This window comes from Malaclemys terrapin, chromosome 12 (genome assembly GCF_027887155.1).
Source record: "Malaclemys terrapin pileata isolate rMalTer1 chromosome 12, rMalTer1.hap1, whole genome shotgun sequence".
In the NCBI taxonomy this organism is placed as follows: Eukaryota; Metazoa; Chordata; order Testudines; family Emydidae; genus Malaclemys; species Malaclemys terrapin.
The window spans coordinates 5,789,133-5,930,066 of record NC_071516.1 but is presented as its reverse complement, the minus strand read 5'-3'; the positions used below and the strand labels follow the sequence as shown (position 1 = coordinate 5,930,066).

Below are 140,934 nucleotides of genomic sequence, written 5' to 3'. Positions count from 1 at the left end.
CAACTCTGCTAGGTCCTCTTAACAGTGATTTGGCCACTGCTGCCCCCAGCACAGCACTCCGCCACCACCACACACCTAGGGTGACCAGATGTCCTGATTTTATAGGGACAGTCCCGATATTTGGGGATGTTTCTTATATAGGTGCCTATTACCCCCCATACTCTGTCCCGATTTTTCATACTTGCTGTCTGGTCACCCTACACACACCTCAAAAGGCACAAGCGTGGCTTACAAATCAAGAATTTAAAAAAAAAATAGACCATTTGGGGCTCACTTTGTTTGCACTCTGGTTTTAGAGATTTTAGGCTGCACCTGCGTCACGGGTTCAAGCTTTTTCTCTGCAATGACCAGGGCTGGAAAGAATATTACTGTTAAAAAAAATGAAGCCTTGAGATTCCGACCTATGCACGTGATTGCAGGAGCCGAGGCTTCAAGGAAAACATCAAAGATCACCAGACTCGTGATAAAATCACCAGAGTTGGCAATGCTTCCTTGCCCGGCTCCCTGAGTTAGGCTCCGTTTAGCATGATGCTTGCTGGGCGTTGGGTGCTGGACTGCATTGCCCCCTTGAAGCTGGAGGCCGCCATCCAGCCAGCGTGAGGGGTAGTTGCTCAGGTCTAGGCTGCAGCGGAGTCTGAGGGGCTGCCCCGTGCGCACATTGGCGGGGGCCATCTATAGCAATTAGCAAACGTGGTAATAAAAACGATTGTGTGGCTAAACTGAGCCAACCCTACTGTGATGAAAGTTTATCCCCGGGCGTTTCTGGAATGGCTTGCGGAACCGGTGCTAACAGGAACCCTATGGTTTGTTTGTGATTCATTTTACGTGGAGTTAATCTCTGCCCACGCTGTACTGCCGCTGAATAGGGGCTTTCAGTGTGTGACCTTGCACACCCCTGGTGTTGTGTGTTTCCTGCATACCCTTTTTGGATACTTTTGCAGTGTAGTGCCAATGGCAGGTAGTTTAAATTTACCAAATTTACCAGCAGCTCCTCAAGTTTCTTGGCCATGAACCCAGCTTTATAAATAAGAATAATAAAGATAGTGGAAGATCTAGAATTCCTAAAGAGATTTTTGAGGCTTACTGAATAGAAGTGGGACTAAGCCAAAGCATTGCTGGATGTTATGGGCAAATTCGTCCCTGCTGGAGCTAATAGGCTTATTTAGGACCAGTTGAAACTACTTTGGATCCTCCAGCAAATAGGCCTTTGTCAGTTGTCTGTTTGCCTTCACAGGGCAAGATTCAATGGATGTGTGCTTTTTCCTTTCCACTTGCCATGAACAATGTAATGAAGATTGGTAGGCTGGGTAAGTTTGTTTTTTGGAGCCAAGGGAGGAGGGAATAAGTAGACCAGGTTTGTGGAGCTACATAGGGAATAGAATATAGAGGTTTCCTGTTAAAAATGAGGGATGGTGATCTGCTTAGTAAATATCCTGATTCTCCAGGGGACTCTATCCCCCTTCAATTCTCAGTGAACACAAAGTGACCCATACTGGAACATGAGCAGTTGACATCACAGTAGCATAAACGGACCTGAGCGACCTCCGAGGCTGCAGCTGTGCCAGCATTGTCTGAACTGGGCTTGATCATATTTGCGACTTCAAGGAATTACAATCTGTACTTAGAGGGAATACAGCGTCTGGAAAAGACACACATTGATTTAAGCAGCTTGGAGACCTGTACCAAAAAAGAATAATATTACTACTTTCAGACACAACAAACCCACCCTGGAAGCGGCGTACAAAAAGAAATACCTCCCCAAAGTGAGATTTGAACAAGAGAAAGTGAGTCAGCATCTGGGATGTATTTATGCTTTAAGATGATGATCCTAGCTGCCTTCATTATCATTATAACAGCAGATCCTGTGTGAATATGTACAGGGTAATACTGTGGATGTCTGCACTTTCATTTCACAGAAGACAGCTGCCTGAGAGAATGGGACTATTTGTGTACTGTGAACAGTGAAACTCCTGGTTGCTGATTCAACCAAAATAGGACACAGGGGTTGTGTTCTGCCTCTTTGTGTTTACTAGTAGCTGCTCTCAAGAAGGGGGGGCAACACAGTTGAAACCTGCAACCATTAAACAGATACCCAACTTCTTTCACTTACGATTAGTGACCAGTTAATGAATAATCTACTGATTTCACCTTTCTGAGCCTTTGTTTCCCTCCCCACGAGAGCTGGGTGAAAAATGCCAATTATTTTTCGCAGGAAATTTCAAACTTTTTTTCATTTGAGTAGAAATGTCTCATAAAAACTTTTTGGGGTTTTGAGAACTTGTGATGTAGACAGAGTGGATGTGTGATGGGTTGATGTGTGTGTGATGGGTTGGACCCTTGGGAAGCCACCTGATGTGCTGAGGTACCACTGAGTCTACCTGTTTTGCCAGCCTGGGCCCCTTTAACTTGTCTTGCTGAGCCAGGCTCTTAAAATCTCCTCTAATACATGCACAGGCAGGGCCACACCCAGCTGCAGATCAGCTAAGGGACTTGCTCCAGCACTCAGATGTCCCCCTCCCTTGGAGTACAGACCCAAAGATATATTATATTCACCTCATCCCTCAAGGTGGAAGAAGGTATGCACGATTTCTCGCCCTCCCAGTTAGAAATCACATGAACTGGGTTGTATTATAAACCAGAAATAAATGTATTAACTATAACAGATATATTTTAAGTAGTTAAGGAGGTAGCAGACAGAACAGGGCTGATTACTAAGAAAATAAAACAGATCACGCAAACTAAGCTTAATACACAAAAGAAACTGGTTACATGTGAGTTCTCACCCTAAATGTGGTTCTAATAATCTTCACAGGCCAGACACCCTTCCAGCCTGGGCCTAGTTCTTTCCCCATGTTCAGTCTTAGTTGTTTCTAGCAGTTCATCCTGATAGGTTGGTTTGGTTCTTCTGATGGCAGCACGGGGAGAATCAGAAAGAGTTTGGAGGCCCCATCTGGGAACTCCCAATTATGAACACTCCTGGGTTTATTTACTGATTTCTCTCAGCCTTTCATCAGCATGCCAGGTAAGTTGCTGCGCAATGTGGAGGGGAGCAAGACCACTGAAATTCATCCAGGGCAACATGCAACATGAAGGCAACTAAGTAGGATGCTCACTGCCTTCTGGTCATCACCTAATTTCCCCTCTACAAATGAGCTGTAAGGTCATTAGACTGTGCAGGCTAGAGTGGGCAGCATGGCCATGGGGAGGAGCCAGCCTGAACGGCAAGTTTCTTTCCAAAAGGAACATGTTATTTTCTGCACTTCAGGCATGAAGCGATATTAACTCCCAATGTCCATGCTGTGAGCCTGGCTCAGAGAACACACTCAGGGGTTAACAGACAGGGCTAACAAAAGAGCCCTGCGTGTCTGTGCATTGTTAAAGATCCTGTTATAGGCCTTTGCGGCATCGAATTTTAAGCATCATCTATGACAATTACTTGCTTTTCACATTCATGTGTTGTTCTTTTCCCCAGAGAAAAAGCTGCATTTTGGGGGTCCCCTCGTTACACCTTCCTTTGGAAGTGTGGCTCTTTTTGACCTGTTCCCAAATATTCCTCTCAGGTTACAGCATATGTACTTTAGTATGTTTATCATACAGTTAGTGAAAAAAGATAATCGCAAGCAAAGACTGCTACTATCACTTCAAAAACCAAGAGGCCAGAATGTTGAATTTTATATCCGTTTCGGACTTCATGCGTCTAAAACTGATGATTCTTTTGGATACATCCTTCCATGCACTTTAAAAAGACCTTGCCTGCAGCCTTATAGCTCACTTGGGGCTTCGTTATTCGTGAGTTATGGTCAGCAGCACAGTGTTAATAAAATCCTTAGTCTGTGTTGTTTGCATGTGCATCCAGGAAGCCTTCCCTCTCTTCCCAGCTTTTAAATAGTCCTGGCAGCTTCTGACACTGGAAAGAACTAGGGGGACCAGACAGCAAATGTGAAAAATCGGGATAGGGGTGGGGGGTAATAGGAGCCTATATAAGAAAAAGACCCAAAAATCAGGACTGTCCCTATAAAATCGGGACATCTGGTCACCCTAGAAAGAACAGGTCTTTCCAGAGCACCAGTGCAGAGCTAAATGAAGATGGCCGAGTGATACTGTTAAATCAAAGTATTTATTTTGTTGGAGATTTACCACAAGGTGTCACCATCAGTGCAGACATTGATATTAAGGGAGTGAACAAGCACAAACCAGGACCCAGTCCCTTTACTTTACTCGTGCGAGTAATCCTTACACAAGTGGTTCCATTGTAGTCAGCCAAGGTGGTCTGCATCCTGTCCTTACTGCTACAAAGAGTCCTGCTGAAGTCACTAGGACGACTCCTGGGAGTAAAGACAGGGATGTTGGAACAATTTGTATCATGGGGACGCTGAGAGCTAGTGAACCAAACTGTAAACCCTGTATATGATGGAAACCACTTCAAGCCAAGGGGTGTGCTAGTACCTCCAGCACCCTAGTTCCAGTACCTATGAGTAAGGACTATTCAAGTACATAAGGGTTGCAGAATCATCAAGCCACATGATGTTTTTTTTCCTGTTTCCTTTATTATTTTGCAACATGCACCCTGTGCAATCATCCACGTTCTAGCCACTGCAGTAGTTTAATCACCACCCAGATGGGCACACATATACATGGAAATCCAGCATTGTACTCATCAGTGTTATGACTTGAAACTGCCTCAAACACACCTGCCATACCCCTCTCCCCCGGAGTTTGTTTCTACTAAGGATTTGATCTTGCAGCTCTTAATCAGGTGAGGAGTTCCTTTTTGGGAGGGGGAGGGGCTCTGTGAGTAGCAATAATCTGCAAGGTGGATGCAGTGATCATTCCTGGCTCAGGAAAAACACTGGATCGATCTGATTCTTCACTGCCTTGGTCCTTACATAGCCATTTGCACTTGGGAAAAGGGAGCATAAAATGCAACCATTCTGGTTTGGCAGCATATTACACCCACTTCGTAGAAGGGTAAATGGCTATCCAGGGTGCATTGTAGAGGATATTCAGATCCAGGGTATGAACATACAAGCCATGCCCCCTGGCTCCAGGACTACACTTCTCTGAGGTCTCCCAACTCATTTTCATTTGTGAGCAATAACTATTATTATTTATATTGCAATAGTGCCTTGAGGCCCTAGATATTGACCAGAACCCCACTGCACTAGGCAATATTCAAACAGAGAGATAATCCTTCTCCCAAAGAGCTTACAGTCTAAGTATAAGCTGAGAGGCAACAGGCAAGTGCAACAAACTAATGGGGGAAGCACAAAGAAACAATGAGACAACATAGCAGCAATCACAGCACAGCAAGTGTTTGAATGTAGATCCCAAAAGAATGAAATCACGCTTAACCACAGATCTAAGCCCTGGCAACAGAGTAGCGTTGTGCTGAACAAATATAAATCCATAAATTGTGCATCACAATGTCTTTTCAACTGCAATATTGTTTTATCTGGTGGATGGTACTGTTCCTTTAAATATTTAGGGCCAGATCCTTAGCTTGTATAAATCAGCATAGCTCCATTGAAGTCAACAGAACTATTTCGGTTTACACTAGCTGAGCATCTGGCCCTCAATATTAATGACCATATTAAAGGAGACACTGGGGCAAGTCTTGAAGGACTGTCTCCGTTTTTACTCAGGCCTTGCTCAGGCAAAACTCTTTCTGAAATCAGTGGGCACGGATTTGATGATTCAGCTCAATATCTGTGAGTTCAGAATCATCTGGCATTATTCTTTCCTCTTTTCAACATGAATTCCCATTTTTACTTGAGTTTAATTACATTTCTGAAATCCATACGGGGAAGTCAGCCATTCTTGATTAATAGTCTTTTAGGTGGTTCTGATAAGAATGTAGCATCAGCTACTGAGCTAACAAGCCCAGATGAAGAGTTTGTATCAGAAGACTAATTCTATTAGCACTTCTCATTGTCAGGATTCTACTTTGAATTAAAAGCTGAGAGGGGAAAAAAATATAGAACTTGGCAGCCAAGTCAATGGTATTCAGCTTCTTAGCAAGAATCTTCTGGATGCTATGTCAGCTTCTGACAAAATCAGAATTTAACGTGTTCTTTTTCTGGGTGAATCTTCTACTTATTCTTGGCTGAGTGTGATAACATCTAGACGTAAGAGCAGAGCTGAATGGTGGTATTAAGTAAAATTAAAGATGATCTGATGGCATGATATTGGTGTAGCTCCTCTGTAGCTTGCCCTACTCTTGTTAGATGTACACAGGAGTACTAGTTTATTAAGACAAATAAGCATCTGACGTTCGAGAGGAGGAATCTGAGGGTATGTCTATACTGCAATCGGGGTATGATTGGCGCTTGAGTAGACATACCAGAGCTAGCTATAATGTAGCTAGATTGCGTATCAGAGCAGTGAAACTGCAGCAGGAAGCACTTCGGCACAGGCTGTACAAACCCACCCACAACCCTGGGTAACTCCTTGCTGGGCTAGCTTGCACTTAAGCCTGTGTTGCTGTGGCTTCTCTGCTGTGGTTTCACTGAGCTAGTTCAGTAAGCTATGTTTACTCACACTGCATTCATACCCCGTGACTGTAGTATAGACATATCCGGAGACAGTCTACACTGGAAGGATGGTCTCGGGGGGGAAAGCTGGGTGTAAGACCCTACGGAAACGTTTCTCCACTCTTTCTTTGTGACAATAAAAATATCTTTCGGGTATGCAGTGCCATCCATCACTAAAGAACCCAAGCGCCTTTGCAAGCTCAGTTTAATATAATATATATATATATATATTCCCCTTCTGTAGGCCCAGGTCTGCTGACCTGACCTGATGTCCCGGGAGGTGTGCTGCCTTCCTGGAGCCTGGGTCCAAGACGTTACAGAAAAGTTGCCGAAGCTCATCTGTCCCTCTGATCGCTCCCCCATGCTGCTCATTTATGTGGGCATTAATGGTACAGACAGGCCTGACCCTCAGCAGATCAGCTGTGACTACAGGGCTGTGGGAGGAAGGGTGAAGTGGTCAGGGGTACAGGTTGTGTTTTCATCCATCCTTCCAGCTCAGGGTAGGTGCACAGGCAGGGACACACACATCTTGGAGATGAATGTGTGACTGCTCAGATGATGTCGATTGCAGGATTCTGGCTTCCTCGACCCTGGGGTGCTGTTCTGGGAAGAAGGTCTGCAGGGAAGAGATGGGGTCCAACTGACCAAGAAGGGGAAGAGCATCTTCACACATTGACTCGCCAACTTAGTGAGGTGGGCTTTAAACTAGGTTCAAAGGGGCCAGGTGACAGAAGCCCACAGGTAAATATTTTTTAAAAGGTGACCTCAACAGAGAGATAGATGTTAGAGAGGAGGTGAAAAATTACAGAAGGGTCATAGCAGTGACCAGATGGAAATCAGTGGGGGGATCTGATCAACATCTTAGATGTCTGTAAAGAAATGTAAGGAGTATGGAGAATAAACAGGAAGAACTGGAAGTATATTACATAAGCTAAATGATTACTTAATTGGCATCACAAAGACTCGGAGGGATAACTCTCATGATTGGAATACTGGTATAGAGTGTTCAAGAAGGACAGGTAGGGTAAAAAGGGAGGAGATGTTGCATTATTCATCAAGAATATATACACTTGTTCTGAGGTCCGGAAGGAGGAGGGAGGCAAACCAGTTGAGCATCTCTGGGTAAATATAAAAGAGCTAAAAAAAATAGGGGTGACATCATGGTAAAGGTCTACTATAGACCACCAAATCAGGAAGAGGAGGTGGTTGAGGCATTTCTAGTACAAATAACAGCAATATCAAAAACACAAGACCTGGTAGCAATGGGCAACTAACTATCCAGACATCTGTTGGAAAAGTAATATGGCAAAACACAAATTTTCCAATAAGTTCTTGGAATTTATTGGGGACAACGTTTTGTGCCTGGAATTGGAAGAAGTAATCAGGGTGACAGCCATTTTAAACTTGATTCTGACCAACAGGGAGGAATTGGTAGCAAATCTGAAGGTGGAAGGCAATTTAGATGAAAGTAATTGTGAAATGATAAATTTCATGATTCTAAGAAAAGGAAGGAGTGAGAGCAGCAGACTTAAAAAAACCAGACCTTGACAAACTCAGACAACTGGTAGGTAATATCCCATAGCATGAAAAATTAAGGGAAAAAGGAGTTTAGGAGAGCTGGCAGTTTCTCAAGGAGATAATATTAAAGCCACAAGTGCAAACTATTCTGATTTGCAGGAAAGATAGGAAAAATAGTAAGAGGCCAATATGGCTCCATCAGGAGCATTTTGTTGACCTGAAGATCAAAAAGGAATCCATTAAGTTGAAACATAGACAAATTGCTAAGGAGGAGTATAAAAGAATAGAGCAAGCATGTAGGAACAAAATCAGAAAGACTAAGGCACAAAATGAGTTACACCTGGCAAGGCTATAAGAAGAGTTTCTTTAAATACAGTAGGAGCAAGCAAAACATGAAGGCAAGTATAGGCCCTCTACTTAGATGTGAAGGAGAGCTATTAACTGACGACATCAAGAAAGCTGGCGTGCAATGACTTTTGCTTCAGTCTTCACTAAAAAGGTTAATGGTGACCAGATACACAACACAATTAATATTAACAACAAGGGGGAAGGAATGCAAGCCAAAACAGGGAAAGAACAGTTTAAAGAATATTTAGATAAATTAGATGTATTCAAGTTGTCAGGGCCTGATGAAATTCATCCTAAGATACTTAAGAAACTAGCTGAAGCAATCTTAGAACTATTAGCAATTATCTCTGAGAACTCCTGGAGGATGAGTGAGGTCCCAAAAGACTGGAGAAAGGTGAACATAGCGCCTATCTTTAAAAAGGGAAATATAGTAGACCTAGGGAATTATATACCAGTCCGCCTAATTTCAATACCTGAAAAGATACTGGAACAAATTATTAAGCAATCAATTTGTATGCACCTGGAGGATAATAGGGTTATATGGAATAGCCAGCATGGATTTGTCAAGACTAAATTATGCCAAACCAACCTAGTTGACAGAGTTATTGGCCTAGTGGATGGGGAAAAGCAGTAGACGTGACTGATCTTGATTTTAGTAAAGTTTTTGACATGGTCCCACGTGAAATTTTCATAAGCAAACTAGGAAAACATGGTCCAGATTAAATTCATTTAAGGTAGGTGTACAAGTGGTTGAAAGACCATATGCAAAGAGTAGTTATCAATGGTTTTCAGTCAAACTGGGAGGGCATATCTAGTGGGGTCCTGCAAGGGTCAGTCCTGGTCCCGTACTAGTCAATATTTTCATTACTGACTTGGATAATAGAGTGAAGAATATGCTTATAAAATCTGCCGATGACACCAAGATGGAAGAGGTTGCAAGAACTTTGGAGGACAAGATTAGAATTCAAAATGATCTAGACTTGAATTGGCAAGATAAAATTCAATAAAGAAAAGTGCAAAGTACTTCACCTAGGAAGGAAAAATCAAATGTGTAACTACAAAATGGTGGTAGAACTGTTGAAAGGGATCTGGGGGTTATAGTGGATCACAAATTGAATATAAGTCAACAATATGATGCAGTTGCAAAAAAAGGGTAATATCATTCTGGGGTGTATTAAAAGGAGTATCATAAGTAAGACACAATTGTCCTGCTCTGTTTGGCACTGGTGAGGCCTCAGCTGGAGTACTGTGTCCAATTCTGGAGGCCACATTTTATAGGGTTACCATATTTCAACAAGCAAAAAAGAGGACGGGAGGAGCCCCGCCCTAGCCCCGCCCCTGCCCCTCCCACTTCCCGCCCCCCCAGAACCCCCAACCCTCCCCCCGTTCCTTGTCCCCTGACTGCCCCCTCCTGGGACCCCTGCTCCTAACTGCCCTCCAGAACCCCACCCCCTACCTAAGACTCCCTGTTCCTTGTCCCCTAACTGCCCCCTCCTAAGACCCCCCCCAACTGCCCCCCAGGACCCTACCCCCTACCTGTACCCTGACTGCCCAAAACTTTCTCCACTCCCCTCCAAAAGCCCCCACCCGTTTCTTGACTGCCCCATCCAGAACCTCCCTGTCCCTTCTCCTGCCCCCCCTTACCCTGCTGCTCAGAACAGGGTGTTGGGCTCTGTGCCAGCCGGACACATGGCTGAGCTCCCCAGCACAACACAAAACCCGGTCCCTGGCCCTGCACAGGGCTGCCGGAGCGGGCTGCAGGAGGAGGAGCTGCCGGCCGGCTCAGAATGCAGGGAGGGGGGGGTGGGAGGAGGAAGCTGCTCCGGAGTCCAGCCCGGGACTTTCCTGCAGCCCTCCCAGCCGCTCGCTCTGCTCTGCCAGGGGAGGGGGAAATCCCGGACATTGTGAGTGCTTTACAAATTCCCCCCGGACGCTATTTTTAGCACACAAAAGGAGGACATGTCCGGGTAAATCCGGACGAATGGTAACCCTACTTTTTAGGAATGAAGTGGAGAGAGTCCAGAGGAGATCAACTAAAAAGAATAAAAGTTTTAGAAAACCTGACCTGTGAGGAAAGGAAGAAAAAACTGGGCATGTTTAGTCTTGAGAAAAGAAGACTGAGAAGAGACCTGATCACAGTCTTCAGATATATTAAGGGCTGTTATAAAGAGGATGGTGATCTGTTGTTTTCCATGTCCATTGAAGGTAGGACAAGAAATAATGGGTTTAATTTGCAGCAAAGGTGATTCTAGGAAACACTCTCTAACTATAATGGCAAGTAAGTTCTGGAATAGGCTTCTAAGGGAGGTTTTGGAATCCCCATCATTGGAGGTTTTTCAAAGCAGGTTGGACAAACACCTGTCAGGGAAGGTCTAGGCTTACTTGGTTCTGCCAGTGCAGGGGGTTGGACTTGATGACTTCTTGAGGTCCTTCCAGCCCGACATTTTTATGATTCTATAATTCTAGTGCACTGTACTCTCATGATCCTGGGCCAGCATATCAGCCACTAAGGGCTTTTCCAACCAGTGTAACATAAAACAGCCCCAGAGTAAAAATGGCACTAAGACACCTATTCTCCCAGGTCCAGTGCCAAGCACGGCTTGGCTGGATCCAAGGTTCTGTCCTCTAGTAGATCACTTTGCTTGCATCCTTCTCTCACAGTTGTGCAGGAGCACTACAGCCTGGCACCACCTGTTGTGCTATGCAGAAGGGCTTGCGGGACTGAGGCTCTAAGGACAAACAGAACGCTGCTCCGCAGTCCAGGATTTCTTATCATTCCAAAGGCCCTTGCTCCTGTCTTTGTGGTATGCTACTCACAAATGATCGCATTGTACAAGCCATAGTGTCATGTGCAGAGGCAGATTTTCAGAGCCATCAGCAGGAAGTGGGTTATTATAAAACATAGGAAGCCATAAGAGCATCCTTCTGTTTATGTACCAGTGATATCCCATGCTTAATTTGTAACGAAAGAGGTGCCAGGGCTCAAGCTATTAGGTGCCAGGGTTCCCACCATTTTTTTTTACTTTCATAACTGACGCAGCAAGCCCACAAGTGCTGGGCCTATCAACTGCCAAGCCTAGAGGTGCCAGGGCTCAGCGCTGGCTCAAATTAAGCTCTGGTGATATCATTTTGTTGAACTGTCAGAGATATCTTGGCCTCCTTCTCCACTCATTCATACTGGTTTTATACCAGCGTAATTCCACAGGTCTCAGTGGAGTCATTCCTGATGTGCTTGATCCAAAACCCATTAAAGTTCCTGGGAGTGGAGAATCAGGGCCCCCCCCCGCGTATTTTGTCATTTGCTAGTGGAATCCCCACAGCTAGACATTTAATCAGATGGACAGTCCACAGTGATCACATTTAGTAATTAAATAGCATAAAATCAGTAGCTAGATTAACAAAGTCTACTTAGCCTGGAGAAGTCTATGGCGTGAAGAGATAAAACTGTTTGTAAAATATTTATTATTGGCTGGGGATGAAGTCATTCATTTAATAACTACCATTACTTGGACGCTTACAGTTGTTAGCAGTCAGAAGGTTGCAGAAGGTTGGGTGGGAAACTTACCGCTTTCCTGCTGGGAAGAGTCTTTCCCAGGAAAGCTAGAGTCCAGCTCCCATCTGTCACCCCATTATCCTCTTCTTAGATACTGAATATATTAACATGCTGCTTATCAAAACAAAACAAAATTTCTGCTGTCCAAATGGTGACATTCTGAGAAATCTAATGAGGGCACAGTCCTTTGTGTGTAATACCATTTCAAACAGCTGTAGAGATGAATGCAAAACTCTTTGTTAGTGCTATCCGAGTTCTCTGAACATCCATTCCCCAATAAACACAGAACCAGGAGATCAATAGCAGCTCAAGCATTCTTCTCTTTGGCTAGCTGCGGTTCTGCAAAGTTTTGTGATGTGTCAGAATCTCCCTTTTCAGTGATTTCTCAGTGGGGTGTTACATTTGCAGAATAGGAACATGGATATTATTTCAGTCCCTGCTGCGATTGGTCATTGGGAAGCTTCCAAGGTCCCAATCAGGACTTAAAACCATGCATCTTCTGGAGGCTGATGATGGAGGGAGTCCTCTGATTAGCATTCCTTCCTGCTGACCACTACAACTTGCCGCTATGCTACAATGTATGAGACTGTGCACATTTCGCATCATGGGGCAACACAAAGGTTTCATCTGATAAAGGTGCAAACACATGTACGTAATTTAAGCAAATCTCTAGCCTGTCCTGTTAAAATATATATATATATATATATATATATATATATATATATATATATATATTGCACATTACAAGTACAAGAATCAAACCTCTGAGGAGGTCCAAGAAAGCATGCCGAATGTTTTCCACATCCAGGCGGCTGTTCCACTGTATCTTCTGCTTCCTCTGGTCATTTGGGAGTTGTTGAGTTATTTGGAATCTTCTGCTATTGATTCTGCTTTGCAGGCTGGACAAACTTCAGGGACACTTACATGTTTCTCTGTGTCTGAGTGACTGTAGGAGAAACAGCATGAGAAGTGCAGAAAATGATGAGAGCTTCACTCTCCTACTTAAAGGCATTGTGCTAAAGGTGACAAAATGACGGTGGTGGGAAGCAGATAATTTGGCAGCCTCTCTGCAGGGACAGTTTTCATGGTACTTGCAAGTTTCTTTCTTTAATCCTTCCTCAGAGCATATCTTGTAGCTCAGAACCTGCAGAGAGCATGAAATCAGAATGGATCCGGGGATCCCTAGTCACACAGCACATGCTGAGGCAAAACAAAAATGGGAACCCCAAGTGGCGTGTAATTTTCCAGTTAGCAACAGTGAAATCAAGAGGAGAATGAACACTGGGCCATGCTACCAGATCAGCTGGTAGAGTGGCACCACCTATCTTCTTCCCTAACAAAGGAGCTGTTGGTTGGAGTCAGCCCTTAGAATTTGCAGATGTAGCTACAGCGAACACTGTAATATCCAATTGTGACATTCTGTACCTCAAAGTAGCACCCTGGAACCCCAGATTCACCACTGTCATAGGATTATGATATGTTTTGCACAATGCATGCCTTGTGAGATATCATTTTAAAAGTCTCAAGCTTTTGAATGTTAATATCCTGTTGAATTGTGTGTACTATCATTGTATGTGAAGTTATGAAGTATTGCTAGATGTGTTGCTGAAATATGCTGTGAGGTTGGGAAATGCCCACAGCTGACCTTTCAGTAGGGACGGAAGAGCAGCTATCACTGGCCAGACTGGTGTTAATAGCCCAGTGTATTTTTGGTTGAAGTGCTCGGGGAATCTCAACTCAGATTACGAAGGCTGGTGCATGTCCACTTTCCTTTGAAGAAGGAGTGAACTAATTAATGAACTTGCACTGTCAAAGGGAGTCTTGAGCAGTGTAAGATGGTATCTTTCTGGGGTGCAAGGCTGGGGTGACAGGCTGGTGCCTATCTCTGATTCATGAGTGGCTCAGGGAGCCTTCGTGCAATTTTTCTACGTGTGGGGCTCCTGCTGCTAATAGTTGAGTGATCCCAGTGCCTGGAGGGATCTGCTGTTTGTCACTGGAATAGCATTGCGAGAAACACCAGAGGCTGGAGAGTTAGGGGGTACAGCACTCTCACGGTTCCAGACCTTGGTCATCCCATCACACCAACCCCATATCAGAAGGAAAATTGAAGGTGGGCATAGTTTTACTGATAATCAGGAGAGCAAAATCCCTGTTTCAGTGTTCTCAGAGGGCGCCATATGACTGGCTCCATAGATGGGCCATTCAGGCTCTCCTAAGGAGGAGATGCTGACCAGAATGGGGAGAAGGCATGCTGCTGCTGCTGGATGAAATCTAGAACAAGCTGATCTCCCTTCCCTGAGACCTCTGTGAGACTGGGCTCAGTTAGCCCTGTCCTCATCTCCCTGCCCCTTCCCCCCACTTCCTTCCAGTGCCTCTTTATCAGTCGTGAACTGTGGGGCTAATTGGCTTGTCAGCTCACCCAGCCTCCTGACCTGATTAGCTAACTACCTTTAATTACCCCATTTAGTTTTCTCTGGAGGTACTAATGGGTGTCAGAGTGATCAGAGTGCAGGTTCTGTTAACTCCCTACTCTCTGTCACAATAAAACACAGGAGAGAAGTGTCCCGCTCTATTCAGCACTGGTGAGGTTCACTAGGAGCAGTGTCCAGTTCTGGGTGCCGCACTTTAGGACATATGTGGACAAATTAGAGAAAGTCCAGAGGAGAGCAACAAAAATTATAAAAGGTTTAGAAAACCTGATCTATGAGGTCAAGTATCAAAGGGGTAGCCATGTTAGTCTGGATCTGTAATGAACCGGTGATGTTCTACAACCCATCCTGGACAACGATCCCTCACTTTCACAGGCCTTGGGTGGCAGTCCAGTCGTCGCCCACAAACAACCCACCAACCTGAAGCATATTCTCACCAGTAACTACACACCACACTACACCATCAGTCTTGCGTCTGATGAAGTGGGCATTCACCCACGAAAGCTTATGCTCCAATACTTCTGTTGGTCTTAAAGGTGCCACAGGACCCTCTGTTGCTTTTTACAGATTCAGACTAACACGGCTACCCCTCTGATACTTGACACCACACCATAGTAACTCTAACTCAGGAACCAATCCATGCAACAAACCTCGATGTCAACTCTGCCCACATATCTACACCAGCGACGCCATCACAGGACCTAACCAGATCAGCCACACCATCACCGGTTCATTCACCTGCATATCCACCAATGTAATATACGCCATCATATGCCAGCAATGCCCTTCTGCTATATACATCGGCCAAACTGGACAGTCCCTACGTAAAAGGATAAGTGGACACAAATCAGATATTAGGAATGGCAATATACAAAAACCTGTTGGAGAACACTTCAACCTCCCTGGACACACAATAGCAGATTTAAAGGTAGCCATCCTGCAGCAAAAAAACGTCAGGACCAGACTTCAAAGAGAAACTGCTGAGCTTCAGTTCATCTGCAAATTTGACACCATCAGCTCAGGATTAAACAAAGACTGTGAATGGCTAGCCAACTACAAAAGCAGTTTCTCCTCCCTTGGTGTTCACACCTCAACTGCTAGAAGAGGGCCTCATCCTCCCTGATGGAACTAACCTCGTTATCTCTAGCCTGACTCACTCTTGCTTGCATATTTATACTTGCCTCTGGAAATTTCCACTACATGCATCCGACGAAGTGGGTATTCACCCACGAAAGCTCATGCTCCAATACATCTGTTAGTCTATAAGGTGCCACAGGACTCTTTGCTGCTTTTACTGATCTATGAGGGAAGGTTAAAAAATCTGGGCATGTTTAGTCTTGAGAAAACAAGACTGGGGGAGAGGGGGCTGATAACAGTCTTCTAATAAGTTAAAGGCTGTTATAAAGAGGATGGGGATCAATTGTTCTCTATGCCCACTGAAAGTAGGACAAGAAGCAATGGGCTTAATCTGCAACAAGGGAGATTTAGGTTAGACATTAGGAAAATTTTCCTAATTACAAGGGTAGCGAAACTCTGGAATAGACTAAGAGAAGTTGTGGGAGCCCCATTACTGGAGGTTTTTAAAAACAGGTTAGACAAACACCTGTCAGGGAAGGTCTAGGTTTACTTGGTCCTGCCTCAGTGCAGGGGCTGGACTATGGTGACTTCTCAAGGTCCCTTCTAGCCCTACATTTCTATGAATGTATACATTCTTTTAATTTCTGTCTGTGAGTTTAATGCGGAGGGGCCTAGTCCCGGAGAATGAAGTTGTCTTCTTTCACCACAGAACGTGGACAGCGGATGCAAAAACTGCAACACATTGCTCCATGGGTTTCTATTGACCCAGACCTGAGGGGAACCACCGCTGGCAGCTAAAGGGGAGTCCAGTCTCTATGGCTCCTAAGGCTTCCCTCTTAAGACTGATGACAAAAGGGCAAATTGGTGTCAATTGGGGTGGTGAACTCAGTGAGGTGGAATTGAGTCTGATGGGAACTGGACAGAGCACACCTGGGAATGTTATTTAAAGTCTGCAACATTTGCTTCTGGCAGCTTCCTCATGGATGTTCCGATAATCTCGGCCAAGGAACTGAAAAATGGAGGCTAAAGAAAACTTTCTTTGTTAGCACATGAAAGACACCATCTAAACCTGTGAAAAATGCTTCTGCTGGGGGAGGCTGAGTAAATGTTGACAAGTGGAGCATACCATTTTGGCAGAAGGGTGGAGGGAGTATTTAGCGATCAGCTTTGAACAATTAACTGTCTCCATTTGCCATGCCAACTAATGATGTAGTAGGTTAATGGTTTATTGACGTGTTTAGGAGCACACGTACACTGACAAGCCTCTTTTCCCTCGCATCCTTGAAGCAAGAGAGCCACTCATCACTGCCTTTCAGCTTTCAGACTCTGAGCATCTCCTAAGCATACCTATAACCCATCGCAAACCCATTCAATTCCCTTCCCTGTGATAAAGGAAGCCAGTTCAGAGAAGATAACATCTCACAATGATGGCTCCCAAAGCTGCAATTTAACACAAATCTACCCGTTCTATTATGCAGCACAAGCCAATTCGTTAAGAAAGGACACGTTAGCATGTCTATTAGCTCTATCACCATAATCAAATATTGGCACAATAAACTGCTTGGCAATGCAACATCTATGTAAAACAAGCCTAAAACAATTATACGCCCTTTAAAAAAAAAAAGTCAGTTTAGCTGGACCATTACACACCCTTCTTTAAAAATGCGCTGCCCCTTTACTGAAGTGCATAAGACCCTATAAGCCTAGTCCTTGTATCATCCAAACCTCCCACTGCAGTGCTCTAGAGAGGCCTTCTCTCAGAGACACTATCATTCAAGAAGGTGCTTCATAGGCATGGGAGGGTTCATCAGAGGGATAAGGCCATTTAAAAATCCAGACCAGGAATGGTGCAGTGTTTGAGGAATAGTGATGCGTTTGTTTTATGTTGACAGAGCGGTTTCCACACAAAGGATCCCCGACGTTATGGCCTCCGTTTTCAGACTTGCGTGCCTAACCCCCCCACAAAATGGCTGCAATTGCATTGCTAGGCACAACAGCTCTGTGCACAAAGCAGGTGAACAATGGTGCTTCCCCCTCTGTGCCTGATCCACAGAAGGGGTGAACGTTACAGCATGGGAGCCTGGCTTTTTAGTTCCTGCTATTAGCTCTGGAGGTTCCCAATTCAGCCCCCAGCGTCAGCTAAGGTGGCCAGCATCACACGAACCCCTGCCTTGAGGAGCTTAAATCCTGGGCTCTTAATCCTGCATCCCTCACTCCTGTGTGTAGTTCTGCTGATGTCTAAGGGACCATATAACTAAGGGATGCAGGATAGGGCCCTAAATTTGAAAGATCACACAGAGTAATGACAAAGGCTCTGATGGGATGGGCTAAGAAGGGGAGAGTGGCTACAGTAACAATGGGATGAGAGTTTGCTCTTGGGAGCGTGGTCAGGAGCAGATGGCACTGGAGCGGCGATCTAGTCAGGGACTGGGCTCTGGAGAAAACAAGATATTAAAACTCAAAACCAAATAGGAATGTTGTTATAGGGGCCACCAAATGAAATTAATGGGCAGCAGGTTTAAAACAAATAAAAGGAAGTTCTTCACACAGTGCACAGTCAACCTGTAGAACTCCTGGCCTGAGGAGCTTGTGAAGGCTAGGACTATAACAGGGTTTAAAGAAGAATTAGATAAATTCATGGAGGTTAAGTCAATTAATGGCTATTAGCCAGGATGGGTAAGGAATGGTGTCCCTAGCCTCTGCTTGTCAGAGGGTGGAGCTGGATGGCAGGAGAGAGATCACTTACTTCAAATTCAAGGCTGAGTTCAGGATGGTCGGGGGGACGGAAGGCCCTTTCCCCCCTTGTTGCCCCTTCCCCACTTAGATCACTACGTTCAGCCAACAACAGACATTCAATTTAGGATTGTGGTATAAACCGGAGGCCCCTCCTAAATCATGGATTTTATGGATCCCAAAAGCTGGCTCCCAAGTCCCTTTCTGTAGCAGGCTTTCCTGCAGTCTGCTTGCTTTGTATCCTGTCAACACACTTCCATGTAACTCCCTCTGTAGAGGGAATATGAGGCCTGACAGGGGCTGTGCATCCTGGCTTTGCAGCATACCCATTTCCTGCTGGAACTAGGAACTTGGGATGCAAACTCACATCCCTACTGCACATCCATTAGAGTCCCTAACAAATACCTGAAGAACTGTTTTGCTTCCTGACCGATTGTAAATGATGGGCAAATGCTGTGCGGCTGACAAGCAAAGCACAAGACATAACACTATGCATCCCAAGATGTCTAGCGTGTTAAGACCTAAATGCTGGTTGAAGCTGAAGGGAAGATTTGTTACCCCTGCACACAAGCTTGGGGTCAGCGGGAAGGCTCTGAATCAAACTGTCTCTAGTATCTCTGACAGTTGCTGCTGTATTGTTTAATGGCTCCCAGTAACTCTCCCGATTTCGCTGTCAGTCACTGATTGTAGGAGACTGCAGGCCCCGAGTTCAATTGTCCTTATCAGCCCATGCCTTTCACTTTCGAATGCTGCTGACATCTCTGTAACATGTCCACTGAGGGGCAGGGGAATAGAGAGAAACCGAGTCAGTTACACAGCATACACCTCAGCCTGACAACATACAAATCAGGGACACAAGCCTTTGGGAAGATTATAGTAGCAACTCAGCCATGCCTGAAAACAAACAAGGGCGGTAACAAGAGCTAAAGGACCAGTTTGAAGTGCCTGTGACAGCCCGGCTGGTCCTCCCAGGAAGGATCTTCCTGTTCTCGAGTCAGTTCTAAGCAGTTAATCCTGCACCATGAAGATAGTTTAATGTAGCATGAAGCTGATTGAGATATGAGCATCTGATACTGATGCGGTTTCCTTTAATGCCAACGGGCCTGTGGAAAAATCCTTGTTGGTGACCTTTCTGCAGGAGTCAAGGACGTTGGTTTTGCTATTTTTGCTCCTCTAATCCACACCCATTACTCTCAGATAAAGCTGCACAATCTCTCACACTGAAATTACATGCTTTAGACAATGCATTAGAGAACCCTACCTGTGGAACCCATCAAAGTTTCACTATATCTTTTCCCCTCCTCACTTTGAAAGTTCCCATCATTTTGACCTGCATAAGGCCATCTCCCACCCTTGATTCCCTGCGTCACAGCCACCATCTAGTCAAGGATGACTGATGTGCTCTTTTAGGGAGCCCAACCATGTCAATTATTCATTAGTCACGACTGGATGGCTGGCTGAACCAAGCCAAATTGCCAAGACTTTAAGCTGACTCCCATCAACAGTAAAGTGTAATATGGAATCTGCCTTATGGTTCATGACTGCTGCGTTGCATGGAAAATGAATAATTAGCAACTCAACTGGTCCTTTTTTGTCCATAGAATTCAAAGTGCCCTGGAGAAGAGTGAAGTAGGCAGTGTTATTTTAGCCATGTCGGCCCCAGGATATTAGAGAGACAAGGTGGTGGAGATAATATATTTTATTAGAACAACTTCTGTTGGTGAGAGAGACAAGCTTTTGAGCTACACAGAGCTACACAGTAACCTGAAGAAGAGTTCAGTGTAGCTTGAAAACATGTCTCTCTCACCAACTGAAGTTGGTCCAATGAAAGATATTACCTCATCCACCTGGTCTCTCAGAAGACTGAAGAAACAGATATGCATAGTGTTAGGGGAGGGATGGCTCAGTGCTTTGGGCAGTAGCCTGCTTAAACCCAGGGTTGTGAGTTCAATCCTTGAGGTGGCCACTTAGGGATCTGGGACAAAAATCTGTCTGGGGATTGGTCCTGCTTTGAGCAGGGGGTTGGACTAGATGTCCTCCTGAGGTCCCTTCCAGCCCTGATATTCTATGATTCAGGCCTATGTGCCATTGCCAAAGCAACAAAAAACGTATGGTCTCAGCATACAATGTTCACTGAACAACCGTTACACTTCAGGGATGTGTCCGTTTACTTCATCTTTTAGGGCCACATTTTTAGTAGCCGCCTGTAAAATGGCAGCCGCAATTTTTCCTGCCAAATTTGCAAGCACAAAAGAATGGAGCCTAAGAGTGGGATTTTAAAAAGCACTCGGTCCCGGTCTAACTCTCCTCCCTATTGATCCTACTTCCATTTAATCAAACCTTTTATTTTAATTTTTCTTTGTCTAAAAATATGGGCAGAAAACCCACTCCAAAAATAGAGAGGCTGGTTTGAGGCCCCTTGAAAGTGGGGTTTTTTTTTTTTTAGTATATGATTTTTCCCTTTCCTCTTTGAAGTGTGATCTGCAGACAGAAAAGAGTGTGTTTGTCCCCGTTTCTATTTCATCATCATGTATAAAGAGGGCCTGAATTTCTTCCTGCTTGTTTCTGCATTAGAAATATTACATATTGTCTACCCTGTTCTGGCTAAAGCACTCTGGTCATCTGGGGATTATGGTAAAAGACAGAAAACTGAGCAGCTGACAGGAAAAGACATTATTAGTCAAACTGGTATAATTCTGGTTTTTGTTTTAGTTAACACCTATTTCATTCAAACTTCCAGCAGACACTCGTGGGAATCCCATGCACTGTTACAGACTAGGGACCGAATGGCTAGGCAGCAGTTCTGCAGAAAAGGACCTAGGGGTTACAGTGGACGAGAAGCTGGATATGAGTCGACAGTGTGCCCTTGTTGCCAAGAAGGCGAACGGCATTTTGGGCTGTATAAGTAGGGGCATTGCCAGTTTTGGGCCCCGCACTACAAGAAGGATGTGGAAAAACTGGAAAGAGTCCAGCAGAGGGCAACCAAAATGATTAGGGGGCTGGAGCACATGACTTATGAGGAGAGGCTGAGGGAACTGGGATTGTTTAGTCTGCAGAAGAGAAGAGTGAGGGGGGATTTGATAGCTGCTTTCAACTACCTGAAAGGGGGTTCCAAAGAGGATGGCTCTAGACTATTCTCAGTGGTACCAGATGACAGAACAAGGAGTAATGGTCTCAAGTTGCAGTGGGGGAGGTTTAGGTTGGATATTAGGAAACACTATTTCACTAGGAGGGTTACCTAGGGAGGTGGTGGAATCTCCTTCCTTAGAGGTTTTTAAGGTCAGGCTTGACAAAGCCCTGGCTGGGATGATTTACTTGGTGTTGGTCCTGCTTGAGCAGGGGCTTGGACTAGATGACCTCCTGAGGTCACTTCCAACCCTGATATTTTATGATATCCCCATCTCTTCAAATGATGAGACAGCTCCCACTCCAGTTCTCTAGTCCTTTTAGGAGTCCTTCAGTAACGGGAGAATAAAACAATATTCCAAAGGTAAAACCCATATTTAATAAAGCATTTTCAATCTTCTTTATAGATTATAAGGCTCCAACCCCCTCAAATGGGCACACACATATTTTTTTCAGTTACTTTTAAAAGAGATATGTGTGTAAAATTCTTCTGTGGAAGTCTCCGATACCAAGACCTACAATAGCTTCTCTTTCATTATGGCAATAACCGTGTTAGATATGTTTTACTAGGGCAAAACTCAGTTATTCCATGAATTTTGTCTAGGACTATGACCGCCAACTAGCTGCAAATAAGAAGCTTTTAAAAACAAAGATAAACATCTTCCAATGTCTTAAAATGAACCTCAAAAAGAAACCACAGACTTCTTGCAAGATTTGTTGAGAAACCCAATGGACATTTACCTTTGTTCACAGGGACTGTTTTGTTTTATAGATAGTAGCCTCTGGGGCTCATTCTGAATAACCACACAAAAGAAACAGCTTTTGAACATTGTAGGAACAGCTTACCTCTGCTCAGTGTGAAGACATGTCACCTTCTTTGATAATGATCTTCTCAGGCCGGCAGAGTGATTTGGGGTTTAGTCTTCCAGCCAAATCTAACAAAAGTCTTCTCAGGGTCCAAACAAACCTCTTAGCCCTTCTCCAGGCTCCAGCATCGCTGAAGGCTTTTCAGTTCTCACCAGATGTAATAGCCTCTTCCTTAGCCCTCCCTCAGTTCAAGCAATAGTAACTTCAAACAAAAGTCATAGTAATAGCTGTAGTTTTCCCACCAAGGTCCATTGTGATCAAGTCTCTGTTGACACAGGAGTTAAAAGTGGCTTCCTCCCACTCTCCAGAACAGCTGGCTTGGCTTGCCTAACCAAGGACCAGTAGTAATTGGGGCCTCCATCCCACACAGTTTAGTACTGTACTGTATCCTAGAGTTTCCTTCTCTGCCGTCAACCCTCCTCCAGGGTCCTGGTGTGACCTACCTCTTTGCAGGCCTTCCCTAGCCCCTTTGGTGGAGCACCCCACACAAGATCCAGTCTCTCCAGACAGGTTTCCCTAACAAGGAAATACTCTTCCGCCAGATCGCCCTCCATTCAGAAGAGGCTGCCTTTTATATCTCCCAGCAGGCTTGGCTCTCAGTCATGTGCTCTTAGGGTAGGTTGACACTTGTGGCAGCGTACAGAATTCACAGGTATAGACGGTGAGGCACTGCTTAGGTGAGTACAGTAGAGACATGTCAGAATCCTATATACCCTCCATGGCTCTCTATCTACTCAAGCAGTGCCTTCCAGGCCTGCATTGCTATTTTTAGCAGTGTAGTGTCCCTGCTGCCGCCCTACCAGAGCCTTTCACTGCCATGTGTAGCTACACATCACAGTGTAGATGCAACCCGCCTTTCACCACGGTGTGCAGCTACACGCACCCTACATGCGGCCACAAGTGTAGACAAGTTTTGTGGCATGCTCAGGGGAGATAACAGGTCAGAGTTGGAACCTGAACGTCTTAATGGCCCAGCTCCCCCGTGACACATGGGAACATTTGTGCAACATTCTGGGGTGACTTCTGCCTTAGTAAAACGAGGGTCTACAGAGTAATTTGTGCATTTTCCTTCTACCTATAAAATTAAAATACAAGTATAGGCTAGGGACCAATCGTGCAAACTCCCATGCACATAAGTAACATTACTCATGCAAGTAGCTCATTGACTTCAAAGTTACTCACATGTGTAAACTGACAAAATTTGGCCCAGTGTCAGTTGGCTGCATCCTGTTGAGCTGGACACCTGGAATGTGTTCTCTTGGTGTGAACATTCTTGAGGACATTATCTAATGCCCAGTGATACCACTGAGAGTCCATTGATGGATTGCCCTTGTGGAAATGATGGTGGCTGACAAGTTGTGATCAAACACTGGAGAATATTTGAGGAAAGTGAATTTCAAATTTGCAGCTCTGAATATTCCCTCCAATAGCCTTGGTCTAAAGTTACAGTCATCCAGATGGGGAACAGAAACATACCTTATGACCTTCTTGTCCAATCGTAAAACAGCTCAAATGTGAATGCTAAAGGGTATGTATTCATAATGAACTTCTGGGAAACCAAAAAAAATCTAAAGTCAAATTTGCTGTGCCATTTCTGTTGTAAAAGGCCTCTGGAACAATGGAAAAAAGAATGCATCTTTGCTTGGGTTGCACACTGCTCTCCCCTCTGTTCAACCGTTTTAAGACTCCTTGAGTGCCCCTCTCTTATGCACACCTGCCTCCCAGTTAACACCGTGCTGAGACACACAGTTGAGGGCTTTACTTCAGCCCACTGCACTGCAACCATTAACCTAGACCACAGAGCTCAAGTGTCTCCTTTGCAATGAGCAGAACCTTTAATAACCATTGCACAAAGCAACGATTGATTTCAGTCGGGACTAGGAGCCTAGGCCCAGATTTTTGAAGGCATTTAGGCATTGCTGCACACAGCGTTGCAATGCCTAACTGATTTAGGAGCCTATGTCTCATTTTCAAAAGGAATTTAGGTAATTAGGAACCTACAATGAAAAAAGGCTCCTAAATGAGTTAGGAATTGCAACACTGAGCCCAACAACCCCTAAATACCTTCAAAAATCTGGGCCCTGACCTACTTTGAAAATCCCATCCGGCAACTCGCTGCATCGTCAGGTGCCTAAACATCTTTGAAAAACTGGGTCTAATCCCTCTAGCTTGGGTCATAACAGACTCCCATCTTTTGGGGCTTGGGCTCAGAAAGAAATTAACAACACAGCTGAACAGTGGGTTACCCATGCATTGGAACAAAGCTCTTAGAAAATCCTGGGGACTTTAACAATATCTTTAAGAAAGACCATGGGAACTAAAGTCACAAACAGAACTGGGTTTTTATTATGAAAGAACCCTGCAAATACATAATGAAATGCTGTCTGGAGCATACATTTCCTGAGGAAAGTGGATCACAGTATTCATTTTTCACAGAATAACATGTAGCCTGCTAGAACTTTCAATGTGACTCTTTATTATTTAAATATTAACAGTATTCCTTCACATAAACAATTACTCAGTCATCACATAACCAACACACAAACGTGACAAAATAAATATACAACAAGAGCACAGTTCATTTTGACTTAAATATTAAATAAATAATAAATACAGAATTTTCATTTACCGTTAATCAGTGCCTGAAACAATATGAATGAAAACAAAATCCCTAAAAGTCTCTCTTCCCCTCCCATTGTCCCCACCCCTTCAAAAAACAAACCAAAAAATTATCAAAATGCCTCAGTTATAAAATATCTTTAAAAAATTCCCATTGTTAAAAGAATAAATAACAAAATATATAAAAAATAACTCGGTTGCATCAAAATTACAAGTAGGAGTTGTAGATACGTGGGTTTTTTCCTTTTTTCTTTCTTTCTTTTTTTTTTTTTTTGGGAAATTTTTTTTTAATGGTCAAAAAAAGTTTTACTTTTTTATTTTTTGCTTTTCTTTTCCATGGTATGGTGTCCAGTTTAAAATAAGTATAAAATTAATAAATAAGAAAGGTTAAATAAATAGGAAAAAGTTAACATAAGGTGTTGTGAATATAAATTACATACATCTTGCCAAAATTAAATAATTTACAGGATAATTAAACTAGCTACTCTCCCCCCGTCTCTCTCTCTTCCAGGAAGTGCAATTTCTCTACTTTTAAATACTAACTGAATTGTAGTCACAAGCAAGTTGGACTCTATTTACATGTTAAGAATTATGTTTTTAACACATCAAATTACATTTTTTTTTCATTTTATTTTTGCACTTGGAATGGGTTCTAAAATAAGTGAATTCATGGGATCTGATCCTGCAAACTCTTAAGTATGTGATTAAATTTATTCACATCAGCTGCCCAATTGACTTCAGTGGGGCTACCTACCTACTCACGTGCTTACGAACCTGATGCAATGTCCACTGGAATCAATGGGACTCTTTCCATTATCTCCCTTGAGCTTTGCATTATCCCCTAAATATCTGCAGGATTGGGCTCATAATGACACAATATTCTTCCCTTTATTATTGGTGAGCAAATTCCTCTCCACCCCTCACCTCACTGGAAATGATATTGAAAGTGGGGGGCTTATGTGACAAGTACTGGAGTGCTAGAGGCTTCTATCTCCCTCTTCTCCAAAGTGTTATCACCAGACTGATAAAGAATTCTGAATGATAGTTAATGCTTGTGTGAGACGAGTTCATTAAACAAGCCTTCAGGATTTGCAATTTGCTGGGGCAGACCAATACTTCTCTCCCTCTCTGTCGACTCCTTTCTTACAGATTGAAAAATACCTTAATCACTGTGCTCTGCAATGCTGGATGGTTGGATGAATGAGGTGCTAGAGATTGGTTTTGCAAAGACATTCACATAGTTGTACTTCTTTTAAGTGCACGGTGGGCTGCATGTACCAACAGCTTACAAAAGGGTTCTTTGGAAGATCAATACCCAAATGCTCTTTTTGTGGAATGACACTTGCTCTGTAACCTTGCACAAAATACAGAAACGAAAACCAACCAACCAAAGCAAAACAAAACAAAAACCCATTGCTATATGTACATCTATAAGGAATCAACCACAGTCCATGGTAGATAAGCACTTTGCTGGCCATCCATTAGTATCTTTCATTTTTGTTGATAATCATTTTAAACATTTCTCTGGCATTGATGTATGATATCTGCACTGGCAGTACTACACTGCTGTAATGATGACCATAATATTGAAAAGAACCAGAACAGTCCACCAATAGACTTCCAAAAAATCATATACACTGGACCATGACACATTTAGAATTCTTCCGTATGAAATATCTGGTATTGGTCTATTCATAATAGCTATTCTCATATTTAAGACAGACAAAGGAATACTGTAGTTGCAAACTCCAAAAGCTTCCCTGAGAACCTTTTTTCCATTGCGCTTTCCACTGGAGATCCAGAACTGCTCTTCAGAAAATAAAAATAAGCTACTTTATAATACTTAAGAGTTCCCACACCCAGTGGATATCTGAATACCTTAGGGGTGGGAGGCCCAGCAGAGGTTCAGATTTACAGGTAGCCTGCAGTTCCAGCTTCCCATTTACAGTAACATATAACATAATTCATGTGTGAGTAGGTGATCTGGACATATGACCATAGACAACATGAGGGTTGAAGCCAGTCATACGCTGTTCTTAAATCAGACAAAACCCTGTTCTTCTAATGTACTAACCCTTGGATTAATTCGGCTACAATGCCTTCTTTCTCATCAGTAAAATGTGGCAGCTCATGAAGATGCCTTATCTCCACCAGCAACCAAGCCCTGCAACCTATTGGAGTGTCTCATCGTCCATTCTCATCTACCTCTTGGTACGGGCAGAAAATCCCACGCTTTGCAAGAAGGTCCAAGTTAAGTAAACGACAACATGGAGTTCAGTTCAGTTCTGCTTCTTGTAAATGGCCTCTTGGTTAAATTTTGGTCCTTTTTTCATTCATTAGACAAGTTTTATAACTTGTAAACCTGAATACTCGAAGTGAAGGTTCCATCTTCTTACAGTTTGTGTATTTGTGTTATCCCACGGCACTAGACTTGAATTCCCTTGACAGCCTGTTTAATGCTTTCTAGCAGGTCCCTGTTCTCAGGGTTCTGGTAACACTCCTGATTGGTATACATGTCGGTAAGGGTATTAACATAAGCGTCAAAGTTCTGTTCACTGATTGGCTCCTGAATCCAATAAAACAAAACAAAAAGAAAATTGTTAAAAAGACAATGAAGAGGGGGAGGAAGGAAAAAAGAGCCTAATCACTGTGTTTAATTCTCCTGGGGTGGTGCTGAGATTATCAATATTTGTTATTAATCATTATTTTTATTACAGCAGCAGCTACAGGGTCCCAGACAAGATCAGGGCCCCATTGTGCCAGACTTAAGCACATGGTTAACTTTATGCACTGACTGCAATGGGACTAGTAACAGTGTATGCATTTAGGAACATGAATAAGTCTTTACAGGATTGAGGTCTAGATAGAGAAGGCAGACTAACGGTGGAGACGTGCCTAAGGGCACACAGCAGAGTCAGGATTAGAACCCAAGTCTCCTGAGTCTTTGCATCATGCTTTATCAACTCGAGTATGTTCCCAGTGCTTAATTTACGCCAGGGCTGAGCCTCGGCACCTCTGGGCTTGGCAGCTCATAGCCCCCCAGCACCTCTGGGCTTGGCAGTTCAGAGCCCCCCGGCACCTCTGGGCCTGGCAGTTCAGAGCCCCCTGGAACCTCTGGGCCTGGCAGTTCAGAGCCCCCCGGCACCTCTGGGCCTGGCAGTTCAGAGCCCCCTGGAACCTCTGGGCTTGGCAGTTCAGAGCCCCCTGGAACCTCTGGGTTTGCCGCATCAGTTATTAAAGTAAAAAAGCCCTGGCACCTCATTCATTACAAATTAAGCACTGCATGTTGCCACACCAGTCCAGACACCACACTGATTGGCTACCATATGAACACCCCAGATAGACACATCAGATTAAACAGAGGGAGAGAAAGAGAGGAGCAGGAGAGAGAGGGAGGAGGAAGAGCAGAAAGATGAAGAAATATGAGTAATATGAGTGTGTATATTTTGTGGACACCATTTGATTTGGAGCTTGTTGAACACATTAAAAACATATTCGCTGGTTGGTTTATTTGACTGTCACCTATCAAATAGCCATTTCCATGAATAGTTTTGGAGAGCGGTGTGAATACAGCCTGAAAGTATTTGTCAAGGAAATTCTCTGCTGAAGAACAGATAGTATCCAACCAGCCCAAAATTAAATCCAAACCTTGGTGAAAAAAAATACTGAAAAAGGTGATGGGAAAGCTCATTCCATAAATCAAAAGCTCATTTCTATGATCATCTCACTAGTATCTGCAATCAGATGCCTTCCACATCTGCCCCCCAGCTCACATACATACTGCACACCTATTTTAGACAATAATAATTAACTTCCTGGGACTAGCGAGAAGGTAATTAAATAGCTCTTTTTGGTTTTTCTATTTTAATGTAGTCTTTTCATTTTGCAGTAACATTATGGCAACATGCTGTGTCCTGTTAGACCTTGTTAAATTAAACAAAATACATTCTCTTTAAGGATGCTATTCTTTGGCTGCTAGCTATTCAAAACTGAATTGAAACTACCGCATTATAATAGGAGCTGTAAGATCTTTCTGACGTTGAAATCGAATCCCTCCTGATCTCTGCTTGTGCTGTCTTAGTCTGAAAGGCGCTATGCGCCCTTGATAAAGTTCCTATTTTCTGATTTAGCTACTAGATGTAATGAGACAGAACAATAGATACAAAGGGAGATCAGCAGAAAGTGACAACAAAAGGAAGATAACCATATATGCTTCAGAGATACAGTATAGGTATTCATGTTACGAAAGGCAGATGTGGGAATAAAGAGATGACGATCTCTAGCTATTTCTCCTAATCTTTAATTGTATATAAACCCTATCATGAAAATGGTTTTAGTGTTGCTCATTTGATCACAGTGATTTTGATGAAACACTTTAAAAGTTCCTTACCATATGTGGAAGGCGGATATTGGCAAGACTTTGGATAAGAGCCTGGCTCAGACCTGAGAGCTCCAAGAACAGGGCTTCATTCTGCTCCTCTATGATTTTGTTTTCTTCCTCAATGTTCTTTAGGTTCTTCTCCATGGTTGATATCTGCACAGCAAAGAGTGCAGCAAAGTTATTTGCCCTCGCCCGCTCCTTCAACCTGTCGCTCCATATAGTACGCCCTGGGCTTGGTCAAAGATTTTCTGTTGAAACTTTTTTCCGATGGGAAGCTGGGTTTTCAGTTAAATGAATGGTTTCATGGAAGGAGTCTGTGTTCCTGGAACAGGTATGATTTTTCATCGGAAAGCCGAAAATTCCCCCCGCCCCAGTTTTTGGCTGATTTTTTTTTTTTTTGTATGAAAAAAAATCAAAATTTTTATTTGGACAATTTTTCTCCCATTTTTGCCAGTTTTCCTCAGGGGAAAAAAACCCACTTCCCAAAGGGCTCAAATATATAGGCACTCTGAATTTTTGTAAGTTGCTATTGATTAGAAAAAATTAATCAGGGGTTTGATGTTAATGACACTTCCTTCCCTTCTTTACTTACTTTGCTAAGATAAATTACTGCAAATCATTTACATTCCTAGGACATCAGTGGAAGACAATGAGGCAGGGCCCGCCTCGGATGAGGTCACTTTGCATTGCTTTTTAAGTCTGCCCCGGAAGGTCAGCTGAGGATTCCCCCCTCCACTTTCCATTGACGCCAATGAGTTTTGGCTCAAGCGCTATGATTACAGAGCTTGGTAAGAGTCCACACTCACATACCTGTGACTGCAGCTTCATCATGGCAGCCTCCATCTCCGAGTTGGACTCATTCAGCTCAGTAATCTCCTTGTTTAACTGCTTAATTTCTTCATCATTCTCTAGAACTGCAGGTGGGAAAACTGCAATGAGTCACCTGCTGCTCTGACTCACAGATGAGGAAAAAAGCAATGGGAAGGCAGGGTTTTCTGATGAATGCGAGGCTCCTGCTCTGGGACTTTCTTTCTTTTATATACGCAGCAGAGCGCTGGCAATGCTTACATTCTTCCTAACACCACATCTAAAGCGAGCTCACATTTCACATGGTTTTATATGTTCCATAGCATCACGGTTAATTATGTTCATAGATCAATGGTTCCTAAGCGCTACAGTAATAATAATAATAAATAATATAATAATGTGTAAAACCAGAACCGGATAATGGACTCTTCCATCTAGAGCCTCTCCTCCTCACAAGCTCTTCAGAACTGATGTATGTTCTGCTCGGCACGCTGCTAGTTTGAACCGTGTGCAGTCTGAATTTGTGAGGCTCTCGTTTCAAGTGCTAATGTGTTTTAGTAATAAACTGGGTGGAATATAAATTAGAGCAATATTTCTAGAACTGTGTAGAATTTCCCTGGATCAGAAAGAAGGAAGTGTTCTAGTATAGTAGTAGGGCTTGATCAAATAGTAAACCAACAAACCAACCACAAAAATCCTGATTTGCAAATATTTGTGTGAGTAAAAGCCCTGAGTATGTGAGAGCATTTGAAAGATTAGCCGGAATTCATGAAAATGTCTCTGAATTCTCGAAAGTTTTATGAGTTTTGGCACTGGCGATTTTTCATCTGAAAATTCACAACGGCAGCTCATCGTTTGTCATATTTCGTTTCTTAACTTTCAGTCATCCAGTCCGGCAGCAGCAACAACACCAAGTGTCTTAGACAACCAATTTCACAACATGAGTAATGAATTTTCACAGCCAACTGTTTTGCCAGCAGTCAGCAGGCTGAAAATTATTTGCTGACGCTCTGTGCCGTACACGATGTCTAACGAATGAACTCTCAGAAATCAGGATGGGGTTGCCTATGATTTGCTAAAAAAGGGGAGCTAAATTAATAACAAATATCACTCAGCGTTAAGGTCCTAGTTGAATTGTGGGATGGTTGTAAAGTAGTTGCAGCTGAGCTGTGGACATGAGATGGAAAATAGCAGGAAAGTAATAATGGAACTTTATTTATTGGACTAATTTGGAAAAGCCTGAGAAGATCTATTCGTTTAAGAAAAATTTGGTGGAACAATATAAACACTCAAGTATTATGTTATGCCTGCTAATTTTTTATTTTGTGTGTGTGGTGGTGGGGGGTAAAAAGACATTTTGCTGCCACTACATTATGGTGAATAGTGTGCAGGGCTGACAGCAGGAACCCCAGCTGACCGGGACTGACAGCTCAAGCCCCAGTTGCTATCAGCTCAGATAAATGGGATTCTAAGGTACTAATGGAGAAAAAAGTATATGTTGCAAACCTCAAAATGTACGCAAAATTGTGGACTGTGCAAAGGAAGCTAATTAAAATCAAAATTGCAGTGGAAGCCTAATATTGCAGGATCTGCAATTTCCACAGAATCACAAATTAAGAAGGACCTTTCTCATCGTGAATACTCTCGTCAGCTCTATTTAGCATTCAGAAATTTGTACTGCACATTAGACTTGAATATCTATTTTTTAAATAAATATTATATGACCGTGACCGCTGTATATCTGACACTGATCTTTATGACAACATAAAGACAAAATTGGGGCAATCTCCAGTTTCAACAATATAAGAGCAAAGGTGGAGGAAAAAATAGCAGGATAAGGGTAGACAGAGCGACCCTATTCACGGAGGTGAGCACAATCTAGCCCTAAATTGGGTGAGCATGCCAAGAAATGATGTAACTGATCAATTTGTGGGAGGGAGAAGCTGAACGAACAGTAGGGCTATCACTATACTAAGACAACAAGTTCATATGTTGATGATCAAAGGCTGATAATTATTAGAGATAGTCAAATGTATTCGCCAATTTTGCTGTTATTTGTTAAATAAATTATGCATCAAAAGCCTGACTCTGCCACCCTTATTCATGCAGGCAGTTCCACTGAGCAAACCAGCACTAACTGTGTGAGTAAGTACTACTCAAAGTGAGAAAAGGTGGCAGAAGTGAGTCCCAAATAATTTTTTTGCATTTCTCTGCTGGTCAATGGCTGGTCAAACAAAAACTAATAAACAAACCCTACCAAAACAAGACACTGCTCTGCATGTACTTTTCCCCTCGGGGAGAAGATGACAGAACAAACAAGTGACAACTGTGGAGTCATGTTGCTTAAGTACTAGTGGCAGGTGCTCAGATATTAGACTCATGAGCGCAGTGTAAGAACCTATATAGAATAGAACGGAACACAATTATTTCAATAATTAATTGATAACAATGACATTTGGCAAAATAGTCATTTTTTGCATGAGTCATCTGATTCTAATAATAATACAGTATGGATACAATACACAAATAGTCAGCTTATCAACACATATGCAAGATAAAGCAACCAAGTGCAATATCCTTACCATCGCTGGTCTTGAATTTAGTGTTGAGAATTTCATCCCCTGAGAGTTTTCCTTTCTTTCCAGCAAAAGTAGCTCTTGGACACCCTGATAAACTAAAGGCAAGTAAAAATGGGTTTCATAAACTCTTAGCATCTATGGATGTTTATGTGCCCAACAATGGTTCACACCATTTGGCTGAGTTTGTGCCATGAGGCGATTATTCTAAAAACATCCTACACTAAAGGTTAGAGAGGAAATTGCATTATGAATAACACCACAATCATCCTCATCTATAAAACAAGAGCGATTTTTGTTGTGCAAAGATTAGAAAATGCAAATCCCCTAAAGGAGTGGACATGACAGATTATGGGACAGCTCTGACTAACAAAGACATTCAAAAGTGTCAAAAATATGCCATGATATGCTAATTTAATTCAATTAAATTATCATTTTTCACAACAGTCAGATTTCATAATTTTTCACAGCACAATGGCTATTTGTTTTGCTGGAGAAAACCCCTTTCAAGTTCATGAGAAACTGGGCAAAACCTAAGACCCAAAGTGTGAACTTTTCCAGCCTATTTTGTGGCTGAAGGTCTGAATATTTTTTAGCCCACCATCTCCAGAAAGGATGGAAGAAATCAAAAATACCGAGGCCACCTGACAACATTTACTTCCTTGCTGAGTGTAGTTGTGCATAGCATTGCTGTGTACCCAGTTATTACCTTCTGTGAGTGAGAAAGCTTCCGTTGGCATGACCCGAGCCATCACAGCCAGGGGTCGGACAGGTAGGCCCCTCATTCTTCAGTGACTTCCAGGAAAACGATGAGCCATTAAGTGATCCTTCTTTCTGCCGGCGGGCTGCAAGAGGACATCCTGATGCACTGCGATGAGAGGCATATTTGCCACTGATGTGTCCAAGCCCAACACAGCCAGGAACCGGACACCTAACCACAGAGAATTACAAAAAGTTATAGATAAAAATGGGAACAAACAGGATTTTAAAGGTGCAAACACACTTATGATAAAATTAGTGACGGGGAAAGCCAAATAAGGTTCTGAGGTGAGTACTCCAAAGCCAAGATTCTCATTTCAATTGCGGAGTGCCGAGACCTTTTTCGTAAGGCATGCAATTCTACACTTACATGCCTTAAGAGGTCCAAAATGGTGTCCTCCATGCAGCATGACCTCTCACATAAGGTGCGTGAGAGGTCATGTTGTGCAGAGGACGCCATTTTGTTCTTCAGTGCACGATCAGGGGCCAGACAAAATCAGCCCACGGGCTGCCAGCTGGACCATGTTTTTTTAATTCTGGGGCATGCAATGCCTGTCTGGCATACAGAGATGGCATACCACTGGATCTGAACTTCATCTCAACTGGAGCGGGCAGATCTTCAGCTGCAGTAAACGGTCCCAGCTCCATCACCATTTACACCAGTCTAAACACCAAAGGAGGGCGAGGAATTGCTTAGGGTGTTCCAAAGGGTGCTGTTACCTCTCCCTCTCTCCCCCCCCCGCACCCCCAATAGCTGTGGTGCTTGGAGTTAACAAATCCTTGCAACGCACGGGGCTGTTCACACCTCTCAGAGATATGGTTTCAGGCAACAGTTGGCGTAGCTAGGAGTAGAAATCTGGCTGGGCCTCATTTATGGTGGATGGGTTAAGCTCACCCAGCCCCTTGGGTGTGAGGTGGGGAAGAAGCAGGAGAAACTAAACTGGCTAAAGCAGGTGCCGGCCCCCAGTACACACTGCTGTGGCCTCTTGGGGACAAACACAAGGATGGGATGCAGCCTGGGCCCCTGGAGGCCGAGGAGCTGCCCTGACACCTGCACAAGGAGAGGGGATGTGTGCTGGGAGGGTTCTGCTTGCTGTGAAGGCAGCTGTTTACTGGGATGGAGGGAGCGACCAGGCTCCCAGCTCTGTGGGGAAGGTCTCTTTGTGTGCATAAGATGAGCTCCCTGCTGTGTGTGTGTGTGTGTGGGGGGGGTGTTCACTGTGCAATTTCTATCCAGGCCTGGAATGGAGGGGAAGCCTGAAGGGTGGGTTGGGAGGCTGGAGACCAAACCCTCCCCACTACAGCTCCCCAGTCCAGCCTGTGGGCTCTCGCAGACTCAAAGGAGCCTGCCACAGCATCAGGTGACCTGCAGGCCCATGTGCAGGTGGGGGCCTCGTGCCGCAGGGCCCCACCCCCTCCCTGGCCCTGACACCGCTAGACACGGGGCTCGGCCTGCCCAGAGGGGCACGAGCAGGGGGTGGTTAGAAAATGACAAGGCAGAGCTGCCAGAGCGTAGCTTTCCGAAGTAACAGAGCATCGCTCCGTCCTGGATTTCAGGTGCTGGAGCGATGCTCCAGACCGCTCCGGAAGCGCTACACCGCTGCTCCGATCTGGGTGGGCCTGGGTGCAAACTGGGTGGGGCGTGGCTCACCATCGGCTACATTCTGCTGTGCAGACACCACTGCATCCATTACGCTCCTTTCATGCTTCAGACTTTTCTTTGCAACCACAAGGGCTAGAGACGTACCCTATTGTTTTTAAATGAAAGCTGAGATTCTGTCACGATCACTTGCCTGCAGGAGCCAGAGCCCCCCAGCTATGGGCCTATGGGGCCTATGGCCTTAATCTCACCCTGCTTAAGTTCTTTGCTGAGCTGGGGCCTAAATACTGTTGTCTTGAGGCTTTACCGTCTTCTTGCCATGGATCTTGATGTAGCCAAGGGATTTCTTGTGACACAGCCTCCAGCTTTCCTAATGCAGCCCTAGTGCATAACTCAATAGTGCTGTAGAGATTTCGGCGTGTGTGGCCCTCTGCATAGCAGCTACTCCACAGGGCAGCAGCCAACGATAAGTCATCTCCTTACACTGGCTCCTTTTGTTGCCAAGGGTAAAGAGTAATAGGAGCAGGGGATGGGTCCAGCACAAAGCATAAATAAAAGAGAGCTTTGTGAGCAGAGGGAATATATGATAAGAACTACAATGGATGGGCAGGCAAAGAAACAGTGGCCTGAGGCGGTGCAATGTGTAGATAAGAACAGAGCAGCAGCCCCCAGACAACGGTGGGCCCACAGCATCAATTTATAATGACTGGGTGGCCATAATGCCCTGAGTGTTTGGCTACCCTGTATATAGGGGGACAGCAACGCAGAGCTCAGAATGAACATCACATCACGTACTAGTGCTCATTTAACATCCGCAACGGCTTCCAGTGAGGCGTTTGGCACTCACTGAGAAATTCACAGGGAAGCTCAGAAATGGGGGACGTGAGGAACAACATGAGACAGGGACAGAGAGAAAGTCTCATTTTTGAAGGTTCCAGTGGCTTCTCCTTCTCATGACCGTAACTTATGTTTAAACCAATTTCAGGGTTTACTTTGACTGACTGTTCTAGTTTGTTTTTTAAAATGAGTGTTTAAATGTAAAGACATCATAGAAAGGGCCACAGTGATGGGGTATCTCCTTAACTACAATGGCAACATTGGCCAATGCGTCAGTTTTACAAACACAAAACAGATGTTGAGCCAATTTTCGTGGGGTGCAATTATGGAAGCCAGCTGAATTTTGTCCAACCCCCCTTTTTTTAATCTAATAAACTGATTGTAGATTTTTGGCCAAATTACAGATTAATCAAGAGCACTTAAATTTGCTGTCAGCCGAGAAGTGGAAGTGTGAGGTTATTTGCTGGGTACGTTTTTGTTATTTGGGGAGTTGACCAAGAGCGGATCACAACTGAGGAGGAGTGGCATGGGAAATTGAAGGGTGGATAGGCTGGAGAGCAAATGGAGGGCACATGGATGGATGATGGAAAGCACATCTCTCAAATTCCATTCACTACATTCTCCTTTCCTTCTCCTCTCTGTCTCCCCATAGGTGGGGAGCAGGAGACAAAGATTTACATGTTTCATTCGTAATAAGTTGACAGATCAGGCAGACAGAGTTGCCGGGCACAGAATTTGATTAAAGATGCCGAGAGGCTAGTGTTACACGTGGAGGCTCTAGAGTTTGTACGCTAGCAGCCTGGCCATGGCTTGCATTCATGACACCAGACTAGGTTCCTCCTGAAATGTGACCCTCTTTCTCCTGTGCCACTCTTCACATTTGGGACAAGGCTGGCCCGTCTTGAGGAGTGGAAGGAGTAAGACACATTGGGAGGCAGCGCTGGGTTGTGGTCTGAGAAGAGAGGTACCTTGGAGGGTAAGAAAAGGAAGTAAAAAAGATTTGGCGTATATCTGTTAACTGGATAACCGAAAAATCCCTTCGGTAGAGAACATTAGCATTAATCCTTTTCAACTTCCAACAGAAGAACTAAAACCCAGGTCAGAATCCTTATCCTCAAACCACACATCTTGATTACATCAATGATTCCAAAGATTGACAGTCACTCATCAAACTGGACTTTATCTGTAGGTGATGGAATGGTTGTATGGACACCACGGTAATACTAAACCAATGGGCACCTGTTTTTACATAGCTACAGCAAATCATACCTGACATTCTTGCCAGGAAATCCAGACTTTTAAATCCCTTTTCCCAAAACAAGCATAGTTAAGACAATAATTGCTGAGAATTCTGCTAAAGGTCATGGCAAGGGGGGTTGAAAGTACGAGCATCATCATAATTTGTTAAAAGCTACTTTTGTGTTGTGGAAATACAAACATTTCCATGGATCAGTCACTTGTTTAGACCTTCATCACGCAGCCAGACCCACTCAGGTACAAAGGTGTGATTTTCGGATTGGGGCCCCATTGTTTTATTCTGACACTCAGAATTAAAAAGCTACGGGGATACATTAAAAAGATGTATACAAGTAATAATAGCTATTGTTTCTGGATTGTGACCCTGTGGCAATTCTGCAGGCCATGTTTCAGCAAATGTTTAAGGCTGGCTATAAAGTTCTGGAGGTAGGGATTCATAATGGAAGTGCAGACACAACTTACAGTAGTAGCCATGTGGAAAAGTACCACCATACAAAGGAATCTCTCACCCCCTCCCCGCCTCCAAACTCACTGGCTAATGGCATGCTAACTAAATTCAGCAGTCATTCAATGAAACCTGGTGCATCTGCTAAGGTTTCTGCTGTGGTTTGCATTTGTTTAAAGATGCTAGTCAATTATAAATACAGTTAAAAGTTTATTACTCAAGGGAGAATGCCATATATTAAAAAAAAAGTAGGTATGAAATGGCAGAGCTAACCCCCTCATCCTCTTTGGGAAAGTAATTAGGGATTTCAAGCATTCCTATCAAAATATTCACTGAGCTGTTCCTGGAAATCACAACCTACGTTTCACCAATGAAATGATTACCCTTATTATTTTTATATTGTATAAAAAGAAATTGACAGCAGAGGAGGGAGCTATACACCCATTTTTTTCCAAGATAATTTGAAAAACGCTGATCTCAATTTTAATCATCTGCAAATGCAGCACAATTCACTTATAATATCCCTGCCAGCAGGAGCCTTGCTAAATTCATAACAGCGTTGCTTTTATATGATCACAAGCAAATTACTGAATCCCCAGGAGTAAAAGGGGTGGGGGCGGAGAGAAGAAAGAAAGAAAGAAACCCCCCTCAGCATTTAGAATGCAGCCTCTATGGCCCAACCGTTACATATTTTACACTGTTAATTTAACTTTCATTACACTTTTATTGTAAAAAATAAACCAGAGCCTTATTGTGCAAAACAGCTGGCTTGGACTTTAATTTTTTTTATTTAACTGAAGTGTTAGTAATGGCTGACCAATTAGACAGCCATTCTCTGTTGTTGTTTTTTAATGCCGGGGTAGGCTGAAGGTTGAGGTGATCTGTTCAATCACATCTGTAGTAAATTACTTGAAGGATGAGCAACAAAACAACAGGGACTAAATTACTTTCTCCTCAGTGGCAATGTGCAAAACTCGGATCAGTTCCAAGTGCCTTTTGGTACACAGATGGAGTAATGGAATTACAGTTAAGCCTCTTTAATGCAAACCTGCTGGGACCTTCACCAGAGCGTACCTTGTTATAGAAGACAAAATGCTAACTTCCCAAGGACTAGGGTAACTCAGCAACTAAGGGATCATTTCCTCTTATTGCTGTTTTGCCCCCAAGTCATCTCCGATGGGCTCCCTTTATTCTGATTGCCACTTCCACGTGTTAAGAACTGAGGGATGGACAGATATTGAAGCCCATACAGTGGCATAATGAGGGCTCTCGCTTCCCTTTACAGCCCGGCATGGCCTTCCTGGGCCCTGGGTCTGCAAGCCTGATACTCCCCTGGCCAAGTAGGGGAGGGGCATGGAGTGGGTGGTGCTTAGCTCTGTCCTCCAACAACATGCTGCTAGCAGAGGAGGTGTGGTACAGTGATCTGAACTATTCTCCCCCTGGAGCAATGGGGGGGAGGGGAGGGAGAAGTCCTGGGGTGCTCCTAGGGCAGTGCTTAAATGTGCTACCCTTACACAGGAGGGCATATTTGCAAATGCAGATGAGCCGCTCAGATTGTGGGCTGAAGGGTTATGCCAGTCTAGGGAGGAGGATCCTGAATCTTCCCCCTTTCCCCATTTGGGTGCAATGTTTTATCCAGCATGTACGGCTGGGAGTCAGAAAATCCCAGTTCTTTCACTTAAGTCCCTTAACTCCCCTGCCTCAGTTTCCCTTTCTGTAAAAGTGGGGTCAAATTCTTACTCTCCTATGCCACAGGGCTTTTGGGATGGTCATTAGAAAAACTTGGTAAAGCACTTTGACTATAAAGGGCCAGATCCTTGGGCCAGGTGGGGCTACTTTGTGCCGTTTCCAGCACTGCAATGCACCTTAAAGCTGGCAGATCTGGTTCCCTGTGGCTCCCCCTGCATGGGGGGAATATGCAGGCAACGTAAAGCCAGCATAACAACTCCTACGCCACACCCCTCCACTGGGAACTGGTGCAACGCACGGAGTGTGACCACGGTGCCCTTTTGCCTCACTTAGCTGCTGCTGAAATGACCCCTGGGGGCCACTGACAGCTGGAATAAATCAGACTGCTGGCCCCATGATTTTGGATAGCACAAAGCCCCTTTTCCCCCCACGGCTGCACTGAGCAATTCTCACTTACAGCTGAGGATCTAACCTGTAAAGTGCTAGATGAGAGACCTGGTCGAAAAATGTTTATGGAAGAACTTTCCATCAAAAAGTGCAGCTTTGCCAAAACTGAAACATTTCCATTTCAATAAAACTTGTGAAGGAGAAAAGCCAAACTGAATCATTTCAACCATCTCGTGTTGTTAACATCATAATAGTTCTTCTCAGGAGTGGCATAACATTTTGTTCCAACTTTATCATTTTGATTTGTTTAGTCTTTTATAGTATATTAAAATATTAATTTTAATATGGTATATAGTATGTTTTATAAAAAGACAGAACATATTATTCTGAATATTTTCTTATAAAATAAAAGTCTAAGGGCTTGTCTATACTTACGCGCTGGTTCGGCGGTAGGCAATCGAACTTCTGGGTTCGATTTATCGTGTCTTGTCTGGACGCGATAAATCGAACCCAGAAGTGCTCCCCGTTGACTCCGGTAATCCTGCTCGGCGCGAGGAGTACGCGGAGTCGACGGGGGAGCCTACCTGCCGCGTCTGGACCGCGGTAAGTTCGAACTAAGGTACGTCGACTTCAGCTACGTTATTCACATAGCTGAAGTTGCGTACCTTAGTTCGAATTGGGGGGTTAGTGTAGACCAGGCCTAAGCGAAATGAACCAACATGATAAAATCTGAACAAAAAGTTTCAACATTATTGAAATGACCCGTTTTTGACTTATGAAAAGTTTTGACTCTCTCTAAACAGAATGATTCAAACATATCAAAACAAAATGTTTCAATGGTCCTGAACGGAATTTCTTTGGAATTTTCATTTTGTGGGATATGTTAAAATTTCAGCTTTTTGTTCAGAATTTGGATCATTTTTTCCCCAAACTGTCAAAATTACCCAAAATGTCAAAATTCTGGTTTCCAAGCAGCTCGACTATATAAGTTATTTCAGCTGCCATCATAAAGTGTGTATGTATGTTTTTGCATGTGAGAGTGTGTGCACACATGCACAACAACTGCAAAATGATGCAATGGTCCAACCAAGGACCTCTTTCTCCTTTTTACTGATGTGTGATCTATTCTGTATATATATTGGTGGGTGTATGCAAGTTTCATATGCATAGATTGGAACTTCCCATGGATCCCTTATACTGTGCTTCCTGTGCATATTTTGCCCACACTTCTGCCTTCATTTGAATTTCCTGTGTCTTCACTCATGCAGCATCAGCCCTATTTTAGATCTCAGGGGACAAACTCAGCGAAGTAAACATTTAAACAAAATGGCACACACGGCGTAGCTGATTGCCAGTTGTGCTTACAGGGCCAAAATTGAGCCAGTCAGCACTTTGCCAGTGCTGTCTTTCGATTTTCACTCCCCTCTCTGTGCCACTGGTTAATGGAATCAGATTATCGATTTTTTCCCCCTTAGCAATTTAGAACATTTATGTCAAAAAAGGATTTTTCTGAAGATTTTAGAATAGATTGCTTAATTTTTAATAAACTCCTGCTAATTATCACACAGCTCATTTAACCAAATACTTCTCTTCCTGTGGATTGAAGACTAAAAACAGAGCAGATAGCTCAAATATCATCTAGTTTTTAAACATCCTTTCTATCAGTTTTTGTATCTCTATTTACTGTGGACACCCATTGGTGAGCAGCAATATGTCATTTTCCCTGTTCATGACAGAACGTTGCACAGCACTTTAGGTACATTACACATCCACATGTTTGCACCTGCAGCTGAAAAGGGAGCACAAATTGCTAATTTATCAACCTGATTGAGGGCAGAAATTGGAAATATAGAGGCACAAATACTCAGATTTACTCACCTGCAATACATGCTGCAAGGACAAACTTTACACCCACAAAAACACAAGCCAGAACTCAGGCCAACAGAAAATATGCCCATTTTGGGTGCTTCCACTTAGAGTTGAACAAATCATTTTGGCTAAAATACGGTATTACCAACCCTATATATTCAAAAATCATGAGTCAGGCCCCTCCAAACCATGAGATTGTCTTAAAAATAATGAGATTTTTTTAAATGAAAAAAAAAATGGGGTGCTTTTAGTTTGCCTTCCAGTTTTTGAGACCTTATGTACACGTGGATTATGTTTTCTAACTTTTCTGCAACCACAATGGCTAGTAACTTACTTCTAAAAAACTGAAAACCGAGATTGTCTCATAATCAAATAAATCCAGGATTTGAGTCATAAGAAAACACCCTCCAAATGTCATGAGCACAGTGATAAAAATCAAGAGAGTTGGCAACACAGAATTTTCCAAAAACCTGTTTGGAGGTTTGAAATGTTTTTGCTCATTATTATTTTCACTTGCCTCTACACTTCCTGGTTCCCGCAAAAGGGTTGCGGGATTCTGAAACAGCTGTTTTTTGTAGTCATTCTGGTACAAAGGTGTAAGATTTGTCTGTTAAGGTATCTGACTCTTGTCACGTGTCAGTGGTCTAACCTTCTGTAACACATGTTAGGTGACAGAGACTAGAAAATAAATTTCAGTTACTTACCACTACTCCTGTGTGTCACACATTTATTATAAACTAGTACAAGGTACTTCACAGTCAATGAGATTTTCCAAAGTGGCCTAAGGGATTTAGAATCTCCATTCCTCAGTCCCCTACATGCTTTGAAAATTTCAGCCAGAGACTCTAGGGCAGTGGTTCTCAATTTGCAGCCCGCAGGCCACTTGCGGCCCAATCAGCACACAGCTGCAGCCCACGTGACATCCTCAGGTCCATACAGGTAGTATATATATTGTGCGGATGCAGCCCACATAACACAGAGAGCTGCATATGTAGCCCACAATGGTAAATAGGCTGAGAACCACTGCTCTAGGGCCTATTGTAAGTGCGGGGGCTGGGGGGGGGGGCAAGGGCGGAGCGCTTCTTTGAGCATACATTAACAACATGAAATAGACAAACTAATTAAGTCCTGTTCAGTGTTGTCATGGGCCCAATCCTGTGAGGTGCTGCATGCTCTCAATTCCCACTGGCATTAATGGGAGTTGAGGGAACTCAGCATCGCCCGTGGACTGCTCTTTGCCAGGACGGAAGCCTAGAAAACTTAGACAGAAACTCTGGTCAGTTATAAGAACAGCAATTTCTTTATGAAGTATTAAGAGAAAAGGTGACAGGAAATGAATAAATTGAGCTGGTGAAAAATTTTCTACATTTCAAATTTGGAAAATAAGTGAGAAAAATTGACCACAAATTCTCCCTCCCCCCCCCCTTTTTTTTTTTTTTGTTGCCAGCTCTAGGATTAGTCAAAATTCTTCAAATTTCAAAAGTATTTTGAATTGTGGGGAAGACTAAACAGGAAAAAATGGAAAATATTTTACAATATCTACCTCCCTCCCCAATCACCACTTCAAATTAAGGTCCTGAGCCTGCAAAGACTTACGCATATGCTTAACATTAGGCACAGCGAGAATTCACATTGACATCAATGGATGGTGTAAAGTTACACATGTGTGTAAATCTATGTAATGCTGCATAAGTTATTGAAATTGATCAGTTTCCAAATCCTGAAAGGATCTACTCAGGAACTTCCTCGGGACTTACTTCATCAGCTCCGGGTCTTCTTTGTCATCTTTCGTGGGGGTTATCTTGATGCCACTTTTCTTGGCACGGGGGCAGCCTGACAGACTATGTTTAAAAAGAGAAGAAAGGCCCGTCTCATTGGCAGAATTACCGCTTCTAATATTCCCCTGCCTCACTCATCTTTCCCTTGAATTTACTGTAGTGTTTTGATCTCGTTCATTTCGGAGTCTCACATCATGAGGAGAAGTGAGGAGGAAAAAAAATAGCACATTTTGAGGGAGATGGATAGTAATTAATGGTGTCTAGATAAGGCGATATCTGCTAACAGACTGCAATGTTTAATGGAATTGTTGAAACAGAAGGCTTAGATCTCTTCTATTAATGTTCTAAAGTCATAATAGAAGTCATAAATAGGCAGCATTATCAACAGGAACATTGCATCAGCTAAAATCTGACCCTTTGTCTTTTATCTGCTGAAGAGAGCTTCTAATCAAATGCTGGAAACATCAAAAAAAAAAAAAAGTCAGATTAAAGAGACGAAAATAGGCTTCAGTTGTCAGTAACATTAATGTTTTATTCAGAACTTTACAACTCTGCCCACTGCAGAGGAAAAAAATAAAAAGAGGCCATGGAACAAACTAATTTCAGTGAAGCTCTTACCTCCTATGTGATGCATAATTTCCTGTTATGTGACCAGAACCATCACAGCCAGGAGTTGGGCACCTGAGGAACAATGGGAAACAATGATTAGCAAGGGCTTGGCAGATTGATTGAAGGAAACATTAGGATAGCCCACTTTTTGAAGGAAGCGCTGGAGAGCATCCAACTGGATGCATCTCTCTTTTTCCTTTCCTCTAGCCCCTCCAAAATAGTTCGTAATAATACACAACCCACGTAGTTCACACCGCAAATCCAAATGGAAACCATTTGAAAACTGGTAGATAGCGTTGTACAATTTAAACAAAAATGAAGTGAAAGGCTCAGGCCCATTTGACGATGGGGATTGGTGGGTGGAGCCCAAAACAGCAGAAGGCCTGTTTCTTTAGGTGTGGGAACAGAATCCAGGTATCAACTGAGTGAGCGGCAGGAAGACAAACACTCACACACACACACACAAAAATGAACAGGGCTGGGATGCAGGTCATAGGGTGAAAATAAGGGAAATCAGAAGGTGAGCAGAGAACCTTGGACAATGCCCACTGCTCCAAGAAAGAACCTGAGGAGTCAGGGGATACCACCCAGAGTAACTCTACCCAGGTCTGTGCATGTACAAGGGACTAGAAAAAAGTCGCATAGCCACACAGAACCTCCCCATTGAGCTTCCCTCCTCCTGGATTGATGGATGGTGAGGCTGATGAGAAGATCTCGGCTCAGGCCTATATGAATTTATGGAGGGTGGCCCTAAATACACAAGGACAGAAGGCCCGCTCCTTCAGCCCAGAAAACAACTGATTCCATGGGACAACAAATGATACAGGGTTCAAAACAAGGGTATTGGATGGGGACTCTAAGCAGAGACCCCCAAACAGTGCCCACTGCTCGGTGAAGGAGTCCAAGGAGCCAGTGGATGCCACCCAGAGGACACGAAAAGATGAGGGAATGGAAGAAGGCCCCATAGTCACAGAAAATCTCCCTGCCAAGTTCCCTTCTTGTGGATTGGTAGATGACCATCTTGGCCAGTGCCAGGAGGAGGCTGATGAGTAGGTCTCAGCTCAGGACAGACAACTCTGGAGACTGAAGTTTACACACAGAACAGGTAAAGTGAGGGCTGCAAGAGTGCAAGTCCCCCCTGTTGTAATCTAATTGTCATTTTTATGTATGTATTATCATTTGTATGCACTCATCACCATGGTAACTGAGCACTTCACAAATGCCAGTGAATTTAGCTTCACAGTGCCACCACGAGGCAGGGAAATATTATTATCCCCATTCTACAAATGGGGAACCGAGGCACAGAGAAGTCAAGCGATTTGCTCATGGTTACTCTGTGGAAGAGCCAGGGACCCAGATCTCTAAATCCCCTGCCCGCAAATTAACCACAAGACCATTTGATTGTGACTGTGCCTTATCGCTAGTCTGACAGTACCTTATCTAGAGGTGAAAGACTAGTTCAGTCTCCATGCTCATTCAGTCCTTTTCCTTTCTGATAATACTACCAATCAGGGTCCTAGTTGCTTTCGTCTGTGGAACCGTTCTCAGTAAGAGCTGGCACTAAGACCGCTGTAGCACTGCCAGTGCAGATGCTGTAAGCTAGGGGTCTCAAACACGCGGCCCGGGGGCCGCATGCGGCCCGCGGGGTTATTTTCTGCGGCCCGCAAGCTCCTCGCAGCCTCTCCCTGCCCCAGATTTACCTAGAGCGGCTCGGGCCTGATGCGCGGCGGGGGCAGGGCAGGCTCCCTGCCTGCCTGCCCTGAGCCCCATGCCGCACCTTGCACTCTGACTCCCTGCCTTGAACCCCCTGCTCCCCCCACTGCCCTGAGCCCCCTCCTGCACCCTGACCCCCTGCCGCACCCGTCACCCCTCCTGCATCCCAGACCCCAACTCCCTGCCCTGAGCCCCTGCCACAACCCTCTTGTACCCCCTGGGGGCAGGGAGGGGGCAGAGTTGGGGAAGGGGTTGGAATGGGGGCAGGGAATGGGCGGGGCCTCATGGAAGGGGTAGAGTGGGGGCGGGGCCGAGGGCGGCACGGGGGGAGGTGTCAGTAATGCGGCCCTCGGGCCAGTGTACTAGTTCTCATGTGGCCCTCATCATTATTTGAGTTTGAGACCCCTGCTGTAAGCCGACAGGAGAAAGCTCTCCAGTCGACTTAATTAATCCAGCTACTGCTGCTCGTTGGGGGTATGCTGGTGGAACACAGCGCTGTCCACACTGGTGCTTAGAATGGTGTAACTTATGTTGCTCGGGGTGGGGTGGGGTGGGGTGGCTTATTCACACCCCTGAGCGACATTAGTTATAGTGACCTAAGCTGTAGCCTGAGTCACTTCACATGGGGCATCATGAGTTTTTTATGATTTTTTTTTAACATTGCAATACTGAAAATCCTTCCTATACCAGCTATAAAGAAATGATTGGCAGTACATTTCTGCTCCACTTTTGCCAGCTGTTCTTCATCTGAAGGTGCAGCATCCAACATTCAAAAACATAAATGAAATTAAAGCATGAAAGGAAAAAAAGAAGAGCACGTCAATGCAGCTCATTTCCCAACCTTTCTATGATCATTTAAACTGGCATGAAAGCTGGCTTTGGCTTAAACTGTTACCAAGCAAGAGATAATTGAGCAAGTCAAACAGTGAGTAATTAGGGCCATGGAAGCAGTGAAAAAAGTGTTGGAATATGAACTGTGATGAGCAAAACGCCCTGTTGCGAATGTTGTAGGTAATGCGGCAGAAATAAAAGTTGTCATGGGGACACACAAAAGATGCGAGTAGCTTTAGCAGAGGAAGTGATTTACCTGCATGCCAGCCTGCAAATTAGCTAACAAAAGTTTTGAGTCAAGTTTCAGTATCTGAATGAGAACTCACTGGGGAGACGTGAAATGAATTGGAGGTTTGCCGTTCATTTCCAATGGGAGTTTGAATACCAGAGAGAGAGTGAGAGAGAACTCCTCCCTGAAGATCCAATCTCCTACACTTAGGCTTGTCTACACTAGAGAACACAGTCATTGGTGGCTAATTACAGGTGTAGCCCTACTCCTAGTGTAGACAGGCAGAGTGCTATAAGCCAGAATTTACACCAATGCAGCTCTCCCTGCCTAGCTGCCAGGGTAGGTTGCACCACTACAAACTACTGCTTATAGTGGCTTTGCCTGTCTATACTAGGGATGCACCAGCTCAGGTTACCCAGGTGCAGGTGCAGGTGGAGGGGGAGGGATAGCTCAGTGGTTTGCACACTAGCCTGCTAAACCCAGCATTGTGAGTTCAATCCTTGAGGGGGCCACTTGGGGATCTGGGGCAAAATCAGTACTTGGTCCTGCTACTGAAGGCAGGGGGCTGGACTCAATGACCTTTCAAGGTCCCTTCCAGTTCTAGGAGATGGGCTATCTCCATTAATTATAGGTGGCTGTGGTTGGGTCACATCCCCAGGGTAGACAAACCCTTAGACTGTGAACCCTTCATCTTATCATTTACTCGTGCTGAGTGAATCTTGCTACACTTGTTGGACATTTTCTTAGTCCCTTCCTTTTAAGGCATATGGGCCTGATCCTGTGTGACTGAACCCCATGGGAGTTTTGCCACTGGCTTCACTGGGAGTAGAATTCATCCTTAAATGCCCAGCTATTTAAATATCTTCAAAATGTCCCCATAACATAATGCTCAAATGTGTAACGTGAATGTGGCCCCTGAGCCCAATCTATTATGAACACAACTACATAGTCAACATCCCACACAGTCCCACACAGTCAACAATTTCATTTTTGCCTACTACCGCGATGTACATCTCTGGCTTATTGGCAATACATTTGAGTGTCAGCGTGGAAACTGCCATGATTAAAGCTGCACAATCCTAAGATAAATGCCTTTTTTTCATACCTTTTCTATAGGTGTCCAGACCAACTAAAGCTGAGATTTTGAAAGCTGCCTAAGCATTTGGACTAGAGCTGGTTGGAAAATAAAATAAAAAAAAACTTTGTGTGAAAATTGTATCCCTGTTTTGTCAGAAAATTTCACCTTTTTCAACCAGCTGTGATTTGGGATTGGAATGTCTAAAACTTTCAAACTACAGGCCCGGGAGACTACAGGGCACCAGGATTTTGCATTTTAAAATCTGAAAGTAGAGCTATTTCTCTGTAGTTCTAGGATTGTTTTAGATATGTATCACTGACGTCTAATTCCTTCTTGCCTCTCGGTGCCTTTAAAGAGGTGAAGAGAATTATCTGGTTTTTATTTTTAATTATCTTCAAAGAAATCATCCCTGACAGATACCTTGTATTGGATGTTTTGGCCTGCAGCGAATTTTTTATATCTGAGAGATTAACCCCTGAAATAGAATTTATAATGGTGCTGACATAGCCTTATCTAGAATTGTGAAAAAGGTGACACTATAATATCAGTAATATCTTTGGAATCTATTTCCTCCTTTTACAAATGTGCTAAACCAGCACGGAAGCACAGACAAATAATAATACTGTATTAGGTTTGGAGATTTAGTGCTAGCCAGGATTTCTCTGGTGTGTAGCACAGGTTGGTGTTAGCACCAGACCATTATTGTGTTCAGGTGAAAAATGTCAATTCGGGGTATCCATTGACCAACAAATTTTCTGAATAAATTACAGTTTCAGATACACCTGCAGCCAATGCCTTTTTGCTGATCCACAGCGAATATGGTCAATGTTCCTAATAAAATGGAATGTTTCGTAGCGGTGGTGAAATAATCCAGTGGTCATTCTTTGGGCTACTATATAAAGCACAGAGGAATATTGCTTAAATAAAGATATCTTAAAAAATATTATCTGTATTGTACTTAGCACTGACCATATAGATACTGTGCTTTCCACCTACAGAACAGGGTATTAACATTAACTAATTCAACCTCCCAATACTTCTGTGAGGTAGATAGTCATTTCCCCCTCCATTTTATAAGACAGAAAAACATATGTAAACAAAACAAAATGAAAAAACACCACAAACACCACCTTTTCAAATCTCAGAAAAGGTTTGAATTTGATTTAGTTTGATGTTTCAGCTCAGTTCTTATTTTATCCAAACTACTTTTACCCATTCCTACCTTGTGATGGAAAAAAACCCAATTCCATGAGGAAACACATTTCAGATGCAGGATTCCAAGGTGGTATTGCTATAAAGGGTAGTATTAGGATATGGCGGCGGGGAGGGGGGTGTTGTTGTTAAGGGGGTGGAATAGGTTTTAATCCCATACTAGTAAAGCAGCTATAGCTGTTGCATACCTAACATCCCTAATTAGGTAGGACAGTCTCTAGGTTTTTGAATAAAATATTTACCATTTTCCCCTCCTGTCCCTCCATTAAGCATTCCTGGCCCAAAGTATTTCAGTGCAGTTAAAAGCCATGTCCCTATTTTTAACTTGGCACTTCTGGAAGAGGCCCCAAAAGCTGTACAGACATGAGGAAAAATGCAAAGAGAAAGGAATTACACCAGTCTGACTATGGAAGAATCCCTCGTGTTGTAATAAAACTTTTATTTTTTAACATGACATGGGGCCACATTTTTAACACGTAAGCCTCAAGGACCACCTATAAAACTGTATTTTCAAGTGGTTATAGTATTTGTGGATACAATGGCTGCTTAGATGCAATTGACCAATTGACATTTGCTCAGATGGCACATTTGTTGCACATGCTCACATAAACTCAGTTTTGTTGTTGTTGTTTGTGCAGCCACATGTTGGGTAGCCATGTTTGGAAATGCGATACTGTAGGATCAGAAGTGAGAGAAAAAGTGATTGTGAAGAGCCTGATAATTCTGAGTCAATAATACATTCACCCAAAGACACACCTGAGTATCTGTTAAGCCTCTCAATATTTCTTAACTAGAACCCTTAGAGGTATTTAAACAGGTAAGCGTGAATACATAGCTGACCGGATGGTAAAGAAGGCACAACATGCATTAGGATGGGGAGAGAGAGAGAAGTAGGTTATGCCTCAGCAGGAGTAAGGAGCTTTCCAATAATTATATAAATTAGACTTCTGTTTCATCCAAGGGAGGCTCACAACTTATCCTAGGACATGTCTAAGGCTGAATTGCAAATTTGGTTGGAAAATAGGTTCTTGAAAATTTCAGTTAGTTGAAAACACAATTTTCCATAGAAAAACAGTTTCAACGCAAAAATTTCCATCAGCCCGACTGAATTATCTATTGGGAGGTAGTGTATAGATAGGAGATCTGGGTTTGATTCTCCGCTCTGCCGCTCACCGTCTATGTGACCTTTGAAAATTTAAGTAATTTGCCCATTCTTCTGTTTCCCCTCCTATCCTCTCTGTCTTGCCTATTTAGATGGTAAGCTCTGCTGGGCAGAGACAGCCTTTCGCTATGGGCCTGTGCAGAGCCTAGCACAAACAGACCCCACTCTCAGCCGAGACGTCTGTATGCTACTGTAATACAAATTCAATTCATAATAATCATTAGAATATCCACACAAAGCTTTGCTGAATCCGAAGTGAAAAATCAACCAACAAGAAAACAAACGGGACAGACTGGCTCCATCTAATATATATAGAATAATGATTCACAACGCTTTATTTTCCAGGTTTTTTGGAGGGATATTAAGTATCCTGCCACACCTTTGAAAAAAACAATCTAGAGGTTTGGCCTGAATTTTCCTTAGGGGAGAGAAGTTTGTCAGGTTTTGTCATAATTCTCCTATAAGCCTTAGGACCCTTATTAAAAATTCTGAGCCAGAACCTGAGCTTGGGTAACTCAGTGTAGCTCCAGGAAGGTTAATAAGGATTTGGGAGGGGTGAAACCGTGGGTACAGGAGAGTTGCATGCAGATTTCAAATATGGAGTCCTTGATTCAGGATCATATATGCAAATCTGAACTCCAATGAAATGCTTTGGGCCAGTTAATTGACCTTGCTGGAACTGTACCTATTTGCAGCAGCTGAGAATCTGGCCCTATGAATGATGGTGCTTCTGCTCCCTCTCTCTCAAATCAAATTCCCATTGAAAGTATGGAATTATCTCCCATTTGGTAATGAACAACCAGGGGTGGCTCCAGGCACCAGCGCAGCAAGCGCGTGCCTGGGGCGGCAAGCCGTGGGGAGCGGCATGCCGGTCGCCGTGAGGGCGGGAGTTAGGCAGCCTTCGGCGGCATGCCTGCGGGAGGTCTGCCGGTCCTGCGGCTTCGGCGGCAATTTGGCGGCGGGTACGCCGAAGGCACGGGACCAGCAGATCGCCCACAGAAACGCCGCCAAATCTGCGTGACCAGCGGACTGCCCGCAGGCGTGCCGCCGAAGGCCACCTGACTGCCGTGCTTGGGGCAGCAAAAAACAGAGCCGCCCCTGTGAACAACACCCAACGTTTTGCATGTAATTAGGTTATCAGGTTGCTTGCAAAGAGCTAGCTTCCTTCTGATACTGATGGGTAACAAGTATTTTACCAACAGCAATTCTGTACAGGACGGCTATGGCACTATATAAAGTGTTTTAGGATAAAGATAATAGTGTTACATAGGCTACAGGAGCTCAGAAGGAGACACCAAGTGAAAAGAAAACAGCACATTTCCACTGCAGCCAACAAAAATCTGCCCCGGGGTTAAAATCATACATCTGACCACCTTCATGGAACTTCATCTTTCACAATGAGACTTTCTGAGCATTGATGCTCTTGTCTTATTATTAATATTATTATAATTTATTATTTGTATTACCACAGCGCCTAGGAGCCCAAGTCATAGACCAAGATCCCATCTCAACCTTTCTCCCTCCTCCCCAAGCCAAGGGAAGATGTTTGGCACACACACTGGGGATCCATGCAGGCAGATTTTGATTGGGTTTTCTAAAGATGAGGGGTAGGTGGAAAGCAAGAGCATAGCACAAGGGAGAAAAAAAAGGAGATTTGAGTTTAGCGCAAACATACTTGAGGTCAGCAGAGTGGGCAGCCATGAGGTTTCTGAGGCTCTTGTCAGCAAGAGGACAACCAGAAAGGCTGAAAGAGAAGAGATGGAATATCTGGATAAGCCCAAAAAAATTAAGAAAAAGAGGGGAAGGGCGAAGGAAGGGGAGAAGGAAACAGAACCAAACCATCCACACGATTAAAAAAATATGTAGTCTAAAGAGTCAGAACCTGAAACAATAGGTCAACAAACCTGCGGTGAGAGGCATAGTTTCCCGTGATGTGTCCACTGCCATCACAGCCTGGGGTAGGGCAACTGAACAAAAATAATAAAAAGTGTAAGTGCCAAAAAGAAATAAACTCATTGAAAGATTCATGCATGGGTAAAAACAGGGAAGAAACCTTTCTTGGTTGAAAAATAAAAGAAATTTGGTTGGTGTGTGGGCCAGGGCTCTTTGGGTAGGTGAAATACCAGTGTGTGTTCTGGATTTTGTTAGCACAACTTAGCATTGTCCTTGATATTTACTTATTAGTGTTAGCAGCCGGTAGAAATCTGTACAAATAAACCAACTGCTTCCTTTTTGGCCTGCTCTCTTTCCCTTTGTTCCCAAAAGGCCACGACGACCTTTCCTTCTTTGAAGGAATTTGTGGCAAAATACGAAGAATGAGTAAAAAGATTGTTTGCTTGGGGCATTTTGTTTGTGCTTTTAAAAAGAGGAACTAAAACAGTCTGAATGGCATTGTAAATGGAAAACCAGCTTTACAGACTCAGTATTGCCAGTTCTCATGGTTTTTATCGCAGTCTTGTGACATTTTGTTAGAATCCCCAGCTGCTGGAATCAGGTGATTATCTGCGAATCTCAGCTTTAATAGAATTATAAAAGTGTAGGACTGGAAGGGACCTCAATAGGTCATCTAGTCCAGTCTCCTGCACTCAAGGCAGGACTAAGATAAACAACTAGACCAGGGGTCGGCAACGTTCGGCACACAGCTCGCTAGGGTAAGCACCCTGGTGGGCCGGGCCAGTTTTATTTACCTGCTGACCCGGCAGGTTCGGCCAATCGTGGCCCCCACTGGCCGCGGTTCGCCGTCCCAGGCCAATGGGGGTGGCGAGAAGTGGCGCGGGCGAGCAATGTGCTGGCCGCGGCTTCTCGCCGCCCCAATTGGCCCGGGACGGCGAACCGCGGCCAGTGGGGGCCGTGATCGGCCGAACCTGCCACGTCAGCAGGTAAATAAAACTGGCCCGGCCCGCCAGGGTGCTTATCCTGGCGAGCCGCGTGCCAAACGTTGCCGACCCCTGAACTAGACCATTCCTGACAAGTGATGGTCTAGTTATTACAGCTTGCTTTCTTTCAGTTTCTAGCACTCAAGGCTGCAGAGAAAAGCTTGAAAATGTGAATCCTAAATGTTCCATCACCTGAAGGCAAATTAAAAGATCTCAATTTAAAAAATAAATCTCATGGTATCTGGGGCTTCACTCATCATTCTTGAACACTTTGAGTTGGCCATACTGCAGACAGATAGTTTATCCTGGCTTTGTTTTATATCTCTCTACCTTCCCACTGCTTCCCAATGAATCTTATAGGCAATGAGACACATGTAGTGGTTTGTGGTATTCAGGAAATAAAATCCATAATGCTGCATGTGATTGCACAGCTACATTTGCTTATGGTGGGGCTTACTATAACAGTAGCCAAACACAGTCTTCAAATATGGATTCCTGGGTTCAGGACCATATCTGGGAATCAGCGCTAATTAAATACTTTGGGCTGGATTTTGGCTCCCCCTGCATGGGTTTGCAAGGTACGCTGGGGGTTTTAGGGAGCCATCTTCCTCCATTCCTGGTGCTCCGTAAGGACCAATGCTGGGAGAGCCAGAGTGCCACTAGCAGTGGTCAATATGCCAAATGGGTTGGGACATGGCCATGGCTAGTGGAATGAGGCCATGTGACCAGGTAAAAGCAGCAACTTGGAAAGGGTTGAGAGATCCCTGCCTGTCACATGTCTGGGTGGAGTATATAAGGAAGAAGAAGCTGGGTCCAGGGGTATCACAAGGGAAGATCGTGACCTCTTGAGGCCTTTGGGTATTATGGTCAGTGATTTCAGCAGAGCTGTTTTATTCTGTTGTCTGACTATCGTAGTAAACAATAAAAAGCACCCTGAGGAAAGGGACTTCTGAAGGACTTGGGCGTGGAGTTTGCTTCCCTTCCCTGGCTGCTGGGAAAGCCCACCAGCTTCCAGGCCAGTGCTGGGGGAGCACAAGCTACACCTCCAAAAGAGAGGTGCAAGATCTGCTTCTCAGTGAATTCCCACAGCAGGCCACAGGCATTGTGTCTGCCTCGGCCCTCCTGTAATATGGCCTCCCTCCCTGCCCTTCCATAGCATAGCTTGCCCAGCCATGGTACAGCTCTCTACATAGAAACAAGCCCAATGACTTAATGGTAGCATTAGACGCTATTATTCACGGTTCCAAATTTGGGGCCTGGTCCTATCCCTAACTGCCCAAGCTGAAGGGATTGTGGGAGTTCTGCAAAGACAATGCCCCCAACCCTTATGGGGAGGGAGTGTCTTGCACCAGCCTGGAGCAACCACGGTAGATGCACAAAACAATAATGACAGGATCTGGTCAGAGGGTTGAAAAACATGGCATCTTTGAGGGTGGGGGAGGGTAGAAATATCAAGAATGGGTTGGGGGAAAGGAGATGGCTGTACTCTGAACACAGAAAGAAGCAACCCACATCAATACACAGTGCACAGGAACTGGATAGATTCTTGGTACTAGGGCAGGACAACTACCTCATAGTTTGTCCATGATGATGGTCCTGGGACTCCCGTTTCTGATGCCCCACAAAACAACTTGTTTTATACCCTCTGCTGTTGCTGCCTCCACTCCCTCTGCATTATGGGACAAGGGGCACATGCAAAGGTTACTCACACCAAGATACAGAAAGGAAAATCAACCTAAAGTCCCCCTCACAGTAATAAAAAAAATATCATCACAGGAACTACGATTAATTTACAGATGTTCAACCAACAATATACATTGCTGTGTGGCACTAGAAACTTGTATGGGTACAGTGGCCATAAACATGACAGAAATGGGCAACACTTTCCCAGACACTTGCTACCAGCATCTTGAGGTGACGCAGGGGGAGCACATGGACATGAAAACTTAAATCTACATGACAAGTGAGTTTGCTCATGAATGGGCTGCATCCAGTGCATGTAGTTCATGGCAGAAGGATCAAAGAGGACTTGTGTCCCTGGTATGGAAAGGAAGCTTGGAGCTGCCTAGAACACCAGGAAGATTCCTTTCCAGAGTTGTTCATTGCTATGAAACAGTCTCTCTTTGAATACTGCCAGGGGTCAGGGAGAACTTGGCTTACCCACCCCAGAAATTGATGCTCACACCATTTCTGGAAAAAAAAAAAACTTTAAAATTTTGCCTATGGGGTTCGTTATGTGTCTTGCTCATGTAGGAAGTATTCTTTCCCCTCTTCCTCTGCTCACCTGGGACTTCCACATATCCCCCATTTCCTCCCAGCATCAAATACTCCCCTTCAAACCTCCCACTTGCATAGCCAAATAATGAGCTAGACTGAAAGAGGTTAGCGAAATGAAGGCTTGTTGTGCCCTTCCTACCTTATATTTACAAAGGTCAGAGTTACTCTGGAAATAAGCCTAGGAATAATAGCTCCATTGACAAGTTTACTTTACTTTGGGAATCAGCCTGCCACACCTTGCATCTGAACAGTTTACTCCAGCATTCCTTTAGAGTAGAGCTGGGTCCAAGCTGCAATGTTTGGATCAGGATCTGAATTCTCCCTTTTGTTCACATGAGCAATACGGATCCAGGGTTCTTCATCTTCTCCTAAGGAGAGGGATCCAGCTGAAAAGTTCTGGATTCAAACTATCCAAGTTTCTACGGGCATTCAGGTCTGGGGTTTGGTTCAGGGCCCTCTCAAATGTAGCACACAGTGCAATAGTATACAGTTGCATTGTTTCAATCGTATACATTGTAGGGCTTTATAGCTTTCTTCAAGGGAACTGTACTCACTGCTCTGTGTTGCCAGAAAACACTGTTCCACTACCTGAGATGGGTGCAAAACTGCCTGCTTACCTGCCTTTTCAACTATGGGCATGATGCACTGGGTTCTGAGCTCCAGCTGGGAGGTACCAAGATCCCTTGGCCACATTGACTTCAAAGAATAGTTTAGCATCTCATACCTGAGGAGGCAGGGTGCTGGGCAAACTCTTTCCCTCGGTCACTGTACAAGTATTAATTTTAAGGGGAAATATATAGGGAAAATGGTCTCGGAAATTACGTTTTCACAGACACTTTCATGAATCCTGGGACTACAGAACTTTCAGCTAGGTTCTTTTAATCATTACACAGTTCCAGGAAGACCATCTGGGATAACACTTCATCTTGATAATGAGAAGTAGTCAGAGGATGAGATGTCTCTTGAAGCTTTTGGTTTGAAGTGTTTGGATTAAATAAGACCATCACAGTATGAAACAATGTTGAACATTTTAGTTGTGTGGTTTTTTTTTAAAACTGAGTCCCACCTCCCCACCCTTCCCGGCTGTCCTGAGCATTTTATACATTTCACTTTGGCTCTGCCGTCAAAGAGGCAGGACTTACGTGAGTAGCTCCTTCTTGATGTCCTTGGGAAGGAATTTAAGCTTGAAGTTGGTTAAGGTAACTTCCCCGGGGTATTTCCGTTCTTCAAAGTTCTCCTCTGACACTTCCTGCTCATCTGCTTCCGAGGAGGCAAAAGAATGGGCTGTGGGCTCTGACTGTAAGAAACCAGCGGGAATAATACCTTTACTGATCTACATCCTGTGAACATGGCAGGGCTGAGGGATCAAAAGAGTCCATCTATCTATCGTAGGCCTTTCTGTAGCTCCCATCATCTGAGCGCCTCGCAATCTTTAGTATATTTATCCTTCCAACAGCTCTGGGAGGCAGGGAAGTGCTTTTATCCCGTTTTTACAAATGGGAAACTGAGGCACAGAGAGGCTAAGCAGCTAGCCTACGGTCACACAGGAAGTCTCTGGTGCGGCAGGGAATTAACCCTAGGTGTCCCAAGTTGCAGGCAAGCACCCTACTCACTGGATCATCCTTCCTGTCGGGAATTCTAAACGTCCAGTCCCTGCTGCAGGTCTTGCTCCCACTGGATGTTCGCCAGTGTCATTTCACTTGAGTTGCTGCTGATTTACCCTGATGTCACTGAGATCAGAATGAGGCCACTGGGTTTATAGTAATTGATTATTTCTCCCCTCCGCTTGGCTCATTAATTCACACTGCAATCCTCTCAGTCAGGAGTGGGGAAACTCATTTTTGCCTGACCTTGCAGATACTTGCACATTTTGGGTCAGATCTTGGTCCCCAGCTCCAGCCTTTCCGCCCCACTCCAGTGACACACAGGAGAAGGAGAAGGGCCCTAATGTGATGTTAAAGAATTCCTAGGGGACGCAAAGTGGGCATAGCCAGCTTTATGCCATCTACTGCAGAGGGGCTTTCCTGAGCAGGCTGGGATAGGAGGGGGCATGGTCTGAGCATGCTGTACTGGGGTGATCCCTGGCTGGGGGGAACAGTCCCTAAGGGAAGAACAGGAGTACTTGTGGCACCTTAGAGACTAACAAATTTATTAGAGCATAAGCTTTCGTGGACTACAGCCCACTTCTTCGGATGCATCCGAAGAAGTGGGCTGTAGTCCACGAAAACTTATGCTCTAATAAATTTGTTAGTCTCTAAGGTGCCACAAGTACTCCTGTTCTTCTTTTTGCGGATACAGACTAACACGGCTGCTACTCTGAAACCAGTCCCTAAGGGATCACTCCAATCTGCATAATTTAGAGCAGCTGTTAGGTTGCTCTAAATCAGGAGTCGGCAACCTTTGGCACACGGCTCGCCGGGGTAAGCACCTGCCATGTCTGCAGGTTTGGCAGATTGCAGCTCCCACTGGCCGTGATTCTCCGTCCCAGGCCAATGGGGGCGGCAGGAAGTGGCGGCCAGCACATCCCTTGGCCCGCACCGCTTCCCGCCATCTCCATTGGCCTGGAGCGGTGAACCGCGGCCAGTGGGAGCCGCGATCGGCCGAACCTGCAGACACGGCAGGTAAACAAACTGGCCCGGCCCGCCAGGGTGCTTACCCTGGCGAGCCGTGTGCCAAAGGTTGCCGACCCCTGCTCTAAATTATTCTGGGTGGCTGATTCAGCCCCAGGACTAGGGTGGCAGAAAGGTGGCTTAGAGCTGTTTCCCCTTTCACCCTGTATCCTGTGCTGGGTGCAGTCTGCTTGGACCCAGGGATCTGGGCCAGAGGGTTTAAAATTTGCATGCAACTTCAACCTTATCATGTCTGCATTCTACTTGGGAGAGATGATGAGAAAAGGAGCAAGAAAGAGGAAGAAAACAACTAACAAAAACAAAATGAGAACTGGAGAATGGAGTGGGCAGAGTGAAAAGTGAACACAGAGAGGCTGAAAAAGGATAGGGAGGCAGGGAGAGAGAGAGAGAGAGAGAGAGACAGACAGACAGACAGACAGACAGACAGACCGTAAAACTAAACACAGTATGGGTGGGATTTTCCAAAGTACTCAGCACTGGCCTAACTCTTCCCCCATTGAAGTCAATGGGTGTAAAGTGCCCCAGGAAGCCAAGAGTCACTGGTCTCTAGAGTGGAAACTTATTGCTACAGATCACTCTCTGCATCTCAGTGGAAAAGGGACCTAACTGCAAGGTCCCATCACTGCTCACCTCTTCTGGCTCCTCTTCCCGCTGACGATTTGGTTTGGTGTAATCAATGGGGCCATCCCATTCATCCTGACGGGAGGTCTGGCTGGACTGGGGTGAGGTCATGGTGCTGCTAGTGGCACTCGTGCTATTTTGGCGTTGGGACACATCTGGGGACTTCACACTGGGACTGCTGCTGCAGCTGCTGCTGCTGGGGAAGGTGCTCTCTCGTTTGCGATGCTTGTTCATGCTTAAGTCCAGCGTCCCGTTTTCATCCACCTCAATGTCCATAGACTGAAAGATTGGGGACAAGATTCTAAATGAGCCACTGCAATCAGTTTTCGGAGTGTGTCTTTTGCTTTACAGGGCAGTCAGGGGCCTAAAGCAATATGGAATAGTGGGCACCAGCATGCCACCCGCTTTCTTCAAGCTCTGACAGTCAATGGGATGGAATGGAGCAGAATGGGATTTCCTCTCAGAAATGTCCCATGTGAATATGTCCCAGCAGTGAATGCAACATCTGTTTGGAAGGGATGCTTGTCTTGGACAGGGACTTTGTATAGTCACGTCTCCATACCATGTTCTACAGACACTGTTGTGGATACTGACCTATTTTCCAAATGAACAATCAAGGACTTTTTCTTCAAAACAGGACATGCTGAATAGGCAAAAGATGTACAGTGTACAGCAAAAGTGGCAATGGAGCTAGCACAGGCATTCATTATTTTAGCGTGCCAGCGTGTTACTCCCAATTTTTCAGGTTAGGCCTCATTCTGCAAGGTGCTCAGTGCCTTTTGATGGTGCTAAGCGCCTTCTGTTGCTTGAAGTACAAGCATGCATTACTACTAAGGAAGTGCTCCACTCCCTGCCATACCAGGGGCTTGTGAAGTCAAGCTCCAATAGTACCAGTCCCATCTAGGCTTCAAGTAGGGCGGGTCAGGAATTTTCTCTCTAAATGTTTTTTCCACAGAAAGTTTGGTTTCCTCAAATTTGACATTTTCCATTTTGCAAAAAAACAAAAAAAATAACGGAAAAAAAAAAACCACCATGGGAAAAATCGAAATGAAACATTTAATTGAGGGTCAATTTGATAATAACCAGCATTCACTTGAAGGCCAAGACCATAACAGGGTTAAAAAAAAGAACTAGATAAATTAATGGAGGATACGTCCATCGATGGCTATTAGCCAGGATGGGCAGGGATGGTGTCCCTAGCCTCTGTTTGCCAGAAGCTGGGAATGGGCGACAGGGGATGGATCACTTGAGGATTCCCTGTTCTGTTCATTCCCTCTGGGGCACCTGGCACTGGCCACTGTCGGAAGACAGGATACTGGGCTAGATGGACCTTTGGTCTGACCCAGTAGGGCCATTCTTATGTTCTTATGATGCGGTGCTTCATGGGAGCTGTAGTTAAGATGCCTCCTGTTCCTGTTCTCCCCTATTGGCTGGGCTTCCTGACTAGAACTACATCTCCCACCATGCATCAGAGTCTCCCCTCTGCCATTTTGGAAATCAAAACTTTTCAGAGCCTTTTATTCTGTGTAAAGTTTTGGCATTTTGTCCTGATTCGGGATGAAAACTGATGTCAAAATATCAACATTTCCCTCAGGCCAGAAATTCTGATTTTCAACCAGCTCTGGTTTTAAGTACATTGAAGTTAATTACCTGAAGATCTTTTTTGAACAGTGTCCCGTTTACATTGTCTTTGCTGTTGTGGATTTTTCCCTCAGCCCCCTGCATTTCCTTGCAGTCAAGCTCACCTTGCTGGGAAGATCCTGCTGCTTGGTACTGAGATTTTCTGGCATTTCCCAGCAGCGGGTGGAGAGATTTAAAATGGCGGTGGCAGCCATATGTGCGGCCTCGGCATCGTGAGAGTAGTCGAAGCCTGTAGAGGAAGATGAAGTGCTCTTCACATAACTGCTGGAAGGGCTGTGGCTGGGGGAAGAGGCCTTTGGAAAAGGTTTAGCTGCAAAAAGGGAACAATACAGGGCTGATATATAACGTACACATGAGTGTTATAGGCAAATCAACTCCATGCCACTGATTTCAGTATATATGGATATTGCTATGGCAACCCTTTACTTCTTATAAACCTGTCAGCAAATGTAGTGCTCCTGGAACTGAAGGTGCTAACAGCTGGGGACTCAAGCTCAGGTGTGCTAAGGTGAAAGGTTCCTGCATTAACTGAAAGAAGAACAGGAGGACTTGTGGCCCCTTAGAGACTAACACATTTATTAGAGCATCAGCTTTCGTGGACTACGGCCCACTTCTTCGGATGCCGGATGCCGAAGAAGTGGGCTGTAGCCCACGAAAGCTTATGCTCTAATAAATGTGTTAGTCTCTAAGGGGCCACAAGTCCTCCTGTTCTTTTTGCAGATACAGACTAACACGGCTGCTACTCTGAAACCTGCATTAACTGACTGCACCATCAAATCCCCAGAATACTGTAGCCCTCTTCATTAAAACCATACTCCTCTACTATCCTGAGGGCTTCAAAGGGGAAACAATAGTGAATCTTCACCTGTTTTTTTTTCTCCTTTGCTTTCTCAAAACTTTTACATCATATAATTATACAAACATATATAATTGTATTTTTTTTTTAAAAATCACATTTAACAGCAAAACCACGCCAGTCACAGCTATAAAATGTGACTTTCTGATGATGATAGCAGTGAAATATGGCTCTTCTGACAGCTGGTGTAGCTGAACTAAATCTCCTAGAATATATTCATGCTGTCTAGAACTACATTGCCCTGTACATTACTATATACGGAGTCTGACCCTGCCAGGCGCTGAGCACCCTCGACTCCCATTGAAACTCCGTGTCTCCGTGTAGCCGGAGGGGTTTTCTCACATGGATCCAGCTGCAGGATGGGCTCTGTACTTCCAAATTTACATGCCAGATCCTGAAGTTCTTGGTCAATTTTTCCTTTGCCCTTATCCAACCAAAACTCCCATTAATTTCAGTGGGAGTTTTGCCTGCGAAAGGCCTGTAAGATTTGGCCTATGTTCGCAAAGCAGCTTGACAAGCTCAGATGAAGGTGCCATAGCAAAGCAAAATGATTTTATTATTCCCATTATGAACTCTAAAAATAAGACAATATAAACTGCTAATCTTTTCGAGGACTGCTCCCCCCCTCATTGTGAGTGTGCATAATGCCTGTTGACATTAATAGGAGTTATGTGCACACATCTCTCTGGATGAAGAGCTCTTTAAAGTAAGTCCTTAATGAAAGGAACAGATTTGCCTGCTATGATTGGCAATCATATTAATCTTGTTGCTCTGATTAACCCATGGGAGTCTTGCCCAAATGGTTATTCTTGTGCGTTACTTTTTTTTTTTTTTTTTTAATTTCAGTCCAGTTTAATCCATGTATTTTGGTGGGGTCGGGGTATTTGCAAAGCATAACCTGACAATATCCAGAATGGTGAGATGCCAATTTCAATTTCACACTGTACACTCAGTGATGCTTTTCCATTTCATAAGTATTGCTAGCACTAATGGACTTGCAATCAGCAAATTAGTAAAAATGAGTGATGAGAAAAAATAGAAGGGATTATCCTAGTGGGGCTGCTGGAATTATTTTTGTCAGTACAATTACCCTGAAAATTCTTTGCGAATATTGCAAATAACACAATCTATTCAGCAGCAGAATCACTTGTGCTGGGAAACAAATTACTTTTCCATCAGCCCTAACCCAGGATGACAGTGGCAGTTGTGCTCTCTGGCCTCCATCCAATTTCATTGTCTGATCCTTTACAGATTTAGTACTGTAATAAAAGGGAGCTTCCATTGTAGTGCAACAACCAGGATGCTTTCAAGCATGAGCACTTTTTAGAGAGCAGCTGCGTCAGGATTAAACAGGACTCTGAAAGTGGGATTAGCTACAAAGAGAAAGCCCTCTTGAGGCTGCTGACTTCTGCAAACTGGTTTCCTAAATCTTTTTTTTTTTTTTATGCTTTAAAAGATGGATTCAGCATGCATGTGTGGAGACTAATGGAGTAGGAACATTAAACAGTGAAACTGCATCAGTCTGCACTGGCCATCCACTACAGAGGTGTAACATACGATTGCTAATTTTAGCCCACCATGTCCATCTCAATTCCTACACCTAAAGATCCATCCTCACGGGGGTTATTTGATCATTTCATTTTATACATGCATTTAATTGGAGGCTTCCTTTGGTCAATGGCTCTGCCAAGTCATGCAAAATCCTTGGTAGATAAGATAGATAAGATGTTAGATAACTGATGGCTAGACGGTGTATGATTAATACAATATAATACATGAGACAAACAGAATATCGTAGTTAGATATCAGATAGAGAAGAGATAAAATATAAGCCAACTAGCTAGAATAGAAACAGATGGATGAATGGAGGAATATATATGAGTTGTAAGATATTGGGGACAAACTGGAGGCTACTGTGTAACTTATCCCACCTATAGCTATTGTTCAGATGAACGTACCCAAGGCTGGATGCAATTCTCCCCAAAGCTGAAGCCAAAGAAACTGTCCTTTGGGCTAAGGACTCCATAGACAGATGTCCTTATTTGTCCCATCTCTTTCACTCAAACACACCCTCCCAAGAGCCACAGTATTTTCTGGCCTGTGATATTTGCTGATAAAGTACGGAGCACTCAGCACCAAACCCCTCGCTTGTCCCAACTTACATTTAAAGGCTTTCGGTGAGGTTTCGCTAGTCTGAATCTTTGGGGCAAGCATGCGTTTGCCAAAAACCTGAGCATCAAAACTTGCATAATCGAAGGTGACCTTGGAGTACTTCTCCAGCTCCTTGGCCAGGTTGGCCCTAGGGGTTGCTGGAACCATGTTGGGCCTGTAGCTCCCATACTGAGGAATCTCCAGCTGCTTCACAAAGCACATAGGCCTGCAGATAAAAAAAAAAAAAAAGAACCAAAACCTAACAATCAACAATACTTCTTTCATTTCCCCGCTTTGTAAGTGATTCACAGTGAAAGCGCCAAGTCATATCTTTTCTCCAGAGGATGGTTTACGAATATTATGCCCCAAACAAAGCAGGATCATTTCTTCATAACTCCGTTCATGGGTTTATCAGGTTTTCCTTACAAAATACGATGTGGGCCAGATTCTGATTTCATTTCCTCCAGACTCACACCAGAGAAACAGAGATCAGAATCTGACCCTGAGCTTCTAAAGAGTAGGGCTGGAAATTTCACATTCGTAATTCTTGCACTGGATCCAGTGATGTTAATTGCATAAATCACAATGCAACCTTTTATTGTGGGACACGGTATCTATGTTTTTTCTTTGCCAATAGAAATAAAATCTTGGGGTAGTGCTGTCCTTTGGGAGAGCTGAAAAGAAATGGCATTAAATATTACAAAGAGAGCAGAGTTAAGCTCAAGTCACCACTGTACGTTTGACTCCACAGTGAATATGAACACACAATAAGGGAAGGCCGCTACCCTATCTGCAGAGTCCCTTTTAATGACCCACTTCTGCTGTGCAGCCCATAGTGAATCAATTTGGCTTGCATATAAATTGCCTATTGTTATTCCCCTTCCTCTAACCTCTTTCCACTGGTTATTCCTTAGACTGTGAGCACCTTGGGCTTAGCACATAGTGGGGACTACCACAAATAAATAAATAAATCAATAAATAATGCTAATGGTCTTTTTTTTTTCCTTCCAAAGATGCTGAGCACTCACAACTCCAGCTGACCTGAGTTTTCAGCTGTTCTGGAAAAAAAAAAAAAACCCATCAGAGCTTGATGCTTCGCTGGGCTGTGGCACATCAACATTTAGAAGGGTTTGCACAGCAGTCTTGCCTTAGTGCTCTCATTGTAAACTAACTAACCATATTACAATCCAGGTATAGCATCATGAATCACAAAACTGTATAGGCAAGGAATCATCAGGGACATCCTTAGTGCTGGCCAGTCCTCATCCCAGGCAGATCAGATAAAACCAAAACAAATCAATCAAATCATTCAAAAATGATTACACTCCCTTCGAACCAACGGGGTCCCATTTCTGCAAGCCATGTAGTCAAAGAAAGACAAGTGTTGAGGTTTATTTTAAAAAAAGCTGCGATTGAATAATTTGTACGTGGCCTTAAAAAACAAACAACCCCCTACTTATAATGCTAATATAATAGCCATAATTCTCAGGCAGTTTGCATTGTAGTGTAATCAGCACAAGTGCCTTCTGCTGTACTGTTAAAACCCTTTGGCCTGTAGCCTCAGCATTAATTGATGCTACAGAAGCAATTCATTGTCCTGGATGTCCTCCATGGGATCATCAATTAAATATCCCCGCACCTTGGAGAGACTTATGATCAAAATAACAGGCATCGGCAGTACCAAGATACAGCAGTACATGGATGGATTGTGACAGGGTGCTTTTTGCAGCAGATTTTACATTCTTTTATTTTGGTGGGAGTTGGGGTTGGAAGAAATGTTGCTGCAAATCCTTTGTTATAAAGCTAACATACCTGAGTATCCGGTCAGAATTGGAGCTACTCTTAGAGGGGTCACCGGCCTGCGGCTGTTGCTTTTCATGAGATTTGGCTAATTTTTCAGCAGCGGCTATGGGGCACCCAGATAAACTGTATGGAATTAAACGAGAAAGAAAGAAAAAGCTAAGCATGAGGAACTGGGATGAAGATCTCCATATGCTTTACAAACCAGGATATGCACTGAGCCCATGAGAAAATCTCTTTATTATTATTAGCAACAAGAGTCCTGTGGCACCTTATAGACTAACAGACGTATTGGAGCATAAGCGTTCGTGGGTGAATACCCACTTTGTCAGACGCATGTAGTGGAAATTTCCAGAGGCAGGTATAAAGATGCAGGCAAGAATCAGTCTAAAGATAACGAGGTTAGTTCAATCAGGGAGGATGAGGCCCTCTTCTAGCAGTTGAGGTGTGAACACCAAGGGAGGAGAAACTGCTTTTGTAGTTGGCTAGCCATTCACAGTCTTTGTTTAATCCTGAGCTGATGGTGTCTGGAAATTTCCACTACATGCATCTGACGAAGTGGGTATTCACCCACGAAAGCTTATGCTCCAATACGTCTGTTAGTCTATAAGGTGCCACAGGATTCTTTGTTGCTTTTTACAGATCTAGACTAACACGGCTACCCCTCTGATACTTTATTATTAATTATTATTATTATTATTTTTTGGCAACCTGTAAAGCATTCAGGCATCCACAGTGAATTGCTCAGAAACAAAAGTTCAGAAGCATTCAAAGAACCAGGATATGGATAAAAAAAAAATCAATAAACTGGGTCAAGTTTCTCAAAGAGAGAATGAGGGAGGTATGGTTCATTTGGAGAAGTTTTAATAAATAAATGGAATTTCTTCTCCTTACTTGTTCTGGTTCCTTGCTTAAGCAAACATTTCCAGGGATGATTTCAGTGGAAAATGTGCTTTGTAGATGTGCAGTTGTGTCAACATCTACTTGTACTGGGGGGCTTGGTGGGACTTTTACACACGTTTGCCAGGACCTACATGGATGGGGCCTGAGTGTGGCTTTTAAGCCACAGCTGTCCATAGGCTGTGGTGTGGCACTGCCCTGTCCCAAAGGAGTCCCAAAAAGATTCTGCCTTGAGAGAGGCACAGTCCCCCTCGGCGCAGCTCCTTGGATATGGGACAGATTGCACCCCTGGGTACATGAGCTCCATTCCATGGGCCATTGCTACAAGGGTGGGTGATGGAGCCAGGACCCTTTGTGGAGTCCTGTTTTCTGCCCACCCCGTGCAGGGAGTGAAGGGGCTGCTGTTTTGGGCAGCCATGAAAGGGGTGGGGAGGAGAAGCTACTTACTCCCCACTCTGCCCTGGAAAGGCTGAAGAGGAGCCACTCGTAGCCTAGGCCAGACAGATCCTGAAATGCTTGCTATGATTGGCTGTAACTCGGTATTACAGGAGAGGCTCCCATTTTAGGCTCCTCCAGGCCTTGACCGCCCCCTCCTCAGATGTTTGCAGTGGGGATCCTGCCCCTTCCTATCCTAGCTTGGGGGGGGGCGGAGGTCCTGGGAAGGTCTGGGCCACCTCTGTGTCAAGCACCCCGCTTCTGTCCCCACTGTGGAAGCTCCTCTGTCAGAACTCTGCAGGGTTCAGGCTCCACACACATGGAGATGGCGGGGCAAGAACAGGTGAAGGGTAGGGCCTGGCGTAGGCAGCCCGCAGGCTGACACTGGATTCTCCCCTTCACACCTGCGGGGGAAGCTGGTGGAATTTCCTGTGGAGAGAGTCTGCAGCAACTTAGATGGCTTCCCTTCTCAGTGGCTTGGAAAACATCCCCCTCAAGCCCAAAGAATGGCTCTGAAGTAGCTGATACCAAGGCAGCCACTAGCAACCTGGCCCCTGTAGAAGCGATTCTCTCCAAGGGTATGTGGGAGCCAGCGGGCCCTGGCACTAATGCAGCGGCAAAGGGCCTCGGTACAGATGCTCTTTGTCATGGTCTCAGGGGATTCATGGCTTTGAGGGGCATGGAACCTCAGCTTATTGAAGGAAATACTCCTGCGCCCCTCCTTGTGCAAGGGTCTGACTGGAATTATGGGTGGAGAGGCTTTGTTCCCATGGAGACAGGCTCCAGGCCCTCCATGTTTACTCAGTCCTGAGTCAGGCAAAACTTCTATTGACGTCTGTGAATTCAGCGTTCCTTTAGGAGAGATGCTGCTAGGGCTGGCTTGAGCAGGCATAGTACAGGAGGCGCTCCACAAATCTTCCCTTACAGAGCTCTGCATCTGAACCTCAGTCCTGGCCGGGCTCACCCCTGCTATTCCAGTCACAGACACCTTTTGCGCAGAGGTTATGTGGCAGTTTTGTGATGTTGACTAAGGCCCTCGTACTTATTATCACCAGTGACCCAAGCCAGCATTTGATTTCAGGCCACTAGACTCAAATCTAGTTCATGAACCCAACTCTCAACCACTTCCCCCCTCCCGCGCTGAACATCGACTATCAGACTGAAAACAGCTGACCGTCCCTTGTATTATCACTGGGCTGACCTGCAGGTAAACTGAAAATGAACTTCTCTTGCTGCTCTTTTCTGGGCCAACTGCCACCTATGCGCATCTGTCAGTAATGGTGGATGCTTCCACTTGCGTTGCAGATGCTCACTGCTACCTGCTAGTTAGTGTGCATGAAAAGTGGGTCTTCTCAATTAAGTGAGAACATTTCACTCACTTTCCTCTGGTCTCTCAGGCTGTGAGGAGGCATTCATCACATCAATTTATTTCATGACCTCCCCACAACATATGAATAAATAATTACCCAAACTCACCTAGCGCCTACAAACGAATTTAACATTTATGATTCTGTCAGCCAATCTGTATGTCCATTAAAGTGAAATGATTTGACCAAGACAGTCCTAAGCTTGAGCTAGATAACCCCAGCACTCTGTTATACAGCCTATATTGTTCAAGGCAACACCATTGGCATTTCTTTGCACCACAAGCTTCTTAGAAGCCCTCCTGACTAATGAAACATCTTCTGAGGATCACCTCAGAATTCTCATCCACCAATAACCTTCTTTACACTAGAGCGAGGGCAAAACCAGAACTTGAGGTACGTACAATTTCAGATCTCCAGATCTGAACCAATCTCTACTGATTAGTTCTGTCTGAGATCCAAAACTAGATGGGGGCTATTTTTCACTTTTGTTGGAGCTACAGATGAAATTCATGCTGAGATGGCAGAAATTCATGTGAAAATAGCTGATCGTATGACATTTCTACCAACCAAAAACCTCACAAGTCTTCTGTGCCATCAAACGCTAACCCTCATTTGGACTAGAAACTCATCTTAAACTTCCTCTACAGCTGAATACCATCTCATTGACTCCACTCTAACTAAATGCCTGCACCCAAACCAAGAAACTCTGCTCTGCCTTCTTGCCCATTTCCATCTGATACCTGATATTCTGTCTGATTTCCAGTTCTTTATAGCCATCTATAATTAATCTGTCTTAGTTACACCATATCTCAGTGTGAAGTTCATTATGCAGGGATAAAACCAATGTAATTTTTGCTGTTTGCCTTGACGACATTTCAGCCCCTGCGGTTATTGATTAGAACTTGAAGTAAGTACCTTCTGTGTGTGTTGCGATTGCTGTTCACATGACCCTGTCCTGTGCAGCCTGGTGTTGGGCATTTCAACACATTCTCGTGCATAGCCAAGACTTTGTAGCGAGGAGAGGAAGGGAAGAGGGGAGGGAAGTAAAAACAACTTTATAAAAACAGAGCAAAAAAGACAAATAGTCAAGTTTTGATGGTGGCTTCCTAGAAATCAGCAAATATGAAACTGTGCAATTAAAAGTTGTCTGCCTACAGAAAAGAGTTACAAGCCAACACTGCTCAGGTCAGCACTAGATTAGCATTTCTGCACAGGCCAGCTTGGTCTTTTTTCCTTGTTAGCTGATTGCAATCCATTTTTCCTCCTCCCCCTTCATTCCGGAGCCATGCCTGCCCATTTCAGGTGGATTTAAGTGATTGGAGTTGTATCTATGCTTTTATCCTTAGGACTAGTCTTTGTTTGATTTTTAAAAATTTTAATCTTCAGGATTATTGCTCCCTGCAGCGCTGACCTTAAAAGTAAAGAAAATAATTTGCTTTGCAAGCCTTCAGAAAGCACGCAGCTTGCTTTTTCATTTTATTTTTTGTATGCACATTTGTGTGAAGATAACTGTTACTTTCACCTTGTCTCCTGCAGTTCTGTGTTTATGGCAGGTCTGCAACCTCTGAAATTACAGATAAGGCAGCGGTTGTGGGTTTTTTTTGGCCATTATTCCATTATCATGAGCACACAATACTGAACTTTATTTACATGTACAGAGAATTCTATTTAGGATGTTGGTCCAAATAGAAATAAAAATCTATATTTGAAAAAAAAATGGCATAATGATAAATATTTTCTGCAGAATATATGAATGTTTATATGGTATGTTGTAACTGTCAGGTCATGAGTGATTAAAAAGAGATTTGACTCTAGTGCACATATCAAATGGTTACTTTTTTTTTGCTATACAATAAAAAAAAATTTGCTCTAGAGATTTTTTTTTTCACTCTTCTTCCCTCTTCCCAACAAGCTATTCCATGGGGGGGACGGGGGAGGGAATCTGTGGGATTCAATATAGGGACCAAACCGACATGGTTCAACAGAAGATCAGTAGGGTTCTATTGAAATTACTGACAACACCTAGAGAAGTTAACAGAGAATGAGATCCTTTCTAAAAGTAGCATTTTTTTAGGCCACCCTATAGAATTCTATAGTAGGGAGATCTGCATGGGATGGATCTAAAAGCCTATACAAAGGTTATTATTTTCTATTAAATTCTCCAGAACTTTCCCATAAGGGTAGCTATAACTTTTGTCATCATAATGGTAAGACACTGTAACTGCATCACACAACACGAGAAATTAAACAATGCTCTTAAGGCAAAAATTACCCCAGGGCAGAAGGCCGGCACATGAGCTGTGCACCACTTAAGTTGTATTTGGAGGGCTTACGTGCGACTTCAGTGGTGCCCTGGCCTTGTGATGGGGCTCTTCTGCACAGGGGTGAATTTCACTCTAAGGGTGCATCTACACTGTAGCTGGGATGTAAAATGGCAACCTGTGTAGACGGATCTGCATTAACTGTACTCTAGCTAGCTCACTAAAAATAGAAGTGAGGATGCTGCAGGGTGAGCTGCACAAATCTGCCTGACTCCCCCCCACCCCATAGGTACATAGTCACTTGTGCAACCTGCACTGAAGCCCTTGCCACTGTGACCTCACTTCTACTTTTAGTGTCCTAACTAGAGTTCAGCTAGTGTGGATGCAACTAGACAAGCTCCCATTCATACTCAAGACTGTAATACAGATGTGCTCTAAGGCGCAAACCTGCTAAGTGCCTCAGCACCCCAGGTTAGGCAGCCCTTTTTCTGCGGTGTGGAAATCTCTACAGTATACTCACTCTCTGGAGGGATCCTGTCTTTGTGTGGGCAACCAGACAGACTGCGATGGTGAGGATAGAGGCCTGTGACGTGACCGGTGCCATCACAACCTGGAGTAGGACATTTGATCTCTCGCTTCTCAGGTCTTGAGGGATCTAGGAAATATGAGGAGGGGGATGTGGGAAAAATATTACCCAAGGTAAGGGCAGCAACTGGGTACAAATCATGATGACTGGATAAAAGAAAAGGAGCTATTGTATAGCACTGCTGTGATAGAGTTTATCACCAAGATTTTGGGATATGTTTGCATCTGTAGTTCAAGTGAGAGTCCAAGGTTGAATATTCACACCACTAGCTGCCTGATTGTTGGAGCAAATCGGGTAGTTACGGGTGCAAATACTCTGATTTGCACACCCAATTACATTTTTATAGGTTTAAAAATACAGGTGCAAGTTTTGCGGGTGGATACGAAAGGGAGGCCATGCTCAGTGTGGCTGAAAATGTATCGTGTAATGTGCTATATAAGGTCAGTGAGGTCATCTAAGAATTATGCCAGGATAATCCCATTGGCTCATCTTCAATCATGGACCAAGCCAAGCCAAAAGAAATTATTGATCTTAGGCCAGGCTTCAGTTTCTATAGGCCTGCCCACTTAGTGTCTAACACTTCCTGCAGAATCCAGAAAGGTTCAGCAAATGATACCCTGCTTGAAAAATACGTGAACTGCATTAGTTTTCAGGTTGATATTTTCATATGAGTCCTATGCAGAAGTAGTTGAAATTTTTCAAATTTTAATAGTTCTGAAATTTGAAAGTTAATTCATTGATTCATAAATTAGGAACATTTTAAATGAAATTGTTCATGAAAGTTTTCACTCACTTTTCAAATGGAAATTGATAGAGCTAGCTGATTTTGTTTGTGTTTCAATTTCAAAAATTGTTAAAGTTTTTAATTTCAAAATGAAAAGGGGGAAACGTTTGCAAATATTCCCCCCCACCACCACTTTCCTGCACTATGCTAGGAAAGAGGATGACAAACTCTCAATAGGAGAGGTGTGCATGGAATCAGGTGGTTCCTGTCTACAAAGCTTTCCTTTGTAGTTTTAGTTCAAAAATCTATTTAAAAGTAAACTGGTGCTGATTAAAGATTCTGATGAAATTGATGGATTGAGGATATTGATGGAACTTTCTCCATGTGTCTATTCAACACTTTCATCATGGCCCCATGGAGAAGGCTTCTACTTATCTATTGCTCAAGTAAAATATGGCACCAAAGCCCAAATGCCCTTAAAATCAGGCTACAAGGTCCATAGTATCTGGTCTCACAGGCTTTTTCTGGAATGGGAAGAATGACTAGAAGGGTGGCACTGGTGGGAGAGTTTTTGTTCTGAGTTTATTTTGGAGGGTCCTAGCTTATGGATTTTGGTCTTAATTGTCACTGGGAAGACTTTATAGCCAAAAGACTGGGTGAGAACATTTTAATAAATGGAAAGAAATAAAATGAATATAAATAATCTCCCGGATTATCCACTCTGCATCGCTTTTCTCATTTCTGTCTTAGAGGTACAGGTTGAGATTTTCAAAGCCAACTAGGGAACTTGCCACGCAATTCCCACTGAGAGTAATAGGAACTATGTGGCTCAATGACCTAACCGAGCTTGAAAATCCACAACCAGCTAGTTTTCATGGAACACTTAGCAGTGAAGCTCAGATTCTTTCACAGTGCAAGGCTGTTGGGGAGGAAGATGGTGCATGGAAGCTTGTTCAGATACTCCACCTTTGCTGTAGTAGTTTTTTCTGATAGCGTCCAAAGGTTTGTTTTGTTTTTCGTCCACCTGGAAATGCTTTACGTGCTCCCCTGGCAGGCGGCTGGGCTCCCTCATGATTTTAACCTGCTCGGCTTTGAGCGCAATGGCCTGCTCCAGTAGCCCCAGGTTCCCTCTGGTCATCATGTCGTACATTTCAGACTCATCTGTCACGGCAGATTTCTGGGAGCGAGCATCGTCATCTTTGTCGTCGTCTGACCTGACCTCCACGATGACCGAGTACTCAGGTTTTGGGCTGAACCGCCCTTCACAGTGTGTTTTCTGGGAGTCCCGAGACGTCTGAGGAGTTTCTTCACAGATGACTTCAGGTGCCAGCTCCTCCTCTTCCTCTTCCTCCTCCTCCTCCTCCTCTTCTTCCTCCTCTTCTTCTTCCTCCTCCTCCTCCTCTTCATCCTCATCGTCCTCCTCCTCTTCTGCTTCTGCTTGCATGGCCTTCTGCAACTTGCAGGACTCCTCACAGTTCAGATCGTCCCGATGCTCTGGACACAATTCACTGCTTCGTTCACTAGTGACCTCAATGACTTCCTCCGCATCCTCAGTGTGGATGATAATTTCCTTGTCACATTCCTCCTCAACCACCTCTTCTTCCGCCCCTTCATGGACCAGGTGCACAACATTAACAGGAGGCTTGGAGACCTGCAGTTCATTTTCAGGCATCTGCCCCTCTATTGCAAGGGTTTCTTCTGCTATTTGGCCTAGATTTAGGAGAGAGTTGGCAATGATTTCTTGATAGCTGCTGTAATTGGCCTTGCTAGGGCCGGGTGTACTGGTAGCTGCATTTTGTCCATAGTGTGATGATTTTGCTGGGCTTCTTACTGCAAAAAGGAAGAAGGAAAAACGTTATAAGCTCATAAAGAGCTCTTTGTCTCCTTTCAGCTTAACTGAACCCCAAGTCTTGCTGTTATGCCCTGGGTGAAGCCTGATTTATTGCATTTAGTAATGGCAGGTATAAAAAGGGATTTCCATTTTAAAATGATTCCCACTGATAAGATGAGTAACACCTTCAGATATCTATTTTCTCCACTGAACCATCAGCTACACAGTTTTGCACGTTGTCTGCACTAGCCCAAGGTGATGTTTTCAGGCTAAAGAGCACCCCATTGGAGGCTGATGCAAACTACCTCAATAAACAGGGGTCCATGATACACAAATACATTTACAAAGAAAGAGATAAGGGAGAAGGCTGAGGTCCCAGGGCCAAAACTCTGCCCGGGTTATGCACATATACCTCCTCCCAAAGCCAATGAGAGTGGCATGAATTTGGGCCTAGGGGCCTTACTCTGTGACCACTGAGCATAAGAACAGTCATCCTGGGTCAGATCAATGGTCCATCTAGCCCAGTATCCTGTCTTCCCACAGTGGCCAATGCCAGGTGCCCCAGAGGGAATGAACAGAACAGGGAATCATCAAGTGATCCATCCCCTGTCATCCACTCCCAGCTTCTGGCAAACAGAGGCTAGGGACACCATTCCTGCCCATCCTGGCTAATAGCCATTGATCGACCTATCCTCCAGGAACATATCTAGTTCTTTTTTAACCAAGTTATGGTTTTGGCCTTCACAACATCCTCCGGCAATGAGTTCCACAGGTTGAAGACAACAGAAAAGCTCACTACTTGTCTCTAGATCAGGCTCCAAGACTCCAGTGTGCCTTTCCTATTGCTTTACATATTGAGCCACACAGAGAAGTGATTTTATACCCTCATAGTTCCTTCCCCAGGAATCGTCACTGATGGGAAAGCTCTTATTTTTAAGATGTTGGAGACAGTCTGTGACCAGGAACATAGCCAGGAACAGCCCTTCTCAGATTAAACAGGGTTTTTCTGTTGTTCTTCCACTGAATATAATGGAAGAACCCATCCTATACATAATTTAGAGGCACTATAACTCTTCATTATTAACACTCACTGCCCTTTTTCCATCTGTAAAATAAGCTCTGCAATCAATAATGATAAAGCACCTTCCGCTGGCTCAGGGCTGGGGGTCTCCTCCTGTTCTATCGTCTCTGCCTCTTCCTCCTCCAAAGTCCCCTCTGATTCATCAGTGACAGACTCCTCCTTCACCTCCGTCTCCTCGCTCCCATCGCTGTCCACATTGTAGCCTTCGTCAAGGGCCAGCTTCAGGGGGTGGGATTTTCTCTTTGACACCAGGTGCTCGGCCTCAGCATCCTGAAGTTTCCTCTTCTTTGCTAGAGGGCAGCTTTGTAAACTAGAGGAAAAGAGAACTCATTGCATGAGGGAGCAGGTCTGAGAAAGACCTCAGAAATGGATGCTTTATTCAATGCAGCAAGGGGTAAAAAAGTCCTTTAAGGACTGAAGAGAAACGGGTCAACTTTGGGCAATGCACAGGGAGGGCCAGATCTTCAGCTGGTTTACATTGTCCTAGCTTTGTTGACCAAGCTGAAGATCTGGCCTTCATTCTTTTTCACTCTTCTCTAAAGAAACTCACCTATGAATGGACCAGCTCCTGATGCCTTTACTCAGTTTTTGCTCAGAGATCACTGGGAGTTTGCCTGGCTCAGTAAAAACATTTAGTCCTATCGCATCTTATATCTGCCATCACAATTTACGCTAGGCCCAGTTGTTTCTAACCTGGACATTGTTGGATACTAAAGGCTGTTGGTTGCTTCTAGCTATAAAACTAGAACTGGTATTTAGGTTCAGCCATTGTGGCATATTTAACTCATGGGCACCAGGAGTCCAGATCTGCATAATATAATGCACTGATGAAAAATCTGTTAGCAGAAGAATGGACTCCAAGGCAGGCAACAAACTGGTATTTCCCACCCCACTTCCCTCCACCATGCACGCAAGTAGCAAGCAGACCAAGTCCTCAGCCTGAAGACATCTCAGCAGAATTAATAAACTCATTTTATAGCAATACAGCCTCCTCCTTTCTGCATCGGCTGTGAGTTTGGGGAAGCTCATTTAGGACCTGATCCAACTCCCATTGTAGTTAATGGAGCTGGATCAGGGTCAGTCTGTCTTGATTCTTACATCTCTCTACCACTGGCATTCAGGTTCCTTAGACTGGAAATCTGCTAGATCAAATCTTACCTTCTGTGTCTTGCATACTTTCCACGGATGTGTCCTGAGCCATTACATCCTGGGGTAGGGCAGCTTGAGGGGGAAACAATCAAGCAACAAGAACGGTGATGACTTGGAGAATGCGTTTTAATTAAAGTATATAAACTGTGGGAGAGTTAAAAAGAATCTGTGCAGAAGGAACAAAAACTGCAAAAAGGAAGATAATTTCCTTTAAATAGTTCATTTCATCCCTTTGAATGCCAAGCAAGGAGGGCAGGATGGCGGCTTTGCAGTTTGCTAAAAATTAATGAAATGAGTCACCCCATTTAATTAAATGAACGGTTCATTATAGTTTTATGAGTATGTTTAATTAAAGATTTGCATGTGTAAAAGCAAGCCTTTAAAGACCAGACAACTACCGTACCCTGCCTCCCACTGCCACTGTTTAGTTTTCTTTTTCTTTTTACTAGTGTACAAAATAAATCGTGGTTTTTTAAATTTCATTTTATGGCTTGTCAGACAAGCATTGTTTGAGGATGCTAGGAATGGGGGACCTATTGAGAAGGCCAGGCTGAGGAATGGACACAGGGAGTCAGGCCTTTGGTGATAGGAGTCAGGACATGTTGGACAAAATTCACTAGCTCCCCTGCCCTGGCTTCCGCTCAGCTGAAGCAACAGTCTCAGCCCCGAGGGCTCCAGAAACCCTAGGCACGACTTGTGCCCTCTAAAGCCCTTAACACAGCCTGAAGTGGTGCATGCTGCTTTGCATAGCTCCTCTGCGCTGGTAAATGTCACCCCTACAGATAGACCAGTCTCCAGGAATTATAGGGGCTCCAGAGGCTGAAAAGCAGCTTCAGCCAGTTCGCCTGGCGGATGTACATTAGGCTTTGGCTATTGCCATAGGCTGCAAAGCCAGGGGGCCATCCGGGACACGGCGTGACCACTTTTTGACTGGGCTGGCTGGTTTCTCAACTCTCTTGCCAGTTGCTGGTCACGAGATGCAATTTGCCGAGGGCGGGGGAGGGGTGTTGGCTGGGTGCACATGCAGCCGCACGCGTAGTGATCTCGTAACTAGCATCCGTGCACGGTGCGGCGGGGGGTGGTGCTGCGGCCTGCTCCGCATGTGCGGCGTGCCCGGTGCCAGGCCCTTGCCCCCTGCTGGCTGCTGAAACTGCAGCAACTCTTCAGGGTCCTCCCTCCTCTGCGGGTGTCCCTATGAACTAGCCCAGCTGAGCCAACCTGAGGTTGTTAGGGTTAACTCCTGGCCAAGGTCCAGATGGAAGCTGATGTGGTGCCACGCTTTGCTGACCAGAATTCAGGGCAGGGAGCCCTAGGAGAACAGCAGCACTTTGTGTTTGGGAGCTTGCTGATTGGAAGGAAAGCCGAAGCTAGAGACGCTGAACTCCCAGAGAGGCCCTAGACCTATCTCATCTCAAAACCCTCCTGGTCCTGCTACATGTCCTTGGAACACTGAAACCCCAGGGCTGCCTTTTGCAATAAGCTGACTTGTGACCTGCTTTATATCTGAGCTGATGATTCTCCTTTAACTCACGCGATCAACTGGGAGGATGCCCAGCGTTCTCTTTAGCCTCCTAGCCTCTGTACGGTGCATACGCTCAAACCAAACTGCACCTTTCACGGGGTGCCTCGTCTGAGTGGAAGTGGCAGCTCAGAGGGTTCTTCCAAGTGACGTGCTCGAGATCATACATAAGAAGATCTCTCCAGGCTAATATGCATAATTGGAAGAGGGTCCCCCTCCCTTTTACTGATGATCTTAAAGACTATTTAATTTTAATTGCCTTCAGTCATGACTGAGATTGCTCTGTTCTGAACAGCCCCAGACACACTCTAAGTGACTGCACACAGAGACACGGAGCAGTGGTTATGCTAGCAATGACTTGCCTGAAAAAATAAAAAGGCTTATTTAGTGTGGAACAAGAACAGCTCTGATGAAGATGTTATGGGCATTTCTAAACTTTGCTAAATCAGTTAAGGTTGATTCCCTTTTTTAAGGCAGTAAATTACAGCCTGTGGTTAAAAAAAAAAAAAAAAAAAAAAAGAGAGAGAGAGAGAGAATAGCCCAGAGGCTCTGAGCCAAATGTATTGAAAGTGACTAGTGATTTTAGGTGGCCCATTTTTTTGGTGCCTAGCTTTAGACAACTTCAAAGGTGTCCAATATTCAGAGGGTGGGCACTCTGCTTTCTGGAATGCCAGGTCATTTTATCTTGGTCTAGGACTTTGATTTGTGAAATCCTTAGAGATGGAAATTTCTTACATCTTGGCAGGGGTCACTGGTGGCAAAGGGCTCCGTGGTTTGTTAATGGTTCCCCTTTCTTTGCAACATTCACCAATTTCTCTCTTTTTCTCTCTCTCTTTCTCAACAGCTTTAATACTTTTACAAAAGCCTTCTTATTGTCATGCAGACGATGCCTAGCTTCCAATTAGTCGATTAATCGTCCAGTTAATCAGGCAATTAGGTGACAGCTGCAGAGATGGCTGTGTGGAGCACTCTGTGCTGCCCCTGAAATATGTCACCTGCTTCAATTACCACCTCCACTCAAGTATTCAGCAATAAAAGTTAGGGAAGTGTAATGCCCAGCATCCCCCATGCTCGTCTCTCAGGAGTCATCGCAGAGCGTAGGAGCAGAAACTCTACGAAATTAGGACGGTTAAGGTCCAATTACTCTTTGACATGGAAAGCTTTCTAATAGAGGCCATAGGAAATGCAGCCCCTGCCATTAGCACATGCCCAGGTTAGTGAATCCTCCTCTTGTATAAGCACTTATGTCAGTTTTACAGAGATCTGAGAGATCCAGGAGCCTGTGATTTATAATAAAAAGCTTTGTGAGACTGCAAAGGTTTGCTCCAGTTTTTTTTCTCTTGCTGTTGCTGGCATGCAAGCTACACCAAATGAACAACAGGACCGCCTGAACATCTCAGGCAGCGGGCTATGGGATGGCCAGGCTGACGGGTGTGGGTGTGGGCATCAGATCTGTACCGATGGAAAATCTTATCCTGTACCTGTGGGGCTAAATAATTTTAAAATCCATCCTGTAAGGCAGGGGCGAGGATGGAAGGGGAGATAGAGACCAGGAACATGGACAGGGGAGGAGGACCAAAGTGATGAGAGGGGCAGGGAACCAGCGGATGATCCAGGAATGGGAGCAGGGGGAGGACACCCGAGACAGAAGGGGAGGTTTGCTGTTAACCATTGTACATAACGATACTTTTTCAAGTGCCATTATTTAAGGCTGCAGTTCCCTCTGGGGACTGGATCCTAGGCTGACCTCGCCCTTGGTGCAGCCCAGAGAGAGGAGACCCTGAGCATCGTTTCACCTCCTCTCTCCTGGGACTGGTTATGGGCTGGAGTGGGGCCTAGCAATAGGGCAGTCACAGGGCCGCTCTAATTAACACCAGCTGGAACAGTCCCCTAGGGGCTTCCCTGCCCGCCAAAGATTGCTCCTTGTCATCCCTATCCGGCCGCCTCCCGCCCTCAGCCCACCATAGAATGCACCTTGCGTGGAGGGGGTAGTGAATGGTAAAAGCCAGATCCCCCGCCATTAAAGAAAGTGGGAATGGGGAAGTGCAGAGGGCAGCTCCCTCTCTTCTGCCTGGCGTGGGTAAGCAGTGTTCCCTTACAGCTCCCCCTACACTGGTTCAATGAGAACTCTCCCCTCCGGTTTCAATCTGCTATAACTCTGCAATAACCCTCCTGGGGTCCCTTTGTGCTCTGGGCTGGTGCAAAGGGGACTTACCCAGGGCCAAGCCCCGAGTGTCTGGCTACATGATGTACAAGGAACTGTAACACAGCTAAAATCCTGTTCATTTTTCTTCCCTATAGCCATAAAATGGGCCTCGCCAAGTGGGAGGGGCAGAAGAAGGGGCTGCAGGAGGAGTTAGGGTTGGGCATGGTAATAGATTTGCCCCGCCTAATGCTTTCCACAGCTTTTATTTCCCTAAGGAATGCGCCAGAATCCCTCCCCCTCCCCAAGTTATGGGGCTGACAAGAAACTTTTCTTACCTCACCTCCTGTCCTATGAGTTCCGTGGGCACTGAGCGGAGGGACAGGAAACAAAAGTGGAAAGAAACACAAGGTTGTTAGTAAAAACACAGATTCCTCTGCCACCGCTGAGCTAAGCCATCCTAGATCATAAAATAGGCAAGGCTACCTAGTAAATAGAAAAGCATAAACTCCCTGCAGCCCTCAGCCTGCTAACACTTACACACACGCTTAACTTTAAGCGTGTTACAATTAGGCATGTTGTGTTTTCAGGGTAAGGGCCTACATCTCTCTGTAGACACAAACACACACACTGAGCCAGATTCTTAGCTGGTTTAAACTAGCGTGGCAATGTGGAAATCCATGGAGCGACATTGATTTAAACCCGCTCAGGATCTGGACCGCTACCGGTAAACGAACTGACTGAGTTCTCTCGTGTCTCTTCAGTTTTTTGGCAGTTCAGATGCATTTAAAATAGTGCATTTTTCTAGTTTCTCATTTTAATCCTTTTTGTAACGATAGCACAGACTCTAGATCAGAGGTGGGCAAACTACGGCCCATGGGCCACATCCAGCCCACGGGACTGTCCTGCCCGGCCCCTGAGCTCCTGGACGGGGATAGGGTGACTAGATGTGCCGATTTTATAGGGACAGTACCGATATATGGGGCTTTTTCTTATATAGGCTCCTATTACCCCCCAGCCCTGTCCCGATTTTTCACACTTGCTGTCCGGTCACCCTAGCCGGAGACCCTCCCCTGCTATCCCCCCTCCCCCGCAGCCATGCCGCCGTGCGGGCAGCGCTCTGGGCAGTGGGGTTGCGTACTCCTGCAGAGCAGTGCAACAGCGTGTCTGGCTCCTGCCAGGTGGTGCGGCTGCCAGACATGCTGCTCTGAGTGGCATGGTAAAGGGGCCAGGGCCGGGGGGTTGGATAAGGGCCGGAGGTTCGGAGGGGGCAGTCAGGGGACAGGGAATGGGGGGGAGGGTTGGATAAACGTGGGAGTCCTGGGGGGACTATCGGGGGTGGGGGTGTGGATAGGGATCAGGGGATGGGGAACGGGGGGGGGGGGGTGGATAGGCGTGGGGTGCCGGGGGGCCTGTTGGGGGTGGGGGTGTGGATAGGGGTCAGGGTGGCAGTCAGGGGACGGGGAATGGGGCGGTTGGATAGGTGGTGGGGTCTCAGGGGGTAGTTAGGGGTGAGGGATCCTGGGAGGGGGCGGTTAGGGGACAAGGAGCAGGGGGGGTTGGATGAGTCAGGGATTCTGAGGGGGGCAGTCAGGGGGTGGATAGGGGGCAGAGGCCAGGCTGTTTGGGGAGGCACAGCCTTCCCTACTCAGCCCTCCATACAGTTTTGCAACCCCAACGTGGCCCTTGGGCCAAAAAGTTAGCCCACCCCGATCTAGATTTTTAGGGGTGATTCTTCATTTCTGAATAATTCAGATGACATTACTGTATCTTTACTGAAAACCTGATGTCCAGCCAGGAATCCAAACAGCCAGGGAAAAAAAAGAAGAAGAAAAAAAAATGCTATGTGGCACAGGGTAAAAGGCATAACACAGCTGCTCAGTTTGTTTGAGCTAATTGGGTTTCTGGGGGATCCAAATCTCAATGGAGTGACTCACAAACTTCAACAAACTGGAGGCAACAGTACGTAGCATGGTGTATCCAAGAAATTACCTTTTCACATCGGGAGACCTAGCTTTAAGTGTGTTTAAGGTGGGAAAATAAGCAGAATCAGGCTGGTCTCATTATAATCCCTAATGAGCATTACATATCTTACAAAACCTACCACATAATGTGGCACGATTCAGCACAATTGGCTGTATCTGGTTTCTGAGCAATGCAAATGCCTAGAAGGAGAATGATGTAGGTCAGCATGGAGTGAGGCACAATGGCCCAGCTGTGTGGATGAAGTTGCATAATACCTTCCCCCATCACCCTTCATTTTAACCAGTGCTATTAGTTCCTCTCTTTCAGTGACCTTTGAAATGCATCAGATCCATACAAGAGAAAAAATAAATTCAGAGGTTGATCTGTAATCATTAACAGGGTACCAATGATCTGGATATGACTGTACACACTACAATATAGATGACAGCACCTTCCTTCTTTGCGGGGAAAAGGCATCTAGAGGATGAAATATACATTTTTTTGCAAAGCTGGAAAATAAATAGCAATCAAGCTTTAAATTAACAAGTCATTTGTCCTCAAGTCCCTGCCATGAGATGGCCTGTTTGCTTCTGCAGCATGTACAACCTCTGCCAGGAACTCTCAGATGTTCAACTTCAAAGCCTCTAGCAGAGCATACATGATGAAAGCCTCTGGAAGTGATCTGAAGCTATCACGATTCCTATAGAACTAAGCATGGAAGGGATTTTTTTTTTTTTTTGCAGGGGGGAGGAGGGAAGGTTAAATACTATGTGGGGTGTAAGTGTTTGTTGCTAGAGCTGTTTTTGTGAACAGATCTCCTGGGCTGGAGGGAGGCGGGGAAGCAGTGTTTTAAAAACTTGAAAGAATGAGATTCTGGGTCTGAAAGGAGAGCCTGCTTGGAAAAACCAGAGCACATTAACCTCAGATATAGCCAATGTATGTAATTCCACACAGGAGGAGAATAAACGGCTCACCTCTGATAGACTTTGATCGTGTGCGTGCTCTCTTATCATCATTTTCTAAACTCATCTGGAATCAAACAGCGACAAAATTAGCATTTAAAAAAAAGGTCTCAGTCACATAGAATGTATTGAAAACAGTTACTCAATATAAATGCCTGGAGCTGGGGAGGCTGTAATGTCTTTTTGAGAAAGATACTGATTGTATTACTTTTCAAATTAAGGCCAGACTAACTTTGCTGGGTTGACTCTAAGGGGAGGAGCCCTGATTTGTACTTTCCCTATAATTTAAAGACTTCACCCAATAGGAACGTAGCATTTCTCTTGCTCTATGGACCAAACGGCTGAAAATATGGCCTTATTGAAGTCAGTGGGAATTTTACCATTGATTTTGATGGGTCCAGAATTTCCCCCAAAGTATTTGTATGGTCAGCTTGTGATACCCTGATGATCATCAGGGAGTATTTTAAACCACAAGTGATCTCACTGAAGTCAATAGGACTTCTAAGATAGGTGCTGCTCAGTGGGAGAATGGATATGATATTCTGTCCCACCAAGTAAATAGCTGGCTTTGTTTTGCAGACATTGCTTTTTAGGGGATGTGCAAAATGGCATTGTTCCACTGACTTCCTTGAACCAGCTGAGTGTTTGCCCCTTCAAGTATAAAACAACTTGCATGTTTTCATCCTGGGGGGGGGGGGGGGAGGTGGGGGAAAGGACTTTATAAGGACACCATTTTGGAGCCAGACCCTGCAAAGTTTTACTCCTGTGAGCAATGATTTTCCATGGATGTTATTGGAAGCTGCTCCCAGGAGCAAAGATTACTCATCTGAGCCAGGCTTGTCAAAATGCGGCTTTTGTTTTGTGCAAAGGGGCCTGCGAGGTACTCAGCAGCTCAGGAACCATTGAAGGCAGCGAGAGTGGAAGGGGACGCCATATCGCAGGATGAAGTCCTAAAACTCTATCCAAAAACCTACCAACTTCTTTTCCCAGCTGTATGCATGAAGGAAAATAGCTACAGCCTTGAGGGAACCAGATGAACTTCAGCATGACCAGATGAACTTTAGAACGGAGTAAAATCATAATGGGTGAAATTCTCCCCTCTGCACAAGCCCAGCTCCAGGTCTATGCACCCTGGAAGTATCATTAAACCCCATTGTAAGGGTTTTAATGAGACTTAAGAGGTGAAGAGGGCTTGTGTTGGTCCTCTGCACAGGGGAAATGTTACCCACAGGTCTTCAAAACCCCACCTAGTGCTGTAATCGCTGGACTAAGGTACAAAGACATTTTCCCTTCACAAACAACGATCCTGCTCTATTAACAGACATGGTAACTAGGGGATATCAGAAACTTTCCCCCAAACTCAAATCAATCCTTTAATAAATGACCAGAAATTCAGTTAACTTCAGAAAAATGTAATACATTCTAAGGTCAGAAGGGACTAGGGTGACCATCTCTTCTGACCTCCTGGATGCCTCGGTTTGGAAGGATTGGATTTTTATTGGTAAATGTTGATTTCATCATACACTCACAAACCGATGACAAAATATTTCCTATCGATGATCATTGAAATTCACTGATAGGCAAAGTAAGAAAAACGCTGCTTGAGAACTTGGAGTTTGATTTCAAGATATTTACTTTGTATATTTTCACACATCATGTTGACAACTTGTGTTTTAATGGTTATAAAGCTTTAACTTTTGGTATCTCACTGTCTACTGTCATTGAATAATTCGTGTCAGACCCCCCCTAGTGTCTGACCTCCCATAACTTCCCCCAACAGTGAAAATTTGAATCAATAAAAATAGAAAAAAAAAATCCGGAGGCCCCATAATTTTGTCCAACTCAGAACATTTAAATTGATCAAAATTAAAAAAGAGCCTTAAAAGTAAACAAATATCAATATTATCCATCAAAATGATACAAAAATAAAAATCAAATTCTGCCAAGCCTATGTATCCTGCCAGCCATAGGACTTCCCTGAATTAATTCCTCTCTGTACTAGAGCAGACCTTCTGGAAAAACATTTACACACACATGCACCTTTGTGCTTCCTGTTTTCACATCCCCCAGAATTGCTGGCACACCTGCAAAGAGGGCTATACTGAACTATCCCAAGCCCGACGTGAACCAGTCTCTCCTGGGAATATTGCAAGCCAACCCATTCCCGTGAGATTTACAGACTAGGGTCTCAATCCTGCAAGCATACTTGCTTACCTTTACCCACATGGAGCAGTCCCATTGACTTCAGTAGGCCCAGGTTTGCAGACAAGGCTATGCCTTGACTGAAAAGTGTGTGCTTTTCCAGAGAGACAGCTAAATTGGTGTGAAACCCTAATTGAGGCAAGGCACTGTAGTTTTTACCTGTATGTAGCCAGCTGAGGTCAAGCCCAAGTTGGGTAGGGTGTAGATAGGGTGAAGAGATAGCAAGTGTGAAAAATTGGGACACTGTTTTTTGGGGAGCGGAGGAAGGGATAGTTGCCTATAGATGACAAAGCCCCTAATACTGGGATGGTCCGGATAATATTGGGATATCAGTTCACCCTTAACATGGAGGTTAAGTCCATTAATGGCTATTAGCCAGGATGGGTAAGGAATGGTGTCCCTAGCATCTGTTTGTCAGAGGGTGGAGATGGATGGCAGGAGAGAGATCACTTGATCATTACCTGTTAGGTTCACTCCCTCTGGGGCACCTGGCATTGGCCACTGTCGGCAGACAGGATACTGGGCTGGATGGATCTTTGGTCTGACCCAGTACAGCCATTCTTATGTTCTGTTCTTATGTTCACCCTAGGCGAGGGTTGACCTTGCCTAACAACATCGATATAATAACTATTTGTGCCTTGTTTCCACAAGGATTTTACATGGCACTAGCGGTCTTGATGCAAAGCGGTCCCTATTGTTTGGCAGTGAAGACCGAGCCTGAGCGAGTTTTGGATGAGGTTCTGATTAGCATCTAAACTTTTAGAACTTTATCTGAATGCAACCACCACATTTTTGGCATTTCACTCCCTCTTTGGGTCATGTGGCTATTCCAGCACTGCATCATTCATAGCGGGGCTCATGTCTGGAAAAAAAAATTCAGCAAGGTGCCATGCAACTCTTTCCATGTGCTTTTAAGGAGTATTATTTAACATGTATGTGTCATCATTTTAATAGGTCACTGGGATCTGCACAGGCATTATTATTATAACGTTTATATTGGTGTAGCGCCTAGAAATCTCCACCTGGTCAGTGTCCTATTGTGCTAGATGCTGTACAAACGTACAGTAAAATGACAGTCTGTACCCCTCATAGTTGACAAGATGAGACATATCAGGTGGATAAGACTAAAAAGTACGGAGGAAGATGGGTAACAAATGCAAGGGGATGTTTTCGCAGAGCCCAGCTGTGGGTGCAGTTCTCAGCCAATCAGTAGTGGTTATAATAATAACTGCTATCTCTTGTAACACTTTCCATCAGTAGATCTCAAAGGAGGTAAGTCATTATCCCATTACCCCAAATGGGGAAACTGAGGCACGAAGTGACTAGCCTCAGGTCATCCACCAGGCCAATGGCAGAGCCAGAAATAAAACCTAGGTCTTCCGATGCCCAATCCAGTTCACTGTCCACTAGGCTACACTGTCTCGCCCGTAATAGCAACTCGCCATCTGCCCGGCTTCCAGCAGATGGCAGCTTTCTGTGTGCATTGCAACAGAAGTGAGTTTTGAGGAGGGTTTTGAAGGCGGGTAAGACAGTGGCTGTATTTTGACTGGGAGCTTTATCTTACCCACAAGGGGCCTTGTGGGAGACAGCACAGAGATGCTTGTGGGAGAAGCAGATGATCAAGGCTGTTATTGTTGGCAGGCTGCAAGCAGGGGCTTGAGTGAGCAGTAAGATATAGGACAGATAGCTTATTTGTCTAAAACCACAAGCTCTGAAGATTGCTCTGTGCAGCCTTAAATGAATTCCCTCTGTTATGAAATTTCTAGACACTAAAAGTGGCATCTGCCTTTTGTAGAGCGTTAGTGTATATAAAAATCACCATCTATTGGCATGAGAGTATAGGGCATGTTGTATTGTTCATATGTCTTTATAGTCAATAAAGTTGTTGTTGTGCACTATGAATAGCATCTTCTGTGTAGCTTTTTCCTTGGCACGCTTGACAGCACCCCTCTACCTTCACTCAGAGAAATTTTACACAGATGGAAGGAGGCATCCTGATGACCTCTAGATTGTGGACATCAAACATTATGCTCAGTAGGGAATGACAACATGAATAAATAATACTTGGGACTTCAAAGTGCTCAACATTAATTAATTAAGCATCACAACAAACTGTGAAGTAGTGAAAGCTGCCATGCAGCCACCTCTGGGGTGCAGCGGGCATCTGTTGAACAGTCAGTACCATGCAACAGCTTAGGCAGGATGAGGAGAAATAATTATTTATATTACAGCAGCACCTGCAGTCCCCAGTAAAAACCAGCGCCCTCTCGCAAGCAATCTCAATAGGCAGAGTCTAACAACAGGAGTTAGAAGCTAAAATAATAGGAATAGGCTCTTATGAAACACACCAATGGATCTTTAAAAGCTTTCAAAAGCGGGCAGGGCATCAGCTTTCCATGTCATCCTAAAGATGGTCAAAGAGATGTCTGAAGTTAGAGACTTCTTTATATCGGCAGGGTTGTGCCCTGCTCCAATCCAGATCTATAAAGAAGTAACCAGGAGCAAGATCCCCCCCACATACATCAATTTGGATCCTGATCTTCTATTAACTCTATGTAGAGGCAGAGGTCTGTTCTCATGGACTCAAGCGGAGCAGGAACCAAGCAAGTTTTTTTTTTAATATGGATGTAAGTGTTTCTGATGAGGTACAGTGGATTCCTGATTAGGACTGCCGGACTTCCCTTTCCACTGAGCTGTCAGTCTGTCTCCTGACACAGGCATTAGTGTGGAATTACTCTGCTTCTGTTGCAATGCCTTGACTCCTGAGTACCTGAACTCCTGGCTAGCCAAACATCTTTAACGTTATCCAAGCGGTGCAGAGAATTGGGATTCTAGTGTCCATTTAAAACGGCTGCACGGAGGAGAAGGGAGAAGATAATACATTTCCATCCCCATGTTTATCATACAGGTCTGGTTTAGAGAGAGAACAAGAACATTCAAACCCGATTTGTCCTAATAAGGGTGAATTACCTTCTGCACAGAATGTCCCTGACTAAGTGTTCTCATCTCATCAAAGGCCTGCTGGCCATCATGTGATGAGCTTCTGCAATGTAACAAAACGAAGTGGCTCGAAAAACTAAAACCACTGTTTAAATAGCGGGTGTGTGGACTCCTAGCATTGGTTAAATACATTCAAAAGGAGAAGGAAGGGAACAGAACTGGAAAGTGCAGCTGGAGCATGCACCGTAATGAGCAGTATGGTGCTGCTTCCCTTTTCTGTTGCTCTGCTGGCATAGTGTATAATGCAAACAAAGCACGCTGGCTCCTCATTGGAATAAAGCCCAGCACAAGAGCCAGCTATTGGCCACGTGATCTGTTCTTCAATGAGGAGCAGGAGAGGCTGTATTTAAATGTCTGACTCAAAATGCCGACTCTAATTCTGCCTAAGTTCTTGAACGTATCCTTTCAAAAAGTGTGTGTGTGTGTTTCTTTGCTGTAAGAAGTGAACGGGCAGAAAGTGCGATTTGCACCTGTATTTTTCATACGAAGGTGTTTATTTTAGTTTCTAAAAGCCAGGAGATGACAAAGCCCCCTGAGGTGCCACCGCTGAAGAAAATGTCTCAAATCAGCAAGATGAAATTTCCCCGCGTAGCCCTCCCTTCCGCCCCCTGGTAATGCAGCACTAGCAGCCAGTGATTTATGTCATTTGTTGGGGGGCTGGAAAATATCAAAACCTGGAGTAATTTATGCATCCTGTCAGCGACAGTCTTGTGGTGCCAGAGCGTTATTTTCTACGTTTATTACAACCTTCCCAATAACCCAGAAGACAATTACTATAATTTCTATTTTTAAAGCCCTGGTTCCCCATGGACCAATGGCTCACATTTAAAGTGTGGAGAGGAGCAGGTGTCAACAGGACTTCATTACATTTATGAGCCTTTCAAATGTGCCGTGCTCTCAGCTAGCTCGCTAATGCCTTCCGATGCATGCTGTACAATAGAACTAATATGTTTGATTGCTAGGCGGCTATGTTCAGCTGAAATGAAATCTAGAGCCTTTTTTTTTTTTTTTTGTCAGTTTTCCCAGAGAAATTGGCAAGCATTCTGTTGGGGCCTTGGCAATTTGGATTTCCTGCAGATAAATTATTCAAAAAGCAGAGAATAGAGAGGGCTGCAGAAAGCGTAATGGGCGCTGCTTGCAAACTGCTAACTCCTACTGATGGAGCTAACAGCTGTGGTATTCCTTGTTCCAGAGCACCTTGCCATTTGCAACGTATCGACTTTTTTTTTTTTTTAAAAGGACAACAGGAAGCACTTCTTCGCTTTGGTGTAAAAAGCTTCAATTTAAAGGGAATAAAATACAGAGGGACAAAAATTCAGGTCTTAATCCTGCCCTTTTGAGGAAGGTAGACTGGAAAGTGAGCCTGGAGCCTAGATAGCTAGTTCATAACTGTGCCAGTTAAGCACTGCTAGTGCCTAGAAGTTGGTACCCTCATACACAGTATGTGCAACGTATTTATGCTTCTAATCACTCAGAAAGCCAGTCACCAATTAACCCATTCTTGTTAGCAAACTCAGAAGATAGACCATGGATTAAGTCACCATGGAGACTGAACTACCGACCCTCTCTTTGAGCTGGAAGGAGTATGCGGCCCATATTTTCAAACAAGCTTTTGCATAAAGTGCAGGAGGGACTTCTGGGTCTTTGCTCTTTTGCAGACACACAGTGGCTTCGATCATCAAAGGAGAACGCATACATCACTTACACAGGATGAAAAATAGGCCGGAACTCTGAATGGCCAGGGCTGGAGCATGCACAAAGTGTCTGGGTGCAAATGCATCCCACTGGGACTTGGAAGAGAGGTTTGGCAAGCCACCCAGCTTTCCTGCCCACATACAGGTCAGCATCATTGGCACCACTGCTTTTTGCAGCTACTACAAGAAACAACTGTTTAGAGCTTGGACGGACCATCACATGACCACAAGTGGAAAAGGCAGAGGGATATTGGCAGTTTGACCTGCTGGTGCTGCAAGTACTGGAATGAGGAAGTGTTATATGGGCTGGCTGGATCAGCTGGCTTTGCAATGTATCCTTTTTACATTTTCCCATGGATAAGACCCTCTATTTCTTGATAAGAGCTTCACATGGCTACAGCACTGGGGAACTCATCAAAATAGGATAAATAGACTTTTTGAGCTCTTTAATAAGATTTGCTGTGGGCATTGGGGGCAGTAATGAGTTAGGGCGTGGCTTGCATTAACAATCCCATATTTCAACTACCTACCAATTTAACATGTTTTGTCAAGTGGAATTAAAAACTTTCTAAATTCTGTACATTCTAGCCCAATATTTTACATTAGACACATACTATTGTGGAGTAACATGGTTTCAAATCCTAGGGGAGCACTGGAATTGTGCAAGTAACAGATTTTTTTGTGCAGTAGCTGCACCAAAAATAACGGAACAAAAAGTAACTGTGGGTTAACTCACAATGACTATTTTATTTGCAAAACGACAGTCAAAAAGTCCAACAAAATATTCCATTCAAAATGAACCGTTTAGTTTGAGGGGTTTTACTTTCAAATGATGGAAAATTCAAAACAAAAAGGGCATTTGGAATGGAAATAACAAAAATTTCACTTAGAAACAGTCAAAATAAAAAATTTCGACTCTTTTTTGAAATTTTTAATTCCCCCCTCCCGTGCCCTTTTTCCCCCAAAAAAACAATTTGGCGACTTGGTGAAATGCTTTGGTCAATCTGAATATGCATTTTTTGGTGGGGAAAAAAAAAAAAAAGACGTCTTACAAATTTCACCCAGCTCTTGTCAGTGCTAGCATTGGCTTGGAAAGAGAATTCTCTTGCTCTCTTCTCCATCTGTAAAACCCACAAGTATTTTTCATATCATTGGTTTCTCTCTGCTCGAGTCAGATAAAAACATCACCTTCTGACTTCCAATTCTAGCTTACAAGCATGAGCTTGATGTATTCCTCTGCTTTACACTGGGGATGCAACACACGTGAGATTTAATGTCTGTAGGGGAAGGAGACATAGCCGCATGGCATGTGCCTTTCTCCTGAGCGCACGAAAGCCCCTTTAAATGGTTACTGGATTATCAGGGGGCCTGTTGGTGGAGTGCTGAAAGGGGAGAGCCTCTATATGGCACACTGCCCTCCTAATTTGATGGATTTCCAATAGCACGCTCAGATGGAGGCTAATAGTTCTGGAAGACATGCACGCACAGGCATGCGCTTTTGAAATGGTGGGCCTGTCTGAAATAAGGTTCTGCCCATACCCGGAGCCCATAAAGCAGCGTGGAATGAGAGTCATGCAAACACAAACATCTGTCAGGTTTTTAAAGATCATTAGACTAGAAAATAAACCGTTTTTTTCTTGGGTGACATTTCCCAGCAAGGTGCAAAAATACAAGGAAGCGTTCTCCTTTGAGCCCCATTATACCTTTCTCTGGTGGCTTAAGCTGACAGTGCCAACTGTGAACATCCTGAGATCTCAGTGATGTCAGGCTCACATGCATGAGGCTTATACGAAACCACTGTCCTTTAGTTTTTGCCTCATCAGTGAGAAGTCTTCTAGACAGATCATTTTAACATGAAATTTCAGGTCACATAGAGCATGTTGGCAGTCCTGGAGACTGACAGGGACTTTCCATTTGGTTTCTCACTAGTGTTCATAATAACCCGGTTGGAAAGCTACCCAGATTTGTATTATTATTATTTTAACTTAGGCTGAAAAAACAGAACTATCTCCCTTGCCCCTCTATGAAAACCTCTCGGCATTTCCCTGCACCGCAACAATCTTTTATCCTGGATCTCTGTAATAATGTAACACGGCTTTGATGATCTGAATACTGCACTACACTAAAGAACTACAGAATGCTAACCCCATAGTACATGAGCTCAATAGCGTATTCATAATACACAAGGACACTATAGAACTAGCTACCTACCTTAGAATTTTATAGGGCCATCTATTACCATAATATACGAGCAACTTCCATGTAAAATAAACACCAGTAGCAAAGTCCCTAGTGGATTTCCTATCCCAGTGCTTTGTGACAGTACAGCCTTGTGGATAGGGTACTGGGACTCGATGTCAAAGAAACCTGGGCTCTCTCCCAAACTCTGCCATTGACTGACTGGCTGTGTAACCTTGAGTAAGTCACTTCACCTCTGTTTCCCCTTCCTAGAACAACGAACCCCTGATGTGGGTTGGGGCCCCTTGGCCCTTCCCTAAGCTGAATAATGTTAATAACATCTTAATACTATAGGGCCAAACCACGAGGCCCTTACTCAGATAAACTTCTATGGGAGTTTTGCTTGAGTAAGGCACGAATCGAAAATGATAGTAAACAAACACACACATTAGTACTACGTGAGTATAATAATTAAAACACTACTCTAAGCTTCAGATCTATATTGTATCATTATTATTATAGCACTAATTTGATGAAATATGTATGGTTTTTTCTTTTTCTTTTTTTTTTTTAAACACCCACATTTATGTTCCAATGAAACAACCACCAAATGTTTGTTGGTGCTAACGCAAGTATTAAACACGATTTGAACTTGTTTAAGCTCATGCTCCATCTCTTGTTCTTTAAGACACGCACGTGAGTCTGCCTTTGTACACCTCTCAACCCCTCATCGGGTGGAGCCCCTGTTGTCGTTTTGACAGCTCTATGCAAATATATCATTAAGGGCCATGCTGAAATTCCCCAAGGTCAGCGTTAATACTTTATGTATATTCAAGAGCACTGCAGAGCTTGGAAGAAATAAACCTACGTAGAAAGCATTCGTTTCGACAAAGAGGAGTGGGGATTCTGAATGGAATATTGATTTTAAATGGAAAGAAAAAGCAAAAAACAAAAGAGAGTTTCCATGAGTGTTCATTTGTAGGTATATACCAATTCCATTGACAAGAATCTAGGTCTCATCTACAGACAGAAAAGGAAGTTTTCACTTTAGTTTTAAAAAACAAAACAAAAGTGAAACCAGCCTAGCAAAAGCTAATAAGGAAAACGATACAAGAAACATCATGTTTCTCCAGCAAAATGGACTGAATAATGATTCTTGGTCCGATGTTTTCAGTTCTTCCCCCGTTCCTACCCCAAAAGGCCATTTGGCAGTTCCCTCAAAGAGGAGGCAGTAATATTACACCCAACGTTAACCCAGCTGTGGAGGGGAGCAAGAGGGAGTAAGTAGTGCCACCCGATCAGGTGTTACATATCTCAGGTCTTCAGTGCAGCTGCTGTTCCCCACTGTGCCTCCCTAAGCACGTGGGTGGGGTGGGCAAGTCCCTTCACTCCCCCAGGTTGAGCAGTGGAACAGTCTAGAGAGGAGAGAGCTGCATCTCCGCAGTAAGCAATGTGGTATTCCCCACGTCTCCACCTGGACAGGGGCGCTCTGGAGAAGCTGTGCTTCCCAGGGGTGCGTCCCAGGCACAGCGCCTGCTAGGGTGATGCAGCTTGCCCGCCACTCCATCCCCAGGCTACAATCCAGCCCTTGGTAAGCCAGCCCAGATCCTATTTAGGAAGGAGAGAGCCAGGCCGCTTTCTCACATAAGTGCCACATCCTCCAGCAGAGCCCTTAGAAGATTAAAGCACTGATCAACCCACACAAGTGGTTAATAGATTGACGCTTTTAAATTACATATGTCATTACGATTGGGCTAAGATAATTTATTGGTTGCAAAACATTGCTAGACAGGGGGGACGGTTTAACTGGCAGCTTCATTAAGCTTTACTAACGTATCGCCTGCTCCTTCAAAAGCAGCCGGCGCTATCGTGTGTACATGTCCCCCACGCCCCAAGAGGTAGCACTATCACAGGGCCCCAGGCCAGCACACGCCCCCTCCAAGAGAGGCACATGTTCATTTGAAGCTCTGGGCCTGTCCCCAGAAGTAGGTTGAATGGAGGGGAGCGAGCTTGGCCGTGCAGGTAACTAACACACGCAGCATCTGGCAGGAAGAGCTCTTGGGGGAACTCAGCACCAGGCACCATCAAGCCCTTAGTTTCTGCCTCCTGATGTTGTCAGTGTGAGTCAACTAGAATAGGGATAGCTAGAGATTCAGTTATCTGCCCTGCTGGGGAATTAGCTTTGCATCCGGAAATCAACAATGTCCCTTGGAACAAGTGTGCAACCACCAGGATAAGGCTCAAGGGACCCAATTCTGATTTCACTTTTTTCCTCCCCACCCTCACACCAGGGATCACTCCTTTCACTTCAATGCAGTTACACCTGGTCCAAGTGAAATCAGAAGGTGGCCCAATGACATTACATCAACCAAAAGTTTAAAGATCAGACTCTAGAACCTCCCTTCCCACTCCCCCAAAAGTATTTTTCCAGCAAACATTCCATGAAATGATAATGACTTTGGCACCATGGGCCTGCTGTAGCTGTTAATTAAAAGGGAAAAAAAAGGGGGGAGGGAAATTAGCTTAAAGCCCCCTCTACTTTTAAAAAGCAGAATGTATCTTGAAGCCTGCACATCAGCCCTGTAGCTCCCAGCTGTTATTTTGTAACCACACTCAGAGGTTGGTTCCCCCCTCCCTCTTCTTCCCCTTTAGGGTCCTCCCTGCTGCTTGATTTAAATCCTCCTGACATTCCACCCATTGTGAATCCCCATCACAGCTGAATAAACTAGCGGTTGCTTTTTGCTCCCTCGCTGCTTTAGAGAAAGGACACCCCGCGTGGATTTCTCCGGCTTCAAGTCTTGGGAGGATTTCTCCTTGACATCTTTATGTGTAAGATTGCAGCTCATACCAACCCCCAAAATTAAAAATTACAGCTGGATAATAAACATCCTAATGAAGCTGTACTGTCAGTTTTCATTTGCTAAAACTTACGGCACAAATGAAACATTTACCAAGTGCTAATGCTTTGTAGCAAGAGCAGAGCATGGGGGAAACAGACCAGAAAAGCTGCTACATGGCATCACATCTGACATAGCCAGAGCTGTATCATCTGCATGCACAGGGCTGACATTTAGGCACTAGGCCAAGGTAATTTCTTATGCGGTAGCTTAGGTTTACATAGAGTTTCCTACTGAAAGTGCTACAACATGCAATCCAAACACTTCATCCTCCCAGAGCTCTGAGTGGTTTAGGATGTACAAACAATTCTCTCATCCTTAAAAGGGAAACTGCAGTTCTTCAACACCATTGTTTTCAAGCTCTGTAATAAGCTGGCATTTTCATAAGGTCCCCCCACCACCACCACCCATGTAGTACAAGCTCAGGAAATTGTCACAATGCTGCTGCATGTCCCTCCCCTAAATTGCCACCAGGTTTAGTGCCAGGAGGTTATGCCAAGGCATGGGTTCTGATGGGCCTAGTCATGTAATCTCTACCAGCCTTCATCCACACAAACGTCCTGCTATTAAATTGTCTGTTCACCTGGCATTCAAGATCGTAAAAGAATTCAGAGGTGGGGAAGGGGAGAAGGAGAGAGATTCTTTTCCCTATGCAGTGCCAGGGCCCAGGACAATTATGAACTGTGGTTTCCAGACGGATGGGCTCAGCTGGGTCTGTTGAAAGAGTAACTCTACCCATCCCTCTTCTGATAGCTCATTTCAAACCTGTAAAAATCCACCACACACCACATTGTCCTTCTCCGCTGCACCGTTCTACGGACTGCAAATCACAACCGAACCTCATAAAAAAGAGATGTTTATATTTTATGTATCTGCATAAACACAGACATGAAATCTAAACACTTTATCCGAGTCCAAACGACGATCTCCTGCTGGGCTTCCATAAGGTTTACATAGCTGCGTAACAGTCTATGGATACTTCATTGCATTGATGTGCAGAGCTACATCTTTAAAAGTGTTCCTAACCTGACTTCAGAGGTGTGATATATAGGGCAAAGCTGTCTGAAAAGCCGGCAATCCTTTTAGTAAAGGTTATCTTAGATTTAATAATATAAGACCAGACCCTGCAAACTGTTGCTTAGGGGAGCAGTTCTTACCCATGCAAGGATTGGTCCAATAAGTAGAGGCTTGCGGGATCAGGTCCAAATTTGCACAAGTGTGCGCGTGTGTGTGTCCAGGCCCAACCTCTGCACACACACAATGTAACTGTTCATGGACATGGGCAGGCGAGCACATGCAGTCCTTAAGGGACTGCTCCGTGCAACAACAAATAAATCCACTCTCAGGATTGCAGGCTGCAAACTTGCTGCTTTATTTGACTGCATCACAGGAAGGATGGGGAAGAGAGGTGGGTGCTCAACCCTCACAAATGACGAAGCAGGAAGTAAAATGACTCCATTCCATAATACTCTGGGTAAACCCATTAATCCTATCATGACCACTTCCTGACTTGCCTGTGAACTTTTGAAGTTGTGGGGTTGTATTTTTAAGATATCTACCAGTTGTCAGTCATCAGTCAAACTCCTGAGTCCTAATCCTAGTGCTAAGATTTATCCTGCGGCTGTGGGCAAATCCCTTCACCTTTCTGCCTCGCTTTCCCCATTGGCAAAATGGGGATAAACAACACACCACAACTAGGGTGTTGTGACAGTCAGTGAATATTTGCTTTGCAAATGCTGAATGCTAAATATTATTAGGAATAATTTTTTTTAATCCTTGTTTTAGTCACACACAATAGTCTTATTAAATCCAAAGAAAGTGCTTATCTGGCAGGTCCAGAATCAAAGTCATAATGAACCCGTTTTAAATATAGCAACATCTGCTTACTGTGCTTTCCCAGGGCATGAGCATTCTGGACAGCACTAGCCATTAGCTCACAATTTGCTAAGCAGAGAAGGTTTTTCTGCAGATAGGTTTAATTTTCGATTTGGGAGAAATACATGAACATCAGTTACAGGGGAATTTCTCAGCTATTCGAATGGACTGATAGTCCATCACATGACGATGTTTTGTTATCAAGACAATTCTTGGTAGGGCCAAAGAGAAAGCAGGAAGTGTCATTTGTATAGCGAGCAGCCCAGTTTTATGTTGAATTAAAGCTTTCGAATCGGCCATGAGTTTTGACAGTGTTTCACAAGGTCACAGCTGCGACACTTTTCCCTAAAAGAGCTGCTGTGTTGAGAACATCAGAGTTGCTTTCCTCTCCCTCATACGTCTAACAGGCTGGGTTCATGAATGAATGACCCATTTATCTCCTTCTAAAGCTTTGAGGTTTCACCTGGTGTACAAGGGGCTTCTTCCAAGGAGCCTGTGTCTTAGAGAAAGAGCCTTTTTAATCAGAGATGGGCCTTACCCAGATCTCCAGACACAAGCGTACCCGAACGACGGGTCGTGGGAAAGGAAAGGATTGAAAAAATTCCAGACATGGATCTGGATCCAAATTTTACAGCTGGAGGCCCGCTCTCCTTTTATACCTGGTGTCTGGGATTCATGATGGGTAGGCATTTCTGCTAATTCTTGCTTTGGAGACAATTCACTTTGGGTTTTGTCTGCATCAGTAGAACCCACAGCCTCCATAGAGCCTGAAACAGTGCATGGGCCTTTGTGCAGGGTGTGTGTATTTCATCTTTTTATGCTGCAGGGAAGGTCAGGTAATACGATTCTCTAATGGTGCAGTCTACAGTCCCACAAAGCAGGGGGAATAGGACTTCTAGACTGCTTTGCTGCTAGGCTCTGGCAAGGTTGCCCTGCCTGCTCACCTTGATGTGTCTGCTGTGTAGGCTTTTTGCTGTCTCACAACTGCTGAGCTTTTCTCCACGTGTCCACCTTTGATTCAGCAGCTCGCCCCGGAACTCATTTTCTGAAGGGTTAAGAGAAATACAGTGTCAGGAAACAAAACCAGTCCTGTGGCCACTGGCCACGCCACTTCAGCAGAGCCATCAGGACTGAGAAAGAGGAATCGTAGTTATTGTTTGTACGGTGGTAGCACCTTGGAGCCCAGTCACTGGACTGGGACCCCAATGTGCTTGGTGCTGTACATACACAGAACATAAAGATGGCTCCTCCCCTAAGGGCTTACACGCTACTGGCTTCTAGCACCAAGACACTACTTGCATCCTCTTGGCACTCGACAGTAGGAACGACCTCCCAGAACCGGCAAAGCAGAATTTCCTTCCCAGTGACTACAGCTTGACACTTGGTAGAGGGAGAGAACCAACAAACAGCTAGAGAACTGTAAACCAGCCTACTACAATTGCCTCAGCATTTTGCCGCCCAAGCACAAAGACAGGATGATGACTGGAAAAAAACAAATTATGTTTACCACCACCAAATAATTTTCCTTGTGCTGGGTTGTTGGGCAAAGAGGATGTTGGAAATGGTGTTTTACATGCTGCTATTCCCTGGTGACACGTTTCATTATACACAGTAGGCCCACCTCTTAATAACTTGAAGGTTTCTTGTTAGGTTTGTTGCTGTCACATGGCTCAGCCCTCCACCCTCTGAATCCACAGAGACTTTGGTGGGCCTGGTGTCTGTGCCAGGGGAGAGGGTGGAGATTGGGTGGATACATAGGCCCTGTGGAGCTTGGTCAGAAGAGATAATATGGCCTGGGAATGTCTGATCCTTACCATCGAGCCCACCACAACTGGGAGCCAACACCAGGGGGCGGTCACCGGCAGTGCTGGAGCGGCGGCCTTGATGCATGCCAGAGGCACAGAGCCTCCAGGCAGATGGCCTTGGTTTCTAAGGATACGGGAAGAGATGTTGGGTTTGTGGGTAGGCCCTGGGGCCTTCTTTTACAGCACAGGGGCAACCTGTCCCCCAGTGGGGCAGCGGAAGGTGATGGTCTGCAAGGGGGTCCTCATGGAGATTTGCTGGCCCAGAGTCCACCATCCCTTTCCACAGTGAAACCCATGGGAGATCAACCCTAACTTCTTAATCTGGTAAAATGCTCATTGAAGTCAAAGGGAGTTTGGCACGAATGAAGACTGAGTAAGGACATCAAGATATGGTCCTAAGAATGGTCCGTCAGGTCCAGAAATATAAGAACTCCCAGCCCTGAGCCTGGAGCCAAACTTGGATTAAACTTTGACTGTTCTGAAATTTAGCCTTTATGTTTCCAGGATTTGGGGGGATTTTTGGTACTGTTCTGCTGTAGCTTCCAAGCTGGGACCAATCCACACAACTCCAGGGGAATATTCTCACAGCATTTCAAGTGATCAAAAGTAGGGCAGGTCTGAAAATAAGCACATTTTTCGCCAAAGGTTTGGCAAAAAAAATGACCCGGATTTTTAGTGGATGTGGGGTGATTCAAATTCAGAAGTTTTCAACCAACTCTGCTAAAAAGCACAGGAGATAAACCAGTCGCATGAGAGAGCAGCCCCTTCTCGCAGGCCAGAGGCTCTTAAGAGAAAATTTGGCTTATTTAAACTCAAATGCAAAACCGAGCATTTGCAGTTCACCCATTCGTACCAATTAGAGGAGACGAGCTGCGGAATTACATGTACTATTATTTCTATTGCAGCCGCACCAGGAGACCCCAGTCAGGAACAGGAGCCCATTGTGCCAGGTGCTGTACAAACACCGAACAAAAAGATGGTCCTTGCCTCAAAGATTTTATAACCTAGGTAAAGAGAACTCTGCTCCTACTCATCTCATCAGTGGTGAATTCCACTTGTGCAGACCAGCTTTAAGGACGGGAGATGGTACTTCCCACATCAGCCTGGGAAATGTAATGATGCCTTCCAGGGTGGGGCTGCTGACAAAACACACCAAAGGGTCTGTGGTACGGCTGAACCTCTGATTTCCTCTCTATGGTCTTTGAGCTCCTGCTGCCAATCCCTTTCCCCATTGACACGGATTCCGTTGAATTTTAATCCTTCACAAACATTCACACATCTGAGCAGAGAACGAGCCCATCCACTGGACAATGCAAAGAGCCATGTGGCGTCCCTATTCTCACCCCAGGTTTCCATGACAACTGTCTTTTACAAGACCAGCACTTCGGGAGCGGGTCATTAAACCAACCCACGCTAAAAATACAAAACCAGGGCTTTCAAAGGGAAGGCTTCTGCAGACACAGCCACTTTGGAGCGAGGGAGGACCGAGCCCACCGGCTGATGGGAGGCTGGCTGGCAGCCTCCTGCTTGAATAGGGGAGGACCAGACTCACTATTGAGTCTTGCATCGCCTTTGGGAGAAAGATATCTTCCCACACCCATCTAGGGTGACCAGACAGCAAGTGTAAAAAATTGGAACAGGGGGTGGGGGATACTAGGAGCCTATATAAGAAAAAAAAACAAAAATCGGGACTGTCCCTATAAAATCAGGACACCTGGTCACCCTACACCCACCTAGCATCAGCCTCCTGGCACTTGCTGGCATGCTGGAAGAGGGGAACCCATGGCCCAACCCCTGCCGACGTACCCCCTCACCCAGAAGCACTGCACTCCCTAGAATTGGGGGGGCCTCCCGCCCCTGAATCATGGCCCTGCCCCCTGTTCCGCCACTTCCCCAGGAAGGCCTGTTGGCCTCACTCCTACCCAAGCCGAGGTCCCCCCCCCCCGCTTTACTCAGGCTGGCACATCTATGTCCCCTGCATGTTAGGACTCGAGCAGGAAGGGGCTTCATGAGACTTCTCCCCATTCACCAGCCCAGTCCACCTGTGCTGGCCACCATTCTGCCCCCCCATTTCCAGGTAGCTTAGTCCCTTCGCTTGCTCCTTGTTTCACCCCCATTTTAGAGTGGATTTGGTTCTTATAAGGGACTCACAGCACTGACTAGAGGCGGAGACAGTACAGCTCCATGTAAACCTTCCCCACACATGGCTGTGCCATGCCATATCTCCCGGTTCGGGCCTGCAGTGCCCATAATCCATCCTTGGCTCAGGCCCGCTTCACAACCCTGCCACTAAACCTCAGTCTGGACCTGCTATTGCTTTGCTAGTCCAGTCCTGGCGCAGTCATTACCAGTTCTTCTCAATCCTGAGTTGCAAGAGCTGCTACTATTGGAGTCATAACCTGCACTTGTAATGCCCTCCAGAGTGATCTCATAGCCAACACTGGACTGGGCAGGAAAGCAGTGATAGAACCATACTATTAGAAGCATCAAGTCCACTGGGAAAAGGGAGTGTGTAATTATTCCAGAACACCCAGTATCAAAGATCCAGAGATAAAAGCAAGGATCAAATGCACAAAGGGCACTATACCACAAACAGCACAATTCAACTTCCTGTTCCGTTTGTTGACAGCAGCAGCATTTTTTGTAATGCTGTTATAGACTCAGTGAAACAACCCTTCGCCTGCCCTTCCCCAATACAAAAAAATAATAATAATAAAAGGCATTTTACCATGTTCCATTACATTTGGGCTTCGCACACCCATGGTTTCTGAACTTGAAGGTCTGAGACCTTTCTAAAGAAAAGCAGGTAGCCCCATGGATGGGACTGGGATGCACTTGATCTCAGTTCTATGCCTGGCTCTGCTACATGACCGTGGGCACCTCACTTCCCTTGTCTGTTAAATGGGGATTGTTACTTCTTTTCCTTAAAGTTCTATGGATGAAAAGTGCTATGTAAGAACTAGTTATTATTATTGTATGCATTTTAACTTGGAAAAATACCAGAGGGTACCTGAAACCTGAGTAAGAGGGGCAATTTCTTGGATGTTTTTCCTTCATCTATTCTAACTTTGGGTATGTCTACACTTCGAGCTGGAAATGTAAATTCCAGCTCCTGGAGACATACCTGCACTAGCTCCAATCATGCTAGAGCGCTGAAACCAGAGTGTCACTGCGGCAGGATGAGTGGTGGGAGGGGCTAATTGTCCCCAATATGTAGCATCCGAGACACTAGGTATGTATGCGGGGCCGCTAGCCCTCCACCACTCTGTTTTTAGCGCACTAACCGGATCACAGCTTTAGCTCAATTTACATCTCCGGCCTGAAGTGTAGATAGACCCATAGATTCTGGGGGCCACGACTCCAACTGGTGTAAACTGAAGTCGCTCCATTGAAATCGATGGATCTACACCCATTCACGCCACCGGAGGATCTGCTCCTATGTGCGAGCTGCAGCATCAGTTTCTTAGGCTGCCTTCCTTCCTCTGTATTCAGCTACACCTTGTCATAATCAGATCAGAAGGGATGCCCCCAGATTTTGGCCTCAGGGCCCTGAATGTCACAGCTTACCTTGCCAAACTGTGGTTGCTTTGGGCGATTCTGCTACGATCCTTCCCCTTGAATCTTTAACGGTGGTTCCCTATGGTATTTCATGCTGAATAATTTACTGCCCTTTTCCCAAGCCTTGCTCCATTTATCTTCCACCAACGTAAGAGGAATTACAAAAGAAGAAACCTACAGATTAAAAGGAGGAAATGTGCCAGGCGGGGAAGCCCTCCACTCCGTACTTGAGTTCAATCGTCACTAGGTGTTTACAGCCTGGGGAAGAGCTAATGGGATATGTTGCATTTGCTATTGCCACGGTGCATTTCCATGTTCTCTAGGCTTGGTTATGTCTATTACTGGAGGAGAGGTTAAGTGACACCGGGGACAGTTGGTGCCAATCCTCTACTGCAAGTCAATGGGAGTTGGTCATCTAATTCCCATTTGTGTCTCTGAAAGTCACCCTGATTATTACAGTAGCTCCTAGAAGTCCGAACTGAGATTGGGCCCCATTGTGCCAGGTGCTGCACATACACAAGGTAAATTTTACTCCCTGCTGGAAGAGGTTATAGTCTGGATAGACAAAACAGAAAAGCATGAGAGAAAAAGGATCATGTTCCCTATTTTACACACAGGGGAATTAAGGCGCTGAGAGATTAAACTGTTTGCTCAAAGTCACACAGGGAGTTTGTAGCAGAGCTAGGATTTGAAACCAGGGCTCTCGAGTCTCAGTTTGGTCCCTTAGCCATTGCGAGATGAAAGGCAGACCAGTGGTTCGGGCACTAGGTAGGGACTCCAGAATCCTGTGTTCAGTTCTCTGCTCTTCCACAGGCTTCCTGTCTGACCATGGGCAAGTCACAGCCTCTCTGAGCCTTAGTTCCCCACCTGTGCAATGGGGATAACAGCACTGCCCTGGCTCCCAGGGGTGTTGTGACATTAAGGGTTGTGAGGTGCTCACATACTATGGTAACGGCGACCAATGGGACCTAAGATTAGTAACCATAAGGCGACCTTTCCACTATTTGTGCTAAATATGACTTTTGTTAGGTTATTTTTCTGGTTTTGCATCAATGACTCCTCAGAAACCCCCAAGTTAGAGATTTCATTCCAAAATTTGGATTCAGAACATTAATGAGTGATGAGAGAAGCTGCTTCATTTCAATTAGAAGCCCTCAGACTAGCATGGGGGTCAAAAGTTAAACAGGAGTTATTAAGATCACAGTCTGTTTTGCAGAAACCATGAAATCAACCACGATCAAACGAGCTATAGACATAAAGGGTGACAAGAAAACATTCTACAAATACATTAGAAGCAAGAGGAAGACCAAGGACAGGGTAGACCCGTTACTCAATGCGGGCGGGGGGAATAATAACAGAAAATGTGGAAATGGCAGAGGTGCTTAATGACTTTGTTTTGGTTTTCACCAAGAAGGTTGGTGGTGATTGGATGTCTAACATAGTGAATACCAGTAAAAATGAGGTAGGATCAGAAGATGCTAAAATAGGGAAAGAACAAGTTAAAAATTACTTAGACAAATTAGATGTCTTGAAGTCACCAGGGCCTGATGAAATGCATCTTAAAATACTCAAGGAGCTGACTGAGGAAATATCTGAGCCCTTAGCGATTATCTTTGAAAAGTCATGGAAGACGGGAGAGATTCCAGAAAACTGGAAAAGGACAAATCTACTACCCATCTATAAAAAAGGAAATAAGGACAACCCGGGGAATTACAGACCAGTCAGATTATCTTCTGTACCCAGAAAGATAATGGAGCAAATAATTAAGCAATTAATTTGCAAACATCTAGACAATAATAAGGTGATAAGTGACAGTCAGCATGGATTTATCAAAAACATATCGTGTCAAACCAACCTGATAGCTTTCTTTGACAGGGTAACAAGCCTTGTGGATGGGGGGGAAGCTGCAGACGTGGTATATCTTGACTTTAGTAAAGCTTGTGATACTGTCTCACATGATCTTCTCATAAACAAACTAGGGAAATGCAACCTAGATGGAGCTACTATATGGTGGGTGCAAAACTGTTTGGAAAACCATTCCCAGAGAGTAGTTATCAGTGGTTCACAGTCATGCTGGAAGGGCATAAGAGTGGTGTCCCGCAGGGATCAGTTCTGGGTCTGGTTCTGTTCAGTATCTTCATCAGTGATTTAGATAATAGCATAAAGAGTACACTTATAAAGTTTGCGGATGATACCAAGCTGGGCAGGGTTGCAAGTGCTTTGGAGGACAGGATTAAAATTCAAAATGATCTGGACAAACTGGAGAAATGGTCTGAAGTAAATAGGATTAAATTCAACAGGGACAAATGCAAAGTACTCCACTTAGGAAGGAACAATCAGTAGCACACATACAAAATGGGAAATGACTGCCTAGGAAGGCGTACTACGGAAATGGATCTGGGGATCATAGTGGATCACAAGCTAAATATGAGTCAACAGTGTAACGCTGTTGTAAAAAAAGTGAACATCATTCTGGGATGTATTAGCACGAGTGTTGTAAGCAAGACACGAGAAGTAATTCTTCCGCTCTACTCTGCGCTGATTAGGCCTCAACTGAAGTATTGTGTCCAGTTCTGGGTGCCACATTTCAGGAAGGATGTGGACAAATTGGAGAGAATCCAGAGAAGAGTGACAAAAATGATTAAAGATCTAGAAAATATGACCTATGAGGGAAAATTGAAAAGATTGGGTTTGTTTAGTCTGGAAAAGAGAAGACTGAGGGGGGACATGATAACAGTTTTCAAGTACGTAAAAGGTTGTTACAAGGAGGAGGGAGAATTTTTTTTTCTCTTAACCTCTGAGGATAGGACAAGGAGCAATGGGCTTAAATTGCAGCAAGGGCGGTGTAGTTTGGATATTAGGAAAAACTTCCTAACTGTCAGGGTAGTGAAGCACTGGAATAAATTGCTTAGGGAGGCTGTAGAATCTCCATCATTGGAGATTTTTAAGAGCAGGTTAGACAAACACCTGTCAGGGATGGTCTAGATAATACTTAGTCCTGCCATGAGTGCAGGGGACTGGACCAGATGACCTCTCGAGGTTCTTTCCAGTCCTATGATTCTATGAAAAGAGGAGCAAAGAAAGAGAGATGGCATAAGTGGGGTGAAAATGGAGCAGCAAGTGGACAAGACACTGTGGGACAGTGGAGGGAGAGGGATGGATATATGAAAACAAAGGCAAAAGTAAATGAAAACTAAATGCGGGTCATACACCATATACAGGGCACCCAAATGTCCCAGCCTATCTCAGAGGAGCTGTGTGTCCTTCTCCACCTGACTCAGATTTCCCTTTAAACCACAAATACATGTTTTAAACTAACAATCACTCTTGGGGAAAATGGTCTTAAATTACAGAAAAAAAAAAGGTTCATGGACTCAAGATGTCTTTGCAACCCCTATACGTGGCTTGCGGGGTTTGCAAAAAGCCTCAGACTTTATAAGAGTCAGACGTCCTTAAGGAGGAAAAAGCATAGCTCCCACCCTCAACGGGCCTGCTTTGTTCACATGTGTCCAAGTTGTAGGGTAGGAATGACACAGCTGTCACCCTAGGCAACTGCCTGGGTAAATCTGACCACCTGATGCCACAATTCCACGTCCATTGGCCAGTTATTGACACATACAGGTGACCCTATCTTCACCTCCTTATACTCTTGGCCATGCCATGTGATCGAACAGTAGCAGGGAAGGGAAGGGGCAATGTGTGTTAGGAAAACACAGACACCCTGACAGCCAGAAAGGTTTTGTCGGAGAGCTGCTTGTCACAATGAGCTCACTACACTCCAGCCCTCATCTCCCCGTCCTGAATTTAGTTAGCTGGGATAACCTTGTTAACACATTAATCGTATTTCCTGTATCCCTACTGCTGACATGCATACTCCCCAGACGGCAGCAGCTTCCACCCTCCTCACCCCCAAACCCTGGATTCAGCAGAATCACAGCTCACGTGGCTACAGTTGCAAGGTGTGGAAGGAGGTCCCTCCTACACCTAGCAAATTTCCCAGACCACCCCAGAGGAGAGGCAGCTGTTTGCACTCTGCAGGACTATGAGCTCCAGAGATTGTCTGAGACGAGGCTGAGTGGGAATCAGATTCAATGTCTGTGCCTTGTGACCTTCCTCCTACTTTACAGCAGCTCTGAACTCTATCAAGTTGCTTTTAAGTCAGATGGAATCCCCCTTATTTTTTTAAAAACCCAGCATTATTCCATCATGGTCCAACCCACTGCTGTGACCCTACTTGGAGTGTTTAACAGGCAGTGTTGTGCATGCGTAGCCAAGGGCAGAATTTGGCCTACAGTATTTTGAACCATGGCCATAGACATGTTTTGGGGTGTTTCTGTTAAATAAAATACAGAATAAGTTTCACTCAGGAATTCATCAGCTAATCCAGTTCCCTGAGATGTCCCTGAAAGTTAAACAGTAAAACTTCCCCTCGAAAAGATACAAGAAGGTATTTTATTTCATTCAGCATTTTAGAAAAAAAAAATAAGCAATAAGCAAATAGTCTAGGCTGCAGTGAACCAAGCATGTTGAAAAGCTGTGCAGAGAACTCCATGCAACCCTACATTGAGTTTCTAGTTCAAAATGGACTAAGGCCGGGTTGATTTTTATAGCACACGTCTCCCTGGGGAAGCAGAAAGTGCTGAGCTGAAGAAGTTAATTGCCAAGTGGCATAGAGATTCTGGGATGTATGGAATTGCCCACTGAGAAATGATCTGACACATTACCCAACTCATTTAAGGACTGATCTGGAGAGGTGCTGAGTTCACACAATTCCAAATGAAATCAGTGGCTCTTGTGGGTACTTAGCATCATTGCCAGACAGCGGATGTGGGAAACTGCATAATATCCAGATTCTTATCTGCCACTCATCGGACTAATTTCCCCATCCCTGCTTTGTGCTTCCTTAGGTCATCTATCGTGTAGGGCGGGGTTCTCCTTGTGTTCCCTTAGGAGCAGTATGCATCACCACAATCGGTGTTTTCCTTCCGGCACGGGCTCATTTTCAAACCCTGGATCTTGGCACCTCCAAAAGACTTTGAAGAAGTTCTGATCTTGACCCCCACTTCACAGCTTGGGCTCCTCTCTATTTTATAAAAATACGTACCCTGTGATCCCACAAAATACTGCATCGTGCCAAAAAAACACTTCTGTTTTGCTGTGGCATCATGGCTCCACTTTTCCTCCCAATCTCGCTAGCTCTTCTAATCTCTGTCTGGATCTACATAACCCCCCGAAGCCTTAACACGCTTAACAAGTTGAGAGAACAAATGAGACAGCAAGGATTTGTAGCTCCCTAATTTACAGCACCTAGTCAGCCCAGTTTTGAGCAGTGCAACACACTTGCAATGGAAACCAAATTAAACAAACCTTGCCTGGCTTGGAGCATTCTTAGAGAGTCAAAACTGGTTCCAGATTCATGGAAACAGCTGGGAACCTTGGGTAGATACATGGGATCTTGGCCACACCCTGCAAAATTCAGGCACCCACTGGGAAACCAGGTGCATCCCAGTAGGTTCATCAGCCTGTTCTAGCGCATGTCACTAACACGGAGAAGACGCGGGCACTGGCAGTGCATTCCTCTCTCTATGCCCCACACTTCAATGGTTATCAGAGTATACTACCAAAGACAGTGTACAACTTGCTGGAGGGTTCCATTCAGGCTTTCAGAAGCGGAGACGCTGTGATGTGTTTGTGTGTTGCAGAGCTATATACAATAACTCCTCACTTAAAGTCATCCTGGATAACGTTGTTTCGTTGTTACGTTGCTGATCAATTAGGGAACATGCTCGTTTAAAGTTGCGCAATGCTCCCTTCTAACGTTGTTTGGCAGCCGCCTGCTTTGTCCACTGCTTGCAGGAAGAGCAGCCCATTGCAGCTAGCTGGTGGGGACATGGAACCAGGGTGGACGGGTAGTCCCCTATCAGCTCCCCGCTCCCCTAAGTTCCCTGCGCTACCAATTGCCGGCAGTTCAGCTGTCCCTCCCCCCACTGCCATGTGCTGCTTCTGCCCTCTGCCTTGGAGCTGCTCCCTGAGCCTCCTGCTTGCTGGGGGAGGGGAAACGGGGACGAGGGGGGCTAATGTCAGGGTGTCCCCCTCTCCCCCTTCTCCTGCCCCCTGCTTACCCCATCGCCATAGAGCAGGGTGGGGACAGGACAGGGCTCAGGATGGAGGGAGCTTGCTGGCCCTAGCTGCTGTCTCAACTTCCTGATTTTTTTTAAAGACAATGTACTTAGAGTGGGGTCCGTGTACTTAAAGGGGCAATGCACATCTCTCTCTCTCTCACACAGGGTGTGTGTCTGTCTGCCACGCTGTCTCCCCTCCCTCCATTTGTGCTGCCTTGTAGAGTGTGAGACTACGTTAACAACAATGGGTTAACTCTTGAGGGCTCAGCCGAGTGCTAGTTCATCATTTAGCAGTAAGGCATTCCCTGGGAAATATCCCACCCTCTGACTTCACCACCTCAACCACGCTTCATAATCATCATTGCTGTGTACAGTATTAAATTGTTTGTTAAAACTTATACTGTGTGTATATATATACACAGTATACGTTTTTTGTCTGGTGAAAAAATTTCCCTGGAACCTAACCCCCCCCCCCATTTACATTAATTCTTATGGGTAAATTGGATTCACTTAACATCATTTCACTTAAAGTCACATTTTTCAGGAACATAACTACAACGTTAAGTGAGGAGTTACTGTACAGTGTGGCAATTGGAAAATGCCTCCCTGGTCACTAGGTGAAGCATCCTCCCTTTCACCTCCTCTTTGGAGATGTAGGATGCATTCCCTCAGCTCCCCTCAAGGGCTGCCAACCAGTGCAGAGAGGGATGAGGTGGCTCTGGACTCCATCCAGACAGTCACACAACACCCCCAATCTGGTGTGGAGTGCACCTGGGTCAACTATTCATCCCTTGCATTACAAAGACCTGTTGCTTTGCTCACCCATACTCAGTGCAGCCCTAAGCATTCACAAAATGATAGTTGGACGCTCCCCAGACTCATGAGAGTGGGATTTTTAAGCCAAAGAATAAAACAGGAGCTGCTTCTTATTTGCCTTCTGATTTTTGAAACTTTGGAACAGACTCAGGTTACATTTTCAACCTTTTCTCTACAACCAACAAGGTCGAGAAACTTACTATTTTTTAAATGACAGTCAAGAGTCTCATATGTTCACATGACTCCAGGAGCTGAGGCTTTGAGGAAAGCCAATATGAGTCCCCGATAAAAAGTCACAAGAGTTGGCAAGACTGCACACCGGTTCTACGCCAGTCCAACTCCACCAACTTCAACGGAATTGCTCCGCATTTACACTGGGGGTCAGCTCCTCAAGTGAAAGCTCCAGAATCCCCTCTGCTCCTTGCGTGGAAGCATATGGCAAAGTCCTAGTCCCATTTACCCCCTCTGTACCTATCTGCACTGGGGAAGCTCCCATAGACACAGCAAGCATTAAAAAGTTTCCATGTTTCAAAATGAAAAAGGTTTGATTAGTCCACAACAACATATTTTAAGCTTGTTCAACTAACCGAGCAGGATGGGATCCCTCGCAGGGCATCAAGTGTCCACGTTGCCTGAGTCACAAATTATATCACACTTTTGGGGGAGGGGGGGTTTGCTTTGTTTTTAAAAACAAGATGGCCACCCCATACAGGCTTGGCAATACCAATCACAATGAAAGGCTTTACTTCCAAATATGTGTAGCAGCCCCTCTGGAAACGGAGCTTCCTTTTAAGGGTGTTATAAAAGGCATTAGTAATACATTAAGGGGGAAATGTTGTAAGGCACCGTTATAAAGCAAATTACATTACAGCCTTTCTTCAAGGCATGATTTTAAGTCACTGTATACATGGGCTAAATGTGTCTGGTGGTTTAATAAATGATCGAGTGTTTAAGACAACTCCTTAAAGGCAAAGGGTTACTGCTACTTCTACACATTTTATGTCAAAGTAAAGTGCAATGTCCTGTGAGGTAGATAAGTATCATCCATCTAGCCTAGGATTTTATACTGCCACCCATCACCGTAGCATCTGACAAGTCTCTGCCCCCTCCCACTATTTACAGTTGTGGAAAGGGAGGCAGGAAGTTTAAGCGACTTGACCAAGACCACAGAGAGAGTCAGTCACCGGTTTAGAAATCAGGCGTTCCTGACTCCCAGTTACCATGTCTCTCCTTGCTGATATATTGTCATCAGTACCGTAAAAAAACTCAACGAGCATCCAGAAAAGAAATGGGAGTGGAAGGAAAACCAGAAAAGAAACGGGAGTGGAAGGAAAACCTTTTCAAAATGAGAGCTCTTCCTGCTGAATCCAGGGGTAAGATCAGCAAGCCTGCAATTCCATGTGCAACTAATGACACCCTGCCCAACTACATTCAGCACAGGGACAACCAGTACTTTATAGCACCACAGCATTGGCACCAGGTTACCTTTTTTGTTTTTTAAGTCTGCATCAAGCTTCTTTTATTCCCACAGACACAAGAAAAAAAATAAAATGAAGGAAGAGGATGAGATTTTTCCCGCTGGCTATTCAAGGATGCTGTTGTGGCAAAGGGAAGCCCTATGGTTGCATGGCTTGGAATGTTCTGAGGGTTTCTTTAATGCTTCAGCCAAGCCAGTCACACCTCAGTCTGGAAAATTCAGGCTGTATTCTTATACTACACACATCAGGGCATGGCCAAGGATCGGAAGCTGGAGTGAGGTGAATTAAGGCCTCCTTCCCAAAGCTGATCAAGAAGCACTATGAAGGCTACGTTGGGGAACTCATAAAATGGGGGTGGGCTAGGTATGTCTCAAGAGAAACTGAACCTCATTTTGTGTGTAAAAAACTCTCTAAGCAGCATATTACTTTTGTTTGCTGCACTTAGAGCCTGATACAGAGTCCACTGAACTCAGCAGTAGCCTTTCCTTTCATGTCAATGGGCTCTGGATTAGGCCTTTTTTTTACGTGCAGCCTGTGTGCCCTTTATGGAAAGGTTCCCAGAGTCTACCATAGAGGTGCTCTGAACACTGTTCTTTGGTAAGGGGCATGAAGGAGAGGGAGTCATTTTGCATTTAATGACAATGTACTTACTCAAATCCCTCCAGCAATGTCATGCAGACATGGTTGCTGTGCCCTGTTTCAAAAAACAAAACAAACCAACCACCAAAAACCACCACCCGCTATTGTACTCCGCACCAGAGGCAGCTGCATTACAGTGGTGGGTGATTCCTTTATTTGTGTAATAAACTGCATACACACGCACTGCATGAAGGTGGGATTCCTAAGAGCAGTTCTGGTTGTTTTCTTTGCAATTAACCAAATGCAGATTTTTTTTTGAAAACCCTCGAATTATTAATGCACCTTCCTACTATTTTATAAAGTGATGCATTAAATGTTGTGAAAAGATTGCCACAAATGACAGCAACAGGGCTTCTCCTCACTGCCCTTTACAACCAGGTAGAGGCTGGTTCTCAGCAGCGTAAGATCCAGCTACCTGGAGAACATTATTAACCAGAATTTGTTTTCCTGTGTGGTCAAAGCCTTGGTGTAGTGAGGGCTTTTGCTCCTGCAGGCATCACTAATGATCCTTTCATCACTGATTGAAGGCTGCTGTCTGTTGGATCCTAACTGCACAATTGAACCCCTCTTATACAGTCGACAGGGCGTAGCACAATGAAACCCAGCCTGAAATGTGACTACATTTCTCCATGCTCCTGCTTAATCCCCACACGCAGGGAACACAGATTTGCTTGAATTGATACATTGTGAGTGCATGTATCAGTTTAGCCTTCAAGAATGCGGTAGCAAAGCCGCTCTGCATCAGGGTGCTTTTTCAAGGGAGCTGAATTAAAACCTCTGTTGGTTTCAAAATCAACAGAGATGGCTGTTCCAGACTACCTTAGCCATTCTTCCCATTCATGGCTCAGCGAATGTAGGTTTAACCCCCTTTCAAGCTCCACAATATTTCCCATCCAATGTGAATATCATCCCGTGTGCTGCAGAAAAGCAGTGCCCAGTGTTTGGAATTTAGCTTCCCAAACCTGCATTTAATTTAAGATTTTATACAGGATGCTAACTATATATTGCCCGGTTAACGACCAATCATTAAAACACTAATTGAAGTTAAACAGCCATGTAATAGCTACAGATCTCTTACTTTATCAGTAAATATGATTTAAGAAATAGATTAGAGTGAGATGTATAGATGGAAGTGCCAGTGGTTCTAGATTGCTGGTGATTCTTCCATGTGTTCATCATCTTTGGCCTGTCTAGAGAGGAGCCTAGGCAATTGTTTAGGAGAAGCTGAGTCTTGGTAGCTCTTTGTACGCCTAGGAAAGCCCCAAGGAGCCGACAGTCTAAATAGACAAGACAGAAAATGGGCGGGAGAAAGGAAGGGATCATCATCCCCATTTTACAGACTGGGGGACTGAGGCACAGAGAGATTAAGTGATTTGCCTAAGATCACACAAAGAGTCTGTAGCTGAGCTGGGCAATGGACCCAGATCAGAGCCTTAACTGTGAGACAATCCTTCATCTCTTTCTGTGAGTGAGGTACTGCCCCTTTCTCCAGTGGCCAGGTGGGGACGAACCAGAAGAAGTTGTAGCTCTAAAAGCTCATGCTCTGTAAATGCAAGCCCCAGTTTGGGGCCTGAACTCCTCCCCTCCCAGGCAGTTCCCCACTCTCCCAGAATACAGGTCCCCAGCCCATGCTGGTGTTTGGGGTGTGGAGCACTGTGTGTGAAACTCAAACTCAGAAGTTTCAGGTTGGTTGGGGCTCACCTGTGCTTCTGGGAATGCCCTCACAGCATGGCTCTCCAGTACACATTACCAGTGGACAGCCATGTGTACGGGCACTTCCCCACGATGCACAGCTGCCATTTAGATACAAGCTCACAATATTTGTGACACATCCCAAAACCTTTTGTTTATTTATTTATTGACCAATAAATCTAATTGAAAGCAATTAGGCAAATGACTTTCATGTTGACAAGAAATACAGACACCGCTTACAAGAAACATAGTTCAGAGGTCATGGGACAACCTCCCCACCCCAAACCTCTACACCAAAGCACCTCCGTCCTGGGCACTGACTCTCCCAGCTCGGTCAGTGTACATTATACCTGATCTGACACATCTTGCCACCATAGTCCTGGGCCCTTATGCAGCCTGCCAATGCACCTGAGTACTATCCTTACCCTCCCCGCTACTTCATACCCAGCATCTCCTATGCCCTTGGTGAATTATGCAAAACTGGGTCATAGTCAAATGCCCATTAAGGATCAAGGTGAGACACAAAATCATTTCACTCGTGGCCTTAAGTTTTGAGCGTGTTCCTCCACAGGTGAAATAGTGTTATGGTAACCCACCACATAACCCCATGCTCAGACTTTTCCGGGGATTCAAAGCTGGTGACATCTGTGAATATCTTCCTTCCCTCTTCCCCATGGGAAGGAAAGGTTTGCGATTTCAGTAGGGTCTGATCTTTTTACTCTCTCTGCATTGAACGTATGCTCCCAGTGTAGCTTGCGTTGCTATCAACTAAGCAATCAGCTCCGCAGAAGTATGGCTCAGAGGTGTTTACTGCTGACAGCTGGGTATAATCCAGTTCAGCTCTGCAGGCACCAGGGTGAGAGGATAGAGAGAGGAACACAAGGGTTTCTAGCTGGCCGTGTCAAGGGAAAGAGACGAGTTTGTTGCTACCAGGATGCAGCTGTTCCGTTAGCGCCAGAGGCATCACCCTGTTGTCCTCCATTCAGTTACTTTGAGATCTCATGAATGCCTAGCCATCACCTTAAATTCAACATGGCCTAAACCAGCTTCTAATTCCCCCGCCCCCAAGCCCTGCCCTAATCACAGTGAACAACACTGTCATCCCCCCGTCACTCCGGCCTGTACCTGGGCACCATCTTCTACTCAGACCTCTCTCAGATCCTGATTTCTAGGCTGAGTCTTTCTGTATGACATCTCTAGACACAGCCTTTCCGAGCCATCCACACAGACTCATCTCAGCTACCACACCATCCTTCTCCCTGGTCTTGACAAATTCCAACTCTCACCACTCGAATCCATTCAGAAGGCTGCTGCAAAGATTGTTTTCCTAGCTTATCACTTTGACCACATCACCCCTTTCTTTGCATCCCTCCACAGGCCCCCCTTTCTCTATCACATCAAACATAAGCTAAGTATCTTCTTTCAAAGCCCTTCATGGCCTGTCCTCACGCTACTTCTCTCTATTCACTACTGAGATGTTGACTCCTGCCTCTGATCAGACAATGGAATATACCTTCATAGCCAACTGGTTACATTTTTAAACAAACACCTTTGTATTTTCTCCTATTCTTCTCCTGACACTTAGGAGGAGCTCCCCATAAACATCCCAATTGTCCTCCTTCAAATCCTCCTTTGCCATGATGCACGGCTGATGGAACGGGGGCGAGGGGCCATGGCCCTCCCGCTTTTGAAAGTGGACGGGTCTGGCCTGTCCACTTTTCGCCATGGGGCCAGCCCCCTGGTCTGCCTCTTCCCCCTCAAAGTCCCACACCCCGGCCAGGCCAGAAGCTGGATCCCAGCCCAGGTAACAGCGGCCCAGGGAGCCAGGGGAGCTGCGGACCCTCCTGCGCTGGTCGGGGGGGGGCGGGGTCTGGGGACAGGGACACAAGCTGGGGCTGCTCTCGGGCCCCCCTACCCCGGGCAGGTGGAAAGGATCGGGCTCCCCAGCCTGGCTCTGGCTTCCAGCTTGGCTGGGGAGCAGGGCCCCCATGCCTGCCCCCACTTTTAGGAAGAATCCGTCGCCTCTGCCATGATACCTACAAAAATCTTGACAACGAATAGGCCAGGGGTGTGCTGAGGTCACTGCCTGTAATGCTGACCAATCTTGTCTCACTGTGTCCTGGTACTCCTCCGGGCTGTCTGTATAGATCTGTTGTCTCTTGTCTTACACTTGAAGCATAAGACTTTGGGGGCAGGGGCCGTTTTTTTGTGCTGTCTTTACACACCACGTAGCAGAATGGAGTCCTAAATGCTCCCACAATATCAAAACAAGAAATGAAGCTATAGACCCCGCTCATTAGCAAGGATATTTAGGGTCCAAGGTTCTTGAACAGTTAACTAGACAACACCTTTTTCTGAGTGTGACAGAAATCCCTTAAAAAAAGGCTATGAAAGGTTCAAACCCACATCTTTCTCTTTCCACGCACTGATGTTCACGTCACTCACACATTCTTCAAGGGAGGGGGGGGAACAAATGTTTCATGCACATGGCAGCAGTTCTATGTATGTGTCATTCTCTCAAATATGTTGATTAAAAAAAAACAGAGACCATTTTGCCCAGTGAATAGAATTTTGGTATTTCAGCATTTTTTTTCTTGCTCCTGGTTCTGTGGTTCTCAAACGGTGACGCTGGTCTTCTACCTTCTGAGGAGGGGGCGAAAAGCCAAAGAACAGGAAAATATAAGTTGCAGAAGTTTCAGGTGGGGCTCAGGAACAGCAAATCTACTATTCTACAGTGGATGGTACTGGGCTTGGCTAAGTAAGCTCCCAAACCTGCAAACAGTTAAACGCATGCTTAATTTTACTCAGGAGAGTAGCCACATCGAATGCTATAGGGTAAGAGTTATGCACATGCTAAAGTTCTTGCTGAACCGGGGGCTTAAAGTGGAAATCTAACGCAACCCGAGAGAGAAATTAACTGGCTGCCCTGTTTAAAATTTGTTTCCAAATAGCACATTTTTGGTATGATTTCTCCACTAGCACCTCCATTTAAACAGGTTTATAGGCAAGCGGGGCCCAGATACCATTGTTGGTGCCCTAGGAGAGGACTGCCTAGATGAAGAGTACAAAGAAGGAATATTAAACCTACCAGTTAATTTTTTCCCCACATCCCTAGAGACCTTCTCTATGTTCTGTGGGACAACGAGAGATCAACAATAGTGACATTTGGTTTTAACCTTTCGCTGCTTTCTAGGTAACACCTAGTCCTGCTGCCTAGGCTCTACCTCGTGCATTAGCCTAGTAACCTGGGAGCAACAAAAAGCGGCTTAGATTTCCCATCTGTCCCTTTTGACCACAAACACGGGAACCTTCTATAAGCACATTGATAATTACCAACTGCACAGATCTGAGCATGAACAAAATTGAAACTACTGGCTTAACATTTTCAGACAATTATTCGCAACATACCTTCTACTGCCAGGTATAGGAAAACATAACAGTCCCTACTTGTAACCTGCTTTGCCCTCCAATACCCTTTTGCACGTGTGGTTCCTCTTGGTGTCTGTCAGGGCATTTGTACACTACCTGTGTATGTGTTACACGCTTGTTTGCGCATGAGTGTGTCTGGGAAGGGAGTAATGGGATGTTGCTTCTTTATTCTTGCACATTTACCTCATTATTTTGTTCTAATTTGGCTTTCGTGGTAACTTTTCTATTCAATAAAAGCCAAATACAAGCCCTGTCCCTTAATCTCCCAAAGAGCAGCTCACTGCTGAGAAAATAATATAGCTGTAACTTCCAGCCTCATACACTTTCTTTTCCATTTATATGCAAATACTGACCTTTCACCCAAGCTGTCTCAAAGAAGTATTTCCTTAAAAATGCAAATAGCACGTTGCAGGCAGTTACTCTGGCTGAGTCTCTCTTATATTATTATTATTTCTTTTAACCTTACCAGCATAGTAAAAAACAACTGCTAAACAGCACCGCGATAATAATTACTTTTCATACCAAATCAAAAGCCTCTGTGGAGCCAATATGTCGACACAGCAGGAGAATTCCCTGCCGATAGATTTTGAGGGACAATTTAGGAAGACCAGCATGTCTTGGACTCCTGGGGACGTGGCCAGCACCATGAGACTGTGCTTCTTGAAGGAAGAACCCAGTTGGCTCAGTGAAAAGCACCATATAGTTCCTCTGTTATATGACATATGTGTGAGTTTGACACAGACCAGATAATACAGAGAGTATCATAGTAACACCTAGCTCTTATACAGTATTTTCATCAGTAGATCTCAAAGTGCTTTGCATTATCGTTATCTCCTTTACAGAAGAGAAACTGAGGCACAGAGAGGGAAAGTGGCTTGACTCTGGTCACCCAGCAGGCCAGTAGCAGAGACAGGAATAGAACCCAGGTTGCCCAAGTTCCAGTCCAGTGCTCCGTCTCATATAGAGACTTGTGCGCTTCAGCAGTGTATTTAAAATAGGGGATGTGTTTATGCATCTCTGTTGCCGCACACATCTAGAGTCCAGTCCCGCTGGATGACTTTGCATGACTGAGTTCAAGGATGCACAAACTGAGTGGGGAAAGCATGCACATGGATGCAAATTGCGTGTGGAAAACGTGCAGTCAGGGAGGCAAGCCAGGCAACGGCATACAGCCGCCAATTTGCATGCATAAGACACGTGGTTCGCAAGGATACGAACTTATTCTTTCGGGATGTGGTCCCTGCAGTTTTAACAAAATGCTGTTTATATCATGCGTTTTATGGCAGCGAATATCTGGACAGGGCGATTGGGGTAGATGATCCTCTCTTTCGTGAATGGAGAGTTGCTCTGGCTTCCTACTGATCTGCCGCATGGGAGCTCCCCTCCCTTACACCGCTTCAGCATTGTTGGCACCCTCCTGACTCCTGTGGAATTTCTGCTTGGCGCTCTGTTCCTCACCCAGCTGGAGACGTGCGTCACACAGCGCAGAGATAGGAACCGCTATGAGAAGTGCTACAGGACCTGACCCCACAGGTGCGGGCATCATATGAAGGGGCCATTCACACCCTAGGTGTGGAAAGACACCTCCATACATGTGCTGTGTGTACACAATGAGGTCCTGGTCTGTGACTAGGGCTCTGAGGTGCTGTGGTAATACAAACAAACAATAGTGTGTGTGAGGGGGCGGAGAGGAAGGGAACCATGAAGAGAGACGCTTGTGAGATGGAATAACACACGAGGTGGAGAATGGGCAAAGAAAGGAGAATGCAAAGAGACAGAAGCGAGGTCCCTAAACCTCTGACTGCTAGAAGTTGGAACGGGACAACAGAGGGTAGATCACTGGATACTTGCTCCATTCTGTTCATTGCCTTTGAAGCTTTCAGCACTACCCCTGGTTGGGAGACCGATACTGGGCGAGATGGACCCTTGGTCTGACCCAGCATGGCCGTTCTTATGTTCTTAAATAAGCAGGCAAGAGGGCAAAGAGAATTGGGGAGGAACGGAGGGGAAAGAAAAACAAAACAAGAAGAGCAGGGTGAAAAAAAGAGATGGGAGCTGGACAGATTACACCCTAATCAAACAAAGCCAAGCAGAGAGGACGCTGCTTCCACTTTGGCCGAGTCAAGATATGTGGCATTAATAGAGGAAGGCAGAGTCACTGGAGCCAAAGTCAGAAAACTGGGGTTGAGGGGGATGAACAGAAAGGAGATGAGGGTTGTATCGCTTTTGGCATTAAAACACTTCCACAGGGGGTCTCTTTTTCAAAAGATTTTCCATAGGAAGATCCACCTCCCCCCCCAATACCAAAAAACCTCAGGCATATTTCAGATTCAAAACCTCCAGCGAATTCAGCTTTTCCCCTTCCCTTGGAAGAGTGGGCGAAGTTGAGAGGAAGGCAGCTTATGCCTTCTTCCCGCCTCATCCAGCATGTCAGAGATACCACTTTAGAGCTAGCAAGGGTCTCTCCAGTTGTGTTCGATCCTTTCCACTCACACACGTATAAATTACATTCCTTCCACACCACCTGTAAGTTTAGCCCACTCAGCCTCCGGGAGTCTCGAAACTATGCAACTAATCTGCCAAGGAGAAGGTGTAAGTTACATCAGCTTTGAGCGAAGCCTGAATCCTTCTCTCTCCTGCTGGTTTTACACGGGCGCAGGGCCATTGATTTCACTGGAGTAGCTCCCCATTTAGGCGGATGTCCGATAGATCAGAATGAGGCCCATTGACTCAGCTGAGAATTTGAGAGCTGTCAATATAAGAGCCGGGAGAAAGGAAGAGAGCTGTAGCGGTGGTCCTGAGTGAGTGTGGGTCTGTGCTGAGGGGGAAGCCGCACCTCAGGAGTTTAGCATAATAAATGAAATCCCTAACACACCAGTGAGCGTGAAGAAAGTCGATGGCTCGTAAGCAAAACTACTGCATGTTCCACTGCGGTCTTCAAAACCTTAATTAGGTCCGGATGCTCGTTATCCAAACCTACAAGCCCCTTTCAAATTTCAGTCCTGTCTAGTGTGTTGCTCAGGTCTCCTTCTGTTTGAAAGGCCTTTGATGGGAAAAAAGGGCATTGCCAACCACACAGGGCAAAACCTCGAACTTCCAGAGTGAGATTCTCTAAGTGGCACAGCACAGAACTCCCAGCCTCATGGACGGGGAGGTTAAGGTAGGGTGACCAGACAGCAAGTGTTAAAAATCAGGACAGGGGTGGGAGGTAATAGGAGCCTATATAAGAAAAAGACCCAAAAATCAGGGCTGTCCCTATAAAATCAGGACATTTGGTCACCCTAGGTTAAGGTGGCTTTAAGTCACCCTTCCCCCCCTCTTGACTCTGTGGCCCCTGGCAGTTTTGGTGCCTGTCTCAGTTATGACAGCCTATCCCTAGATCCTTATGTGCTCCAGTACTGTCCAGAATCTCTGCAGCCCTGCGTGCTGTATTTCCATGCCCAATACACCTCTACCCCGCCCCCACCCCAGCCCTATGTCTGGCACATCCCCTATGCCAAGGCTTGCAAGGGGGCCCTCAGAAGGCCAACTTACGGCTGAGCTCTGCAATGCCTGCATGGGGAAGTCCTCCCCAGCTGGACCAAGGCTTCCTTACACCGTTCTAGGCCTTCTACCCCATGCACAGGAGCTGCAGTAGAGGACGAAAATCTCACCCCTTGTCAGTATTGACTATAGCAAGACTGTGCAAGCGGCCCCAGCAACCCATGTTTTACTAGCAAAGACAGACCTATACAAACTGTAGGGAATTGCAGAACATTCTTACAGACAGCCAAAAAAATAAATAAATCCAGTTTTACAAAAAACAATAACACACTTTGTTTTAGTTTCGTTTTTTTAAAAAACAGGGTGATTGATTTAAAAAGAAAAGTCACAGGTCAGATCTTCAGCTCATGTAAATCAGCGGGTCTTCACCCAAGTCAGGGGGCCTGTACCAATTATACCAACTGAGACGTTGCCCTATCATGCAAACATATAGTAATTTCAGAGACACACTTCCTTGCTTCTTAAATCTAATCTATTCCTCATGAGTCAAAAATCGAGATTTCAGACAGATTTCTGCTCTTTTTGCTCCACCAAATACCCGTGCCCAAGGAACTGGGGAAAATTTCCCTATGAGTCAAGTTGGCAAGGTTCCATAAATAAAATCTGCAGCCAATAGATTTGTGTGTGTGTATATGTTGGATGCCACATCAGTTGTTGAAAGGATAAAGGAGCGGAGAGGCTGGCTTTAAGGCAGATTGCTAAGCAGCCAGTGAACAGACTGGCTGTTCATGCCACTGACGTAAAGTTAGATGACTAAGTGGGCTCCTTCCAAAATGCCAGCTTGTCATTATGATATCAAGCCTTTTCTCTCTCCTGTCATAGAAGAAGTGAAAATCTGACACATCAGTGTGTGTCATAGAGTCAAATAGACAGAAGCAATAAGGCATAATGGGAGGTGAGATCATCATGAAATAATCCCTCTCTTGGGGTAACAGCATTACTCAGCACCCTACGACTCTCAGCCTTCGAGAGGGTCAATCCTCTCTCGACAGCGCCCCCCGTTTTCACACTTGGTACGGCTGCTGAAGCGTGTTTCAGTTTTAGGCACAGGCCGTCAATAAATGACCCCATTGGACATTAAAAAGGGAGCCTCAAACAGCAGTACCAGTTTGCCAGTATCATCACACACTGAGCTGCGCCCAGTTTATTTAAAAGCAAGAAGAATCGGCAACTAGGTTAACTTCATCTTCCTTGTGGTGCCATTTTCAGTGCTCCTGGAGATCCCCTTAATTGAAACGAAATAGGAAAGTGTGATACCTTCATATCTATCGTGTTAGGCTATACGGAGACGCCGCGATCGCTCTTTAAGTGTGAAGTAGAGTTAATAGGCTAATGATTAAACATTCACACCAGGAAGGGGGAACATGGACGGCGCCAGAAGCCTTCTCTCTGCGGAGCGCTGAAGCAGACAGAACGCCTCCAGGGTGCTGTGGGGAACATGCTTAGAAGAGGCTTCTTTATGGGGCTGCACAGAAGTCAATGGCAGCTCAGCTGAGAGCAATGAGAGTTCTGGTTCTGAGGGGCTTGCATAACTGACCGCTTTTAAAGGTGCAGCTTGAACTTTCTCCAGTACTGGCCTCCACCCCAGCTTCTGTGCTCTACGGGGAAAGGCCTGAGAAAAGTCCCCGTGCTGCCCAGCTAGGCTCCTTTTGGGATGTGCAGGACCTCCAGCCAGGCCAGTCCATCCCCAGTTGCCTTGGCCTCACAAACACCAACATTCTACCTGTCGGATCAAGCAGCCATTGACTGAAGAGTTGATCACTGGGCATGAATCAGAGGCCAGATCGTGCCAAGGCTGGCATGGGTGTGTAAGTTGCTTGTGAGGAGCTGAGGCAGATGGAAAAAGGGCACGAGGACATTCTCCTGTGCTTCCCTGAGTGCAAAGACTGCACCAGGCCAGCAGCCACAAGAATAGCCTTCCTAAAGGGTCAGAGAAAGCAGGACCATTGTGCCCCTTGAGCGGTCCCATCCTGGTACCTGGGGAGAGCATACAGCATTATTCAAAAGGATGGCACATTGGCTCCTAGAGCCATTTTCCTTCCTGGAGTAGGAAGCCTCCCATCTCTCCTTCTGTACAACGCTGCACCTCCCCCTGTATGGGGTTCTGAGGTCCGGCCACAATCAAACCTATGTTGTTCTTCACTCTGCAATTGTTACATTCCCAGCAAACACTGAAAGGGCAATATTGCTACATAGGGCTTACTGTACAGGATCAGACCAGGGTCCATCTAGTTCACTGTCCTCGGTGAGTGGCCAGTGCTAGCTGCTGGAGAAGAAGGTGCACGAAACCCTGCAGGTGGCAGTAATGTGATATCCTGGCCCTAGTGAAAGTTTCCTCCTGACCTTTGCTAATTAGAGGTTGTCTCATGTTCTGGAGCATGAAAGTTCATATTTCTTCCAAAATCCCTAAAAAAAACCCCGACACCTTTACTATCCCTGGATATGCTCGTTATCCATTAAAAAAAAAAAAAAAAAAAAAAAACAGTCCTGTTTAGAATCCTGCAAAGTAAGTGATGGATGGAATGAACATGCGAAGGATCCTTTGCCATTCCAGCAGCAATCTGTTTTTCTGCCAGTCAGAAAGCTCCATTCTCAACACCGTGTAGCTGAACGTTTCTAAGGGACCTGTGAGAGGAGATGACAACTCATCGTGGGCTCCTTTGAGACACCTGGGGCAAAGTTAACTGCTCGGGCTGTCATCTTTTCTTTAAAGTAACTACACAGCTTCCAGCCACTTTTTAACAGAGCAGCTCTCTCTGTAGGGCTACCAATCCTTGCCTGTCACTTGTGTTATTGGAGAAAGCATTTCTCTCAGCAAAGCAGCTAGTTGCTCACTTGCTAATTAAATCAAAATGTTGGGCCACAAACAAACTTTAACTCCACTTGCCAGAAGCTAGTAAGACACAAAGCTTCAAAATTATGGAAAATAGATGTTGTATCAACTGTAGAAATTAAGACTGTAGAATTGCTACTATCCAACAGACAATACAACTACAGCATCTCTCTCTAGACATTAGCATGAGCTTTCCTTCCAGCCAGGTGTCTATATTAACACCTTAGGAGGTGCTAACTTCTGAAAACACACACACACACACACACACACACTCCACTCTCACCAAATCAGTAATACTTATGTCTTTGCCAGGTAGTTGATCTTCTCTGACTCCTGTACTTGTGTTTTTTTCAATTGTGACTAGAAAAGGGGCTGGGCCTGTGTTGCCACGGGGTGACTCCAGTTTTATGCCAGTGCTATTCTCCTGTGATCAGTCAGTGTAATACCAGAGTAAACTAGACCCACTGAAACCAGTTGGGAGTTTTGCTGAGGTAAACCAATGCTCTAGCAAAGTAGAGGTAAACCAATGCTGCCTGCCTTTCAGAACCCCACCCAAAACGTGTACCACACCTCTGAGGCATTATTCATTGCACTGTGAGGTATATGTTCTACTTGGATGCATAAGCATTCATGCATAATGATGATTAAACAGACACATGGAGAACAGAAAGCAAGGATGGAGTTGGAAAGTTACTTCACACGTAAATAAATGCAGGCAAAAGATTGAGGACAGTGGTAACCATGATAAGCCAAAGCAGAAGTAGTCTGGGATGTCACTCTAGACCCCTGAGGGGTTAGCATAGCCTTTTGCAGAGTTTTCCTCCATTGTGTTTCCTATATTTGGAGAAGACCACAAGAGATCCTTGTTTGTTATGGTCATAATAAAAAATGTTCTTCCCCTAGGAGGCTATTTCACATTCTAGACCCTTTCCCTGTCAAGAAAGGCTAATATTTCAGCCTACATTGTTCCTCTCTTAATTTCTTCCCATTACTCCCAGTTGCACCCCTTGGGTACCCTAGATAATTCCACTCCCTCCATGGTGCTTACACCATTACGGATGGTTCTCACATCCCATCGGAGGCCACATCTACACCAGGAGTGCTTGTTGGTATAATATACAGTATTCCTATACCAGGAAAACAATACAGTTTATACTAGCAGAGCTCACACGCTGTTACCAATATAGCCCGGATCACACACACTCTGAGTGAGGCAAGCTATTTTGGTAAAAGCACGGTTGACATTAGGAGCTTCCGATGGCATGGCTATGTCTGTCACAAATCACACCTCTTCACACCCTTGACCGACATAAGTATGCCCCAGAGGTCTGTAGTTTAGACAGATGTCACTGTTTAGCCAACTGACACACAAATTTTCCTTTGCACTTTCCTCATAAATTAATCCCTCCAGTCCCCTGATCATTTCCCTCGCTCTTTTCTGGGCTCCAACCAATGAGTCAATAGGTTTCCTGTAATATGGAGAATGCAGATTGATAATAGCAACAGCATCAGAATTCTTAATTGAGCTCATGGCCAGGGCTCGCTTACAGACTTGCTTTTCTAGTGTTTGGGCCAGTTCCTACTGGAGTCAATAGGAGCGATACTGGCACCACAGTGTTACAGAGATAGGTCAGAACCAAGACACCCAATCAGCACAGTTCCAGGTGCTGTGGGAGATTTGTTTTTTTGCCCAATCCGCTCCCTTTGCATCATTAAGGCAGAGCAAAGGGGAGCTGAAAGCTCCCATAACACCCTTGCTGGGAAAACCCTCAGCCTAAGGGAGTCTCTAGAAGTGTAGAGCTGACAAAACAAGCTCCTATGCCAGCGTTTCTCAAACTGGGGTTGCCGCTTGTGTAGGGAAAGCCCCTGGCGGGCCGGGCCGCTTTGTTTACCTGCCCCGTCCGCAGGTCCGGCCAATCGCGGCTCCCACTGGCCGTGGTTCGCCGCTGCAGGCCAATGGGAGCTGCTGGAAGCGATGGCCAGTATGTCCTGCGGCCAGTGGGAGCCACGATCGGCTGGACCTGCAGACAGGGCAGATAAACAAACTGGCCCGGCCCGCCAGGGGCTTTCCCTACAAAAGCAGCAACCTCAGTTTGAGAAACACTGTCCTAGGATTTCCTCCACATAGCCCCAACAGTCCCCCATCCCAACTGTGATGCATCAAGCAGCAGAACCTGTGCAAGGCAGAGAATCTGCCCCACCAACTTAGACTCAGACATTGAGGCTAGAAGGGACCATCACGATAATCTAATCTGACCTCCTGCACACTGCAGGCCACAGAACCTCACCCACCAACTCCTGCAATGGGCCCATAATCTCTGGCTGAGTTACTGAAGCCCTCAAATCTTGATTTAAAGATGTCAAGTTACAGAGAATCCACCATTTACTCTAGTTCAAACCAGTGAGTGACCCAAGCCCCATGCTGCAGAGGAAGGTGAAAAGCCCCCAGGGACTCTGCCAATCTGACCTGGGAGAAAATTCCTTCCTGACTCCAAATATGGCAGCCCTGTTGCTCGCATGCTCAGAGTGTGAGACCCACCAGCCAGACACCTGGGAAAGAATTCTCTGCAGTAATCAGAGCCCTCCCCTCTAGTGTCTTATCTCTGCCTGTTGGAGATATTTGCTAATAGGAGTCACGGATGGGCCATATGCCATTATAGGCAACTTCACAACTAGTGCCTATATGTACAAATAGGCTGAACCAAAACTTGTGTTCCAAACACCCCGAGCATGGAGAAATTTTGGATTGGGATCCACATCTTTGTGGCACTAGTCCATCTCTAGTGTTTGGTTACCACGAGTCTGCAAGTCCTTGGGGCGGCCTCCCTCTAGGTTACACGGGGAAGCCCAAGTTTGAAATGTGAGTGCCCAAATGGGAGAGCAAAATTCTGAATTTAGATGCTACAATTGATATTTAGAGTTCTTCCAAGGGATGCTGGGTGCCCAAATGCTGATCCGAGTGCTCACATGCAAGATTTGGATTTCCAAAATTGGGTCCCAAATGCCTTCCTGCTAGATAAACCATTCCTTTTCTCCTAGCAGAACTCCCCCTCTTCAGGCTCAAGAGAAATGAAGAGTCACGGGTGCTGGAAATATGGCAAATTCAGATTCTAGGACATTTTAGGCCATTCAAACCATCCAAAGCAGTTGGTGACATTCTATTTAATTATCTTATGTGCAACATACAGGCATTTATATGTAATTATTTTGGCTAGAAAACTCAGCAAGCTTTACATAGCCATCCCGGGGACAAGTGCACAGTATATCTATTCAATGTCAAATGGTTGCGTTTGAGAGATTTAAAAAAATAAAATAAAATTAAGCACACAGTAAGGGTTACCTGCAGATTAAGCCAGTGATACCTTGGGTTTTAAGTAGTGTATATATGAAACCTCCCCCAGAGACATCTCATGTACCTTATAACAATACTCACTATGGGAGCTCCATAACGTGGGTTTTGAATTCATTTCTGCAGAATACACCTGACTCCTAAACTGGCAGAGAACACTTAGGTAAACAAGTCTGAGGTGCTGTTGCAAGAGACAGTTTTATTTCTAATCTTTTGCTTTCAAACAGGCTCTGATCAAACCCACTAGAGTAGCCCAGCCTCGGTTGGAAAGGCCAGGGACAGGGCAGCTTGCCCTAGATGCATCTATTCCAGCTCCAAATCATAGAATATCAGGGTTGGAAGGGACCTCAGGAGGTCATCTAGTCCAACCCCCTACTCAAAGCAGGACCAATCCCCTGACAGATTTTTGCCCCAATCCCTAAATGACCTCCTCAAGGACTGAACTCACAACCCTAGGTTTAGCAGGCCAATGTTCAAACCACTGAGCTATCTCAAATAGTTTCAAGGTGATAGGTTTCTTTTTTTGCCTAAGTCCCAATGCAGTTATATTTAATTGGCGCAAAGGCAGCTTATGCAGCAGTTCTGGAAACATATTGTTTTACAGCATATTGGATAAATGTATCTTAACAGCTCAAGATTGATTTCTTTTATACAGCGGAAGAAGGGAAAATAGCATGCCCTAAGTTGCGTCTGTTCCAAGGAGTTGCCTGTACCATTTGTACTCTAAACATTAGTCATCAAAGGCGTGAACTCATATATTATGTATGGGAAGTAGAGTTTTCAGTCTTCTGCAAAAAGGAATCTCCAACGTTTGGTATTTTGTTAGCATGCTGGCACCATATGGCTCTCCCCTGCTGATATCCTTTCACACCAGAACTTTATGTTCAGATGCTTTAGTTAATATTTTACCCAGCAAGCATAAACAGGATGCAGAGACTGCCGACGACAGCAACCTCCTTTTTAAACTAGGTACCTGTGTTACTATTGAAAGATTCTTTCAGCAAGTGATTAACTGAGCACATATGTTTTTTCCTTGGGGTCTGAACTGAGTTGTTTACTACATCTGTGTTATCAGACAAAACACAGGCAGCAACCCCCAAAAGGACTTTCTTTTTAATCTGTTTTATTGTGAGCAAGAGCAACATTGGGCACATTCAAATATGCTGTATGTGTGTCTAAGGATGTCTCCCTCCTTGGTTTTTATTTTGATAGGACTTAGCCCTGCAAGATACTGTGAGCCATTATCTACAGCTGAAATCAATGTAAGTTGAGAACACTAAGCACCTCCCAGCCTTAGTCTGCTCCACTGACAGCTCCTTAGGGCTCTGCTTTCTGCTGCCTGCTACTCGCTATATGGTGTTAGGCATTTATCCACTTGAAAAGGCTTTATTGGAGTTGTAAAGTGCTGCTTTCAAACAGAAGAAATAGATTTCTTACAACCTTCCATTTTGGGACAGACGTAAATTCTCCCCTCCCGCAAAGCAAATTCGAGGGCAAAAACATGCCTTCTTGACTTAGGTAAAACTCTCTGACTTTGAGGGATGTTTATCCTAAATAAGGACGGAAGGCCTAAATTGTCAAAAAGTAATCAATGATTTTAGGCGCTCATCTTTAAACACCTTAAAGAGGCCCAATTTTCACAGGATGTGGAATCCCTTTAAAACATCTTCAAGTGGCTACTCGAAAAATCACTGTTTTGAAACTGACTAAAAGATTGTGTCCCTAACTGTTACATTTCGATTTTTTTTTTTAATTCTGCAATATTCATAAAACAACCAGGGCTTAACAGATGTCTTTCAGCCTGCACTCTTATTAATGAGAATATTGTCAGAATGGAAATCAGGTCACAAATGTTTAATACTTCCTTTAAAAAGTCTTCAGCTTCTTTAAAGAGTTCCACTAATCCCAAACATGACAGATGTACAAGGCAGTTTTGCTTGGGGCAGATTAAAATTCTCTTTTTTTTGCTCTTTTATTCGGTCTGATTCAAATAACATTGCAATTTTTTAAAAGATCTGCTGACTTCAAAATTTAAAAAAGGGGAAAAAAAGAAAAGAATAAAAGGTGACCAGGAAAGACCAGTGTGATCACAATAAAAGCAAATGTATTACTGATAACATAAAAAAGGAAGGGGTGGGGGGAAGAGTTGGAGCCCATATACAGGTTAGCACTAAAGCTTTCTGTTAAAGATAAAACGGGGACCTTTTCAAACTATATTTTTCCATTTGAAAGTGTTTATTAATCTATTCTCTCTGAAGCAAAAAGTTCAATGAAAGACAAAGATCAAAGGCATTTTAATTCAGGTGAAAATTATTATATTTTCCATTTTCGTTTTGTTTTATAAAAAGAAAAAGGGCAGTATTAAAGCAATGTGTCACTTATTTTATTTTAAAGACTTGACAATTGCTTGAAATACTCTAACCACAGAGACACTGATCTCTTTCTCTTCCAACATACCATTTATCAGTAAAAAGTGTGCTCAAGTGTTCACAGAACCCCCATTTGCCTTTCTCCCCTCCTTTCCACACTACACTGGACTTTTGCCAAGACCTTCACTATAGAGGCTTTCAAAGTCACAATTTCCCCTTGCTTCAGCTTTTCCTTCAAAGTTTACCACCACAAACAGGCAACGCACAGGGGCAACTCTGAGGCAAGCAGTACAGTGGGTATCGGAAGACAGTATTCCAGGGGTGATCTACTGGAACCAAACATGAAATCCTGGACCTGTCTTCTACTGGACAGGCACTAGTTTGTTGTAAACAGACAACTCCTGGGTCCATATGCATCTAACTCCCCTGGGTCTGAGTAGTGACTAGTTCCTAGCTCTGGGTCTCTCAGGCATGCTCCCAAGTGCAGGCCCCATGCCGAACACTAAGGCAGTGGGACCCTGCTGTCTAGCTGCCTTAGGCCCCAGAACCTGTGCCTCAGCCCTTCCAAGCCACCAGTTGGTTAGATACATTCTCCCAGAGTCCATCCAGCTGTGGGAGCTCTGGTTTCTTGTTAAGGGACAATGGGGCAGGTAAGCAAGGAACACAAGCTTAGTAGAGCAATTAAACCACTGATACTTCGCTCTTAACAAGCCACACTAGAGAGTTAGAGATTTTGAAGGAAGCAGGGAATCTGAATGCAACCCTCTGGTCCCCAGGATAAAATCCTGGCCTCCCCGAAATCAGTGGCAAAACTGGAAAGTTTGGACAATATGAGTGTCACCCTGTGTGGAGTTTCCATGGGCTCATCCAGCCAATGTGATATGCACACACGTCAAGGGAATGCCAACCTGTCAGAGAAGGCAAGGGGCACAGCCCTCATAACCCACGCATATCCTACCAATCTCTGACTATTCACAGAGGGCTGATACCTGGGGGCAGAACCCTATTTATCTCACAATATTCTAGTGCATCTCTCTTCCACCCTAATAGCCCACGGTAGAGAGAGTGCAGCCTCGTGGTTCTGTCTGGGCTTGCCAGAAGCCCTCCACACCCCTCAAGCCTACAGCAGGTTTGAGAAGCAAGTAGCATCAAAAGATAAGGCTGAAAATGTCTTATGCGGGGAATTGGAAATCCCACTGAGTTTTGGGAGAGGCTGATGCTGTGGAGATCAGTTTCATGCCTCACCTCCCAACCCCAAAGGCAGAGTGACAAATGTGCAGATATCCCATGTAAGTAACTTCAGAAGCAGAGGAAGGGTAGATAATACCGTCCGTAGAAGAGACTATAGGAAATCTGGGGACTATATAATGAGTTGCATCTAGTTTCCATGGACTCACCCCATCAAGATGATACATTTGCATCCTTCTCTCTTGGTCACACACACACCTACCTGCCTCTCTTCATCACCCCCAGCAAAAAATATGACAAAGGAGTGGGTTTTCTTTTTGCCATTGGAAAAAATGTGGCCCTTATCCCTTAATTACATTTTTGGTAGGTAGCGAGAGTCCTTGGGGAAGGGTGATGTACCAATGCATGCATTGTTGCTTTTTACAGATCCAGACTAACAGGGCTACCCCGCTGATACGTGACACAATGCATGCATTCTTACTCTAGCAGTAGTTCTTTAGAAGTGAATTAGTCTGCAGGTACAGCCTGGCTTCTTTATTCATAGCATGATATCCCCAACCCTCCAAGCTACTAAAACTCATTGAAAGACCAAGTCCCCTTGTAGAGTCAAATAACTTTCAAGTTGCTACAATGTTCTTTATAAACGGATATTTAGTGGTGCCTTGCTTCAAAAGCTGCCCCAATCCATCCCAGAGGTGGCTGCCTTTCAGTGGTGGGTGAAGTGATGTCTAGGACTTAGGTCCTGTGCCCAGTACCTAACCTTTCTGTGCTTCGATTGCCTTAGCTTCAGAACAGGGGCATTAATACCACTTTATTGGCTTTTTTGAAATCCCCGGACAAGAGCAACGTATTATTCACGGGTATTATTATCCTTTGTAAAGTTTACAATCTATTCACGATCCTACGTCTAGAAACGTACAATGAGAAGGCGGTAGTTACCGCTAACAGATCTAAGTGGAGTCTGTCTGTCTAGGTTAATACCCGGAGCTCATGGCCAGGATAAGGACAATTTCCTCCCTCTGATCCTGTCCACCTGTCCTTGAAACATTCAGTAACTGCTGCTCTAGCCCCGAGCTAGAGCGAGACAGCCACCGGCTGCTTTCACCGAAAACTTCCCGGCTTTCAGGAGTTAGTTCGTGCTCTTTCGAGCAGCGCTGACTTTCTCCGGGGCGGGTCTGCCACCCTCCTTGCAGGCAGACGGAACAGGCCCATCCCTTTTGCAATTCAACCCAAACATCTGACCTCACAGCTGCATGGGTAACGCGCTACGCCTTTGCGCCGGCTGACTCCGCTTTCTGGGAAATGCAGTGTGTGTCTGTCGGGATGAGTTCACCCGAGCCGAGGCCACTGCCGACATTTACTGGAAGCTCGCATTGCAAAGCCAGACACACACACACACACACACACACACACGGTTATTCCTCTGCCTTAGAGGCCGACTCTCCCCCTTGGGACTAGAGATTGGTTCCCCTTTGCAGGGAGCAGAGCGCAGCATGAACTGACACGTGCAGGGAGCAGAACGGATCAAACCAGGTCGTCTTCCCAACTCCAGATCACAATATATTTTTCACACGGTGGGATTGGGGAGGGGGGGGGGTGGAGAAAACTGCTTCTAGCCGGGCGAAGCAAAAGCTTTGAAAATGACACACACCCCCGGTGGAAATGCAAGGGAACAGAACGCGCAAAGGCGCACACACCGGGCTAGGTAGATCAGAGGAGCGGGCTAGGTAGATCAGAGGAGCGGGCTAGGTAGATCAGAGGGTTCAAGTGTTTTCAAAATGTCTGAGTAAAATGGCAGCTGGTCTGACGCGCTGCACACGCAGCTAGGGGCGGGGGGGGGGGGGGGATCAGATGACTTCCAGTAATAATTCAAAAGCTTTCTCCGGCTTCTTCCGGCAAGTCTGTGTGATCTGGTTACAATGATGTTCACCAGCAGACCTGGCCAGGCAGCCGCTCCGCGCTTGAAGGCCGCAATCCGCAATACATAAATAACTTTTTTTAAAAATGTAACAGCGCGGAAGGGTTATTTTATTTTATTTTGCTGGCAATGGTGCCAAGACAGCGTCAAAACTGGCATGCATCCAGCTAGGGAGCAATGCACCCCCCCCCCCCAGACAGGGGAATCATAGATACAATCGGACAGACTGGGGAGGTAGGTAGCGGTGTAACTTGACATCTTAAATGCACGCGGAATGGAGCTTCTGAACAGTGCAGCGCGCTCCCCCTGCCAAATGAGAATACATGGGGGGGGGAAGGGGGTGTTAAAAGTACAGGGGCCGGGTTCGGCTCCCACTTTCAGAGCAGGAGTAACTCCAGTGTCAGGGGAGGAAGAGCAAGCCCCGTGGCTAGAGCTGTTGGATGTATCCCCCCCCCCAGCTCTCCCAGCTACGGGACTCAGCCCCCTGTTATTAGAGGCTCCATGTGCCTCCCTCTCCTCCAAAACCTACAGCGGGCGCGTAGCCAGCCCGCCCCACCGGCCTGAGGCAGGTACCGAGCCCCGGACTTTCTGCCTCACTGCTTTTCCCCTGGAGTCAGCCTGGCCCTGCCCACACACAAGCTCTCCCCTGTGCCACTCCCGACCCTGCCCTGCAGTTTACTGCTTTGATTAAGTCCCTCCTAGCGAGCAGCTCTGCCCAGCGGGGTTATTCTCAAGGATCATTACTGTCGTCAGCTCCCCGGTTTGAAGTCACCTGGTCCTGCTGTTCCCCCCATGCCCCCAGCCTCGTGGGATGAGCCGTATGAAATCAGCAGTTGGCCAGCGCCAATAACGCAAACCAACCAGCATCAAACAACTCCGGGAGGCACAAAGGCAAACAGGTACCCAGAGGCCAGCCTGGCACACCGCAACGGGACTGGCAGCAGCATTGGCCTGGCATTCGAGCCACCCACTGCAGAGCCCCCGAGAGTCCAACTGGGAGCTGAAGTTTATTAGTTTCACGCATCTTAGGTCTCTAACCGCCCCCCCCCCCCTCCCCACACACGTCAGTGTTATTCACCTAGCGTCTGTACAGATATTTACAGACACTGGAGTAAAGGGGAGGGGGAGATGCGTAGGGGGGCAGGAGGCTGTAATGTTGGCGTAAGAGATAAAGGTGGGAAATATTTCATAAAATATCAGGGTTGGAAGGGACCTCAGAAGGTCATCTAGTCCAACCCCCTGCTCAAAGCAGGGCCAATCCCCAACTAAATCTAAGGAATTAGAGCAAGGCATTATTTTTGCGTGGCTCGGAAATTCCCACCAGACTATTTTTTAAAAGGGATTTTATAAAGGGGAGAGTGCGGGTGGGAGAAAGTTGGGGGGGGGTCTTTTGAGGTCACTGTCTTATTGAATTGGGGACCTTGTTGTCAAAAGGTGAAATTCACCCCTGTTTAGAGAAGCAGCAGGAAACCCCCGATTTAAGTGATGCAGCTGGGCCTCGGGACAGGGGTAAGTCCGCCCCCCCCCCGGAACAGGAAGAACTGGGCCAGGGGCACTGGTAGCAGGGAACCCGTGTGGAAGTTAAACAGGGGAGCGAGGACTGGCCCTATGTTCTCTTTCATCGAGATTAAAACCTGTCTCCACCTTGCAGGAACCCACGTGCGAGTTGTGGCGTAGCTGCATTTCTGATGACTGCACTGACACCCCCCCCCCCCCCCGGACTGTCGTGCAGTTAAAAGGTTAGCGAAGAGCCATGAAGGGCGATCAGATGATGCCTTCCACGAGACTGCCTCCTCTTATAACAAACCTGGCTACAACGGGCTTGGTGAAGCGGGTCGGTTTTACACGTGCGCCTCTAGAAACATCCCATTCTCGGAGCTTAAAAAAAACAACCACCCACAAACCAATGGAGACTTCAATTATGCTGGGCAGATATCTGGGAGGGACAGAAGGGGGGCTGCCTGGAGAGCTACTCTGATAAAACACCGGTGTTGTCTTCCCCCATTTAGCCCCAGCGTGACTAATATTTATTAATAACCCTCCTTCAAAGGAATCCCATCCAACACCCCCGGGAGACTCGAGGAGGCAGGGATTACAGGACACTGACGAGATTGCGCTGTTTTCACCCTCTTGGTTGTTGGACATGCACTTTGTCCCCACTACAAACAGAAGAGAGTTGAGCATGCATCTCCATGTTCTTCTAATAGCACATCCCTCCAGGGCTAACCCTCCAAGCTAATGTCGCAAGTGCAGGAGTTGTTACTTGTGGAATAGGATAGCTGGCCCCCACTACAAATAAACTCCTGTGGTCTGTAGCTGTAGCTAGAAGTGCGATCTATACATACACGTCGCCAGTTAGCTGCACGTTCAGACAGAATTGCTAATCACAAAACAAAACTTTCCCGAGTTCTCTTAAGGGTGAAATAGCTCTTCCCAGCGCCCGAACCTGCCAGCGCCCCTCTGACCATTGTGTATCCTTCAGATCACCATTCACTCCCTCCCCCGAGAGTGATCTCGGCCTCCACAAGGCACAGGCGAACGGGGAGTGTGTGTGTCAGTCACAGCTTAACCACCAACTTCCCTTAGTTGTTTGGGAGCCTTGAATGCTAGAGCTAAGAACGACCAACGCCGTCAAATGGGTTTGTGTTTCCTTCCCCCGCAGCAGAGACCCTGCTCCAATGTGCGCTGCCGCTGGAACAATAAACAGCATCATACAAAGAAGTGTACAGGCGGCATCTTTCCTTCTGGTTTCTATGACAGCATCAGCGACAAACCAGCTCTAAACTCTAATTCCTGGGTTCCTCTCGCTCCCCCCCTCCCCCTTTTGTCTGCCATTAATTAAAGTGACCATATGGAAAAAGCTGATAATAACAGCAGATGAGCCAACGAGAGAGAGGGGGGGGGGAATAAATAAAAAGAACCGGTAGGGAGACGGGGAGGACTTTGCCTGAAATTGCCTTTCCTGGGGAAAGGATTAGAATACAACAATAGATGGAGGATAAACGCAGCGACAGGGTCTGTTTGTGGCAATGGCTGTCCTGCAAAACTACACACTAGTGCTTCGTAAGTCAGAGAGCAAAGTAGGGGAAGCCCCCCAGACAGCCAGGTCCTGTATCCAAGCCAAGCCCTGAGCGAACGATTCACTTCAGAATAGGGGGCAAAGGAGGATTTCAAGGCAAATATCCTGATGACTCACAACACAAAGGCCTCCTGCCACTAGGTATCGGTTTTGTTCAGTGGTTTATGCCCATCTTATTGTGACTTGCTCTTTTGTTTGCACAGATCACTCGAAGGAAATAACCTTGAACGTGTCTGCGTTTGTGTTTTCCAACTGCTACAAGAGATGGTTTCCTTAGTGATCTCCCTAATATAGAACCACCTCTGTCATCCAGCAAACTGGTCCTTTCACTCCAGCACCCAGGACTAAGGGACTGTTTTCACTTGCTGTGCGAACGTTTTGCGGGATTTTTAACTTTTCCTCTTCGGTGAAATTGGTAAAGGGATCACTCAAGTAAAACCTCTGATCAAAGCTAACTAAAAATAAGCCTTCAGCTGTCTGTGTGTCATGGTAAACAGAGAACACGAAAACAAATATGGCATATTTTCCTCATTTCTCCTCACTATAAATAGAGAAGTGGAAAGTAGTCAGAAAAAAGTCTACTCGTTGAAACAGCCAACACATGGTCTTTTAACACCGCACATCAACTTGCTTTTAAATGCATGCAATTTTTAACAGACGCTTTCCTATTTTTTTAACCTCATTATCTTCACTTAGTTGAAAGAAAATGCAAAGCTCATTAATGATTTAAGAGTAAGACCCAGCAGACCTAAGATATTGGCCTGCATCTTTTGTACAATGCAAACAAGAACAAAATATGGAAAGATCCCTCCCTTTCCCCTTCAGTAGTTTGAGAAGAAGAAAGAAAAAAAAAAGAAAATAAAAACCAGAGCGATCCCAACCTCAGACAGAGACAGTCACAGCATCGGCTCCTGTTCAGTACCTTGGACTGGAAGTGACCATGCAAGATATCCCAGTGAAAAACTATGAAGCTTGCCTTTTTTTCCCTTCTCCCTTTACGAAGCTTCTTCTGTTAAAACCACAGTGATGTCTCCTGATAAACATCCACAGATCGCTATGTCCACAGACATATCTGCTCTTCCTCTTCCAGAAATAGTCAGAAAGTTTCCCAGCTGAATACGATGCTGTCCTCTGCCCCCCCTCCCGCCCCCGCTAAAGCTCTCTTCAGTCAGAAGCATAACATGTCCACTAGAGTCTCAGAGAAAGAGAGAGAAAGATGGACCTAGGAATAATCATTATCTTAATAAACCCGCCTCGGTTCTCCGATGCAATTTTAAAACAACAAACCCTGCCTCCAAGAGCCAAGCCTGCATCTGTTTACATTAGCTGTGGTCTCCGAGAGCCCCTTCCTCTGCTCTGTACCAATCCAAGGTGAACCCCCCCCCCAGCATTATCTGCCTTTGTCAGCGAAAGAACATAATATTGACTTACCTTTTCCCCACAGCTATTGTCTGCCCCTTTTCAACATGACATCACGGAAAGCAATCATGAAATTTACATGGGGAGGGGGGAGAGGTGGGAGGTGGGGGGGGGGAGAGTTGTTGGAGGTTTGCCCACTTCCCTACACCAGTAACACGCGTGTAAGATGGTTTGTTGGTTTCAATTAAATAGCTGATGCTCCTTAGTGTGTGAACTCTTAAGCCTGCTAAAGGCAATGTCTCATTTACTTAATGACCGCTCTCATTAATGGAAATGGCACGGAGGGGGCTTGATGCGCCTTCCCTTTGTAAATACACTACCCATGAACCCTTGGGGTTGCAATATATCTGTTTACTCTCCGAGGTGAAATAAATTTACAGTATAGCATCAAAAAGATGGGACTGCTGACTTTTTGGAGTGGAGAGCGCGAGCGAGCTGCGGCGCTGCTCGACCCCCTCCCCCCCGTTTCTACCCCCTCCCCCGCCGCCAGATCCAACAAAAAGGGCCTGATTTTGCCCAAGATGATTCATAATTAATATGCAGAAGAGTTGGGGCTTCTTTTCCGCCAAGCACACACAAGGGCTGCGAATGTTACAACTGCCATCCTCATCCCCCCCCTGTGCATTCCCTTCCTATGGTACAGTCCAATAATTTCTAATAGCAACAACCAGGGAATGACAGATGCCCTAGGTTAGCATAGCTACAGCGAAAGTACTTTACAATATTTATTGGTGGTTAGGAAGATGACCTATCATCATAAAGAAGAGACTGGGAAATTTATCGTCTATATGAAACAGGAAGTATTGCATATTAGCCGATGTACATATTCAAGGGCCGGTTGTTATAATGTATCTATTTCTTTTAAAGAAAGAAAGCACCACACACAACGTTCCCAGAAAACACCCCCCCCCTTTCAAAAAACAGGAAGGGAGGGAGTGATGGATAAGGTTTCAGATGGTTCCATTTGTTTCTTTCCGCTGAAAGCACGAGAATGATCCTTCTAAAAACAGCCCCATAATCTCTTAAGTGTGTGTGTGTGTGTGTGGGGGGGGGGGAAATCGCTTCTTCCTGGAAGCCTTTTTCCCTCCCGGAAAGAGACTCTGCTCCCCCCACCCCATCCAAGAGATATCACCACAATATCCTCTCCCCCCCACCCCATCACCATCCATAAGGTGTGCCACGAAGCTGACACGTGCTGTGTGTCCCGGCTCTTGTCGGAGAGACCGTCCTCCCCCCCATGGGCAAGCAAAGACAAAAGTTATCACCTTTCCCCTGTGTTGGACTGGTGCATTAGCACTTTTAATCGGTGTTGATTGTAACTTTGGAAAATCGTGGCGGAAATATGATCCGATTGAATTAAGCTCTTAGCACTGGGGACGGATATCCTGCACTTCCTAGCCTGTCCTCCTCCCCTCCCCTCCCGGAGACGGTGACTCGACTGTCCTCTTAATGACGATTTTAGAACAGGCTGCAGCTCACACATGGACTAAAAAACCCCAGCAGCCTTGAGAGATGCTAGAGGCAAAGAACGGTTGCAGAGTTAGGCACCCAAAGTTGAGTTCGGGGACTGTGGTCCCCCATGGCTGGTCTGGAGGAGACCCTGCCGAGCCAAAGGGATGACCCTCTCTCTGCTGGAGCTCGCCCAGGCCCGCACGGACAAAAAAAGCCAAGAGAAGACAAAAGTTACAACCTGAGCATTGTCAAACACCCCACTAAAGTCATTTATTCTTCTTCCCAGAGCACGGGGAGCAGCGGACCATCTCGCCTGTGTCCTTCTTTATGGCGCAGTTGTGTGTGCCAGAGACAGAGAAAAGAAGTAAATGACAATTATTCGGAGATAGATTTCTGCCCTGATATTTCACGTCATAAAAAACAACAACAAAAAAAGACTGGGCGTGTCATCGTGGGCCCTGATCCTATTCTCATCCAAACCAATGGCATTGATCGTCCTGGGTACCACAAAGGCCCCCAAGGAATAACCTTTAGATACAATTCCATTTTGCCACCCAGCTCCTCACCCGCCACGTCACTATTGGGCCAAAGCCCAAGTCCTTTAGTTAGTTATTTTGGACTATTTTTATTCTGAATGGATTGTTTTACGATTTAATGTAACAGCATTCTAATCCTCGAACATTCAGCGTGCCTTGGAAAGAAACCTCCTACAATGCCCATTTCCATGACTGCAGGGCCAACTACTGGCTTTTGCCTGAGCTTCTAAAGCCATTAATATAAAAGGACGAATTCAGCTGAGAGTACTCCTGAAAAGCCATTTTCTATCTCCCTGGGACATGCTGCGAGGACAGGGATATTTTACATCCTAAACCTTTGGCATTCAGAAATTCTATTAAACTCTTATCTCCAGGCAGCAGGCCCGGTGCTACACTGCATCTTCATTGTTCTGCATTCAAGATAGAATCAAAAGGGAGGAATCAGGCGCGATCGGCTTCATTCTGTTAGCATCCAAGAGTACCATCCAGTATTGTTATTTAATTCAGCCACGTAACGCTAAAACTTGGGAAACAAAAGCAAAGCAGATAGGATGGAAAACAAGAGGAAAAGGTGTTTGTGTGTATGCATATGTGGGTTTAAACACACTCTACTTCTAAACTGATTTACCCCGAAACTCCAAAGTCTATACAATTGTCTCCTGATGCAAAACCGCAACAGAAAAAGAAAGTTAGTTTGCAAACCGGTCAATCCAAACAAACTAACCTAGATTTAGACGCAAAATAGGACAGTGTACGGCTAGCGTGTATCGTTATCACCAAGATGTTGCTAAAGAGAAACAAAATATTGAGGTTTTTATTATTTTTCTCTTCAACCTAACGCGTTTGTTTTGTTAAACAAAGATAAATTGCTTACCTGCTTAATTTATGTATCGTTAAACAATACATGGCAAACACTGAGAAAACTGGAGGCGTTAGCATATAAAGTTTTCAACTTTTAAAAGCCTCCGTAAAGCTGAGAAAATTAAAGAGAAATCAGGCAAACCCTGGACAATCAGCACTGGTGGAATGGACAGCTCCCGCCATAGTTTATAGTAGCCACTGCCCAGAAACGATTTAGGAACACCCGCCCCGTGCTAGCTGCTAAAGTTAAGATCACAGCGGAGCAAAACCTTCGAACAACTTACTATCTTCTGTTCTCTTTGAAGTGATCCATATGTCAGACCAAGACATTACTTGAAGCACAGAATGTTATTAGTTAACATTTGTGTTTTAAAAATTTTAAGTTATGTTATTTCTGAATTCTAAGTAGCCACTTTTTAATAGAGGAAGAGTTAGTATATGTGCCACATCTTAAATATGGCTCTTTTCCTTCGAGGTAGAAAAATGATTGGGAAACATTTGAAAATCTGAGGCTGCAAATTGAAACCGACCCGTCTACAAGTCATTGATAGGTGTCCTACAAAATGAACATGGAAAGATTTAACAAAACACACACAAAAATGGATTATATTCATTATAAAAAAGCCTGGGTGAGTCCATTAAAACAATCGAATTAAAGGTCGATGTTTGAAGGTGGTTTAAAATACAAGTGCAGTTACTTTTGTATATCCAGACATAAAAATGCTAAACTGCAGTTTACTTGTGTCCTAGAGACTCTCTGCAAGTACTTTAGGTCTCAAACTTTATGCATTTGCAATTGGCACCAATTTCTACGGCTACCAGCTGGGGGTGAAAGATTTTTCTTGTTTCTTTCTGAAAGCTTCGATGCAGATGGGCTGGCTGCCTTAATGCCTCAGACTACAATTAGTGCTGTTGTATGCCGAATAGAAATGGCCAGCATTAATATTGTATATGGAACAGCTGAAGGGTTGGGGAAGAAAGACCTGCCCACTACAGGCCCCTGGCAGATGGAACTCCACCGCACACGTACAAAAACTTTTCATATCCCTCGGTTTCTCTCTCTTGATTTACACAGTTTCCCCAAGGAGAAAACGTCTTTGTCTAAAAAAAAAAAAATTTTACAGTTGGAAGATTATTTTTAAACTACTACTAATTTCTTTAAAGGCACCAACCTCCTTATCAGTCCCATGCAAATCTTTGCAATATCAACCCTGCATTTTCTACATGGCATTTCAACACAAAAACAAAACGCCACTTGTCTGCATTGTGTCCCGGCACTGAAGAGCAATCGTTAGGACACTCCATCAACGTCTTAACAGGTTTTAGTCAGCTTTATACTTGAGCTACCGCCTATTTATCCACTAATATGCAAAAGCGGAGAACTCTGGACAAAGCTTTGATGAGAAACAAACAAAGAAAAAGATCCCTTACCCGCATCAATTTTTTTTTGCAATAAACCGAATAATTATTAACAACAAAGCATTATCTGGAGTCTAATTTTAGCAAGAGCAGGAGAGACTCACACACACATTTTCGCCCACGTTTGGAAGAGTGGTTAGCTCTAAAAACTTTCGCATCTGAAATTGAGTTTAGTCAATGTCAATTATTTTGAAAGCGTAATTTTTAAAAAAAAAAAGTCAGAATCTCACTTGCTAAATGCAAACACTAGAGATGAAGCTTGGCCTTTAAGGCTGTGAAATGTATTGAATTCAGGAGCTCCTCTGCTGACATGCACTCAAGAGAGGAGAATACAGAGAAACGGGATTTTTGGGGGGAGAGGGGGGTGTTTGTTTGCTTGTTCCTGGTCTCCCTGACATATTTCCTTTTCTGAGCCACATACACAAAGCGATTAACATCGAGGCACGCCTGGAAGTTAGTCACTTTCGCCTCCTTTGCTTGGGGCATTGAAAACTGACATGGAACACAGACGCGGAAGAGACCGGCTAAGAAGCTGCAAGGAAGGAAAACAAAACCAAAAAGACACAAGTCAAAGAAAAGTTTAGAGAGGCTTTTACGAACCAAGGAAAGTTCCACACAGCTTCATCCTTGCTAGCGATTTAGCCACCGCCTCCCCGCCACAAAAAAAAACCAAACCAAAACACAACAGCTCAAGTCAGAAGTTACTGCATCCCTGCAAAAAGTTACACTCCAGAGCAAAAACTTATGTGCTTGAGAGGCCCGTAGAGCGAGGCCGCCTGGCCAATGGGAGCTCGCCGAGCTGCTAATTACAAATCAAGGCCGCCTGCGCGACGGCCAATCCCAGCTCTGCAGACCCGGAGCCGCGGCACAATTGTTCTCCGGGCTGGAGACAATGGGGAGCTGCCGCCTCCGACTGAGCATGCGCCCCGAGAGCCCAGCCTGGAGCTGTTGCTTCGGTGCAAACTCTCCTGCAACCGAGTATTTCGGCTGGAGCGTGCAGGGGCATCAACGGGGACACCAGCGGCTGTCCGATGTAAGCAGCGAGGCTCTGTGGATTTAAAAACACACCCAGCAGCAGCAGGGCTACTTAAGGCTTTGCTTAGGAGAGTGTGTGTGTGTGGGGGGGGGGGGGGGATATGTTCTCTCCTCCAGGTGTCCTGGGGTAATTTCAGTGCTTCTGCTCACATTTTTCCTAGGCACCTGGGAAAAGTCTCCCTCCGCCTCTGCTTTGCCACTGGAAGCAGGAAAAAGGGGTCCCCCCCCCCCAAAGGCACGCCAATGGTAGGACATGGACGCTGGAGATGTGTGGCCCCTTTGTCCGATGCTGCCAGCATCCCATGGTTGAAACAGACTCATCCGGCCGCCCGGAGTCTTTGTCACAGAAATGTAGTCTCCAAATGGAGGTGGTGGGGTGTTGGATGCTTTCTCCCTGCTGTCCCAAATGGGTCAGTCCTGGCCTCTCTGTAACTGGGTAACTCAGGTTATCCTTAAAAGCAACAAAGAGTCCTGTGGCACCTTATAGACGAACAGACGTATAGGAACATGAGCTTTCGTGGGTGGGTGAATGCCCACTTCTTCGGATGCATGTAGTGGAAATCTCCAGGGGCAGGTATAAATGTGCAAGCAAGAGTGAGTAAGGCTAGAGATAACGAGGTTAGTTCAATCAGGGAGGATGTTAAAGTACAGAGTATATGGGGAGGGGGGGTGTGTGAGGAGGGGGAACTGCCTCCTGGCTGCATCCAAACTGTAATGGGCAGCCCTGCATCTGAAGGGACAGATGGTAACACGG

General features: G+C 45.1%; 1 protein-coding gene across 2 annotated transcripts; it reads right to left on the bottom strand.

The window, feature by feature from the left end:
• Positions 1 to 24,504: 24,504 nt before the first annotated feature.
• MYT1 (myelin transcription factor 1) lies at positions 24,505 to 134,969 on the bottom strand. 2 transcript variants are annotated; one of them, XM_054044952.1, is made up of 22 exons: positions 96,585 to 96,648; positions 81,807 to 81,861; positions 79,206 to 79,236; positions 75,215 to 75,277; positions 74,119 to 74,366; positions 72,111 to 72,974; positions 70,355 to 70,489; positions 68,489 to 68,579; positions 64,884 to 64,997; positions 63,083 to 63,297; positions 60,169 to 60,374; positions 58,433 to 58,702; positions 56,315 to 56,469; positions 51,924 to 51,986; positions 51,695 to 51,763; positions 43,804 to 43,866; positions 43,165 to 43,248; positions 33,274 to 33,495; positions 32,571 to 32,662; positions 29,992 to 30,095; positions 29,191 to 29,334; positions 24,505 to 27,366 (listed from the first exon to the last, which is right to left on the bottom strand). In XM_054044952.1, the coding sequence occupies exons 2-22, from the start codon at positions 81,859 to 81,861 to the stop codon at positions 27,226 to 27,228; spliced, it is 3,429 nt and encodes a 1,142-aa protein (XP_053900927.1). In that variant the 5' UTR covers positions 96,585 to 96,648; the 3' UTR covers positions 24,505 to 27,225. The 2 variants fall into 2 exon arrangements, with proteins under 2 accessions (XP_053900927.1, XP_053900926.1); XM_054044951.1 differs by lacking the exons at positions 24,505 to 27,366; positions 29,191 to 29,334; positions 29,992 to 30,095; ... (1 more) ...; positions 33,274 to 33,495; positions 43,165 to 43,248 and adding exons at positions 54,466 to 54,564; positions 134,890 to 134,969 and having other exon boundaries at positions 43,764 to 43,866; positions 96,585 to 96,685.
• Positions 134,970 to 140,934: the final 5,965 nt, after the last annotated feature.

Coding starts and splice junctions, on each gene's coding strand:
- MYT1 (XM_054044952.1), bottom strand. CDS start 81,861: ATGAGTTTAGAAAATGATGATAAGAGAGCACGCACACGATCAAAGTCT. Junction 30,096..32,570: donor TAAATTCAAGACCAGCGATG/GTAAGGATATTG, acceptor TCCCACCTGCAG/TTCTAGAGAATGATGAAGAA. Junction 27,367..29,190: donor ATATCCGCCTTCCACATATG/GTAAGGAACTTT, acceptor TATTGGATTCAG/GAGCCAATCAGTGAACAGAA.